General features: G+C 43.8%; 1 protein-coding gene across 1 annotated transcript; it reads right to left on the bottom strand.

Annotated features, from left to right (window-relative positions):
- Nucleotides 1–90,374: 90,374 nt before the first annotated feature.
- RCHY1 (ring finger and CHY zinc finger domain containing 1) lies at nucleotides 90,375–141,774 on the bottom strand. Its single transcript, XM_040327714.1, has 9 exons — nucleotides 141,584–141,774; nucleotides 136,911–137,030; nucleotides 120,810–120,925; nucleotides 117,577–117,655; nucleotides 110,892–110,936; nucleotides 105,726–105,784; nucleotides 100,996–101,022; nucleotides 96,726–96,846; nucleotides 90,375–90,849 (listed from the first exon to the last, which is right to left on the bottom strand). The coding sequence occupies exons 1-9, from the start codon at nucleotides 141,656–141,658 to the stop codon at nucleotides 90,721–90,723; spliced, it is 771 nt and encodes a 256-aa protein (XP_040183648.1). The 5' UTR covers nucleotides 141,659–141,774; the 3' UTR covers nucleotides 90,375–90,720.
- Nucleotides 141,775–144,179: the final 2,405 nt, after the last annotated feature.

The following is a 144,179-nucleotide window of genomic DNA, read 5'->3' as shown; positions in this document are numbered from 1 at the left end:
TTGTCTGTGATCCTCCTGCTGCCACTCTGCTGTATTAAAGAGAAACAGCCACCTGAAGAAATGTCAGAACCCAACACTTTTAGGATTGGCATATTCCTTGTCCTCCACTGTGGCCTGTGGTTCTCCCTGCTGCCTCACTGCTATATTGAAGGGAATAATTTACCTGAAGAACTTCAGAACCCAACACTTTTAGGATTTACATATTCTTGGTCCTTCCTCTGTTGTCTGTGATCCTCCTGCTGCCACTCTGCTGTATTAAAGAGAAACAGCCACCTGAAGAAATGTCAGAACCCAACACTTTTAGGATTGGCATATTCCTTGTCCTCCATTGTGGCCTGTGGTTCTCCCTGCTGCCTCACTGCTATATTGAAGGGAAACAGTTACCTGAAGAAACTTCAGAACCCAACACTTTTAGGATTGACATATTCCTGGTCCTCCACTGTTATCCGTAGTTCCTCCTACTGCCTTACTGCTATATTGAAGAGAAAGAGTAACCTGAAGAATCTTCAGAACCCAACACTTTTAGGATTTACATATTCTTGGTCTTCCTCTGTTGTCTGTGATCCTCCTGCTGCCACTCTGCTGTATTTAAGAGAAACAGCCACCTGAAGAAATGTCAGAACCCAACACTTTTAGGATTGGCATATTCCTTGTCCTCAATTGTGGCCTGTGGTTCTCCCTGCTGCCTCACTGCTATATTGAAGGGAAACAGTTACCTGAAGAAACTTCAGAACCCAACACTTTTAGGATTGACATATTCCTGGTCCTCCACTGTTATCCGTGGTTCCTCCTACTGCCTTACTGCTATATTGAAGAGAAAGAGTAACCTGAAGAAACTTCAGAACCCAACACTTTTAGGATTTACATATTCTTGGTCTTCCTCTGTTGTCTGTGATCCTCCTGCTGCCACTCTGCTGTATTCAAGAGAAACAGCCACCTGAAGAAATGTCATAACCCAACACTTTTAGGATTGTCATATTCCTTGTCCTCCATTGTGGCCTGTGGTTCTCCCTGCTGCCTCACTGCTCTATTGAAGGGAAACAGTTACCTGAAGAAACTTCAGAACCCAATACTTTTAGGATTGACATATTCCTGGTCCTCCACTGTTATCCGTGGTCCCTCCTACTGCCTTACTGCTATATTGAAGAGAAAGAGTAACCTGAAGAAACTTCAGAACCCAACACTTTTAGGATTGACATATTCCTGGCTTTCCACTGTTCTCTGTGGTTCCTTCTGCTGGCCCCTATTTTACAAAAGGATGCACTAGTAACGTAGGGGGCCTCCAAATTGAACCACTGAGCACTGAAGTGGACCAGAAAACCTTGTTCGTCTGTGGTGGTGGATGATCCTTAAGCCTGCTCAGAACAGTGCTCATGTAATGATGTGGGGCATTTATACTCTTCTGTGCCCTGGTAGTGGAAGCTAAAGTCTGCATGATAATGCATCCCCAGGGGGTGCGTTAATGACAACCTGGGGACACAGGAAGTGGATTAAATGTCTGATACTGGCCATCATTCAACCCTGATTATGAGTGGCATTTAGTGGACAAGCTGACTTTCTACAATGGAATAGCTCCAGGGAGGAAGTGAGTATTGCAGTAATTTTGTTTTTACCCCTTTAAAAAAAGGGAAGTTGTTCTTGCATGTCAGTCAGGTTCTCTTTAGCAACCTGGTTTGAAATAAACAGCTAAAATAAAAGCTACCAGGTTTGAAATGAAATTCTAGCCGTTCTACTTTTCTTTTGTTTCAAAATGCTTGTTACATACCGAATACATCTGCTGTTTTCTTGGGAGCAATACAATGCAATAATACACTGAGATGCGTTTATTAAAGGTGTATGACGTATATGATGGCTGCACTGTCTCTTTGTCCTTGCACTTGAGATAAATCTATATAGATATGTCACTTCTTAGTGCTTATATTACAAACAGCTACACTGTTACAAAAGGAAGTTAAGACTGTTAATTCCATGGGTATTAGTCTGTGGTATGACCCATAATAAAGGCAGAATGTGACCTATAACTGAAATACCTACTCAGAATGTGGTTAGTCACGGGGAATTTTTGCATACCAGCTAAACAAGAAACACGTCAACAAAATGTGTTTAGACATTGTTCTTTTTTATAAGTCTCCATGCTGCAAATTGAATACAATAATGTCTAAATCTGGTATTATTTTTTAAGCTACTCGCTCTTGATGTACTTTGTTCAGACCACCTTCTACTAAAGCAGGGGTGGGCAATTATTTTTTCGATGGGGCCACATGAGAAACTAAAAATATTTTGGAGGGCCGGGCCAAAAGGCTAAACTCAATACTGCATAAAATCAATTGTATTTCTTTATAAAAAGCAGTAAATATCATTGTTGGACAACTGGTACGAGTACTTGTTATAGACATGGCACAGGAGGGGGACAGAGGCTGGGGACATGGCACAGGAGGGGGACAGAGGCTGGGGACATGGCACAGGAGGGGGACAGAGGCTGGGGACATGACACAGGAGGGGGACAGAGGCTGGGGACATGACACAGGAGGGGGACAGAGGCTGGGGACATGACACAGGAGGGGGACAGAGGCTGGGGACATGACACAGGAGGGGGACAGAGGCTGGGGACATGGCACAGGAGGGGGACAGAGGCTGGGGACATGACACAGGAGGGGGACAGAGGCTGGGGACATGACACAGGAGGGGGACAGAGGCTGGGGACATGGCACAGGATGGGGACAGAGGCTGGGGACATGGCACAGGAGGGGGGACAGAGGCTGGGGACATGGCACAGGAGGGGGACAGAGGCTGGGGACATGACACAGGAGGGGGACAGACGCTGGGGACATGACACAGGAGGGGGACAGAGGCTGGGGACATGACACAGGAGGGGGACAGAGGCTGGGGACATGACACAGGAGGGGGACAGACGCTGGGGACATGACACAGGAGGGGGACAGACGCTGGGGACATGACACAGGAGGGGGACAGAGGCTGGGGACAGGCAGCCACTGTTTAATCAATAACAATTGATTAAACAGTGGCTGCATGTGATGGCACAGTGGCTGCGTGTGATGGCACAGTGGTTGCGTTTGATGGGCACAGTGGCGACAATTGATGGCACAGTGGCTGCGTGTGATGGGCACAGTGGCAACAATTGATGGCACAGTGACTGCGTGTGTTGGCACAGTGGCTGCATGTGATGGCACAGTAGCTGCGTTTGATGGGTACAGTGGCTGCGTGTGATTGGCACAGTGGCTGCGTTTGATGGGCAGAGTGGCTGCGTGTTATTGGCACAGTGGCTGCGTGTGATTGGCACAGTGGCTGCGTTTGATGGGCACAGTGGCTGCATTTGATGGGCACAGTGGCTGCATTTGATGGGCACAGTGGCTGCGTGTGATTGGCACAGTGGCTGCGTGTGATTGGCACAGTGGCTGCGTTTGGGAACAGTGGCGACAATTGATTGCACAGTGGCTGCGTGTGATTGGCACAGTGGCTGCATGTGATTGGCACAGTGGCTGCGTGTGATTGGCACAGTGGCTGCATGTGATTGGCACAGTGGCTGCATTTGGGAACAGTGGCAACAATTGATTGCACAGTGGCTGCGTGTGATTGGCACAGTGGCTGCGTTTGATGGGCAGAGTGGCTGCGTGTTATTGGCACAGTGGCTGCGTGTGATTGGCACAGTGGCTGCGTTTGATGGGCACAGTGGCTGCATTTGATGGGCACAGTGGCTGCGTGTGATTGGCACAGTGGCTGCGTGTGATTGGCACAGTGGCTGCGTTTGATGGGCACAGTGGCTGCATTTGATGGGCACAGTGGCTGCGTGTGATTGGCACAGTGGCTGCGTGTGATTGGCACAGTGGCTCCGTGTGATTGGCACAGTGGCTGCGTTTGGGAACAGTGGCAACAATTGATTGCACAGTGGCTGCGTGTGATTGGCACAGTGGCTGCGTTTGATGGGCACAGTGGCTGCATTTGATGGGCACAGTGGCTGCGTGTGATTGGCACAGTGGCTGGGTTTGGGAACAGTGGCAACAATTGATTGCACAGTGGCTGCGTGTGATTGGCACAGTGGCTGCGTTTGATGGGAACAGTGGTTGCGTGTGATTGGCACAGTGGCTGCGTGTGATGGCACAGTGGCTGCGTGTGATTGGCACAGTGGCGACAATTTATGGTGGCACAGTGGCTGCGTGTGTTGGCACAAGTGGCTGCATGTGTTAGCACAGTGGCTGCGTGTGATGGGCACAGTGACCCCTCCCGCCCCTGCCTACTGTTATCACCGCAGCGGGTAACATTACAGACAGCGTTCGTTTGAACAGCTGTTTTCCCCGCTGCGCATAGACACTCCCCCTTGGACGGATCTGTCCAATCGCGAGCAAGGGGGAGTGTCTATGTGACTCCCCCTTGCTCGCGATTGGACAGATCCGTCCAATCGCGAGCAAGGGGGAGTCACATAGACACTCCCCCTTGCTCGCGATTGGACAGATCCGTCCAAGGGGGAGTGTCTATGCGCGGCGGGGAAAACAGCTGTTCAAACGAACGCTGTCTGTAATGTTCCCCGCCGCGGTGATTAACGTGGCAGTGGCGGCGGCGGGGGGGGCCGGATTAAAAGGTCCGCCGGGCCGTATACGGCCCGCGGGCCGTAGTTTGCCCAGGTCTGTACTAAAGGGATGATTAACTGAACAGGATAGTTAATGTAATCAGAGAGATCCTGTACATTGTGTATTAACTCTGTCTCACTAGGCTTCCCTTTAACTGGGTTTTTACAGTGGGGGCTAAGAAGGTCTGCCCAATCATGTGACCACTTTGATTGGCTGTCTCAGTGACCACATGATCGGTAGCCAGTACTGGCTGCTCCCAATCATTACTCCTGGTTATTGTGCTGGAAGCACACAGACACGTAGATCAGGTAGATCAGCGGATCTTTAGATCCGCTCGATCTACCTGATTTAAGATCCGCTCCCGCAAGTTTGCAAGGCAAGTGGGTAATTCACAAACCACTTACCTCCAAACTTGCGGCGGCGGATCGTAAATTCCGCGGCTAGGGGGAGTGTACTATTTAAATCAGGCACGTTCCCGCGCCGATTTAAATGAGCATGCGCCATCCGTGGAATTTCCCGGCGTGCATTGCTCCCACTGACGTCACTAGGACGTCAGTGGTTTCGACGTGAGCGTAACTTGCGACGCGCGTGTTTCTGAATCGGCGTACGCAAATGACGTAAAAAAAATTAAAAGCGACGCGGGAACGACGGCTATACTTAACATTGGCTGCGCCTCATAGAAGCAGGGGTAAGTATACGCCGGGAAAGCCGCTACGGAAACGTCGTAACAACACTGCGTCGGGTCCGCGTACGTTCGTGAATTCGCGTATGTCGCTGATTTACATATTATTCAACGTAAATCAACGGCGCCATTTTCAAATTGAAAATAAGATCCGACGGTGTAACACAGTTACACCTGTCGGATCTTAGCCATATCTATGCGTAACTGATTCAATGAATCAGGCGCATAGATAGGACCAGTGTAAGCCAGTGTAAGTCAGAGATACGACGGTGTATCAGGAGATACACCGTCGTATCTCTTTGTGAATCTGGCCCAGAGAATGCACTTGCAATACCCCCTCCTTTTTTGGGGAATACTTGCATCCCATTGCTTTGGGATGTGAGACACCCCTCCTGTGAGTAACATGTCTCTTGTCTCTCCTCTAATGCTTAATCTCTCTGATCTATGCTGGACTGTTTTTGTAATTTAAGCTCAATGCTTCCACCTTCAAGGGATGGCTGAAGTAAATAAATACCTTTGCTTCTATTTTTAGCACCCTCTAGTGTGCTACTAGTGTTAGTGTAGGTAAATATATTTGTGTATGACGCATAGTAGCTGTGTCTGTAATTAGGTTGAATTACTGCAGGAGGCTGGATGGCTCTACAGTGCAAGTCTCTGATACCTCCCCCGGGATCAAGAAGTTTGGAGAAGCTTATGGAAGTTAGTGGGCAAAGGCCAGGAGGTCTGCATAATTGAGGGAGTCTGACCAATCCCTAGTCAAAAGGCCTGGCAGGGTGGCTGGGGCAGACCTTAAATATGATGAAGTCTGGCCTTTAGGGGAGTCGGGTGGAATATGGAGTGCTGAAGAGGCTGTCTAGGAGAGGTCCCTTGAGTCTAAGGGGGGCTTTGCCCCCAGGCTGGGCTCGGGCTGGCTGAGAAGAATCCTTTCAGCATCTGGTTTAACCACTTCCATACCAGGCACTTACGCACCTTCCCGCCCAAGCCAATTTTTAGCTTTCAGCACTGTCGCACTTTGAATGGCAATTACGCGGTCATGCTACACTGTACCCCAACAAAATTGGCGTCCTTTTTTCCCCACAAATAGAGCTTTCTTTTGGTGGTATTTGATCACCTCTACGATTTTTTTTTGCGCAACAACTAAAAAAAAGACTGAAAATTTTGGAAAAATTGAATTTTTATTTTTTTATGTTATTTTTTTTGTAAATAAGTACCGTATTTATCGGCGTATACCGCGCACTATTTTGCCCTGAAAATCAGGGCAAAATCGTGGGTGCGCGGTATACGCCGATACCCGCTTTCCCGCGCTGAATTTGAATACTGCGCCGGCATATACCGAGCTCAGTACACTCGTGTATCTTCGGGCAGTTTCGGCGCCTCTCGCGTTGACGTCCTGGACGTACAGGACGTCACCACGAGAGTAGCCGAGCCTGCCCCGACGATACACGAGTGTACTGCGCTCGGTATATGTCGGCGCAGTATTCAAACTCGGCGCGGGAAACGAGCGGGGAGGACGCGAGGACGCCGCAGAAGGATGCCGCAGAAGGATGCCGGACCCGACGATAGAGGATAAACAATCAGCGTGAACCCCCCCCTGTCAGGAGAGCCGCCGATCGGCTCTCCTCTACTCGCGTCTGTCAGACGCGAGTGAGGAAGAGCCATCAACGGCTCTTCCTGTTTACATCGTGATCAGCTGTGATTGGACACGGCTGATCACGTGGTAAAAAACCTCCGCCGGAGGCTCTTTACCGAGATCGGAGATGCAGGGTGTCAGACTGACACCCCGCATCACCGATCGCCGCGCTGCGCGCCCCCACGAGCGCGCGCGGCATGAAATCCTGCAGGACGCCCATAGACGTCCAGTCAGGATTTCAGAACCACTTCCCGGACGTAAATCCCCTATTGACCAGGCGGGAAGTGGTTAAGAAGGAATCTTGCCTAAGAGCAGAAAGGAGCAATGAGGACAGAGTGAGTACATCAGCTCACCCAGGGATTCACAAGGGGAAGGGCAAGCTTTCAAAGGACAGCGCTGTGCTTAACCCCTTTATCCCTTGTCCTGGCAGATCTTTGGAGTAGCCAGGTGGGCTGGTAGACAAGCAGCCAGTAGGGCTGGTAGTACCTGCAGGCAGTGGAGCTGGGAGCAGTTCTACAAAGTCAAGTAGTGCCCATGTATGTTGTTAAAGGTGAATTACAGGTATGTTATATTTTTACATCCAGCTTGGATCAGTGTAACTATGTATATACCATACATGGAATGCAAAGAATTCTCTAAATGGCACCCATACTGAAGGTGTGACCTCCAGTGTTTAGAATGTATCAAGTGGGCTGCTCACAGGACCAGGAGATCACTGGAGTAAGGGAGTCCACTCGAGTGTATCCAGGGGCATTGGTCAGGTATGGTATATATACATATATAGTTACATTGGTACAAGATTTAACAATGTACCTAGTGTTATACCTGAAGGGTTTCACATGTACTGGCACTTTAAGGCTGGCTCCACCCAGCAGTGATGACAAGGGTCAAGGGGTATAGTAGCCATCTTAGAGAGACCACATGTAGAAAGCAGAGATATGTAATGTCCTGAGATGCATGTTGCAGTGTACAGGTTGTACTGAATAAACATCCATTGTTCCAGCCCAGAGTCTTGTGTCCCTCTCAACACAGAGGATATAACAGTGGCGACGAGGATGGGATTTACAAAGTGTCTATCAGTCTGAGAGAGAGACAAAGACATTGTGGATTGTCACCTGGATAAAAGCAATCACAGATCCCAGCAGGAAAATGTCATTAATCGGGACATTAAGTGAGTTTGGAGAACAGACATCCTGGAGTTCCTGGGTTGAGAGGCTGGAACAGTATTTCAGTGCAAATGACATCCCAGACAACAGGCAAGTAGCAGTATTTCTGACAGTGGTTGGGGCCAAGACATATGACACTCTTAGAGATCTGCTTTCCCCTGTAAAACCAGCAGCTAAGACATTGGCAGAGCTGCTGACACTGCTAGAGAATCACTTCCAGCCTAAACCATTAGAGATTGCAGAAAGATTTCGCTTCTATCAGAGGCAGCAACAGACAGGTGAAGAGATTAAAGTTTATGTGCTCGCCCTTCGCAGACTAGCCTCGACCTGTTCTTTTGGGGACTACCTACCTACTGCACTGAGAGATAAGTTTGTCATGGGACTGAATTGTGAGTCAACACAAAAGAGACTGTTAACAGAGAAAGACCTTACCCTTACAAAGGCAATTGAGATAGCTTCAGTGATGGAAATGGCTGTGAAAGATACAGAGGAATTGAACCCCCAGAGCAGAAGGGAAGAGGTGAAGCAGGAAGTTTTCAGAACAGCAGTCAAGCCAACTGCTGCAAACTGGAAATACAGACCCCCACCAAGCCGGGAGTCAGCTTGCTACCATTGTGGGAATACAGACCATGACCACAAAGTCTGCCGGTTTAAGGATCAGACCTGTCATAATTGCGGTAGGACCGGCCATCTGAAACGAGTTTGCCGTAGCAAGAAGGTGCGAGATAAACAACCTCTGAACCCCAAGACTAAGACATATATGGTGGGAAGATATACATCATCATCTGAGTCCGAGGATGAGGCTGTGCTCCACAGGTTAGACATACATCATATGCATTCAGCACCCTCTGCAATGACTGTAGATGTAACCGTTGAGGGAAAGAGACTCAAGATGGATGTAGATACAGGAGCAGCAGTTTCAGTTATCACCCAGAAACAATGGAGACAACTTCAGACCCGAAAAACTGTCCGCCCAACACCAATCAAACTGCAGACATACTCAAAGCAGATACTCCACCCACTGGGTTACGCAAAAGTAAAAGTATTGTACAAGGGTCAGGCAAAGAGACTGCCATTATATATCCTAGAAAATGGGGGACCCCCTCTCTTCGGGAGAGACTGGATTGCTCACTTTGGTATGCCAGACATCGCCATAAGTCCCTGTAACACTGTTACCATTCCATTAGGAGATAATGAGGGATGGGTGGTGTCCCTGAAGCAGCGGTTCCCAAAGATTTTTGATGACCAGTTGGGAAAAATAAAGCATGACTGTGTGAGACTCAAGCTGAAACCCAACGCTCAGCCTAAGTTCTTCAAAGCTCGGACAGTACCTTTCGCACTCCGAGCAGGTGTGGAAGCAGAACTAAGTCGGCTGGAGGAACAAGGTGTCATCTCAAAGGTAGAGCACAGCGAGTGGGCATCACCAGTTGTACCGGTAAAGAAATCGAATGGGGACTTGCGCATTTGTGGCGATTTCCGCATGGCACTGAACTCTCAACTGGAAATAGACCAGTATCCCCTACCCAGAGTAGATGACATTTTTGCCTCTCTTGCAGGAGGTCAAAAGTTCACCAAGCTTGATCTCAAACAAGCATATTTACAGTTTGAGGTCCATCCTTCTTCCCGCAAGTTTCTGACCATCAACACCCACAAGGGACTGTATCAATATAATCGGATGGTGTTTGGGGTAGCCTCTGCCCCAGCCATTTGGCAACGAAAAATGGACGAGATTTTGGCGGACATTCCTTTCACTCAGTGCCTGCTAGATGATATGCTCATTACAGGACGGACCGACCAGGAACACAAGCAGAATGTGGAGCTTGTGTTGGCGAGACTCCAAGAACAGGGTCTGAAAGTGAACTTAGCAAAATGCCAATTCATGGTGCCTAAATTGGAGTTTTGTGGCCACCTTGTGGATGCAGAAGGTATACACACCATGGAAGCCAAGGTTGATGCTTTAGTCAAAGCTCCAGCCCCAACCAACGTCCAGCAGCTGCGATCATACCTTGGCTTGCTGAACTATTACCACAAATTCCTGCCAGATCTGGCACACACCTTGTTTCCGTTGAACAAGCTTTTGGAGAAACACTCCAGATGGGACTGGTCGGCTGCATGCCAACGTGCTTTTGAAGTTTCTAAGCGGAAGCTGTTGGCGTCACGCATGCTCGTGCACTATGACCTCCAGAAGCCTCTCACCTTGGCTTGTGATGCCTCACCCTATGGTCTGGGGGCGGTACTATCTCACATCTTACCAGATGGGTCAGAAAAACCAGTGGCATTTGCCTCCAGGTCTTTGACAAAAGCAGAAAGCAATTACTCACACATTGACAAAGAGGCTCTTGCGCTGATATGGGCAATTAAGAAGTTTCATCTTTACCTGTATGGTAGGGAATTCACCATACTGACGGACCATAAACCACTCCTTCAGATCTTTAGCCCTGACAAAGGCATCTCCCAGACTACTGCGGCCCGCCTCCAACGCTATGCCCTATTCTTGGGGGCATACAGCTACAAAATTCAGTATCGTGGTCATGATGCCAATGCTAATGCGGACGCTATGTCCCGACTGACAGGGAGGTCCATGGACTCTTCTCCACCGGTCAAGAGTTGTCGTTACACCAGCCTGTCCTTCTTGTCTTCTGGGGAGATAGCAGCCCATACAAACAAGGATACCTTTCTGAAAACCATACTCTCCTGGGTACGTTCCGGTTGGCCTGCAACTGTCACACAGGAGTATGAACCTTATTTCCGTAGGCGTATGGAATTAACTGTGGCTGGCAACTGTGTTTTATGGGGAGACCGAGTGATCATTCCACAGACCCTCCGGAGACACATTCTGGACTTGCTACATACTGGTCATCCCGGGAGCACACGTATGAAACAAAAGGCCAGAGGCTATGTGTGGTGGCCAAACCTAGACTCAGATATCACAACATATGTGAATGCTTGTGCTGGATGTGCACAAACGGCAAGAGACCCTCCTCGAGGGTGCGTCCAGCCCTGGACTTGGCCCACGGTTCCTTGGTTTCGCCTACACTTGGACTTTGCAGGCCCGATCAGAGGACACACCTTCTTGATCATAGTGGACGCCCATTTAAAGTGGCCTGAGGTCATTCCTGTTACTCAGCCAACGACTAAGGCAACGGTTTCCATACTGTTACATCTCGCTGCTACGTTTGGATACCCCAGAGAAATCGTCACAGACAACGGTGCACAATTCACCAGTCAGGAGTTTCAGCGCTTCCTGACTGCCCACAACATCAAGCACAAGTTGACCGCACCTTACCACCCGGCTACGAATGGTCAAGCAGAGCGGTTTGTGCAGACTTTCAAACGCTATTTCAAAGCTACAGTGGCTGCAAGTAAACAACAGTCCCTGTCACCCCAGCAGCTGGACTCCTTCCTTTCTGCTTACAGAAACACACCACATGCAACCACTGGGAAAACTCCAGCAGAACTCCTTCTGGGGCGCCAGCCATGGACTGTTTTGGATATGCTCCGCCCTCAAACAGTCCAGGAACATGTACTACAGTCCCAAGACAAGATGGTCAAACACAACGAGCTCCCCCGATTCACAACCCAACAAAAGGTATGGGCCCGATCTTATGGGGCTTCCAACACCCGTTGGCTTCCTGCTGTCATTGCAGAGACTTTGGGACCCAAGATGTACAAGGTCCGCCTGGAAGATGGTTCCATTTGCAGACGTCATGCGGACCAACTGCGTCCTCGTTCTCAACTGCCCGAATCCCTGATGCCGGCTGAACCACCAGTGTCTCAAGGATCTGCTCCCAGCGAATCAGGATGCACAGAGACTGATGATTGTGGGGACTCTGAACTTTTGAACTCGTCTCCAACAGAGCCCTTCAGCTCTGGTCCGGAGGTCTGTTTACCCTCTGAGCTGGGGGATCCTTTCTTGGCCCCGCCGGTACCCATTCCGGCCAGCCCTGTTTCCTCCGGTCCCGAATCGCTGGATGCCCGGCCTCAACGACACTGTCGCCCTCCTGACCGGTTTCAGTTGCAAGAGCGGTTACGAGACTTTCGTCGGGGCCGACGGAAGTGATCCGATGACATATTAACCCCGCAAGCTTGAAGTCCCGTAATTTTCCTGTGTTTGGAGGACTGTTATTGGACAGCTATCAGTTAATGTTTTGTGCCTGTTAGGCCTTGTACTCACGACCGGATCTGTGCGCTGGAAACTGTCTGCCCGACAGTTTCCGGCGTACAAGGCTGATTTGTGTTTTGTTCCGCTGGCGTGTACACACCAGCGGACCAAATTCCCGTCGTACCGGAACGCGTGCACGTAAACTACGTACGACGTCACTATAAAGGGGAAGACCAAAGTTAATGGCGCCGCCCTCTGTTCCTCTTTTGCTAGTTACGTGTTTGCTCGTGTTAGTGAAGGTTTGGTTAGAGCTGATTCGCGCTTCTCGGTCTCCAGGCTTTGACAGCGTGTATTCACGGGTTCAGTGCGTGTGCTTGCGGTAACGTAGTTGTCATTCGGCTATAGGCAAGCAGGTTGTTTCTGCTTTAGCAGTTGCATCCTGTGCGCTCGTATCTGTTTGTCACGCGTTTGTCGCAGGTAGTGCTGGATTTGCGAGTGCTTTCTGTTTCAGTGTGTTCTTGACTGACCAGCCGGCCGGTTTGAAGCCATGATGGAGCAGCAGCGTCAATTTTCGCGAGTTGGTGCTGTTTATGGGATGGCTGCTGGATATGTTCATTTGTCCAGTACTTTGGCCAGAAACAGGGGGCGGAGGCGTTTCTGGACCAAGAATTGGTTGCGCCAGCGTGACCAGTTCTCACATATGCCTCTGCTTAGGGAACTCCAGGAGAATAATCCTAATGACTTTAGGAATTTTCTCCGCATGACGGACCCCGTATTCAACCGTCTGCTGGATCTTCTGTCCCCCTATATCACGAGGCAGGACACTGTGATGCGCCAAGCCATCACGGCCGAGCAGAGGCTTATTGCCACGTTGCGGTACCTGGCGACTGGGAGGAGCCTGCAGGACCTCAAGTTCTCGACAGGCATCTCTCCGCAGGCGCTTGGGGTCATCATACCGGACACGTGTGCTGCCATCATCAAAGTTATGCATGAGGAGTATATTAAGGTAAGTTTCCTGGCTCTAATAATGTGGCCAACTAACTTTCTTTTTATTTTCCCAGATATGCTGTGTGTTTAACTAACGTTACCTTTTCTCCCTATGCATGTTGATATCAGCTTTACATGTTTTATTCTTGGCCTACCTGCATATTTGTCCCTTACCCAATATTAACCTGTCCAGCATGCTATCCTAGGGACAAACCCACCTTGCCATTTTTTCTAACAGGACTTTTGGTTTTTGTGCCCCCCCCCCCCCCTTCAAACTTTTATTGTCCCCATCAGAGGGCTGTGGAGTCTCTTAATGAAGTGGCCCTATATATTTCATTTCCCAAATTCTCCATGCACATTTTTCTAATGCAATTTTAATACTGTGAACTGTCACAAGGATGCTTGTAGGATGTATTTGTTACAAAGTACTAAATCTCTAATTTTGTTTGTCCCCACAGCTACCCTCCACACCACAGGAATGGCAGTCTGTGGCTTCCCAATTTGCCCAGCGGTGTGATTTTCCAAACTGCGGTGGAGCAATAGATGGGAAACACGTCCGCATTGTGCCCCCACCCCGCTCGGGGTCGTACTATTATAATTACAAGGGTTATCATAGTATTGTGTTGATGGCGGTGGTGTCGGCACAGTATGAGTTTCTATATGTGGACGTGGGGAAGAACGGCCGGATGTCTGATGGGGGAGTGTTCGCACGGACTGATTTCTATGATCGTCTCCAAGCTGGTGGTCTGGCATTGCCACCAGATGAAGATAATGTGGAAGGACTTCCGTTTGTGTTCCTAGCGGACGAGGCTTTTGGGCTTGGTCCTCACCTCATGCGGCCTTTTCCCCAGAGGACCCTCACCTCAGAGAGGAGTGTGTTTAATTTTCGGTTGGCCAGGGCTCGGAGGGTAGTCGAGAATGCCTTTGGGATACTCACCAACCGGTTCCGCCTGTTCAGGACATCGATACATCTGGCGGAATATAAATTGGACACCGTTGTATTTGCCTGCTGCATTTTGCACAACTTTTTACGCAGGCACTCCCAGACGTACCTACCCGACATCGGTTCTGAGGCAAGACTACCCTCAGATCCCCTTCCCGGGCTGGACACTGGTCGCGCTGGCTTGGCCCCCCAATCAGCTCGTGAGGTACGCGACAAATATGTTGAGTACTTCATGGGTCGGGGGGCCATTGCTATGCCAGATCATATTTCTTTCTAATTCGGCCCCCAAAGAAAGGAATATTCTAAAAAATAATAAATAATTAGACCATTGGACTTTATACAGTTGTTTGTCATTAATGCTTTTTCTCTTTTTCTGTCTTCCTGGTTCTCTAACTAACTTCTTCAATTGTAATGCATAATTGATTTCTCCACTTTTAGTAACTAACCACATTTTGCACATTATTCACTCATCTACAAACAGGGTATTGAGTCTAGAAATAAGAAGCAACTCCATTTGTAAATGTTGAGGTCAATTTTTTTTAATTTTTGCTTGTTCATGACCCCAAAAATAATTTTATATTTTTTTCATTACTCCCTGCTTTTGTACTTAGGAGTCTTCAAAATTTTTTTAAAATTTTCTTTTTTTTTTCAGGTAATTCAACCAAAAATATTATGCAGATTATACATTTATTAACAAGTTCACTTTTTTTTTCATCAAATATAGTTAGATTTATTGTTTACATATATATATATATATAGATTATATTTGGTGGGGTGTTTACCGCCTTAATTTTTTTTTTGGCCATATTTTTTAGGCACAAAAAACAATAATTTTTTAACCATTTTTTTTTTTTTTGGTGTGTTTTTCTAAAAGAAAATTTTTAGGTGAGAATTTGAAGTCAAATCTCTACTTCACTAAATTCAGTGATTAGAGAGATTTATAATTCTATATATATATTTAAAAAATTTTTTGGCGTTGTTTATTCTTTATGGTCTAAACTTTATAGTATCCCAAAATGTTCAACATGGTCAAAAAGTAACAAAATCCAATTCAAAAAATATAACAACTCACAACAGCAGTCAGTCATGGTGTGCTTTCACACTGGAACACGCCAAAATTGGAAGATACACACATTCAGTGCAAACTCGCCAAATGTCATTGGTTCAACAGACAAATGGCCACATGTGCTATCTGACATCATGGGTGATCAATGTCTGTGTTTTGTGGGAGCAAACCCTTCCTCTCAACTACTTGAGGATGGAGGAGGGGGTTGGACCCACAAAGCACAGACATTAGATATTCTGTGATGGCAGATAGCACATGTTGGCACACTGTGTGTGTATATTCAAATTTTGGCGTATTCATTATTCAAACTGTAAAAATGTTTGTGGGGGCGGGGGATGGGCGGGGGGTGTTTCAGTCTTTGACACGGCCCATCATGTCAATAATGTTCTTAAAATTAGATTCGATCACCATCATTCTTTGCCGCATATTGTCCATTTCCGTGCTGCATTCCAAAAGGACATTTGTTACATTCTGTTCCATGAGAAACATCCTTTCACGCATATTGTGCATTTCAGTGCTGCACTCCATTACCTGCTGAATAATTATAGCAGCACTTGCACGTGAAAATATTGGCACACCATCCTCCTCCCCTAAAACAACAAAAAAAAATGGCATTTACAATATTATTTTTCAATGAGGCCTATCTACATATGTTTTTTGGAATCAAGCTAGGGTGACACTGACCTGATGGGCTTCTCCTTTCCACCTCTTCGACATCTTCTATCACTCCTCCTTCTTCCACCACCTCCCCATCATCTTCTATCACTCCTCCTTCTTCCACCACTTCCCCATCATCTTGGACTCCTCCTTCATCCATCAATCCACCTTCTTTCAATTCGCCAAATTGTTCTTCCGCCACTTGCCCTTCATCTGCTATGACTTCTAAGTCCAAAATTACTTCTTCCTCCTCTCTTCCTTCCTCCTCTCCTTCCACATCCTCCTCTCCTTCCACATCCTCCTCTCCTTCCACATCCTCTTCTCCTTCCACATTCTCCTCTCCTTCCACATCCTCTTCTCCTTCCACATCCTCCTCCTCCTCCACATGTTGAGATGGCAGATTTTGGCCTTGTCTGGCCCTCTCTGCCTCCTCCAAATGCTGGCGACTTCTTTCCCCTGAAATAAACCAAAAAAAAATGTAGACTCATCAGCACACAGATATTGGAGAGCATAAATCGCACACATTGCTTAGAAGATGCTTTCATTTAGTTACTTTTATCTTTCACCAAACCTACATTTTGCAATTACTTCTATATGGCAAGCTCTGATCCTGCCCCTTTTTAGCAAAGTGACACACATGGATGTCCCCCCTAAACTGTATTTCTGGGAGACCCTACCAAAACCCATTTTTGATTTGGGGAGACACAGGTGCTCTGCATTGCAGATGTGAAAACATCTGCTTTATTACCACTGTTTTTAGAATGAATCCTGTTTGCCTTTCCCATTCTCATACTTTTTTTTTCTAGAACTAGCTTTTACACAATGTTTACAAACAAAGTTTTTGGCCAGTGAGCCATGTCCAGGTGTGTTGTTCCTGTAATAACCGAGCCTTTCTGATAAACTATGTGATGTTACGTTGTTTACTAAGAACACTGTTTGTAAATATGTAGTTATTTATGTTCTAAAAAATAAATAACAACATGTCTTTAAAATTACAAGCTGGCCAAGGAGGCAGATGGTGAAATATACATGGCAACACATTATTGCAGACAATCACCACCCCCCCCCCCCCCAACCCCAATATATATTTACTTACTTTTACGCAGAATTTTAAGTATTTTCTTCATCTGATGTGGCTCCCTCAATTTTAAGTCTGACCATCGTTTCCTCAGCTGTTCCTTGGACCTGGTGATCCCAAACATCCTCTGCATTCTCCTCGCCACCTTGTCCATAATATGTGCCTTTCGGCGGTTAGGGGTCTTGTATGGCCCTAATTCCCCATCATAGTCCTTCTTTCGCATGATGTAAACTAACTCCACCATTTCCTGGAACCGCATATTAGTGGCTTTATATCTTCTTTTCCTTGATCGGGACGTCCCTGCCTCTGTCCCTTCACTTGTGGCATGAGAGCATCGTGCCCGCTCGTGTGACATCGCCATCTTTCCTTTCCCACAGAGATTATGGGCGTGGAAAAGATGAATTCTTACGCCATGGGCGGAGAAGAGGGCGGCGTTTAATACATACGCGGAGTGTAGAGAATGCAAACAACGTGTTTACGTCCGTTACGCGGAGAATCTTCGAGCGCATCCAGAACATACACAGTTAACGCCATATTTCCTAAACTCATTGATTAGGGGCCTCGCAAAGGTGACGAGGGCGGGGTTTCATAAATACGCGGAGTGTTTAAAAGGTTTACGCCGTGATTACGCATCTTACGCGGTAATTAGGCGAGCGTGAGAAACGAGGAGCGAGAGACAGGAAGGTAAGGAAATTAAAAATGTGATCAGCAGAGGCCTTGAAAATGTAGACACATGGGATGGGGGTTTGGGCTGTTGGTTGCACCCTTTTTAAGCTATTCTGTCTATGGGGTACCACAATGTTATTTTGGTATCCAAATGCTTTTGGACACCTCACAAAATAGAGATGTGAACAATGCTGTACCTCATTGACAAGTTTTTGAATGGTGTATTCAGATCAGGCAAAGTATTGTTCAAGTGTTGGTTGTACAGAGGTCATTAGGAAGTGTCTTTTATGTCATCCATTGTCAGGGGCATGAGATTTACACAGGAAAGAGTGCCTAGATGAATACTGTCATTTGTAAGCATTGTTTATTTTTCAATATTAAAAATATTTACTGCAATGTTAACAATGGCTCTGCATCTAGCAAATCAATGTTTGGTACAACCAATGCGGCCGAGCTGACAATCATTGTTTAAACAAGAGAGACTGTGTTTGTAATTAGATATAGGTAATAAATTTAAAGACACATATTATATCAAGGTCAACGCTGATCCTTTTGAATATTTATTTTTCTTTGGTTTATGTTTTTTGAATCTAGACTCAAAAAAAAATATCATATTTCAAAAAGTAAAATGGACCAACTACAAACCAAGGAAGCTATAGAGGCCTTACTACAAAAATATCAGGACACGCCCATCCTGTGGAATTCAAAACACGCATTATATTGTAATAAAGATGTACGAGCGGCAGCACTAGAAGAGCTAGCAAACTATATGCAAACATGGGTGCCAGGATGCACTGCCAACATGGTGAAGGATAAACTTGCCAACCTCAGAAGCACATACAGGAGAGCATACAAAGCTAATAAAATCAAAAAATCGGGAGCAGCAGCAAGACAAGCAAAGGAACCCAAACTGTGGTATTATAAACAGATGGCTTTTTTGCGGGACGAAATGGAAGGCAGGAAAACGATGTCCAGTCTTTCTTCCAACCTTTCCTCCATGCTACCTTCCAGCGGACCTTCCCCAGATGACCACAGCCCTGCAGAGTCGGAGGAAGAGGGCCTGGCTGACAGAGATGCAGATCTGCCACCCTTCGATGAGGAGGTATAGTAGTTTCCTCTATATTTATGGCGTAAATAATTCTTGGTGGATTAATGATTAGATATTGTAAAAATAAAACCAAGCTGGAAAAAAGCAAAAAAAAAGGTGTACAGACAAATAGGTGTCAGGGATGACAACTGCAGGGGTCAGAAGTAGAGTGTATTCAAGTAATAATGAACAGAAAATACTGAACGAAAAACATGAAAATGAGTGTGGTTTTATTTAGCGAAATTGTAAAAAAATTCTTTTTTTTTCCACACAGGAAGAAGAGATCAGCCAGGAGGTGGCAGATCCTCAGGTGTCTGTCAGCCAGGAGGAGGCCGGGGTCAGTGGCAGCCAGGAGGAGGCCGGGGTCAGTGGCAGCCAGGAGGAGGCCGGGGTCAGTGGCAGCCAGGAGGAGGCCGGGGTCAGTGGCAGCCAGGAGGAGGCTGGGCCCAGTGGCCTGCAGCAGGTCCACCCGGCCAGGAGAACCACCACCAGCCAGTCTTCTCCCCCCCAGGTGAGGCCATCAGGCCGAAGGAGGCAGTTGAGGCCTGTGGAGGAGGCAAGCCTCCGCATGATCCAGGAGGCAAGCGCCATCATGAGGGCCCCCCTCAACCCCACAGAGGCCTTCAGTGCCTCATTGGCCCATGATTTAAATGAAGGGGAGGAGGACCAGAGAAGACTGGCAAAGGCCCTGATGAACCAGGTCCTTTGGTGGATGCAGAGGGGCCTGCTGACCCCAGACACTGGGCTATGTGACCCGGCCCGGCTTGCGGAACACCATCCTCCTGCTGCCACATCAACCCCACCTGCAAGACCCCGTGTTCGATCCGCTGGAAGGCTGCCTGGAGGGAAGGCTGGAAAGAGGAGGAAACGTTGATTTTCTGCCTTCCATTTCCTTCCACATAAAGGACATCGTGTTTGTACTACCACAGTTTGGGTTCCTTTGTTTGTGTGCTGCTGCTTCATATTTTTGTGTTTGGCTACTGAGGCTTGGAAGTTTATCCTTCACCATGTTGGAAATGCAAGTTTGCATATAGTTTGCTATCTATTCTAGTGCTGCCGTTCTTTTTATTTTTTTGTGATGACATTTGCCTGAATAAAAGGCCTTTTGCTTTCATTTGAAAACATGTCTATTGTTTGATATACTGTGGGGATTATTAGGCAGCAAACCTTTAATAAATATACAATGGGTAATTTACAAAGGACACACTCCTTGGGGGGGGGGGGGACATTTGGTGTGCCAACATGGTTTAATATTCTCTAATGAAACACCAAAAAAAAAAAAAATTTTTCAAAAAACATGTAAAAAAAAAATAGTTTAAATGGTGACATAACTAGAAACAAAAAAAAAAATTAAAACAAAATGAACATTCCTTTACAAAAATGACTACTCTAAATTATGGAGGACCACCAACCAAAACACACGTCTGGCATAGAAAACATTATTAAAGGATTACATCACAAGCAAGAAATGTGACATTTCAGTATGGGACAACTCTATTGAAATTGCATCAGCAAGAGAACGGGGTTATTCTAGCAAGAGAAGAATTAATAAAACGAGGCTTTAAAATGTGGTTTAGTGCGCCTTTTTAAGACATTGTTCTCTTGCTAGAATAAAAGGTTTCTAATGACGAATGTGCCATATCCCAAAGAAACGCGAGTTTTACCTGAACGAGCGCTCCCGTCTCCTCATTTGGACTGAGCATGCGCGGGGTTTTTGTACGCTGCTTTTGTGTACAGACGACCGAACATGTCTGACGGACACGATTCCAGCAGACTGTTTTAAAGCAAGACCAGGAAACAGTTGTTCGTTGGAAAACGGTCTGGCCGACGATTGTTTGCTGGAATTCTGTACGTTACTGCCTACACACGAACGAACATGTCCGCTGAAACTGGTCCGCGGACCAGTTTCAGCAGACATGTTTGGTCGTGAGTACGAGGCCTTATTGTTTTGTTGTGTTTTTTTTGTTTTTTGTTTTTTTTTAGGGATGGATGGAAGGTGTTATACCTGAAGGGTTTCACATGTACTGGCACTTTAAGGCTGGCTCCACCCAGCAGTGATGACAAGGGTCAAGGGGTATAGTAGCCATCTTAGAGAGACCACATGTAGAAAGCAGAGATATGTAATGTCCTGAGATGCATGTTGCAGTGTACAGGCTGTACTGAATAAACATCCATTGTTCCAGCCCAGAGTCTTGTACAGAGGATATAACACCTAGGTAAAAATTTACCATTCCTGGAATTCCTTTTAAAAACAAGTCACTACCCCTGGGTCAGAGCAGGAATGGGCTAAAAAGCAGATGCACTCACCCATTACACGACATATCTAATAACTAATCTATGTACCACCATGTTCTCAAAAAGGGAATCATTAATTTTCTTTTCCTGTGCTTCACTATGCAAGCAATAAAAATCAGGCCGTGGTGTGCAGATTAATTATAAAAAGCCATGTATCTGAGCGCCACATTAATTGGGTGTGTAAAGTCTGACAAATTAGGCCCCTTGTTCTGTAGGTGTGTTATAGACATAATGAGGACATGGCACATGAGTGGTCAATTACTGTATATTGAATACCTGCCAAAAAAAAAGGTAAATTGTATATCACATACTTACTGCAATTTTCCTTTCCTGACAAGCTCCATGCCAGCCACCTGAACGGCGTTATGTAACTAGAACTTTGTCCATAGGGAGTCTGCGCTGACATGGAGCTTGACAGGAAAGGAAAATTGCTGTAAGTATTTGATATACAATTTTCCTTTAATAACTAGATACAAGGGTGGGATGCTGCTAAATTAGTTTCATTATGGCCCCCGTCCACAGAAATAATAGTTTGCCAAGTTTGGCTGTGAATAACATTGCCGGGCCAATGTGGTAGTGATAGAAAAAAATGTGTGCATGGACGACCAGGTTGCTGCCTTGCATATGACTTCTGAAGATATACCACATGTGGCTGCCCATGATGCTGAAATGCTCCTCATGAAGTGAGCCATTTTTCTCTCTGGAGGTGCCAACCCCAGGCCTTAAATCCCTTGCGTATTCCATTGGAAATTACGAACAGGAAGTTTGAGATTCTGACACTAGAGGTGGCTTCAAGGTACACTTTCAACGTTCTGCCCACATCCACTGGGCTGATTTCTCGTCCATCCTCCCGGAAACAGGTGAGTAGCATGATTGCTGACTTAGGTGAAACTTAGTGGCTACCTTAGAAATGAAGTCTGGCATTGGCCTTAAAATTACCCTACCTGCCCCGAAGGACATGTGAGGCCCCCAGAGCTGCTATTTCCGAGACCCTCCTGGCCGAGGTTATTGCGACCAGGAAGGATGCTTTCATTGTCAAGTCCCACAGCGACACTCCTTGGCCGAACCTGGGTGAGGCCAGGAAAATCAGAACTAGTGGCAGGTCCCACTTGAAAGTGCAGGTGCTCTGGGAGGCTTTGGTTTCACTAAAGCCTTAAAGAACTGGATGATTAGTTCATTAGAGGCCCACTGAAATCATATAACTGCGGAAAATGCTTACACTTTGCCTTTGACTGTACTTGCACTTAGTCCCATTTCTAGGCCCGCTGATGCTGCATACTCTTGGAACTTTTGCCAGCTTCTATTGTAGACACTATGGGCTAGATTCATAAAGGAGTTACGTCGGCGTATCTCCAGATACGCCGTCGAAACTCCGAATGCGGGCCGTCACATCTCGGCGCCTGATTCATAGAATCAGATACGCCTCAATGTTGCCTAGATACGAGCGGCGTAAGTCTCCTACGCCATCGTATCTTAAGGGTGCATATTTACGCTGACCGCTAGGTGGCGCTTCCATTGATTTCCGCGTAGAATTTGCAAATGAGCTAGATACGCCGATTCAGAAATGTACGTGCGCCCGGCGCATTGTTTTACATCGTTTACGTAAGGCTTTTTCCGTCGTAAAGTTACCCCTGCTATATGAGGCGTAGCCAATGTTAAGTATGGATGTCGGGACAGTGTCGAATTTTGCGTTGTTTGCGTAAGTCGTACGCGAATAGGGCTGTGCGTAAGTTACGTTCGCGTCGAAAGCATTGACTAATTGCGGCGTGATTGCGAGCATGCGCACTGGGATACTTTCACGGACGGCGCATGCGCCGTTCGTTAAAAGCGTCAATTACGTGGGGTCACGATTAATTAGCATACAACACGCCCCCTACCAGCCTATTTTGAATTAGGCGGGCTTACGCCGGCCCATATACGCTACGCCGCCGTAACTTCGGGCGCAAATTCTTTCAGAATACGGGACTCGCCTCTCAAAGTTACGGCGTAGCGTATATGAGATACGCTACGCCCGCCTAAAGATAGGCGATTCTTACTGAATCTAGCCCTATTTGTGCTATTTTTGCGGGCCTTCACAAGGGTTTGTGCCACTTCCGCAGAGCACCCTAGGTTTATGAACCTCCGCCTTTCAATAATAATCTTGGATTTTTCTTTGGATTACAAAATGGACTGCAAATATTCTGAACACATATGAATTTTTGATGCATGAACTTTACTAATGAATAATATGTTCTTGCACTAAGCACTTTGTTCACTGTGTCAGCACACCATTTTTTCTTTTGCACTTTTTTAAACAGCATTTGCACTTTAATTGTTTGTTTCATAAAAACAGATCATTTTTGTATGATAGATAAATTATTTTATGCAATGACTCAGGGGTTATCATTTATACATGATTACTGGATTAAATGCATTTCACATGTGTACAGTAAGGGATTAGGTTAATAGCAGTGGGTTCACTATCATCAGATTGTGGCATTATAGATTTGCATTTCTTGCTTCTTTTTTCTTGTCAAAAATGGAGACTTGCATAACTCTGGCTATAGACTTGCAGGGCTCTTGCTGGAGATTTGCAGAGCTCTTGCTGTAGATTTACCACTGCAACTTTGCTCTTGCTAGAGACTTGCAATGCAAATTTGCTACAAATTGAAAAAAGTGTCAACTAGAACTTGTGCTTCAAGTGCTCTGCAAGTATACAACTTGTCAGGGAAGATGTGCAGCAAGTTCACAAGACATACAATTCAATACTGCCACAAATGTGTGACAAGTTATCCTTGCTATCTGGGGTCAAGGCTGACTCACTGAAATCAGCCTCCCTTACTCTTACCTAGATGTCAGCATAATTGCTCTACACAGGGCCGGCCCTACCATAGGTCCATGGGATACAGAGACAATTTGAGCAGGGGCGGCCACCTCGCCACCTCTATATGTCCCGACACGCTCACACAGTACCGCCTCTGCCTCCAGTCTCCTGTCTTCAGACCGAGATAAACATACAGGGGCTGATTTATCAAGCCTTTGCTCCATGAATCATGGCGCACTGGTGGGCGCAACGGCCGTTATTGAATTTACTAAAGGAATGCGCTGCCAAAGCAGCACAATTCCTTATTTACTATAGTGCACCCCTAAGGACCTGGCGCACGGCATCTAGAAATGTAAATAAAATGTGTTTGGGAGTGAGTTTATTAGGGGGGGATGTGGGGAAGTGTAGTGACATGTGTTTGTTTAACATTTACGGGCCAAATTGAAAGTGAAAGTGACTTTTGTAAAAACAAGCCGCTGCGCCTTCTAGTACATTTAAACCTGCAGGAGGTTTATTTGTGTACTGAGCATGTGTGAGCGACAATTTCGGACAATCACGCACGTCGGTTCACTACGCCAGCAAAATATTGGTAAATATAAAGCGGCGTAGCTGCCTTTAAAAAAAAAAAAACAGCGTACCAGGCCCTTAGGTTTGGTATGGATTGTAAAGGGGAACACCTATGCCCAAAAAACGGTGTGGGGGTCCCCCCAAGGTCCATACCAAACCCTTATCCGAGCACGCCGCCTGGCCGGACAGGAATGGGGGTGGGGACGAGCGAGCCATACCAGACCGCATGCCCTCAACATTGGGGGGTGAGTGCTTTGGGGCAGGGGGGGCACTGCGCTCCCCACCCCAAAGCACTCTTGTCCCCATGTCGATGGGAACAAGGGCCTCTTCCTGAAAACCCTGGATGTTGGTTGTCGGGGTCTGCGGGCGGGGGCTTATCGGATGCCAGCCCCCCACCCTATGTGAATGAGTATGGGGTACATCGTACCCCTACCCATTCACCTGGGGGAAAATTGTTAAGTTAAAAAACCACACTACACAGATTTTTGAAGTAATTTATTAGTCAGCTGGGGGGGGGGTCTTCTGCCGGCCCCCCCTTTCTACTTTAAGCTCTTTTACAAGGGGGGTCGGCCCGGACTTCCCTGCCGTGTTCCCTCTTCTCCCGGGCTCCACCGTGGGGGCCCGGACTTCTCCTCCACTGTCTTCTCTGTTCTCTCTTCTGCCGGGCTCCACCGCGGGGGCCCGGTCTTCTCCTCCGCTTTCTTATCTGTTCCCTCTTCTGCCGGGCTCCACCGCGGGGGCCTGGTCTTTTCCTCCGCTGTCTTCTCTGTTCCCTCTTCTGCCGGGCTCCACCGCGGGGGCCCGGTTTTCTCCTCCGCTGTCTTCTCTGTTCCCTCTTCTGCCGCGCTCCACCGCGGGGGCCCGGTCTTCTCTGCTGTCTTGTTCCGTCTTCTCTTCTAGCGAAGAGAAGGGTGGGTGGGGTCGCCGGGTGGCGTCACCCGGTGACCACGCCCCATGCCTATATAAGTCGTTGCGCACCGCTCACACGGCATTACAGCAGGAGAGCTTGTCGTGTCAACATCGCTAGAAGAGAAGACGGAACAAGACAGCGGAGAAGACTGGGCCCCTGCGGTGGAGCCCGGCAGAAGAGGGAACAGAGAAGACAGCGGAGGAGAAGACCGGGCCCCCGCGGTGGAGCCCAGCAGAAAAGAGAACAGAGAAGATGCCCCCCCCCCCGCCCCGCAGAAGACAGCAGATAAGACCGGGCGCACACACCCCCCTTTGTAAAAGAGCTTAAAGAAGAAAGGGGGAGGGGGCCCCGGCAGAAGACAGCGCGAAGTCCGGTTCCCCCCCGGCAGAAGACAGCGGAGAAGACCGGGCGCACCCCCCATTTAAAAGAGCTTAAAGGGGGAGGGGGCCCGGCAGAAGACCCCCCAGCTGACTAATAACTTCAAAAATCTGTGAAGTGTGTTTTTTTAACTTAACATTTTCCCCCCAGGTGAATGGGTAGGGGTACGATGTACCCCATACTCATTCACATAGGGTGGGGGGCCGGTATCTGGGGGCCACCTTATTAAAGGGGCTCCTAGATTCTGATAAGCCCCCCGCAGACCCCGACAACCAACGACCAGAGTTGTCGGGAAGAGGCCCTTGTTCCCATCAACCTGGGGACAAGAGTGCTTTGGGGTGTTGAGGGCATGCGGTCTGGTACGGCTCAGGAGGGGGGGGCGCTTGTTCGTCCCCACCCCCATTCCTGTTCGGCCAGGCAGCGTGCTCGGATAAGGGTTTAGTATGGATCTTGGAGGAACCCCCACACCGTTTTTCCGGCGTAGGTGTTCCCCCTTACAATTCATACCAAACCTGTATTTATATTATAATATATAATATATATAAATATATATAAATACAGATTTAACACTTAATGGGAATAAAAAAGGGGGTTTGGAGGGGGTAAAACATTTTTTTTTTTTTCTCCCCCCCCCCCCCCCTTTTTTTTTTTTTTTTTTTTATTATACATCACAGAGATTTAATAAGGAATTAAATAAGGATTTGACACTTAACAGGATAAGGGAAGTGGGTTTGGCGGGGTTTTTTTTTTTTTTTTTTTTTCGGAGGGAGATGGAGGGAAAGCATAAGAGAAGGGGGAGGATAAAGGAGAAGGAGAAAGATAAAAAGGTGCAGGATAGACCCATATCGAGAACGTTGTCATGAGTGTTGTTATGTATATGTAAGTAATGTTGAGTGTATTTAAAGGTGAATTTTTTGTACACGTTTAACACAAATGTAATATAATGTGAATTGTGTATATGTTTTAAAAATTTTTTTGAAATAAAAACAAATAGAAACAATTCATAACAAACCTAAGGGCCATTTTTTTTTTTGGTGCGGAGTTCCCCTTCATGATCAGCGCAACAAAAACCCATGCCGGTGTTTTATTTAACCACTTCCATACCACGCCTATTCTGGAACCTCTCTCCATGTAAAAATCATCATATATTTTTACTAGAAAATTACTCAGAACCCCAAACATTATATATATTTTTTTTAGAAGACACCCTAGGGAATAAAGTGGCGGTCATTGCAACGTTTTATCTCCAATGGTATTTGCGCAATAATTCTTAAAACACCATTTTTTTTGCCAAAAAAAAAAACGGTTTCATGAATTAAAAAATAACAAAACAGTAAAGTTAGCCCAATTTTTTGGGATAATGTGAAAGATGATGTTACACCGAGTAGATAGATACCTAACTTGTCATGCTTTAATATTGCACACACTCAAGGAATGACGCCAAACTTCGGGACTTAAAAATCTCCATAGACGACGCTTGAATTTTTTTTTACAGGTTACTAGTTTAGAGTTACAGAGGAGGTCTAGTGCGAGAATTATTGCTCTCGCTCTAATGTACGCGTCAATACCTCACATGTGTGGTTTGAATGGCGTTTACATATGTGGGCGGGATTTACATGCGCGTTCGCTTCTGAGTGCGAGCTACTAGGGACAGGGGCGTTTTAATATTTTTTTTTCTTTTTTTCTTATGTATTTTTTTTTCTTTTTGCACTTTTTTTTCTTTTCTTTTTTTTATCACTTTTATTCCTATTACAATGAACCTAAACATCCCTTGTAATAGGAATACTGGCCCATATTCTCTCTAAAAATCCGCGGGCTGCGCTTAAGGCACTTACACTCCGCTGTCCCAACTTACAGGAGCAAGTGTTGTATTCCCCAAACACTTGCTCCATAAGTTGGGACGGCGGAGTGTAAATGCCCCGGCGTAGCCTGGCGGATCTCCAAGGGGGCGGCTTGTATTCAAATTAAGCACGCCCCCGATTCTAATGAACTGCGCATGCGCCGGGCTTCAAAAAGCCCCAGTGCGCATGCTCCAGTTCTCGGCGGAAAACGTCAATGACGCCGACGTGTGCGTCATTGACGTAAAGTCGTATTCAAGAACGACTTACGGAAACGACGTACCCGACGAAAAAACACGACGCGGACCCGACGCCATCCGTAACATGGCCTACGTGGGACTTGCGGAAATTTACTCCTCATAATAGCAGGACTAAATTTCCGCTTACGCAAACGACGTTAGCGACGGTTACGCGACGCGAACTCGTTCGGGAATCGGCGTAGAAGGATCATTTGCATACGCAAATGAGTCCTTCACGTAAATGCCATCTAGCGGCGGCTGGCGTCATTACATGACTTACAGATGGCGGATCTTAAGTGTATCTATGCGAAAATTATTCTAAGAATCAGTCGCATAGATACACGGGCCAAAAAAGGGAGATACGATGGAGTATCCTGAGATACTCCATCGTAACTTCTATGAGAATATGGCCCAGTGTGTGACAGGTACTCTTTATGTCCTCCAGGCTGGAAAGCATGAGATCGGGAAAAAAAACACTGATCTCATGCTTTCAGCCGCGATTGCAGCTTTGTTTATGTTTTTAAATCTCTATGCTCCTCATTCGGCGGCGGACGATTCGTTCTCCGCGCCTCCGATGGCACGGGAGAGGCCGGAGAAGCACCAGATAGCGGTTGGAGGGGAGATGTCCCCTCCCGCCCCACTGAAGTCCAGGACGTCATATGACATCCTACGGTACGGAAGTGGTTAAAACTTGCCTTGGATTCAGGGCCGGTGCTACCACTAGGCAGCCGCCTAGGGCGCACTGGAGAGAGGCGGTGGCACTACCACCCAGGGCGCTCAGCCATCGGTGATCCTACTCCCTCTCAGCAACTAATTAAACAGGCAGCCACTCCACTCTAGAGTCCCTCCATACAGTGTTAGAGGCGCTGGCATAGCAGCGGTGGAGGAACGGAGGATGGAAATAAAACATCCCCTGCGTGCCCCTGATCATCACAGTGCCACTGGCAGTGAGTGTGACCTGTCTGTGTACCTGCGGTCACATCGTTACCTTCCACCACCAGTCTGCCTCTGATGTACGGCTCCGCCTCCGCTACAGCCAGCCAGCTCTGCCTCTGAGCCTCTGCCTTTCTGCCCAGTGCTGCCTGTGCCCATACGTCGCATGCCCCCCCCACTCCATCATGGAGGCCGCTCTCTCTCTCTCCTGTGTTTTTCCTATTGCGGCAGCCAGCGCAAGATCTACAGTATCCTGTCGCCGAGAACCAGAGCGATGAGATCACGCTGAAAGTACAATAACGGCGGCAGGTACTGTATGTCCCTTAGGTTGGGACCTGGGCCCCCATACCCATTTTAAGGCCAATTAATAGAAGATAAGCCAGCCAAGTGGGGTCTAGCAAAATGAACAAGTCACTTCCCATAGACTGCAATGGTATTTAGGGTATAACTTTTGCCCATGTTAGGCTCTTTGTTTGCCCACCCGGACCAAGGGGTGTTTGTCCCATCTCAAATTTTGTAGCATGCTGGATTATGTGATTCATTTTGGACAGGGCTTTGCCTTATTTTCTGCTAGCTGCATTTCTGGTGATCTGAGCATGCCCAGGGACTTAGATTTTTTGATGTTGCTTTTTGTGTGTGAACAGCACTTGGATGTTTCTGGGCATGCTCAATGCGTGTTTTTTGGGTTAGTAATTTAAGGACATCCTTAACAGGTGTACCCACTTTAAAGTTCAGTCTCTACATTGGGTGAACTTGTGTTTTGTGTGTTTCATGGGATGTGCATGTGTTTTCAATTGCCTCATTAGCACACAAGCCTATGTTATATAAAGCTTGCATAGAGTGTGTGTGTGTGTGTTTATATTTGTGTGTCCTTATCGAATGCCTATTTCATTTATGTCTTTGCAAAACTGGTTTATTTATTTATTTTGGGTGGGGGCTATCTTCGCCCGAAATATTTGTGAGGCTGTCAATGTATATTGTTTTTAGGGTGTTTACTTTGATGTAATTGTCTGTGCTGCATTATTTTGCTAAATCTTTCTCAAGATGTTGTGACTAATTAATGTTTCAATCCTTAATAGATGTATGTGGGCCTTTTTAAACTTCTGTTAATTTCCCTTGTATAAACCATGTCCTGTTTAGTGTCTCAAATGAACCTATGTTTATTTTTATTTTTTATATTATTTATTTATTTTTGTTTGATTTTTGTTTGTTTTTGCTTTCTTTGCTCTTTTTTCAAAGTCCTGTTTTGTTGACCAATTAAATTACTTTCAAATTTTTAAGTTTGTTTTTTGTTACTTTTTCATGCTACAGATTTTGACAGCTGCAGCTGAAATAGGCTGATTGGCCTAACAAAGCAAAACAGGTGTGATTTTGTCTCGAAGCTCCTTTCCTGGTGCCTTCATAATAGCATATGCATGGATTTTGTGCTGCCATGTATAGTCACCAGGAAAGGAAAAATACAGAGCGGTAAGTATTTCATGTTTTCCTTTTTACTGCAGTGGTTCTCAGCCTCAGTCCTTAAGTAACCCCGACAGGACATGTGTTGTGGATTTATCTCCACTTTATATGTAGTATGCCTGTGAAGTAGTGCATGTTTCCCATGCTTAGAACTGTCCCTGTACAAGATGTCATTTCTGAAGGGAAAAAAAAAGTAGTTTAAAAGTACTCATGGCTATAAAGAATACAGAGAACAGCCATTGCTAAAAAAAAAAGCATGGGGGTCCCCCCAAATTCAATTACCAGGCCCTTCAGGTCTGGTGTGGATATTAAGGGGAACCCCGCCATCAAATTAAAAAAAAAATGACGTGGGGTTCCCCCCAAATATCCATACCAGGCCCTTTAGGTCTGGTATGGATTTAAAGGGGAACTCCACCCCAAATAAAATAAAAAATGGCGTGGATATTCCCCAAAAATCCACTCCAAACCCCTTATCCGAGCACGCAACCTGGCCGGCCGCAGGAAAAAGTGTGGGGGACGAGAGAGCGCCCCCCCCTCCTGAACCGTTCCAGGCCACATGCCCTCAACATGGGGAGGATGCTTTGGGGTCCCCCACAAAGCACCTTGTCCCCATGTTTATGGGGACAAGGGCCTCATCCCCACAATCCTGGCCGGTGGTTGTGGGGGTCTGTGGGCGGGGGGCTTATCGGAATTAGGAAGACCCCTTTAACAAGACCCCTTGTAAAAAAATACAATAGCCGGTTTTTGACAATTCTTTATTAATGTCTTCTTTCCGCGCTTCTTCTTCTCCCATCTTCTTCTTTTCTGCATTCATTCGGGTTTCTTCCTCCATCTTCTTCTTCCTCTGCTTCTTTCTTGGGTCTTCTCGTCCGCATCTTGCACCGGCTTCTTCCTCCATCTTCTTCTTCCTCTGCTCCTTCCTTCGGTCTTCTCGTCCGCATCTTGCAACCGCTTCTTCTTCCCCGGATGACCCGCTTGCAATTGAAGTTCCCGCTGTGTGACGCTCCCGTTCTTCTGACAGTACTTTTATCACTGAGGAGGCGGCGTCATCCGGTGACCCCACCCCCCTCTGACGTACATGTACTACAGGGGGACTTCCCTATGGCTTTCCCCGTGGCGTCAGAGGAGGGCGGGGTCACCGGATGACGCCGCGTCCTCAGTGTTAAAGGTACTGTCAGAAGAACGGGAGCGTCACACGGCTGGAACTTCAATTGCAAGCGGGGAAGAAGAAGCCGGTGCAAGATGCAGACGAGAAGACCGAAGGAAGGAGCAGAGGAAGAAGAAGATGGAGGAAGAAGCCGGTGCAAGATGCGGACGAGAAGACCCAAGAAAGAAGCAGAGAAAGAAGAAGATGGAGGAAGAAGTGGGTGCAAAATGCGGACGAGAAGACCCAAGAAAGAAGCAGAGGAAGAAGAAGAAGATGAAGGAAGAAACCCGAATGAATGCAGAAAAGAAGAAGATGGAAGAAGAAGTGCGGAAAGAAGACATTATATTAATAAAGGAATTGTCAAAAACCGGCAATTGCCTTTTTTTAAATTTTTGACACTTTTTTTGGTGAAATGGTAGAGGTACAATGTACCCCATTACCATTTCACACAGGGGGGGGGGTCTTTGGGTCCCCTTTGTTAAAGGGGTCTTCCAGATTCCGATAAGCCCTATTCCGATTAGACTTCTAAAGGGAGTTTGGCGGCTTTACATATTAATTTCATTGCGCCCTCTGCTGCGCTGGTTCATGCGCTCAATTAAGGATTTATCCGGCGTGCCAATTAAGCCATGAACCGGCGCAGTGCATTGTTTTTAGTAAATCAGCCCCACAGTGTGTCCGTGTCAGGTCACCTCCTCTCCTCCTGCTCCTGTGTACATTGCTGGGGAGCGGGACAAGCAGCATTGGTTTGGAGCGGGTGGGCATGGCTTGTGGGGCGGAGCCAGCTAAGAGAGGCAAATGGGTTAGGGAGTTGTGCGATCCAAGCAGAGCAGGTTTCCTGTCTGGATGGCCCGGAGTAGAGCACATCACATGAAAGCATAGCACACAGGCAGCGAGTGAGTGAGTGAGTGAGTGAGTAACTTGTATAGCGCAGCAAATGCGAACTTAATCGCCTCAAGGCAGCACAAGTACTTTCTCATCATTGACACCAGTGCTGCAAAACGGAATAAGAAGAGGCTCAAGTACCACTTTGCCAGCTGGTGAGTTCTACTTTCAAAGTAAATCTAGGTAATGTGAGTGGCAGGTTGGCTTATTTGCGTGTATGTTTACTCAGTTCAGGGCAAGTCCCTCCCGCTTGCCGAATGCTGCTGCGCAGTAGCCGATTGACGGCTACAGCGTGGCTGCCTAGCTCTGGGAGGCCATCATATGACGGCCTTCCAGTCTCGCACTTCTCGGGGTAAAGGGCCAATGACTTGATCACTCTGTCAGAGCGATCACTTGTCATCAAACCAACGTCATTGCCGGTTCAACTCACGCTCCAGCTGTGTGAGGAGAGGAGAGAGAAACACTGCAGCAGAGCAAGCTGGCACGATCCAGTGCCCCATCAGTGCAATCACAGTACCATCAGTGCAACTACAGTACCCCATCAGTGCAATCAAATTTAATTTTAGTTTTAATTATCATGATATAAAATAATGGATGTGGGGTCCTTTTGATTGACAATTTGTTTCTTTTGGGGGGGGGGGGGGGGGGGGGCAGCATTTCATTCTTGGACCCAGGCAGCACAATGTCCTGGGCCAGCCCTGGCTGTAAATGCACCTTACATCACAGGGTGTAGTGGGTAACACATTCACATTCTGCAGGCTTAGGCAGTGTACTACACCCATCACTGCTGTGTAATATTCATTACTGTTGGAATACAATGTTTATTTGTATTTTATGCAACAACTACATCAATATCAGTATTCAGTAGAGATATATTCTTCAACCAGTAGATCGCAGTCTTTTCATGTTTGTAGCTGCATCCTTTTCTGTCTTTTCTGTGTATAATAAAGTTTGCTGTTTCCGGTCTGCAGTTAAGCAGAAAATCCCATGTGGACTGGGCACTGTCTGTTCTGTAGGGCTATAAACAGAATTTCTAAGAAATACAAACATGAATTAACCACGTGCCGACCAGCCGTCGTCATTATATTGCGGCAGGTCGGCTCGTTCCCGCAAATCTCTGTAGGTGTACATCGGCTCTTTTAAGAGCTATAGCAGGCACGCGCACCAGCAGCGCGGCGGGGGGGGGTGCGCTTGGCTGCCGGCCGCAATGTTTGACGGCCACCTGCGATCGCTTAACAGAGAGCTAGAACGATGATCTGTCAATGTAAACAAACAGATCCCCGTTCTGACAGGGGAGTAGAGAGTAATCGTCTGTTCCTAGTAATCATGAACAGCGATCTCTCATCCTCCAGTCAGTACACTCCCCCTAACAGTTAGAAACACTTCCCAGGGAACACATTTAACCCTTTGATCACCACCAGTGTTAACCCCTTCCCTGCCAGTATCATTTATACAGTAATCAGTGCATTTTTATAAATGTCAGTGGTCCCAAAAAAAGTGTCTGATCAGTCCACCGCAATGTCACAGTCCTGTTAAAAATCGCTGATCACCACCATTACTACGTAGTAAAAAAATATATATAAAAATGCCATAAATCTCTCCTCTATTTTGTAGACGCTATAACTTTTGCACAAACCAATCAATATATGCTTATTGCGTTTTTTTTTAACCAAAAATATGTAGAAGAATACATATTGGCCTAAACTGATGAAGAACTTTGTTTTTTTTTGTTTTTTTGGGTGGAAATATTTATTACAGCAAAAACTAAAAGATTCTGGGGTAGATTCAGATAGAATGGTCTATCTGTCCACCCGGCGTAACGCATCTCCGATACGTTATGCCGCCGTAATTTAGGGCGCAAGTTCTGTATACAGAAACAACTTGCGCCATTAGTTATGGCGGCGTAACGTATCTGTGTCGGCATAAGCCCGCCAAATTCAAATGTGGATGATGTGGGCATGTTTATGTATATTAACTGTGACCCCGCGCATGCGCCATTCGTGAAAAAATCCCAGTGAGCATGCTCGAAATTCCGCCGCAAATCGTCATTGCTTTCGACGTGAACGTAAATTACATCCAGCCCTATTCGAGAACGACTTACGCAAACGACAAAAAATTTCAAAACTCGACGTGGGAACGACGGCCATACTTAACATAGGATACGCCTCATATAGCAGGGGTAAATATACGCCGAAAAAAGCCTAACGTAAACGACGTAAAAAAATGCGCCGGCCGGACATACGTTTCTGAATCGGCGTATCTAGCTCATTTGCATATTCCTCGCGTAAATCTATGGAAGCGCCACCTAGCGGCCAGTGTAAATATGCAGCCTAAGATACGACGGTGTAAAACACTTACGCCGGTCGGATCTTAGGGAAATCTATGCGTAACTGATTCTATGAATCAGGCGCATAGATACGACCGGCCGGACTCAGAGATACGACGGCGTATCTGGAGATACGCCGTCGTATCTTCTCTCTGAATCTACCCCATTGTTTATTGTTTTTTGTTCCTAAAGTCATCACGCCCATAGACCGGCTCTAGATGCAAGGACAGCAGGAACAGTCCGCCCCTGGATGAGGGGAGCGCTGTCTTCCGAAAGACTGAGTGAGTATAGCCTTTCGGCGCGCCCCTAGACAAAACAAGCAATTAACCCATTTAGTACGGGCACAGCATAGGGGGAAAAAAAATTCACACAGTTCTGCTTTAACTGAAAAATCTGAAGTCAGATGCTGATTAATTGCCATGCAGAGCTGCTACAGGTTTGATAAATCCCCCCCAATTATTGTCCCAATCGCTAATTCAACTAGTATGTGGCAGTGATATATTGTCTATTCTGCAAGGAAGGCTACTGTAAATCAGGATTACATCATCTGTGCACTGAAAATTGCCAGCCTGATCTGGCTTGGGGCTTCAGTGTTTTCAGTGTAAACAAGGTAACAACCTTCATAACAAGATCAATGATATTACAACACATTTTTACAACATCAGTGTGAAATACTAAGGTGTGAAGCCTGTAATAAATAGTGTAGCTTTCTTTTTTTGTTTACCAAAGTTTATTTTAAATATAGATGTGGATAAGCAAACGTACATTGAAAAATATATGGACAATACATTGTTCAGCATAGTTTCTATGGATGACAAAACATTTATAATTGTGGAAATATCCATAGGTATCTATGTAATACAGATAACAGCTATTACATTCTCTGATGACTCGACATACCCTATCTATAAGTTATCCACAGTGTATGAAGTGAGAGGGTTGTGTATAGGGTAGTGTAACCTAAGGTGAACCTATTGAACTAGGGACCAATTGGACCATTTATCGTTATATGTTTGCATGGAATCGTTGAGGGTATGAAAAACTCTCTCCGTAAGCTTAAGGGTATCCATCCGATCCAACACCTGTTGCCACGAGATGTTGTTGGATCTCCAGTTCAATGCAACCATCCACTGAACCGAACTACAGAGGGAATGAAGCAGTCTAATATATGGGATGGGGATGTCTGGGATCCCAGCATAAAGGATGCAGATTTGAGGGGTGAAGGAGATTTTAAGGCCAGAAGTCTCCTCAAACTGAGTTGCTGCGGTTTTCCACACTTGTTCTAGGTATGGGCAGCTCCAGAATGTGTGTAGTAAAGTCCCCTGTTCAGAGCACCCTCTGAAGCAGTATGGGGAGGCTGATGTATAAAAGGAGTGTAGTTTATAGGGTGTGAGGTACCACCTGGAGAAAATCTTAATTGGCGTTTCTCTAAAGGGGATAGCCTTATTGCTTTTCCGTAGGTTTTCTGCCATGGAATACCAAGTTTCAGGAGGAAGTGTGATTCCTAGGTCTGCCTCCCAATGAAGCATTTGTGTGGATTTCTCTTCTGCTTTAAAATTGTTAATGTAGTTATACAACAGAGAGATCATCCCTTTATCCCGTGAGAAAGAGAGGCATATTTTTTCAAACAATGTTTTGGTAGGGAGAGTGGATAATGAGAAGTGATCTGCGTAGAAGGATTTTATGAGTCTGTAATTTCCTATCTCCGAATGAGGGAGGCCATGGTCTTTTTGGATCATTTCAAAAGTCTTAAATTCCCATTTGGATTGTAGTGCTGATAAGGTGCTTAAGTTACTATCTAACCATAATGAAAAGTGACTTTTGTTGGTAAAAGCCAGGTTGAATCTAATGTCGCCTAAGTATGAGGTAAGTGGGGAAATGGGGGAGGAGAGAGAGTGAATATTGTTGATCTTCATCCACAGTTGGAAAAGATGTGCTACTACTAGGTTAAATTTGGAGAGTTTTCTATATAGAATGTTTCGAGACCATAGTATACCTTGGAGATGATATGGCAGGATTGAGGAAGATTCAAACCTCTTCCAGGGTATGTTTTGTAGCGGGGAGAACCATTGTGATATCTGGGAGAGCTTCGTGGCCAGGTAATAGTGCCATAGGTTGGGTAGGCCCAGGCCTCCTTTTGATTGGGGTCTGTGTAGAAGTGCATAACTATATCTGGGTTTCCTACCCTCCCAAATAAATTTGTTGATTGATTTCTGAATACCCTCAATCTTGGATCTAGGGACTAAAATGGGGAGGGAGAGGAAGTAGTATAATAGTTTTGGAATTATACTCATTTTAATAGCGCAGACTCTGCCTAGAAAGGAAATGTGATGAGAGGACCAAGAGTTCAAGAGGTGTTCAACACGAGCGATGATAGAGGGGTAGTTTGCCTTGTATAGTTGTGGGTATGAGGAGGCAATATTGACTCCTAGGTATTTTAGGGAGTCCTGACACCAATTGAACTGGAAGTTGCTGCTCAATCTGGTTAATAGATCAGGGGGTAAGTTTAGTGAAAGAGCTGAACATTTGGTGGGGTTAACTTTGAGACCTGAGACAGTGTGAAAGGTATTTAAGGTATCCAACAACACCGGAATAGATAGGAGGGGTTCTGTGAGGAATACCAGTGCATCGTCTGCGTATAAACTGATCTTGAACTCTGAGTCTTTGCCAGGGTACCCCCGTATGTCAGTGTTGTGCCTGATGGCCTGTGCCAGAGGCTCTATGGCCAACGCGAAAAGGAGTGGGGATAAGGGGCAGCCTTGCCTGGTTCCTCTACCCAGTGAGAAGAATTCTGAGTTATGTCCCGGGATTTTGATACGGGTTTTTGGGGCGTGGTAAAGGGCATTAAATCCCTGTAGGAAGTTACCTGTGATGCCGAATTTAGGGAGAAGTTTATTCAAATAGGACCAGCTAACGCTATCAAAGGCTTTGTGTATGTCCAAACTCAGGAGGCAGGCCTGTTTGGATTTCAAATTAGCGTCTTGTACAATATTAGTAACTAATCTTATGTTGTCTACTATCTGTCTACCTGGGATAAAGCCTGATTGGTCATGATGGATTAATGGGGAGATAACAGAGGCCAGTCTGTCTGCAAGGATTCTACCAAATATCTTAAGATCATTATTTAAAACTGAAATGGGGCGAAAATTTTGAGGGAGGGTGTGGTCTTTGTCAGGTTTAGGGATCAGGGAGAGGTTTGCCAGCAACATCTCATCTGGGAATTGATTACCGTCTAGGACATAATTAAATAATTTCATAAGACTGGGGGTTAATCGGGAGGAGAATTTTTTATAATACGTGGTTGTGAAACCATCAGGGCCCGGGGCCGTTGAAACCTTTAGAGATTTAATTACTTGGGCTATCTCCTCAGCTGTACAGGGTTTGTTCAGGGATTCAGATTGGTTGAGGTCAAGCGAGGGAAGTCTAAGGTTGTTTAGCCACGTGTTCGCAAGGGCATTAGGGTTTGTACCTGGGTCAGATAATAGTTTTTGGTAGAATTTGGTGAAGATGTCAAGTACACTTTTGGGATGTGTCACCAAATTGCCCTGAGAGTCTCGTAATTTATAAGTATGGGAGGGGTTGATGTCTTGATTCAATTTTCTGGCGAACATTGCCGAGGGAGAGTTACTGTATAGTAAAAATTTGGCTTTCGAGAACCTCAAAGATCTCTCAGTATTAGCTGATAAAATTAGATCAAGGGCTTTACGTTTTGTTTGGATCTGTTGTGTCGTTTCTGGTGAGGCTGAGTGTTGTAATTTGTGATACAGTTGGTTCAGGTCATTGGTCAGGCTTCTGATTTGTGCCAGTCTTTCTCTATTTTTTGCTGCAGCCATTTTAATGATGTGGCCCCTAAGAACTGCCTTATGGGCCACCCAGATAGTGGTTGGGGGGGTGACATCATTTATGTTATCCTCAAAGTAGTTGTCTATATGGGAAGCAATCGAATCTCTATTTATTGGGTCAGTCAGTAGGGCATCATTAAGTCTCCAGTTGTATACTGAAGGGGCAAGGCCAATGTGAGATGTGTCGAAGGATATGATATTATGATCAGACCACGGGCAAGGGTGTATACAAGCATGTGATGAGTTAGCCAACAAGACAGGGGTACAAAAGATGTAGTCCAATCTGGCATAGCAGTCGTGTGGGTGGGAATAGTGTGAAAAGGCCTTGATCCCTACATTATGGGCCCTCCAGGTGTCAATTAATTGATTTCTATTAATTAGCCTATTAATAGTTTTAGAGAAGGATTTCGAGGAGGGTGAGATTTTACTTCTGTCCAGAGCGGGATGCGCTGTCAGGTTAAAATCTCCACCCAGGATTGTATGTGGGGAGTGGAATCTATCAAGTACATTGAAGAAATTTGAGAAAAACGTTGTTTGGGATTCATTTGGAGCATATATAGATGCTATTGTGATCTCTTTGTTATTGATAGTACCCTTGAGAATTATAAATCGGCTGTCCGGGTCTTTATACATTTGTTGTATATCAAAAATAATTGAATTACGAATAAAGATTGCAACTCCCCTCGTTTTGTTAGTGTAAGTGGTGTAGTAGTGTTGGCTATATGTCCTGTTAAAGAATGTCGGGTGGTTTGCCGTGGCAAAATGTGTCTCTTGTAGCATGACAATGTCTGCACCAAGTCTTTTATAATGTTGAAATGCTTTTTTTCGTTTGTGCGGTGAGTTAAATCCCTGTGTGTTGTGGGAAACTATTTTAAGGTTCATTGGTAAGAAATAATAGTTTTATCCTCTGAGTATTATCTATTGGGGTATCAAACCACAAAGTTGCATTTTGGGGCAGATTTATCATACATAGGGTTATCATACACATATGGTAACTATCTCTGAGGTGCTGAACGTAGCCATAGGGGGTGTGTGAGTCATGTATTCTCAATCTGCATGAGGCAGTGATAATTTTGAGAGTAAAATGCATCAGAAAGAAACTAGCATATATAAAACCGTAAAATGATTGTCTCTGAGTGAGCTTATCCAAAATGAAAAGGGCCCTAGTGGCCAACAACATATACCACTGAATCATCAACATAGTAGGATATAACTTGGGGACAGGAGAAATCCTGTCAAACATTACACAACACTGGGTTGCAGAAGGTGGGACCAAAATGTCCCTGGACCACAAACTGCTCGGGTGATGTCCCATCCGAGGATGGAGCAGCAATCGAGAACAGCTGTGGAAGTGGGGTCAATCTAGCGACGACGGATGTTCTAGGCATCTTGTATTATATATATTAAAGCAGTAATGCATTGCAAAGGTATTTGGTTATCAATGAGCTGGAAGAAGCAGAAGGAGATAATAAAACAAAGAAAAAAAAATAAAAAGAAAAAAAAACTGAAATAGAATCATGGGCATAATCAAAATTTGAGAAGAGCTATTTAGGGTGGGAGCCCCCACCTTAGGGTGGGAGCCCCCACCCCAAATTCGATGCTGTAGTGAAGATGAGTCAGCCAAGTCTGTTAAAGCTGGATCAAATCGGGCAAAGAGTTGTAAGTGCCCCAGATGACGTCAACTTTTGACGAAACGTGCGTCGGGAAGGTAGCGTGCTGACGCAAGACGTTCTTCGTTCCGTGTGGACGGGCGTTTGTTAGAGCCGGCCGGCTTTTATCCATTTCTGCTTTTACCTTGTAAGTGTTTAACTTTTTTTTTTATTAAAACCATTGAGTCAACATACTTCACCATGTGGGCATTATCATTTTTTCTATGCATCCACTGACCACAATACACCGGAGGACCCTTAAGATATATCACCATCGCTTGGGATTCTAAAGGCCCTGGCTAGGGGTTTAGCCACATGCTCATACTGCTTTATGTTCTGGTAAGCCTCCCATTCATAGGGTGTTTTGGTGGTGGTGGTCCCTTGAGTCACGAATATCTTATATGCGCTGGTCCTGCTGTACTTCACCATTAAGTTTTTTTTGTGTGTGACACGCTGCAATCCTGTGGTTCTGTGTTCGGGAAGCCTCAACATCCATCCCCTGTCATCCCCCTGCGAGGATCATCAAAAGGCCCTGGCTGGGGTTTGCAGCCGCAAGCTTTTCATTGCTTGCCATCCGGTAAGCCTCCATCCTTTTATTTAGTGGTGTTGGTCACCACATATGATTTCAACATATAAATTTATATTCAACATTGAAGAACTTGCTTGCAATTATTTTTGATTGACACAAAGACTTTATTTCCAATTATGTGTTTTATTCCCCTTTAAACTTGGGGTCTTTGCAATCTCATATAATTTTCATTAATTTTCTTCTCTGTTATCAACTGTTTGTTTAGTTTAATCTACATTAATAGCGCAACATTTCTTTTTTCTTTACTTGTTTTTGTGTTTGTATGACACTGTCGTGTTGCAGCTAAGCTAGTTATTTTTAGGGTTTAAGCGCGGTATTTTTTCTTTTTGTCATAAAGAGTTGTATGCATTTTTGTATGGCAACATGGAGTTTGAAGGTTCACAAAGTTTGTGATGTGAGCAATACATTTGTCCGCTTGTCCAAGGAGTAGGAATAAACCTTCTAAGGTGAGTATTCAGCTATCAATGCATCCGCAGCAACTGTCTACCAAAGTGCAAACAGGGTGAGAGTCTGGAGGATAGATTGGTGACCAGATCTGGCTCGCAGTCCTGCTCCGAAGAGGGGGGACTGAGTGATAAAGGGTCAATAGACCAACAGTGGGAGAGGTAACAGAGAGAACCAAGGAACAGAACGGATTCACAAATTAATGTGAGATGGACCATACGTGGTCAATGAGGATTATGATTGGAAGGACTGGATCAGTCTCCTCTGTTCCCTCTGATTGCGTCTGGTGGGAGGTGTCGACCAGATGGGGGAAGGCCTGGGTGTAGCCGGGGGACGAGTAGGGGGATCTTGAGTAATCAGGCTCAATTTTACCAAGAGTTCCTTCCCTTCTATGACGTTGTAGACCGTATATGTAGATCCATTGTGTGGGACCGTAAGCTTAAAGGGGAACCCCCAACGGTACCTAATTCTAGCAGCTTGTAACACAGTAGTGACTTCTTTCATCCTGCGTCTCCTGTCCAGAGTCGCAGGTGATATATCTGGGTATATTTGGATTCTTTTGCCCTCCATATTCAGATTATGTGAATTCCTGGCAGCGCGCATTATGTCTTCCTTGATTAAAAAGTCCCTCATGCACATCACTATGTCCCTGGGGGGGACCTTCAGGAGGAGGTTTAGGCCGCAATGCTCTGTGTATTCTGTCACAAATGAAGGCAGATGGGGGCTTTTCTGGTAAAAGGTTTTGAAAGAATTTTGAAACTGCAGGCATCAGGTCTGTGACTGTCTCAGGGACTCCACGCAGCCTAATATTATGGCGGCGATTTCTGTTATCAAGGTCCTCGACCTGAGCCTGCATGAAGGCAAAGTTGTCTGCTAGGTTTTCAAAATCCCTCCTGAGATCATTGTGAGCTAGGGAGAGCTCATCGTGTTTTGTTTCTAGAAGGTCTGTGCGACTGCCTATATTGGCAATTTCCTGGGAGAGAGCCGCTGTGGATTTATGAACTTCATGTTCAATTTTATCCACAAGTTTATTGAATATGGCGGTCAGACTGTCATCTAGGTCCGCTTTAGATAGCGGTGAGTTGTACTCACTGTTGTGGGGTTGTACAGCCGCGATCTCCGTCGGATGTTTGTCCGTGCAGGGCTGTGTCCACATGTGCTGGTCGGCGCCATCTTGGGACACCTTCTTGTGTCTTTGCTCCATGTTAAGGAGAAAGTTCGTCAGGGTGTGCTCGGGTCTCCGATTCCGCTTCTTCCTAGCGGATGGCATACACTGGGTGTTCCTGCAGGGGTGCTTAGTGAAATCGCCGCTGAGAGTGCTGAATTGCCCTGGGAAATCTGCCTAGAAGGCCCGGGTCTCGTGGAGCGCGGCTCAGGCCAGTCCGTTCAGCATCGCGCCGCGCATGCGCCCCCAATAGTGTAGCTTTCATGTACAGTAACAATAAGATCTATATCACTACATATTTGTTATTAAACTTGATTGGCTCATGGATAATCTCACCCCCCCCCCCCCGGTGTTAAGTGCATTTCTATTTTATTTACTAAATAATCTATAATTACTACAAGTTTTGTTACGAGAGGAACAGGTATAGCAAGTTCCTGAATTATAATACCAACGTTTTTGTATAGAGAACAAAAGCTGAAATAATGTATTCACAACTTCATATACCGTGTTTCCCCAAAAATAAGCACGGGTCTTATATTAATTTTTTCAGGGTAGGTCTTCTCCCCCCGCTTGTCAGGTATCCCTAGAGGAATCAAGTAAAAGTGGTTGTAAAATGCTAGAATCCACTCTATTACAGTATTATATCATATAAACTATGTATGTTTCTGGAATATAATTGTGTTAAGTACCTTCTGATAGTGGCACTCATCGCTTCCGTTACCCGCCGGACCTAGGGTGACCACATTTCAAAACTGCCATTCAGGGACACCCCCCCTCTCACCTTCCCCCAAAAAAGATGTGGGGTGGGGAGAAATGTAGTCTCGGGGTTGATGGGGAACTTGGCAGCAGGTTATTTGTCAGGTGAATGTGCCACTTGTCACCAGATTCAGTGCCGCTTGCCACCCACAGCCTGCCACCAGATGCAGTGCTGCTGTCACTCCCTCTGCATGAGCCACGTGTGTAGAAGGAAAAGAGTGGGCATTACTACTTGAAGAGTGAAGATCACACCAGTCCCTGCTGCTTCCCGCTGGGTGCCGAAGAAGGAGGAGGTGCCGAGGTGGGTGGGGACAGCAGGCCTCGCTCCCAGTCTCACTGTCTGAGAGTAAATTGTCACTGGTTGCAAGATGCCAGGCAGCGCTGGCCCTAGCAACCCGTTCCAGAAATGTAGTTATTAGTTAGTAGGGGGATGGCTGTGTCCTCTATTTCTTTCCGAGACATTGTAGTGTCCCGGAATAAAAGTGCCCGGGACCCAGGACAGACACGTCAATTGCGGGACAGTCCAGGGCAATCCAGGACACATGGGCACCCTAGCCGGACCTCTCTTCCCTGCTCTGAGCACTGCAGAGGGGGTGCCCCGAGATCCCACGCTGACAGCAGGGAGAAAAGGAGGAGAGCAGCGGGAGATCAGCTGAGCACCGAGCTGTGATATAGGAAGGTATTTAAAACGATTATATTACAGAAACATACACAGTTTACATGATATACCGTATTTATCGGCGTATACCGCACACTTTTTTCCCCTTAAAATAAGGGGAAAATAGTGGGTGCGCGATATACGCCGATCCCCGATCTGTACTTCTCAAAAATGATAAGCATCCAGATTGACATGCTGTGATTATCTCTTTCTCTCCCTTATTTTAAATGTCAGGTTGAAGAATTATTGGCTATCTGGTACAAAAAGATTTGAATTCAGCTGTGTGTAAGCATCAAAGATACTGTAGCTTTTTAAATCAAAAGTATGAAACAAGCAAATGGTTTGTGGACCAAGTGAAAGAACAATTAGGCCCATTTCACACCTAATTTCATAGCTTGAAGCTTCAAAACACTCAACATCCAAAATCCAATGCTTTTCATTTTTTTCTGTTCACACCAGCACATAGTGTAATATGACACTTGAAAAAGTGCAAGTTTCTTTTGAGCTACAAGCTTTAAGTTTTAGACTTTCATGAGAGTACCTGAAAATTGCACAGTCACACACAAAAACACTTATATGAAGCATTTTTTTCTCCTAGTAAGTAGCTTTTTTTGACAAAAAAATTGAAAATTGATTAAGTACTTACCATAATTTTCCTTTCCTGACTCCACATGGCAGCATACAGTTGACATAGCTCCACCCCTATATCCACCCACAGGACCTGATTAGCTCTCTAAAAGTCTGACTGAGAGCTACCTCCCCCGTTCTCTGTACAAAGCAGAAAGAACAGAGGGAGGGTGCATATGCTGCCATGTATTGGTGTCAGGAAAGGAAAATTAGGGTAAGTATTTGATACAATTTTCCATTTTCCTGACGCCAACATGACAGCATACATATGATAAATAATGAGCATTTGAGAGGGAGGGTTTAATGTTGCAAACTTAGTCTGTACTTAGTCTTTATTTGACAACAGACATAGTATCTGTAGTAAGAGCTCCACCCTGTAGTGTTTTAAGAACGTATGATGGGATGACCAGCTAGTCGCCTTGCAGACTGTCTCCAGAGACACTGCTGCCCATGTCACCCAAGAAGAAGACATCGCCCTGGTTGAGTGAGCTTTAAACACCTCCGGAGGGTCCTTCCTGGCCGCTATATCCGGCCAGGGAATAGTTTTTACTATCCAGGCCGAGATGTTCTGGCCAAGGCCTCTTCCCCTTAAAATTTTCCGGTAAGTATTATGAAAAGTCTTTTAGAATGTCTGACTGCATAAGTATCCTGGAGGACTTTGGGAATGTCCAAGTCATGCCGATCAGCATCTAATTCTACTGGGAAGGGTGGAAGCACCCATCCACTGGAGAGATGAAATATTAATGCCACTTTTGGGACAAAGTGATCCAATGGTCTCAGCATAACCATGTCTGGGAAGAACATGGTATAAGGTTCGGGCTACCCCCAATGCATGGATTTCAGACACCCTTCCCACTGAAGTTATGGCTATTAGGAATGGTTTGCTAGAAAATTGAGGACTACTGCCAGGTCCCATTGAGGCAACCTATTTCTCTTGTGAGGGTGTAGTCAAAGTACGGCTCCCATGAAGCGCTCCACCAGCAGGTTTGCTGCCCATTTCTGAAATTTGCACCTTAAGCGAACATAGGCTGAGCCCCAAATCTAATCTGAATTGCAGGAAAGACAGGATTTTAGACACATTTCGGTCACTAGGGTCGAACTGACGTCCGGCTGCAAAGCTCGCAAAATCTATCCCATATTGTGGAGTAAATGGCATTGGTTGACCCTTTTCTGAAAGTCATAATAGCCTCTGGAGAGCATCCTAACTCTTGTAACTCTTGCCTTTCAATCTCTAGGCCGCTAAAGACAGTCGTGATGGTTGCGGATATAGGATATCTCCTTGCCACAGGAGATGAGTAGTCACGGCAGAGTGATCGGTGGGCATCCATTGCCAGAGAGCACCATGGTCTGCGAGGCCGGTAAGGTAATACTGTGGTGACTGTCAAATTCCCTGTCAATCTCCTCAGAAATTTTGGGGTTAAAGAAAATGGAGGGAAACCATAGGCAACCCAAGATTAGTTCAAGGCATCCATCAACTCAGCTTCCATCAGCTAATGGATAAGGGTAGCGTGAGAGGAACCAGCTCACCTTGCACTTAGTTGATGAGGCAAAAGGATCCAGTTGCGGTCACCCCAACCTGTGGATGATCTGTTTGAACACTTCGGGGTGAAGGGGCCAGTCGTTGGGTTCTTTGAATTGTCTGGATAGGCGATCTGCTTCCAAGTTCTGACCTGGATGATATATGGTCCTCAAATCTGGGAGATATTGTTATGTCTATGTCATGATTGGTTCCATCTCTTTCAAGAGGTATTGGCTGTGCGTCACGCCTTGTTGCTGTATGTAGGACACTGCTGCTGTGTTGTGCAGACGGAGCAGGACTGGGTGACCCTGTGTGTGAGGCAGCAAGGTGGCTAATGCCATTGAATGCTGCTTGAAGTTCCAGAATATTGGAAACTAGGCACTGAGTGGGAGATTTCCCTCTGCCCTGGATCTTCAGTTGTTCACAGGTGGCACCCCACCCTGCTGCGCTAGAATCTGTGGTAACAATGATCTATGGCTGCGACCCTAATGGACGATGTTGTTTAGCGTTTCTTGTCTCGTCCACCATCAGAGACTCTGGCGCTTTCGGCTTGTGATCCTTATTGGCTGGGCTATACAAACTCTCTTTCACTGCATCAGGAAGCCTTGTTGGAAAACTCCTGAGTTTCCAGTGATCCCAGGGGATCATTGGGATACATGAAGCTATCGTCCCGAGAACACATATACACTGGGATGCTGACATCACTGGTGCAGCCAATGTCTGTTGGAACTTCTCCCTGATTTTGGGGAGCTTCTGAAGTGGCAAAGAAACTGTGGCAAAGAATTGTGCCCATATTCTGTGTAGGCTCCATGGAATGATGTCTATAGCTGCCTCACCTACAGAGTCCGCCGAGAGTTTTACCTCATCAATAGTGTTGAGCAGAATATGCCATATTCAATTTCGCGATATATCTCGAATATATATTCGAATATTCGAGATATATTCGCTAAATTCGAATATTCGTGATATTTTATCGAAATTAAATGATTGCGATTTTTCGCTATTGCGAATGCGAAAATAATTGCGATTTTTTGATAACTGCGGTAGGAGCACTCTGATTGGCTCAGAATATTCGTGATATTTTATCGAAATATCGCAACATGCGAATGCGATATTTATTGCGCAATTTCGAGATATGCTGGAGGAGCGCTCTGATTGGCTCAGAATATTCGTGATATTTTATCGAAATATCGCAACATGCGAATGCGATATTTATTGCGCAATTTCGAGAAATGCTGAAGGAGCACTCCGATTGGCTCAGAATATTCGTTATATTTTATCGAAATATCGCAACATGCGAATGCGATATTTATTGCGCAATTTCGAGAAATGCTGTAGGAGCGCTCTGATTGGCTCACTCTGAAATCGAATATTCGAGATATTTTAACGCAATTTCACAAAATGCGAATGCGAAATTGATTGCAGATATTTCGAAAACTGCTGTAGCAGCACTCTGAAATCGAATATTTATGATATTTTAGCCAAAAAACATATTGCGATTGCGATTTTTCGATCGCGCATGCGCAATCGCGCGAACAACACGCGACCATTTCCTGGAGCCTTGCCAGTTTCCAACTTATGATCGCAACGCAATCGCAGAGCAAGATGGTTGGAAGCAATTTCACTGCATCTGAGGAAAAGATGCTGATTTGTGTAAGTATTTTGACCACTGTTATTTCATTATCTTCAACTGCATTTTAGTCTAGTTTAAAAGTTAGTATATATGATCAGATATTAGTATTTCACAAAAAATGTGTCTCCTGCTTTTACAAAACTACAAGTCCCAGCATGCCTGGACAGCTGCAGACACCCTGGTTGGCAAATGTGTATTTAGGCACTTTTCCTTGTTATTTAGCATAATGAATTTAACATTTTTTTGGACATAGGACGTATGCGAACGTCCTGACTTCAGTGTCCTCAAGGCCCAAGGACGTTCGAATACATATTGCCCTTTAGATGTTGCAGAACTACAACTTCCAGCATGCCTGGGAATGCTGGCACTTCTAGTATTGTAAGTTCTGCAGGCCCACATTTTTCAGGCCTTTATGCACGGGTCTCTAAACTGTGGCACCCTAGATGCAGCAAAAGTAAAATTCTTAGCATGCACTGACAGACCGTGGCTGATGGGAGTAGTAGTTTTGCAACAGCTGGAGGTGGACTGGTCTTGAAACCCAGAGTTAGGTAACAAACCCGTAGTGTTTTGCAACCATTCTGCCTCCAGCTGTTTTTTTTCTGTTGAAAAGCCTGTGGCGTGCAAAACACAACCCAAAAACTCCCCCCGGTGCAAGGAAAAATTTGCACACACCTAAAGAGTGACATCACAAAAAACTGCGATGGTTGCATACGTCAGTGGTCCTCCGAAAAGGTCCCGTCTCTGACCCCCCGGGGCGTTAGGCTCCTGACAGGGAAAAGAGTTACTGTGGTCCATACAGCCGAAGCCATATGGACCCATCTCGGTCCAAGCAGCGCAATCGCGCGAACAACACGCGACCATTTCCTGGACCCTTGCCAGTTTCCAACTTTATGATCGCAACGCAATCGCAGAGCAAGATGGTTGGAAGTAATTTCACTGTATCTGAGGAAAAGATGCTGATTTGTGTAAGTATTTTGACCACTGTTATTTCATTATCTTCAACTGCATTTTAGTCTAGTTTAAAAGTTAGTATATATGATCAGATATTAGTATTTCACAAAAAATGTGTCTCCTGCTTTTACAAAACTACAAGTCCCAGCATGCCTGGACAGCTGCAGACACCCTGGTTGGCAAATGTGTATTTAGGCACTTTTCCTTGTTATTTAGCATAATGAATTTAACATTTTTTTGGACATAGGACGTATGCGAACGTCCTGACTTCAGTGTCCTCAGGGCCCAAGGACGTTCGAATACATATTTCCCTTTAGATGTTGCAGAACTACAACTTCCAGCATGCCTGGGAATGCTGGCACTTCTAGTATTGTAAGTTCTGCAGGCCCACATTTTTCAGGCCTTTATGCACGGGTCTCTAAACTGTGGCACCCTAGATGCAGCAAAAGTAAAATTCTTAGCATGCACTGACAGACCGTGGCTGATGGGAGTAGTAGTTTTGCAACAGCTGGAGGTGGACTGGTCTTGAAACCCTGAGTTAGGTAACAAACCCGTAGTGTTTTGCAACCATTCTGCCTCCAGCTGTTTTTTTTCTGTTGAAAAGCCTGTGGCGTGCAAAACACAACCCAAAAACTCCACCCGGTGCAAGGAAAAATTTGCACACACCTAAAGAGTGACATCACAAAAAACTGCGACGGTTGCATACGTCAGTGGTCCTCCGAAAAGGTCCCGTCTCTGACCCCCCGGGGCGTTAGGCTCCTGACAGGGAAAAGAGTTACTGTGGTCCATACAGCCGAAGCCATATGGACCCATCTCGATCCAAGCAGCGCAGTCGCGCGAACAACACGCGAACAACACGCGACCATTTCCTGGACCCTTGCCAGTTTCCAACTTTATAATCGCAACGCAATCGCAGAGCAAGATGGTTGGAAGTAATTTCACTGTATCTGAGGAAAAGATGCTGATTTGTGTAACTATTTTGACCACTGTTATTTCATTATCTTCAACTGCATTTTAGTCTAGTTTAAAAGTTAGTATATATGATCAGATATTAGTATTTCACAAAAAATGTGTCTCCTGCTTTTACAAAACTACAAGTCCCAGCATGCCTGGACAGCTGCAGACACCCTGGTTGGCAAATGTGTATTTAGGCACTTTTCCTTGTTATTTAGCATAATGAATTTAACATTTTTTTGGACATAGGACGTATGCGAACGTCCTGACTTCAGTGTCCTCAAGGCCCAAGGACGTTCGAATACATATTGCCCTTTAGATGTTGCAGAACTACAACTTCCAGCATGCCTGGGAATGCTGGCACTTCTAGTATTGTAAGTTCTGCAGGCCCACATTTTTCAGGCCTTTATGCACGGGTCTCTAAACTGTGGCACCCTAGATGCAGCAAAAGTAAAATTCTTAGCATGCACTGACAGACCGTGGCTGATGGGAGTAGTAGTTTTGCAACAGCTGGAGGTGGACTGGTCTTGAAACCCTGAGTTAGGTAACAAACCCGTAGTGTTTTGCAACCATTCTGCCTCCAGCTGTTTTTTTTCTTTTGAAAAGCCTGTGGCGTGCAAAACACAACCCAAAAACTCCACCCGGTGCAGTGAAAAATGTGCACACACCTAAAGAGTGACATCACAAAAAACTGCGACGGGTACATACGTCAGTGGTCCTCCGAAAAGGTCCCGTCTCTGACCCCCCGGGGCGTTAGGCTCCTGACAGGGAAAAGAGTTAGCAACGCATATCTCCCCTATACGTGTATCCTGTGTTGTTAATAATATATTCATAATTATGCAAATGATAATGGCTGCTATATTTATGCAAAAAAGGTGGCGACCGAAATGGCAGGATATAAAATCTGTCATGTTACCCCTGTCATTGATTAATAAGGCGAGAATGCTTCCAATTGTTGAATAGCATACATTTACGTCATATATCCATAAGGCTGTCAACAGAAGTATTACAATATACTTTGTTCTTCATCTTGCAGAAGTTCCTGGAAACAGGGTACGACCAGCTCCGCAGGCAGCCAGACAAAAAGGCTGTGGTCAGCGCCCTAATCACTGACTTCGGCGGCCAACACGATCACAAGGCAATAGTCAAGAAGTGGTCTGACCTGAAGAGGCGCCACATGGATCAGGTCAGACGTCTTCGGGATAGATATCATCCTGGTAAGTTATTGTTGACAGTTATGTTTTTTTTTTCAAAAGTGTATTTTGTGCGTGAACTCGAAAGAGAGAGGAGCCGGCCTGCAGGAGTTGGGAGGCCTCCCCCAGAGGCAATCTGCCACCTTTCTCCATGCCCCGGGTGGCAATGGCGGGTGTGAGGGGGTCCTCCCAACCCAACCTCGCATAGCACACCCACCGGGGGCGGGGCTGAGACCACCAAACTCAATTCACATGTAGCCGAGAGCGGGATCCGAACCCCTAGCTGCAGAGGTGAATCGCTTGTCAGCGCAGTGGCAATCGCGTGGAGCCACCGCAGCTCCTTTGGTGACAGTTATGTAAGGTCATATGTAATTCATGTAAGGTCAGATGTTGTTAACCAAGATGCCATGTTGTGCTAACATATATCACCACCAGCCAAGGTATTCATAGTACTGTTGAAAAAAGACATGGGACAGCAGACAGGAACACAGAAGTTATGTGGGAACATACTTTTCCCATTGCTTTGCATGGGACTTTAAAGAAAAACCCCGACCATGGCAAATGGGGGTGGGTAAGGGTTAAACCACCTATCCTATGTTTGTGGCTGACATATAAGTAACCTGTGTGCCAAGTTTCTTTCTTTAGCCGTTTGTACGTGATGCTGGAACATACATACATACATACATGCACACACACGTTGAGTTTTATATATATAGATTCCCACTAAATTCCTGTGTTAGGCGTGGGGTTGTTATAGTAATCCCGTGTGCTCCATCAGGCCCTTTTTTTAACATGAGATCGTCTGAACAAAACAAAGGAGACAAAAACAGCTCATTTTAACATGGTGGCATCCCAGCTCACGCTCAGTCCCCTGTAGTGCCCACAAGACCCTTTAATATAACATTGTCCCATTGGTTAACTGTCTATATAAATCAATTTGTATTCATATACAATACAGCAGAGTACACAGAATTTGCATACGTCATTAGAAAACATTTTTATAATATATGAACATTGTGTTATTATAGGAGCTCCAATACCAGTTGTGCGCGCCAAGCGCAGAAGGCGCCAGGCCGATGAGGAGGAGGAGGAGGATGCGGCAGAGGAGGATGCGGCAGAGGAGGAGATGGATGAGGAGGAGCAGCCAGGGCCCTCCCACTCCCCAACCCCAGCTCCTGTTGAGGAGCAAGCTGAGGAGCTTCCCCAACTTCTCAAGCAGACGAGCAGGAGGAAGACAGCGGTCCTGTGAGCCTCGCTCAGGAAGGTAAATATGTGCACAATGATTAATAACATTTCAACAATAAAATGTAGATATAAAAATGGACAACATATAAAGCGCACCTGCCAGATTGTAGAACCATAATATGGTATTTATGCTAGAAGTATACAGGTAGTGCATAATTATTAGGCAAGTTGTATTTTTGAGGATTCATTTTATTATTGAACAACAACCATGTTCTCAATGAACCCCAAAAACTCATTAATATCAAAGCTGAATATTTTTGGAAGTAGTTTTTAGTTTGTTTTTAATGTTAGCTATTTTCGGGGGATATCTGTGTGTGCAGGTGACTACTATTACTGTGCAGAATTATTAGGCAACTTAACAAAAAAATAAATAGATACCCATTTCAATGATTTATTTTTAACAGTGAAACCAATATAACATCTCAACATTCACAAATACACATTTCTGACATTTAAAAACAAAACAAAAACAAATCAGTGACCAATATAGCCACCTTTCTTTGCAAGGACACTCAAAAGCCTGACATCCATGGATTCTGTCAGTGTTTTGATCTGTTCACCATCAACATTGCGTGCAGCAGCAACCACAGCCTCCCAGACACTGTTCAGAGAGGTGTACTGTTTTCCCTCCTTGTAAATCCCACATTTGATGATGGACCACAGGTTCTCAATGGGGTTCAGATCAGGTGAACAAGGAGGCCATGTCATTACTTTTTTTTATTTAATACCCTTTCTTGCCAGCCACGCTGTGGAGTACTTTGACACGTGTGATGGAGCATTGTCCTGCATGAAAATCATGTTTTTCTTGAAGGATGGTGACTTCTTCCTGTACCACTGCTTGAAGAAGGTCTCTTCCATAATCTGGCAGTAGGACTGGGAGTTGAGCTTGACTCCATCCTCAATCCGAAAAGGCCCCACAAGCTCATCTTTGATGATACCAGCCCAAACCAGTACTCCACCACCACCTTGCTGGCGTCTGAGTCGGACTGGAGCTCCCTGCCCTTTACCAATCCAGCCACGGGCTCTTCCATCTGGCCCATCAAGACTCACTCTCATTTCAGCAGTCCATAAAACCTTAGAAAAATCTTTCTTGAGATATTTATTGGCACAGTCTTGACGTTGCAGCTTGTGTGTCTTGTTCAGTGGTCGTCGTCTTTCAGCCTTTCTTACCTTGGCCATGTCTCTGGGTATTGCACACCTTGTGCTTTTGGGCACCCCAGTGATGTTGTAGCTCTGAAATATGGCCAATCTGGTGGCAAGTGGCATCTTGGCAGCTGCACGCTTAACTTTTCTCATTTCTCATATGTTCATGGGCAGTTATTTTGCACCTTTGTTTTTCCACACGCTTCTATTGTTTGATGATCACGCTTCAGAAGCTTTGCAATTTTAAGAGTGCTGCATCCCTCTGCTAGATATCTCTCTATTTTGGACTTTTCAGAGTCTGTCAAGTCCTTCTTTTGGCCCATTTTGCCAAAGAAAAGGAAATTGACTAATAATTATGCACACCTGATATAGAGTGTTGATGTCATTAGACCACACACCTTCTCATTACAGAGATGTACATTACCTAATATGCCTAATCGGTAGTAGGCTTTCGAGCCTATACAGCTTGGAGTAAGACAACATGCATAAAGAGGATGATGTGGTCCAAATACTCATTTGCCTAATAATTCTGCACTCCCGGGATGTGTTAGACACATAACAAGTGTATACACATGATAATGATTGATTAATAAGCAAAAAAAATATTTTATTTATTTGGTAACGTTCTTTGAAATCCCAATGTTTTTTTATTATATCCTAACAGCATCAATAGAGATGATAAGGCAGAACACACTCATCAAAAAAACCCACCAGAGGATCCTGCGAAACCAACGCAAGATCCGCTACCTGACGCAACAAAATGCGCTGCTAGAGCAGCAGCAATCCGAAAATATTGCGGAAATGGAACGGATTCATAAACGCAATCAGAGTTATATCTGAATTTATTTTTTTATTAAAAAATCTTATTTTTTGGAAATGTTTCATTTCTTTTTGAGATAGATTTGTAGGTTTTTCAACACATCTAACTTCACATCAAACAAATCAACATCAACACATTTAACTTCATAATAAGCAAAAACATTTTATACTATTATTTTATTTAACAGTAACCTAGGACAAACTAAAGCACACGACACAGACACGACGAACACAAAATAAACTGTTGAAAAATGAACATAACAAAAGCAACAATATATATATATATACAAAGAGAGAGAGAGGGAGAGCAAGAAAGAGAGAGAGAATGCAGATGAGCTCTTGCAGACAGCCCAATGGTTGCAGTATAAATGCCGCAAAACAGGGTTTAACATAAGGGTCATTGTTATAGTTACACTTGCTGTTTAGATCCGGTCTGGTAGCTTGTAGCGGAGGCTGTTGGTGGATCCGCTGTGCCAGAGAGGTCATGAAGCTTTACTCAGCATGGAGGCAGCAGCAGTAGTATTAAAATATAATATAACTAGACAATGCATTTCCTGAGGAAAATGCGAGTGGGAATGCTGAATAGCTTAATTGCTGAGCCCCTTGCCAAAGACATTCACCATAACCACTACACTATCTTTAGGACACACAGCTTCTTTCTCTATCTGCAAAGTATAGAGTATGCTGACTTCCTGGTCGCCCCTCCCCCCTCAATAGGTTTCCCCTCCCCCCCAGGTCAGTGAGGAGGAATATTGCACTGAGGTCAGGAAAGTTATTTATGGAAAGAAATAACATTACAAACGCTTTTAATTCACAGATCTAATACATGATTTAAGCCTCCAAACAAAGCTTAATAAATCCTCAACCGTACATGCGATCGATACAACGACTACACCGTTTGAAATACACGGCCCTTGTAAATGCATCGATATGAAATTTATGTTGATAAACTTAAAAATGTGGCCATGTCTGCGATTTAGAAAAGAGCGTCTTTGTGAGTTCTGCAGCAACATTTTTTAGATAATTTAACATGAGAGTCTATGAGACATAATTTCTGGCTGTTGCTCCAATAACTAAAACTAAAATACGTATCGCAGAATTGATCACATTGCCAGAAACCAGATAAGCATAGCTACGTTTTGATATAAAAATTGTGTATGAAAAGTAGATCTTGTGGGCGTGAGAGCAATTTGTTTCCCCTTTTTCTAAAGATATTTTTAATTACAAAGATCTCCAATGTTAAGGTCACATGACAGACTCTAAATCCCCTCCATAGGATTACATTATAACCGATTGCATTTTTGTAAAAAATTCGCCAAACGTAAATTGCGTTTTCACCAAAAAATTGTAAACGATAACGATCTGAAAAGTCATAGCCGGATAGCTAAATATTTTGTGACCGCTTTAAAGTTTGTTTAGTGTCTGTAAGTGAAAGTATGAAGTAGCTGAAACTTTTGGCAGGGCATGTGAATTCAAAGGGGAAAAGGATGTTCTCATTGACTTCAATGTTAAAAAAAGGGTCTAAAAGCTTAAAATTTATAAAAGTGTAAATAGTCGAAAAAAACTTGAAGAAGTCCCATCATTAGCTGAACGAGACGAACATTTTTACAGTTGAATGGTCTCAATAGCTGAAAGTATGCCGAAGTTACGCAGAACCAAAAAACGTAAGGAATAATAAGATTACTAAATTTACGGATATCAATACTGGAAATGTTTATTAAAGCATTCACACTAATTAAGATTAATACATTTACGGGTATCCATACTGGGAATGCTTATTAAAGCATTCCCACTAAGTATCACACAGGCAGGATTTACAAGCAGTAGTGGTAATAGTACTAGATAGCATAAAAACACTTGGGGAATACTTTACAGCATCAGTAGTGGTCATAGTAGTCAATAGTTTACCAAAAAATTGGGACACAGGTGTCTTGACAGAGCTGTAATAGTAGTAGTAGACATTGACAATACAGTGTCAAATCACTCGGGCAAGAGGTGCCATGATGAACAGCAGCAGCAGCATCATTAGTGGTAATAGTAGTATAGAGTGGCAAATAACTAGTGACATAGGTGTCTTGATTGAGTAGTAGTAGTAGACATTGACAATACAGAGTCATATCACTTGGGCAGGAGGTGCCATGATGAACAGCAGTGTTAATAAGAGTATATAGAGTGTGAAATAACTGCTGACATAGGTGTCTTGACTGGGCAGCAGAAGCAGCAGTAGTAGTATTAGCAGTAGTAGTTGATACAGAGTCATATCACTTGGGCAGGAGGTGCCATGATGAACAGCAGTGGTAATAGGAGTATATAGAGTGTGAAATAACTGCTGACATAGGTGTCTTGACTGAGCAGCAGCAGTAGTAGTATTAGCAGTAGTAGTTGATACAGAGTCATATCACTTGGGCAGGAGGTGCCATGATGAACAGCAGTGGTAATAGGAGTATATAGAGTGTGAAATAACTGCTGACATAGGTGTCTTGACTGGGCAGCAGCAGCAGTAGTATTAACAGTAGTAGTTGATACAGAGTCATATCACTTGGGCAGGAGGTGCCATGATGAACAGCAGTGTTAATAAGAGTATATAGGGTGTGAAATAACTGCTGACATAGGTGTCTTGACTGGGCAGCAGCAGCAGCAGCAGAAGCAGCAGTAGTAGTATTAACAGTAGTAGTTGATACAGAGTCATATCACTTGGGCAGGAGGTGCCATGATGAACAGCAGTGTTAATAAGAGTATATAGGGTGTGAAATAACTGCTGACATAGGTGTCTTGACTGGGCAGCAGCAGCAGCAGAAGCAGCAGTAGTAGTATTAGCAGTAGTAGTTGATACAGAGTCATATCACTTGGGCAGGAGGTGCCATGATGAACAGCAGTGGTAATAGGAGTATATAGAGTGTGAAATAACTGCTGACATAGGTGTCTTGACTGGGCAGCAGCAGCAGAAGCAGCAGTAGTAGTATTAGCAGTAGTAGTTGATACAGAGTCATATCACTTGGGCAGGAGGTGCCATGATGAACAGCAGTGGTAATAAGAGTATATAGAGTGTGAAATAACTGCTGACATAGGTGTCTTGACTGAGCAGCAGCAGTAGTAGTATTAACAGTAGTAGTTGATACAGAGTCATATCACTTGGGCAGGAGGTGCCATGATGAACAGCAGTGTTAATAAGAGTATATAGAGTGTGAAATAACTGCTGACATAGGTGTCTTGACTGGGCAGCAGAAGCAGCAGTAGTAGTATTAGCAGTAGTAGTTGATACAGAGTCATATCACTTGGGCAGGAGGTGCCATGATGAACAGCAGTGGTAATAAGAGTATACAGAGTGTGAAATAACTGCTGACATAGGTGTCTTGACTGAGCAGCAGCAGTAGTAGTATTAACAGTAGTAGTTGATACAGAGTCCTATCACTTGGGCAGGAGGTGCCATGATGAACAGCAGTGTTAATAAGAGTATATAGAGTGTGAAATAACTGCTGACATAGGTGTCTTGACTGGGCAGCAGAAGCAGCAGTAGTAGTATTAGCAGTAGTAGTTGATACAGAGTCATATCACTTGAGCAGGAGGTGCCATGATGAACAGCAGTGTTAATAAGAGTATATAGGGTGTGAAATAACTGCTGACATAGGTGTCTTGACTGATCCAGAGGAGTCATGGGAGAAAATCATGTGGTCAGATGAGACCATAATATAACGTTTTGATCATAATTTCACTAACCGTGTTCGGAGGAAGAATAATGATGAGTACCATGCCAAGAACGCCATCCCTAATGTGAAGCATGGGGGTGGTAGCATCATGCTTTGGTGGTGTTTTTCTGCACATGGGACAGGGTGACTGCACTGTATTAAGGAGAGGATGACCGTGGCCATGTATTGCGAGATTTTGGGCAACAACCTCCTTCCCTGAGTTAGAGCTTTGAAGATGGGTCGAGGCTGGGTCTTCCAACATGACAATGACCCAAAGCACACAGCCAGGATAACCAAGGATTGGCTCTGTAAGGAGCATATCAAGGTTCTGGCGTGGCCTAGCCAGTCTCCAGACCTAAACCCAATAGAGAATCTTTGGAGGGAGCTCAAACTCCGTGTTTCTCAGCGAGAGCCCAGAAACCTGACTGATGTAGAGAAGATCTGTGTGGAGGAGTGGGCCAAAATCCCTCCTCCAGTGTGTGCAAAGCTGGTGTAAAACTACAAGAAAGGTTTGACCGCTGTAATTGCAAAGAAAGCCTACTGTACCAAATATTAACATTGATTTTCTCAGATGTTAAAATAGTTATATTCAGCACTGTAAATACATCAGGTCCGGGGCTCCATCAGGGAATGCATGACAAGGGACCCTTCAGCGCCCTGAACCGACGACGGGTGCCAGAAAGTCACCGCCGATCCAGGACTCATTCATCTTTATGAATGTGAGTCTGTCCACGGAGTCTGTGGACAGACGGGTCCTCTTGTCCGTGACCACCCCACCTGCCGCGCTGAATGTCCGCTCAGATAGTACGCTGGAGGGGGGGCAAGACAATAACTCCAGCGCATACTGAGCGAGCTCGCGGCAGGTGTCCAATCTGGCAACCCAGTACTCCATGGGGTCGTCGGTGCTCATACTGTCAGAAGCACCGACGGACGCCATGTAGTCTGCCACCATGTGGGCCAGCCGCTGGTGGTGACTGCTGCTGCTGCTGGTGCTGGTACTGGGTCGCTCGGTTTGGAAGAACATCCTCATCTCATCCATTAGGTCCCCTGCTCAGCTGCTGCTGGGTGCAGCCACCTGCTGGGTGAGATGAGGGGGGACAACTGGAGGCCGGGGAGTTGCCTGCTCCAACCGGCTGACAATGCCTGCCTGCAGTTCCTCCATCCGGTGCTGCCTCCGGCTGGCTGGGATGAACTGCTCCAGTTTCCCCTTGCACCTGGGATCCAAAAGGGTGGCCATCCAGAAATCATCCCTCGCCTTGATGGTCTTAACCCGGGGGTCCCTCCTGAGGCATCTCAGCATGTGGGCAGCCATGGGGAAGAGCACAGCCCGCTGTGACTCCTCACTGCTGGCCAGGTGAATGAGGTCCGACTCTTCATCCCTGAGGCGCTGCTGGTCACGCTCAGAGATGCCCAACCCCCGGACTATCGGTGCCCCCAACACCGGCTCTCCCTCCTGACCAGGCCCTGACTCCGGGACGACACCAGCAACCACCTCCTCATCATCATCATCATCCTCCTCCTCCTCCTCGTCCTGGCCCTGGTCTCGGTGGAGCATTGCTGACTCCTCCTGCTCCACCAAGGCACTCTCCCCAGCTTCGAGCAGGCGATCTAGTGTCCTCTCCAGCATGAACACTATTGGCAGCACGCTATTGAGGCCGACGTGCTCACTGCTGACCATCTTGGTCGCCTGCTCGAAGGAGGACAACACTTGGCAGACTTGTTTTATCTGCCCCCACTCCGCACAGGCGATGAAAGGGAGTTGTGGTGAAGCCCTCTCAGTGCGTAGTTCCATCAGGTACTCCCTCACCGCCCTTTGCTGCTCCCACAACCTCTTCAGCATGTGGAGGGTGGAGTTCCACCGCGTCACACTGTCCACAATCAGCCTGTGAAGGGGCAGACTGTACTTCCGCTGCAACTCGGACAGGGACGCGGTAGCGGTTGGGGAGCGCCTGAAGTGGCTGGCAATCCTACGCGCCTTTGCCACAATGTCACTCAACCCGGGATAAGTGCGCAGGAACTTCTGCACCACCAGGTTGAGGACATGTGCCAGACAGGGCACGTGGGTCAGACTGCCAGCACTGAGGGCGGCGAGTAGGTTGCTGCCGTTATCGCAGACAACCATACCTGCCTGGAGCCTTCGGGGTGTCAGCCACTTCTGGACCTGAGCCTGAAGTGCTTTCAGCACTTCTTCTCCAGTGTGTCTCCGGTCCCCTAAACTAACAAGCTGGAGCACGGCCTGACAGCGCACGTGCCCCACACTTGAGTAGCTACGGGGGCGCTTGCTGGGAGGCTCAGCAGCTGCGGAGACAGTGGCTTGAGGGAGACCAGCAGTTCTCCCCTGGACACCCCGGGGCGGCACCACAAGATCGGTTGCCGCCGATCCCTCACCGACGCCTCGGAGGTAAACCCAATGGGCCGTGAAGCTGATGTAGCGCCCCTGCCCATGCCTGCTGGTCCAGCCATCCATTGTCAGATGAACCCTGTCGCTGACAGCGTGATCCAGCGACAGGGTTACATTCTGCACAATGTGCTGGTGTAGGGCAGGGACACCAGTCCTGGCAAAGAAATGGCGGCTGGGGACACGCCATTGGGGTTGGGCCTGCTCCAACATCTGCCTGAAGGGGTTGCTGTCAACTATGTTGAAGGGCAGCAGATGTTGGGCAATAACCCTTGCCAGGAGCCCATTGAGGGAACGCACATGTCGGTCTCCAGGGGGGAAGGGAGTGGTGCGGTCAAAGGCGTCTGAAATTGACGCCTGGCGCCGGACGGCAGTGCGGGACACAGACGCGGAGGGTGCTGTGGAAGTAGAGGTCTGGCTGCCGGTACCAGTACCTCTACTAGAGGGAGCGGGGGGGCATGACCTGCTGGAAAGAGATGAAGATGTGGCAGGGGCTGCTGTACCCTGCTCACTTGTGGTGGTGGCGCTGCTACCACCACCACGCTTCATCTCGTCAAACACCGCCCAGTGGTTTATCCTCAGGTGCTGGTTCAGGGCTGTGGTACCCACCCGAGCCAAACACTTCCCTCTCTTCACCCTCACTTTACAAATCCGGCAGATGGCCACGGTAGGGTTGTCTGCCACCAGGGTAAAGTAGTTCCAGACAGGTGACTTCAGCACCGCCCTCCTGTCAGATGGGGTGACGCTTACTTGCACCTGCTGGGACTCGGTGCGCACAGGTGGAGCTGCCTGCTGCTGCTGCTGCTCCTCCTGCCACCTCCTGCTGCCATCACCAGTGGAGACCCTGACGATGGTCTCCCTGGTGGTGACCTGGCGCACCGTTTCACCAGGGTGCCTACCTTCCCCGTCGTCACTGACGTAGTGAGCCGACGCGTCAGATGGCAACCATGATGGGTCACCCTCTTCGCCCCCAGAGATGTCAGACCAAGTGCTGAGATGTGTTGGTCTGAGGGAACCAACTGACATGGAGCCTCTAGCCTGGCTCCGCTGTCCCCTCACCCACGCCTGGGTCTGACTAGGTGCTGCTGTTTCCTGCACCAAAACAGCAGCACCAGTTTGAAGGGATGTCTCTGGGATACTGCCAGCAGGTATCCCATCCTCCTCATCCATCCCTTCAAAAAGGTCCTGACCATCAGGACAGAGCTGAAGGTCTGCCTGATGCATGGCCTCCCCCAAGATATCCCTCTCATTGTCGCTGTCGAACAGTAAGATGCTGGACTCTTGGGGGCTGGGGGGGGGGGGTACTACAGGCACCGGTGTAATGGTGGTACTACTGTGAGTCGGGACCGACGACTCAGTGCCACTGCTGTGCCCCATGTAGTCCACCACTACTTCAGCCTGAGATGGCAATATCGGGCGGCTGCCCGATGGGAAGAACTCCCGGATCAGGCGGACTCCCCTTGCACCCAATCCTCTACCACTAGTAGGGGCACGAGAGGTACCCCGTGCTGGCAGCGACCCAGCACTGGGAGTAACTCCCCTACCCCTGCTGCCACGGATGCCGCTCATAATTGCTGATGTGTGTGGGGGGGGTAAACTTTATTGGGGGGGGGAAATGTGAGGAAAATGTGTTTTTGTGTTTTTTTTACAAGACAGGCACGCAGACAAAGACGTACACAGACAGCTACTAAACTATAAGAAAAGTAGTACACCAAAGACAAGGACTACAAAATTAAAGAAAAAAAAAAAAGCACTAAACAAACACTAACTTTTATTTTTATTTTTTTTTTTAAACACAAAACACAGACACTAAACACACACTAAGCTAAGCTAGATGAAATAAATGTACACTAACAGTGTGTACACTTACTACACAAAATTTAACTAAACTGAACACAAAACTTAGCTTTTAGAAAAGCTCTTTAGGAAAAACTAAGCAAAATGTGCACTGAAATGACTAGCAAATATCACTGAACAGCAAAGCTGCAAGATCAAACAGTAACACAAGATGAACAAAACTTAGCTTTGAAAAAAGCTCTTTTAGAAAGCTCAGCAAAATGTGCACTGAAATCACTAGCAAATATCACTGAACAGCGAAGATGCAAGATCAAACAGTAACACAAGATGAACAAAACAGCACAAAACAGCACAAAACGTAGCTTTGAAAAAAGCTCTTGGGTCTATTGCTTTGAAAAAAGCAGTTGATATACTGGAAAAGATGCACTGGAATCACTAAATAGCAATGCAGCACTATGCTGGTGATGATATAAATCAATCAGGAACAGACACAGGAACACAGAAACAGCCTCCACACTCTCTAGCCAGCTTCTGAATCTGCAATGAAATGGTGCTGGGAGTGAGCTTATATAATGTCCGTGCAGGCAGGTTCCTATTGGTTGCTAACCTCTGACGAGTGTGGAAGGAGAACTCTGATTGGCTCTAATGCAAAAGGGCGGAGAAAATAATCGCGCAATATTCCTATTGCCGAATATTCGCATTGCGAATATTCGGCAATATAAAATGATCGCTTCAGCTACTCGGCCCAAGGTCTCTAATCATACCAGCAATGCTTTTAGACGTCTATGGAGATCACTAGGATGTGATCTGTTTTAAAAATGAAACTGTAAAAATCGCTCTGATGCGGAAGATAGGGGGCGAAGAAAATAATCGCGCGATATTGCGTTTGCCGAATAATCGCATTGCGATTTTTCGGGAAAATTCAATGAACGCTTCAGCTACTCGGCCCAGGGTCTCTAATCATACCAGCAATTCTTTTAGACGTCGATGGAGATATCTAGGATGTGATCTGTTTTAAAAAAAAAATTGTAAAAAATCGAATATTCGGAATTGCGAATATTCACCGCGAAATTCGAAATATAGCGCGATTTCTCGAATATGCTATATTCGAGTCGAATATTCGCAATGCGAATATTCGTGAGCAACACTACTCATCAAGAGCCTTGATGATTTTTTTCTTTTGCCAGCTGGTGTTCTGCGCCTACACTCGCATAGCGCTTGCTACAGATGTTAAAGCAACGGCGGGCTTACTGGCACCACCTGCCGCAAGGTAAAACTTTCTTAAGTCCATGTCAATGCGTCTATCAAGGATATCGTGAAAGGAGAAAGAGTCTTCCATCGGAAGTGTCACATTGCTGGCCAGTCTGCTGACTGTCGCATCCACCATTGGTGGGTTAGATAAAGGAGCTGCATCCTCCTCCGTGAGTGGATACAACTTCTGCAACCTATTGGTTGAGGAGGATTTTCTCTCTATCTTTCTCCCATTCCTCTTGAAATGGGCCTCTTATTTCTGTCATAAGAGGAAAGGTCCTGTTTCTTTAGGTGGAGATAATACATTTTCTCCTTTTTTGGAGGAGGTCCTTGGTCTTCCCATTCCAGTGCAGCTTTTTCTGCCTTGATGAATAGTGGTACCATTGCAAAGTCTAAACCTTCAGGGTCCTCTGCTGAGGAGGAGGCGGTATCTTCTCCCTCTGCCTGGAAGGTTGACTGTAATACTGGGTCTGGTGAATCAGCCCGCTGAATCTGCTGGGCTGGAGTCACCCCTAAAGTGCCTGATACCTCTCTAGTCAGAGAGGGCTAAATGGCTTGGTTTAGACCTAGTGCAGGGCCCACACTCTGTTCGTCCGCTTCTGTCCCTGGTTGTCGGAGATGACCGGAAACTCTGCTAGGGAGTCGCAGACTATTTTCTAGAGCAAGGCTGACACCTGCTGACTCTCATACTCCTGGTCTCTGGAAAGCTGCCTGAAGCAAATTAGCTTTGCTGGCATGGGGTCATCTCCACATGACCAACATTTGCCTTTCGGGAGCTGATCCCTTGGAGGAGAAGCTGTGTGCTTTCTCTTAGGCTTACATTTGCGCCCTTTGTACTGGGGTCTGCCAGCACTGGAGGAGTCACTCTCTGCCCTGGAAAATTCCTGATGATCCAGAGGGTCTCTGGACCCCCTAGAGCGGGAGTGTGAGCAGCCAGGGCTAAAATAGACAAGAAGGCAGGCTCGTCAGGTCATAACACACTCTTTTCACCCGCATGCATCTTCTTACTTACCCAAAGGTGGCCCTAACATTTTGTTGCTTTGCAGCCTGAAATAAAGACAGACACAGTTTTTCTTTATCCAGCTGTATTTACGCAGTACAACTTATAATATCCGAGTGAAAGATATTGGAAAGCATTCTGCTTTGGCTTCAATGTTATCCAAATCGGCAGATGACGGCTCTGCTAATTGAAGGGTTTTCAAAGGGTTTTCTTCTTCCTTTTAAAGACTTTGGTTTTGCTATGGTAAAGAACCTTACATCAGTTTCTGTTTTCACGGGTAGTTGCAGACAAGTTGGAAAAATAAATCCTGGAAGTCAGAATTTCATGTCCTTTTGATTCCCCACCATTTCCAAATTTTCGTTTATCTCCTTTGGGTCTAGTGCCTAAAAAAGAACCCCATTCATATTGCCTAATTTATCTTTCCCCCGAGGTTCTTCTTTAAATGATCAAATAGATGATAATCTAGAATCTTAAAGTGCAATTAAAAAAATGTGATTATTAGGTGACAATACTTTACTTGCAAAGGCTGACATTAAGTCGGCTTTTAGATTGCTGCCTATACACCCCAGCTGTTTCAATTTGTTGGGTTTTCATTTTAATGGTAAGTTTTATTTTGACAGATGTCTTCCAATGGGTAGCTTGCGTTCTTGTTTTTATTTTGAATAATTTTCCACTTTTTTAGAATGGGTTGGTTCAGTTAGGTCGGGTTCCCCCTTTTTAATCCACTATCTTGATGATTTTTATTTTATGGGGGCTACAAATTCCTCTTTTGGAAATTTTCTGTGATACTTGGACAGACTTTGGAGTCCATTTGGCGGGGGGAAACAACAGTATGGCCCACAACGTGTCTTGAATTTTTACAATAGACATGGTTGAAACAGAGTTTAGACATCCTTTTGAAAAAGTTGACAGAATTACCCAGCTGCTGGTATTGTTAATAAGAAAAAAATATATCTTATTAAAGGAAATGCTGTTGTTACTGGGCCCTTTAGCTTTTGCTACCCGAGTATTGGCAATAGGTTTATTCTGTTGTGCTGGGGTGTTCTTCCCACCCCTGTGCAGTAGGTGGCAGCAGTGGTTCAACAGGAACTGGCTGATCTTTGAACCATTAATGGGCGGACTGAATGTACCTAGTTGATAGATCAACTTGGGCACAACCAGCCTGCCGGATTCTCTTATGATTATTGCTAGCGGTTGCTATATCTGCTAGTGATAATCACTGTTTGTTGGGAGTATACAATTGCTCAGCACAAGGGATTCCCCTGTCAGCACTGATTGTATTGATGGGGAAATCATGCATATTTCTTTCCTGCAATCTGTGGTTGCAGGAAAGAAATTTGTACCATCTATTGCCAGCCTAACTGGAAGTGAAAGTTTGTGAAGGTCTTGGAAGAACAGGAGGGGGGAGACAGATGGGGGAGAGAAGGGAGAAGGATGGAGATAGAGACAGTTCAGTGATCACCTGTGTCAACTCAGTGCTGGCTCCAGCAAGATGGAGGGAGGGCACAGTATACAACACAACTGGCTTTGGCTACATTTTTTGGTTCATTTTAAAGGAAAAGCAATCTGGCAAGAAGAATTTATATTAGATAGTTTGTTCACAGATTCTGCTGGATCAGTTGGGTTTGGAGTTATTTGGGGCACGCATTGGTGTTCTGCTACATGGCCAGCTGATTGGATAGGCAGGGGTCTTTGTTAGCACTGATAACAAGGGTATCATGTTTGCTGTTAACTGCCTCTCCTCAAAGTCACAACCTGTTATTTCCCTTCTGCGCTACCTGGTGTATAAGTGTCTTTGTTTAAATATCTGGGTCAAGGCACAGTATATTCCAGGTAAGGTGAATACAGTGGCAGATGCACTTTCATGTTCACAGATGGAACAGTTCTTTTTCATGTTGCCCACGGCAGATTGCCAAGGATCCCCCTGCCCCCAGCATCTATGGGAAATCATTTAATTTCTGACTGCATAAAAAAGATTGCTAGCTTCTTCATCATGGGTTGGTTACAAATCTTCTTGGATGTTATGGTTACAGTTCTTCAATACTAATAACATGGACATTTTTTCTTGTTCTGAGCATATAGTATTGCTATTGCTATTACTGATGAGTAAGAAATATTCCTGAGTGAGTGAGTGAAAAAATTGTAAAGCGCAGCACATGCGAACTGAATCGCCTCTGGGCGCTATTTCCATTCCTCAGAAGAGATGGGTTTTAATCTTTCTCCTGAAGGCCAAGTGGTCCGACTCCAGTCGGATGGTAGTTGGTAGCGCATTCCACAGCCGAGGTCCTTGGACTGCAAATCTTCGATCTCTTTTGGACTTGTATCTGGCTTTGGGTATTCGGAGTAGGTTTTGATTTGTGGATCGCAGAATGCGATTGGGGTTATGGGCCTTTATTTTTTCGCATAGATATTGGGGGGCGTTACCGTGAATACACTTATGCGTTAGGCAGAGAGCCTTGAAAGTGATTCTGTCTTTTACTGGCAACCAATGAAGGGATCTCAGTGAAGGTGAGATTGATTCCCATGTTTTTTTGCCAGTCACTAATCGAGCGGCCGTTTTTTGAACGACTTGCAGACGAGTGATTTGGTATTTGGGGAGTCCTAGATAGAGGGCATTTGCGTAGTCTAGTCTGGAATTGATGATTGTTCCCAATGTTCCAATGTCCTCTTTCGGGATAAAAGGGGTGAGTCAGCATAGTAGGCGCAGCAGATGATGGGATCCGCTGACTACAGACCCTATTTGTGCATCCATTGTCATGTAGGAGTCGAAAATGACTCCGAGACTTTTGACTTTGGTGCTAGGGGTGATAGTTTTACCCAGAATGGGCGGGGGAGTCCAAGTTGACGCGGGGTGACTTTTTCAGTTTGGGTGAAACAGAAGAAGAAGTTCTGTTTTTGAACCATTGAGTTTAAGACAACTGGATGTCATCCAGCTATCTATTAGAGAGAGGGATTTCTCTAGTCCAAGAGAATGATCTTTTTCGTTGCAGATGCGGAAATACAGTTGAGTGTCGTCTGCATAGGAGTGGTAAAGTAGCTTCTGGTTCCTGATGATTTCAAAGAGAGGGCGGAGATAGATATTGAACAATACGGGTGACAAGGGAGACCCCTGAGGGACTCTGCATGATACCGTACATTTTTCAGAGCTGAAAGATCCCAGTTTCACTGTTTGTGATCGGTTTTCCAAGAAGGAGGAGAACCAAGGTAAATCCCCTTCTGCGACTTTGGCCACTTCAGCTAGCCTAGCTAGCAGTAGTCCATGGTCTATAGTGTCGAAAGCCGCGCTTAGGTCCAGCAGGATCAGGAGACATGATTCTCCTTCATCTGCGGTCTAATATTTACAAAACATTGTCTGGAATCTCCTTTTTTCAAAAAATTATTAATTTAACATCTTGCTTGAGTTTCTTTACAGTTTGTCAAGCGTTGAAAGGATACAAGAAGTACCAATTTTTCCCAGATGACAGAAGTCCTATCACCCCTGATACATTTACTTCTCTATGCATGATGACTAGCTCAATTTGTTTTTCTTTTTATGAGGCTATACTGTTTAGCGCTGTTTTTACTCTAGTTTTTTTTTCCGTAGCCTTGCGCATTTCTGAAATGAATTCCATTAGTAAGCAGAACCCTTCTGGGTTGCAAAAACGGCATGTGACTTTTGAAGACGGACAGTTAAAGCTTTTTATTCACTCCAGTAAAACGGATCAGTTGGGCAAAGGTATTTGGTTACAATTATCTAATGTGGAGAATGTGTAGTCATAGCCTGAACAAGGAGCATGCTCCGAACGCGTGCCTGACAGCCCTGTGTCTCACATCCAGTGACGTCACAGCCGACAGGGGGAGACGAATGCCAGCTTGACTCGGAGCCTTGGAAACCCCTGAAGCTAGCGAGACAGCAGCAGCACCCCACACTGCTGGCTATCTGGATCAGGACTACACAGCGAGCCCCCCTTGTGACTAGCCTTTTTAACTCTTACCCTGTGAGTTAATTCTTATTTTAATTTTTTATCTTAATAAATTCATCATTAATCGTTTAATATACTGCACTCAGATGAGCGCCACTGTAGTCCACATTATTTATCTACAAGCTGCTTTCTCTTCCACAGCTGGCTGCACCTCTAGAGTGGTATATACATCCTTAACCCATCAAACTTGTTCTTAACTTATTTAAGCCCGAACTGAGTTTTATTCTCATAACCACTCTTAGCCAACGTTTTGTTTCCACCCATCTGTCTCTCTCCAAGTGCCACTATATCCCCCCCCCCCCCCTGGTTACAACTGTCTTCCTGCCCTGGCTTGCTAATATGCCCAGTTATGCATATGTATACGTACCTAGTTAGTCGCCATGATATTGGGAATCTTTTATTCATCCATGCGGATGGGTCATCCCTAACAAAATTCCAATTTAATAGTGTTTTAGCCAAATGTTGCAAGTCTTTACGGTTAGGTAATATTTGGATTTCATTGCATTCTTTCAGAATTGGCGCTGCCACGCAATCTGCTAGACTTGGTTTTGATTCTAGGGGCATAAAAAAAATTGGGCAGATGGAAATTAGATACCTAGAAGTTATATGTTCATCCCAACTCTTTTATTTAATTGTTATAGGTCGCCCGAGAGTGGTCTGGCTGATTGGGCACTCGTTAGTTTACTGGGCGCACAAGAGAGCTTCTTCTCGTTCATACACCACCAATTTAGGATGGATTGTTTGTTTCGAGTTTATTGGTTCCCAAACCAATGAGCTCGAAACAAACAAACCATCCTAAATTGGTGGTGTATGAACGAGAAGAAGCTCTCTTGTGCGCCCAGTAAACTAACGAGTGCCCAATCAGCCAGACCACTCTCGGGCGACCTATAACAATTAAATAAAAGAGTTAGGATGAACATATAACTTCTAGGTATCTAATTTCCATCTGCCCAATTTTTTTTATGCCCCTAGAATCAAAACCAAGTCTAGCAGATTCCGTGGCAGCGCCAATTCTGAAAGAATGCAATGAAATCCAGGGTATGTTGTGGGAAGAATTGCGGTTTAAATTTGGTAGACTTCTGTTAGTTTGGCCAGCCCCTGATATCCTACTAGTGCATTTGGGTGGAAATTATTTGGGTCAACAATAAAACTTTAGAGTTAATTTTAAACATTAAGCAACCTATTCATCATATTAAAATTTCTTACCCAAATATAGTGATAATATTTTCAGAGATTATACCTCGTTTAGGTGGATTGAGTTTTTGATTCTCAAACCATTGGAAAAAGTACGTAAGAGGGTCAATAAAGCCATTGAAAAATGTATTTACCCTGTCTATGGTTTATCGTTGTCGACATATAAATTTGGAGGGTGGTCTTCCAGGTTTGCACCGGGAAGATGGGATGCATTTGTCGGAAATTTGCCTGGACATACTACATTTTGAATTTCAAACTTGTAGTAGACACCCTACCTGTAGACAACCCACCTGTCGGTTGGCGACAGTTGTTTAAAAATAAAATATACATTTGAAGTTTTAAGTTTATTTCAGCTTGAGTCTGGGTGGCTGAACTGAGTTTTAAAAAATTGTGTTATACGAATTTTAATGCTGGTAAAAAAATGACTTAAAGTTATATTGTCTTTTGAAATAATAAAAAACAATGATAAAAGCTACAGCCTAAATATTAATCCAAAAGAAAAAAAAAAAAAAAAATATATTATATAAAATGAATATATATGGACAACGTAATCTCTGACGAAACACATAGGGCAGAGCGACACACTGACATCACCTTGTGTTTTCATTCATGTCCCGGAAAAACGGGTTTGTTTGGATGTGCGCCGGCAGGCACACCAGACTTAAGGCTTTCTACTAATGCTGATGCTGTAAGTGCAACGTTTTATGTTATTAATAAACAGGTTAATGGTTTTACACTATATGGAGCTCTTTTATAAATCAATCCATCCATCCACATGAGCGAGAAGTACCCTGGAGATAGATGTACGCACATACTTGGAGAAAGACCAAGGCTGTGTTTTAACTATAGGCACCTTTTGATTCTCTGTAACAGGGGATCATGTGGATCTGGTAAGGATAAAATCATATCATCTGGTGGTGGAGTTTGCACATTGCAGATGGTGGATGTACTTTGTTATCGTATATTTGGGAACAAGCCCGTAGCTTCAAGCACTGGTGGACTTTCTATATATGAACGCTAGATTTAGCGCAATGCTATTTTTCTTTTAACATATGCTATACTGCTCTATATTATACAGGAGAATCGCTGCTTATATTCATTATTTTTGTTTTGAATTTGCATTTTAGCGCAGTTTTTTCTACACCATTTTTATATATAATAATAAAATTGTTGATTTAAGAAAAGATTATTTTGGTGCTGTGCTTATTTATTTATGTTTAGACCATACTGTCTACGATCCCATAGATCTGTTTATAAAAATGTGCCAAAGTTGTAGCATTTATAATCTTTACTGCAAAATTTAATTATGAAATACTCATTTAATGTCAAACTCATAAACTGATCCAGTGATATGTTGGATAGCAATATTATCTTACAGAGCATGTTTGAAATGTCAATGTGCACCCCCGCTGTTTACTAAGAGTGGAAACTGAGGCAAAAGAAAGAATTATTTGTCCCCTTCTGAAATTCCAGTTGGTTAACAGACTAAATCAAATGCCAGAAGACATGCTTAAAGGAACACTGCTCCCAAAATAGAACTGGATCATATGAGGACAAGGTGGAAACAAACAAGCTAATACTCTTCAGTTATGTAAAAATTTGAACCCAAAAGGAAGACGAGTTGCACACTCCACCAGTGTTAAGAAAACCTGCTGCATAAACGGAGGATAGGGAATGTAGAAACTCATTACTTGCTAGAAATGTGGTGTTATACCCCAATTATAAGGACATGTCATTGTTTTAAAAAGCTCCACCCATTTTGCATGTTGCCTGTGAAATGGTTAGTTTGTGGAGTAGGTGGTGGCACAAACATTTTGAGATGCTAAAAGAAAAACAGAGCCAGTCACACCTTTCTATAGGTATTCATGATGTACTGTAATGGTAACAAACAGTATGGCACCACACAGGAGTGTAATAGACTTTTTTTTTTTCAACATTAACTAAAAATCTTCATTAGGTAAGGAACCATGTATGGTGCGTCAGCTCCTCTTATTTACTTAAAGGGTCACTAAAGGATTTTTTTTTTTTAGCTAAATAGCTTCCTTTACCTTACTGCAGTCCTGGTTTCATGTCTTCATTGTTCGTTTTTGCTTTGATGTTGCTGTAATTCCTCTCTGTTCTGGACACTTCCTGGTTGTCTGTTTCCTGATCACCACAGTACTGGGAGATTTCTCACTGTGGTGACTAATCAAGGTGGTGTGATTACTGTGTGTCAGCACCAATCCAGTTTCGTTTTACAAAGCATCACTGCCCTCTATTGGCTCTTTGTCTCTGTACATCAGAGAACCAGGAAACAACAGCAAAAACGGAACTAAACTGTAGGTACATTATATGATTGTTTTTTTATCTATTTTTTAATCAATTTTAAAGGGAATCAGTTAACTATTATGTCTCTATACCCTGTAAACAGTCATTTCAGCTAAAACATTTTTTTTCCTTTAGTGACCCTTTAAAGAAGAGCTCCAGGCTCCTTCAGAAAAAAAATAAGTCAGCAGTGAAATTTATATAATTTTTTTCACACAAAAAAAATATTTTTTGGTGGTATTTGACCACCACTAGTTTATTTTTTTATTATATAAAGACGATTTTTTTTTATTTTATGTTATAATATATATCAGATAATAGAAATAAAAAAAATTAAATTTCTTTATAAATGTAGGCTAAAATGGATTTTGCTAAAAAAAATAAAAAATTCCAGTAAGTGTATATTAATTGGTTTGTGCAAAAGTTATAGCGTCTACAAACGATGGTAAAGTACTGGATTTTTTTTTCCTTTTTGTTTTAGACTAGTAATGCCAATGATCAGCGACTTATAGTGGGACTGTGATAGTTGTGGGAACTAACTGCCACCGACATCTCCAGTGACACCTATACAGTGATCAGTGCCAATAAAATACACTGTCACTGTACTAATGACACTGGCTGGGAAGGGGTTAACATCTCAGGTGATCAAGGGATTAAATGTGTGCTGCTTTTTACTAAATATCTCTCTCTTCTTATCCCTTGCAGAGAGATCAGTCCCTCTGTACTGAGCCCTGTGTTGATTGTCAACACAGGACTATGGGCTGTAATTGGACACAGCCGATCAGCCGGTCCCAGCCATGACTCATATGCTGTGACGTGTTGACTAAGTTCCGATGTGTTCCATCACAGCAAAGATGGCGGGGGCTAAGGGGCACTCCCAGAACCCAAAAGAAAGCCCCAACGGACAGGTATGTTACAGTACTGCTCCGGGTTGGCAAGTACCGCATTTATCGGAGTATAGCACACACTTTTTTCCCCTTGAAATCAAGGGAAAATCGTGGGTGTGTGTTATACGCCGAACTGCTGTTTCGGAGGGGAAGAAGGGAACGAGCTCTGCCGAAATAGACAGAGCTGAGTGTACTGTGTACTCGGCTCCGCTGGCAGCCATGCCCAGTCCCGCCTCCTAGCATTTACATCCCGCCATTGGACCGGTGTTGTGTCAATCATAGGAGCCGGGCCAAGGGGGCTGGACTGCGAGACGAGCCGAGAGGAGCCGAGTAAACAGGACATCCGGCTCTGTCTATCTTGGCGGTACTCGTTCCCTCCTCGGCAGGCAAAAGGAAGGTTGTGGACTACAAATCCCAGCAAACGTCCGATCACCCTTGATGGTACCAGTAATTATAATATAGATTCTGGTGGACTACAAATCCCAGCACAGTTTACTGAATCCTGTGATTGTGCTAATAATTTTGTAGATCACGGTGGATTACAAATCCCAGCAAACATATGATCCCCATGACAACATAGATCATAGTGGACTACAAATCCCAGCAGACTCATAATTAGACATGGTTTGCATTAGTTGTGGGGCCAAATTGCACTGTTAAAGGCACCAAACAAGTACAGGAACCTTTTTCAAAATCAAATCTTCCCTCCTAAAAGTTTTTTTTCCTTAAACTCCCCTCCTAAAATTGGGATGCGTGTTATACGCCGATAAATACGGTAGTTAAAGACAACTGTAAGGCAGCAGGTAATTTTATTTTACATCCCCAATGCCATAAACATTGGGCACTGTGTAAAATCTACATAAAAACAGAATGCAATAAATTTTCAAATCTCATAAAGCCATATTTTATTCACAATAGAAAACATTTTAAAATGTTTCAACTGAGAAAATGTACAAATTTTAGGAAAAAATAAGGCAATTTTGAAACCAATAACTGCAACATAGTGATCTAAACAAAACTTGCAGTGGTGCTCTAAGCTGAGACAGATCTCCCCACAGGTTGCAGTGAAAGGAGATGGTGTCAGTACACCATCACAGATCCCAAAAGACAATGGGACCATTCACAAGATGCAGCGTGACTTGCGCATGCGCAGTAGACTAGCCTTCTCTTCCTGTTTCCATTACTACAGATACCGCCACCTGCACCCAAAGCTGACTGAAGTATCGGCTTGGGTGAGGAAATCATGGAGTCCCTTATATTAACCACTAGAGTACCGGGCCATCGTCAAATGACGGCTCCACGGTTACTCTGAAAATTCAACAGGACGTCATTTGGCGTCCTGTATTCTTGCGGCCACTGGGGGGCGCGCGAGCGCGCCGGCGGCCGCGCGCGCGCGCCCGGCGCGTCCCCGAGATGCCGATGCGCGTGCCTGGCGGTCGCGATGTCCGCCAGGCACTCGGAATCGGCGGCTACAGGGACAAGACGTGGAGCTCTGTGTGTAAACACAGAGCTCCACGTCCTGTCAGGGGAGAGAGGAGACCGATCTGTGTCCCTTGTACATAGGGACATAGATCGGTCACCTCCCCCAGTCACCCCCCTTTCCCCACAGTTAGAACACAATTTAGGGATACATATTAACCCCTCCCTCACCCCCTAGTGTTAACCCCTTGAATGCCAGTCACATTTATACAGTAATTAGTGCATATTTATCGCATTAATCGCTGTATAAATGTGAATGGCGCCAAAAACGTGTCAAAAGTGTCCGATGTGTTCGCCGCAATGTCACGGTGACAGTAAAAAAATCGCAAATCGCCGCCAATACTAGTAAAAAAATTAATAAAATAAAAATGCCATAAATCTATCAGCTATTTTGTAAACGCTATAACTTTTGCGCAAACCAATCAATATATGATCATTGCGATTTTTTTTTACCAAAAATATGTAGAAGAATACATATCGGCCTAAACTGAGGAAAAAAAACGTTTTTTTTTTTTTTAAATTGTGATATTTATTAAATAAAAAAGTAAAAAATAGTGTTTTTTTTTTAAATTGTCACTCTTCTTTTGTTTATAGCGCAAAAAATAAAAACCGCAGAGGTGATCAAATAAGACCAAAAGAAAGCTCTATTTGTGGGAACAAAATGATAAAAAAATTGTTTGGGTACAGTGTAGCATGACCGCGCAATTGTCATTCAAAGTGCGACAGTGCTGAAAGCTGAAAATTGGCTTGGGCAGGAAGGGGCGTAAGTGCCCAGTATGGAAGTGGTTAAAAGTCAGCAGCTACAGTATTTGTATAGCTGCTCAATAAAAGAATATTAAGCGCAAGAACACACCATAGACACATTAACACCATTAAGCCAATTTATCACTCCCTTGTCTCTCGCTTTGACGATTGTAACTTCCTCCTCATTGGCCTACTTCTCCACAAGTTATCCCCTCTTCAGTCTATCATGAATGCTGCTGCCAGACAAATCCACCTTACCAACTGTTCAGTGTCCGCCACTCCTCTCTACTAATCCCTCCACTGGCTTCCCATTGCCCAACGAATAAAATTCAAAACAATAACATACAAAGCCATTCACAATACTGCCCCGAGCTACCTCAACAATCTTATCTCCAAATATCACCCAAACTGTCCTCTCTGCTCCTCCCAAGACCTTCTACTGCCTAGCTTCCTTGTCTCCTCTTCCCATGCTTGTCTCTAGGACTTCTCCAGAGCCTCTCCCATCCTTTGGAACTCACTACCACAATCTGTTTGTTATCTCCTACTCTGTCCACTTTTAGGCGATCCCTGAAAACTCATCTCTACAGGGAGACCTATCCTGCCCCCAGCTAACAACCAAATCTTCCACTTTCCTCATCAGTTCATCCCTCACAGTCCCTACCTTTTGTTTCAACAGGCCCCTCCCTGTAAGATTGTAAGCTTGCAGAAGCAGGGCTCCTCTAACCCTCTTGTTTTGAATTGTACCGTTGGTGTATTGTCTCCTTTTATACTGTAAAGCAGTGTGCAAACTGTTGGTGCTATATAAATCCTGTATAATAATAATCATAATCTTTGACCCACAGGTCTAAATAGTAATCCATAGGTCAATCAGTGACACCGGAGATCATCACTTTACAGTCGATGCAAAAACATATCTCCCCACGATATGCAATTGAAATAAAAAGAAAAAAAAAAAAGTCTTGTGCTCTCTGTAGTCGTCAATTTAATTAATAAAACAACATAAAACACTTACAAGCAAAGCACTTAAAGGAGTTCTCTGACCTAAAACTTTTAACCCCCGCTGTGCCCGGGCTGTAAAAAAATAGAAAATAAACTTTCACTTACCTGCCTACGATCCCCCGTTGTTCCGATATCGCCGTCCCGTTCTCCGGTCCCGGGCCCCTTCCGCTTCCTGTGTGTCGGTGACTCATAGTGCGCTCAGCCTATCAGCGGCCGCAGCAATGTCCCGTCGCGGCCACTGATAGGCTGAGCGCACTATGAGTCACCGACACACAGGAAGCGGAAGAGACCGGGACCGGAGAACGGGACGGCGATATCGGAACAACGGGGGATCGTAGGCAGGTAGTGAAAGTTTATTTTCTATTTTTTTACAGCCCGGGCACAGCGGGGGTTAAAAGTTTTAGGTCAGAGAACTCCTTTAAGCAAAGTTCATGCATCAAGCACTCTGGTTACAAATAAAACCAATAAGATGGCCACAGGTGACGTCAGTACTTAGCTCCTCCCCGTACATGTTACCTCCATAGGTGGGACTTTGTGAGCAGGAACGGAGCTACAAGGTCAACCCACACTTAAATACACACCCTCCAGGCTGTTATGGAAACATGACATTCCACACTGGATTGCCAATACAGGTGGTGCAGCTGCAACCAATACATCAAAAGGATAAAAAAAGAAAAAGCATAACAGAACGTCTTCCAAAGTATACACATCTAATTATTGCTAATAACATTGTGGGGGTTATTTCCGAAAGCAAATCCACTTTGCACTACAAGTGCAAACTACAAGTGCAGTCACTGTAGATCCGAGGGGGACATGCAAGGAAATAAAAAAAAACAGTATTTTAGCTTGCACATGATTGGATGATAAAATCAGCAGAGCTTCCCCTCATTTCAGATCTACTCCTCAAATTGACAGCGACTGCACTTCCAAGTGCACTTTCAGTTGCAATTTCAAACGTTCTTTGCACTTGTAGTGCAAAGTGGATTTGCCTTTCGTAAATAACTCCATGTCTCCTTGTGTAGTACAACAGCTTGAATGAAAGGCAAAATATTACTGATAAACGTTAAAAAAAAAAAAAAAAAAATTAACCAATCCGGACTATCGTGTTAAAGGGGTACTCCGGACTATCGTGTTAAAGGGGTACTCTGACCCCCAAAATGACAAAAAAACAATTGTTTGAAAACTCTTTTTAACCAATTTGTCATCCCACGGCCATCTTTATGAAAGCCAATAAAGATCAAAATAAAACTATAATCCAAATTCATTAAACCCCCCAAAAAAATGACCTACTGAATATAAAACAATTCAGGTCAAATTTGGCATTTAAGCCAGCAGGGGGTCATAACCTTAGTTTCATATTTCCAAAAAGACTCTCTGCGGCTTAACTGTCTATATTATCCCGGAGGGAGGGTACCTTTCTATAAACTGTGGATGTGTAGAGAGCAATGGGCCAAGGACCCGATAAATTTAAGTATTCCACAGTGTTTGATCACAACCCTTTCAAACTTTTTATGCTGGATACTATAATCCAAAATCATATGGTATTATCCATTATTGACAGTCCTTCGGTCCTGTGTATCAGCTATAATGGAATTCCTGTCCATGGCCCTTACCCTTTCAGGCCAGATTCACACAAGTGCGTTGCGTTTTGGAGCTCCGTTGTCTTTGCAAATTTCTCTATCAGGTGTTCAGCAGATCCACTGCTTTTTATCTGTGGATCAGCTGCGAATTTGAAGAAATTATCTTCAGAGCTGTGTTTTTGGTGAAGGCCAATCATTGTTAGCTGTGTGATGATGTAGCTAATAAAAGGGAGTGATCTTTCTTGGACTCTTCCTGGTTGTCCAGCAGTCAGTTTTGTGTGGAATTGGATTTGGATTTCAGAAGAAATGTGTGCTGCCCTGCCCATGATCATGTCTACAGTTGTTGCTGCAACAGCAGCAACCTTGCTGGAAGTTGAGAGGAGGAGAAGGAGGAGGAGAAGATACTGGGTTCATCCCATCATTGCAAATAGTGATGAAAGAGGGCAGTTCATGATATTGTATGAAGATCTCCGTGGGCACAAAGACAAGTTTTTTGATTATATGCGCATGTCAATAAATAGGTAATATTATTTTTGCCTTGCTTTACATTTTGTTCCATAGTATATGTTTTGATTTTCTTTTTTTTTAAGTTTTGATGAATTGTTAGGAATAATGTACCCTAGGTTGGAGCGACAGAACACATGCTACAGAGCAAGCATCCAGCCTGCAGAAAGATTACTCATCACATTAACTACTTAACCCCCGGACCATATTGCTGCCCAAAGACCAGAGGACTTTTTGCGATTCGGGACTGCGCCGCTTTAACTGACAATTGCGCGGTCGTGCGACGTGGCTCCCAAACAAAATTGGCGTCCTTTTTTTCCCACAAATAGAGCTTTCTTTTGGTGGTATTTGATCACCTCTGCGGTTTTTATTTTTTGCGCTATAAACAAAAATAGAGCGACAATTTAAAAAAAAAATTATATTTTTTACTTTTTGCTGTAATAAATATCCCCCAAAAATATATAAAAAAACATTTTTTTTCCTCAGTTTAGGCCGATACGTATTCGTCTACATATTTTTCGTAAAAAAAATCGCAATAAGCGTTTATTGATTGGTTTGCGCAAAAGTTATAGCGTTTACAAAATAGGGGGTATTTTTATGATATTTTAATTAATATATTTTTTTTACTAGTAATGGCGGCGATCAGCGATTTTTTTTCGGTACTGTGCCGTTATGGCGGACACTTCGGACACTTTTGACACATTTTTGGGACCATTGGCATTTTTATAGCGATCCGTGCTATAAAAATGCATTGGATTACTATAAAAATGCCACTGGCAGTGAAGGGGTTAACACTAGGGGGCGGGGAAGGGGTTAAGTATGCCTGGGTGTGTTCTTACTGTGGGGGGGGGGGGGTGGCCTCACTAGGGGAAACACTGATTTTCTGTTCATACATTGTATGAACAGAAAATCAGCATTTCCCCTGCTGACAGGAACGAGAGCTGTGTGTTTACACACACAGCTCCCGTTCCCCGCTCTGTAACGAGCGATCGCGTGTGCCCGGCGGCGATCGCGCCCGCCGGGCACACGCACGGGAGTCGGGGGCGAGCGGGGGGCGCGCGCGCGCGCCTCCGGCGGCGCGCACGCGCCCCCTAGTGGCGGCTCAAAGAGCCGCCGTATAGCTACGGGCTCTCGCCCAGGAGAGCCGACCTGCCGCCGTATAATGACGGTGCGCGGTCGGCTAGTGGTTAAGGTAATTTTCACCACCTATGTCCATTGTCATATTTATTTGTGAGCATGGAATATTAAGTGTGTAGAACTATGCAACATGTGTAATTATAAATGAATAACCAGACAGAAGATAACCACTAAAATCTTTATTTTTTTTGTATAAAAAATAATAGCTCAAATAACATAAAAATATGTTTTTTTACAATATACAAAAAATAAACTTTGCTTTCAAGTATACCTCAGGCCAAAAATTTAAACCAAAAATGCACACATGCTCGTTAACTGTGGGCAGAACTTAAACTTTATAGATTATGATATGTTTTTTTGAATAATGCAGCCTCAGTGGAGTATCGACTTGCAGAAGGATTTTCAGCAATGGCAGTGCTGGAAGCATGGCTAGACTCGCCATGTTGCTGTGGCACATACATCCCCTGAATTTGAGTGGGTGGCCTAATTGAAGGGATTGGGGATGGGATAGGGAAATCGCCTGTGTTGTGCATCATACAGTGCCTTGCGAAAGTATTCGGCCCCCTTGAACTTTGCGACCCTTTGCCACATTTCAGGCTTCAAACATAAAGATATAAAACTGTAATTTTTTTTGAAGAATCAACAACAAGAGGGAGACAGTCATGAAGAGGAACAAATATTTTTTGGATATTTCAAACTTTTTTTAACAAATTTAAAAATGAAAAATTGGGCGTGCAAATTTATTCAGCCCCTTTACTTTCAGTGCAGCAAACTCTCTCCAGAAGTTCAGTGAGGAGCTCTGAATGATCTAATGTTGACCTAAATGACTAATGATGATAAATAGAATCCACCTGTGTGTAATCAAGTCTCCGTATAAATGCACCTGCACTGTGATAGTCTCAGAGGTCCGTTTAAAGCGCAGAGAGCATCATGAAGAACAAGGAACACACCAGGCAGGTCCGAGATACTGTTGTGGAGAAGTTTAAAGCCGGATTTGGATACACAAAGATTTCCCAAGCTTTAAACATCCCAAGGAGCACTGTGCAAGCGATAATATTGAAATGGAAGGAGTATCAGACCACTGCAAACTGAAGACCAGCCCGTCCCTCTAAACCAGTGTTTCTCAACTCCAGTCCTCGGGGCGCACCAACAGGTCATGTTTTCAGGATTTCCCTCAGATCAAACTGCTGTGGTAATTACTAAGGCAGTGAAACTGATCAAATCACCTGTGCACAATAATGGAAAGCCTGAAAACAAGACCTGTTGGTGCGCCCCGAGGACTGGAGTTGAGAAACACTGCTCTAAACCAAGGGTCTCAAACTGGTGGCCCTCCAGCTGTTGCGGAACTACAAGTCACATCATGCCTCTACTTGAGGGAGTCATGCTTGTAACGGTCAGCCTTGCAATGCCTCATGGGACTTGTAGTTTTGCAACAGCTGGAGGGCCGCCAGTTTGAGACCCCTGCTCTAAACTTTCAGCTCATACAAGGAGAAGACTGATCAGAGATGCAACCAAGAGGCCCATGATCACTCTGGATGAACTGCAGAGATCTACAGCTGAGGTGGGAGACTCTGTCCATAGGACAACAATCGGTCGTATACTGCACAAATCTGGCCTTTATGGAAGAGTGGCAAGAAGAAAGCCATTTCTTAAAATATATCCATAAAAAGTGTTGTTTAAAGTTTGCCACAAGCCACCTGGGAGACACACCAAACATGTGGAAGAAGGTGCTCTGGTCAGATGAAACCAAAAATCAAACTTTTTGGCAACAATGCAAAACGTTATGTTTGGCGTAAAAGCAACACGGCTCATCACCCTGAACACACCACCCCCACTGTCAAACATGGTGGTGGCAGCATCATGGTTTGGGCCTGCTTTTCTTCAGCAGGGACAGGGAAGATGGTTAAAATTGATGGGAAGATGGATGGAGCCAAATACAGGACCATTCTGGAAGAAAACCTGGAGTCTGCAAAAGACCTGAGACTGGGACGGAGATTTGTCTTCCAACAAGACAATGATCCAAAACATAAAGCAAAATCTACAATGGAATGGTTCACAAATAAACATATCCAGGTGTTAAAATGGCCAAGTCAAAGTCCAGACCTGAATCCAATCGAGAATCTGTGGAAAGAACTGAAAACTGCTGTTCACAAACGCTCTCCATCCAACCTCACTGAGCTTGAGCCGTTTTGCAAAGAGGAATGGGCAAAAGTTTCAGTCTCTCGATGTGCAAAACTGATAGAGACATACCCCAAGCGACTTACAGCTGAAATCGCAGCAAAAGGTGGCGCTACAAAGTATTAACTTAAGGGGGCTGAATAATTTTGCACACCCAATTTTTCAGTTTTTTTATTTGTTAAAAAAGTTTGAAATATCCAATAATTTTCATTCTACTTCATGACTGTGTCCCACTTGATGTTGATTCTTCCAAAAAAATTAGTTTTATATCTTTATGTTTGAAGCCTGAAATGTGGCAAAAAGTCACAAAGTTCAAGGGGGCCAAATACTTTTGCAAGGCACTGTATATAGAAGTAGCCTCTTAAAAAATGGAAGGATAGGATGGAGGAACATAGGGGTAAGGTTTGTGTCCCTGTTCCGGGTACTGGCCTGACATTGGGAAGTGAATGTGAGATTTAGCTTGTGGCACATATGGCCTTTCAGATGTTGGTTCCTCACTTGGCAGCGTAAAGGACTTCAGAACTTGTTCTATAGTGGTTCTCCCAAATATCGCTCAGGTAGTACTTTTTTTATTAAAGGGACAAAATTGAGCGCCAGTATCGTAGCCAGACATAAGAAAGCATCCACCTTTTCAGACATTTTTGTAACATATCTAGTAGACGCTCACTTATGTCCGTCTGCGATATTGGCGCTTGCTTACGCGTCACTTTGGCAGGTTTAGCAATGCTTGCATGAGCAGAGGAGGATTTTAAGTTAATAATGCAAAATAATAAATATGTAGGCCCGATACATTGATGATGTAGATGATAACTTAATCTCTCATCTCTAGGAGTGGTTTTAGAAAATCTAGGTCATCAGCATACATATAGGGTACTCTAGCTGTTGCCCCTGAGCCACTCTTCAGGTGTTGATTATATTTTTTGAAGGCATCCCGCATACTTCGTCACCTTCTCTTTATGTATTGCACTGAAAAACAGAGAAAAGAATACTAATGCAGCCCTCAAAATTTCCACTCGCCTACTAGCATTTGGCGAGTGGATTTAAGCTGGGGGCGAGTGATGACAGGGCTGCATGACCAATCTCCCTCCAATCTGTGCCTACACTTAGAGTCCTGATGAGATTGGCGGCCGAAGAGGAAAGGTGCATGCTCGGGAAAAGTAGTCTGTTGAGCCGTGCACAGGCAGAGCAGTACACAGGTGCTCTCCTTACAATTCTCATTAAGCCATGGGACCTAACAGTATGACCTCTCTGAGCCTGCCCCCCTCCCCCGTGCCCCGACCAATGTAGCTGGAGAGCAGAAAGTAATGAGTGAGGTGGAGGATTGCAAAAATTACCACTCCGGTGCAGCGCTCACTGAAAGTTGCCCTGACATGAGAGCGGCAGCCTTCTAGTTTGTGCAGTTTTCTTCTCCTTGTGCTCTATGTAAGTTTAGCCTGAGCACTGTGTATGAATTAGGTGGGGCAACTAGTGGCGAGTAACTCTTGAGGCCTGGCTAGTGGCTCAGGACTTGAAATTTTGAGCCCTGTACTAATGTATTATATAAATGTTGTTTAAGGTACCTAGCTACAGGCAATTCTTTCGGAAGTCTCCACTATTAATTTAAGGTATGCAAATCAACAATATGTGGCATTGTTCATGAGACATGCATTGTTTTAATGGGAAGAACTTAAGCCTTTGGTGTTCAAAAAGCCTACAAAACAAGAATGGTTGAAGGTATCCGAGGAATTCTGGGACCAATGCAATTTTCCAAACTGTCTGGGAGCCATCGATGGGAAGCATATTCGCATCCTGAAGCCATTTGATAGTTGGAGTCAGTTTTTTAATTATAAAAAAAAAAAATCTTTTGTATTAATGGCAGTGGCAGATGCAAATGATAAATTCCTTTATATGGATGTCGGTGCTTGTGGCAGCAGCTCTGATTCAGGTGTATTTGCCCATTCCTCATTTGGGAGAATGCTGAGGGAGAATAGATTTAATTGATTTACTAAACGATTCGTCCTTGCCCGAAACAAATGAGCCTGCCCTCCCATATGTTTTTGTAGGGGATGAAGCGTTTGCCCTTGGGAAAAATATGCTGAGACCTTTTTCTAGTAGAGCGCTGACCAATGAAAAAATAATCTTTAATTAATCGGCTCACTAGGGCACGCCGAGTAGTGGAGTGTGCATTTGGGATACTTTGCAATAAATGGAGATTCTTGCACACTGCCATCAACCTCAGTCTGGAGCATGCGGTCTCTGCTGTAAAAACTGCCTGTGCACTACACAACTATGTGCGAGAACGTGATGGTTATGTTTTTGAAGATTCCCTGATGCATAACATGGAGGCGGCACAGTGGAATGCGACTAGGGGCACTACCAGTGGGGAAGTGATTAGAGATCTATTCCAAAATTACTTTATGTCGCCAGCTGGTAAGTTACCTTGGCAGATGCAGTCAATTTAATTAAAAAATTACCTTTTTTGTGTTTCCCTAAAATTCGCTGGCCCTTTAAAAATGACATACTGATAAAAAATGTCACTATGTGTAAGTTAAATGCTGAAGAAAATAAAAATAAATGATCACATTTGTGTCTTGAAATATTTGCAACTCCTAAGCTAATTTCAACCTGAAAATACAGCAAAATTGATGACCTCATGCGTCGCTGTCTGACACTGTTATGTGTGCTCTGCTGGGGATCATTGTAAACAAGAGCAAGAGGTCAGGCCAAGTTAAAATTGTCACTTGTCATTATGATGTCTTTGTACGACCAGCATGGGCCATAACGTAAAAAGGGGCTGACAAATACAGATAGCCACTCCCCCAAGGATCAGTAAACAAACTTGTTAAAGTGAATTTGCATATTTCTTCAAATAGACACACACGCAGACTCCTACAAACAATGTCCAAGGATGTGGGAATGAGTCCCTTGTCGCCATCAACATGGGGACAGGGTGCATTGGTAGGGAGCCAAAAACACCCTGTCCATATTGAAAGCATGTGGGAGGGCTCCCTAGCACACTTAACATGTCCTGACAGACTGCATGCTTGGATAATGGCCTGGTCTGGATTCTTGGGGGACCGCACTCTGGTTATTGGGGTTTTATTTTAAATATAACTTGAGAACATAACTAAATAATAGGCGAACATCTACAGGTAGAGAATAAGAAAAATAAACTTACCTTTGTCAGCCTGAACTTGGGATGAGCACATGCTTCACTCTGGCAATAGGTTTCTGGCAATTTCAACCCATATTTGTTTTTTAAGAACGTTGTCCTTATATTTAGGATGCCGGGTGTCATAGAGCATTGGGTTCTCCCTGACAAGGCGGATAAGCTCCTCGCAATCCACACACTCCTTCACCTTTTCTGTCACTTTTTTGATCCGTCTTTTCGACATGGCTACTCACCTCTGGGGAATGAAACAGACAGGGGGGGAACTTGGAGAAGGGGGAGGTGGAGGAGAGAAAACTTCCGTTCAAACTGCAACACATGTGCGAATTAGATGCGTTTCCATAGAAGATAATGGGCCTGAATTCGCACCGCAAGGCCTAAAAAACGCACACGTTTTTTCTGCAATGCACAGTGCGAATGCATTGCACATATGTGAACCAGCCTCATAGAAAACAATGTATTTAGAATTGTTCTGCGAATTGGATGCGGTTTAAGCTGCACTCAATTCGCATAGGTGTTAACCCGGCCTCAATTTCCTTATCTATGGAATTTTTTTACATATCCTTTTTGTTGAAATCTTGATGCCAACACCTGTAACTGGGACAAAAAGTCTTCTTCAGAAGAACAGTTTCATCTTAACCTTATGTATTTTCCCCTCGAAATATTACACAGCCATATATGGTGGTGCCAACTTTTTTAATGGTATGTAAGCATTTTGGTCCATTGGTTTGAAATGGTTACGGGTCTTAAAAATTTCTAAGTCCAGAAAGGTCATCTGATGTGCATGATTATTCCAAGTAAGATTGGGATTTTTACCATTACCATTTAATTCATGGGTAAAAACCTGTCTCGATCACCTTCCCAAATCATGATTAAGTCGTCAATGTACCTTTAATAGCACACCAGTTGCCGGGAACAGTGCTTTAAAAAAGAAAAAAAAAACACGCACACACCCCTTCCTCCCAGTGAGCCATAATTAAATTGGCCACACTGGGAGTGAAGCGGGTGTCCATCGCAACATCTCTGGTCTACAAAAAGAACCGACGATCAAACCAAAAATAGTTTAGTAAACAAAAATGAAGACTATTTAAGAGGATCCTTCTGTGTTTCTTTGTTAAATCGGAATCAGCCAGGGCCCATTTAACTGATGCCAAGGCATCTTCATGACCAATAATGGTATATAGTAAGCCCACATTAGCAGTCCCTAGTATACTTGAAGGGGTACTAGTTAATGTTTCTAGAATCTGATGTTTTCCGTCTTTAAAATAGGCTTCTATTTTGGTTACCAGAGGTTAAAGAAAGAATTCTTGTTTGTAAGCGCTTTATCATTGTTTAATTAAATTGAGGATTACAGAAAGCACTAGATGTCTGTGATGGATGCATGCTTAAAGTGTGGATGCACTTCAACACTGTGGTAAATCTTATGTTCATTATATATTTATTTATGGATTTTTAAAAGGACATTTAATATTGATTGGTTATTTTGCTTGAGCCATTTATATAGCTAATAAATTAGCCTGGAGCTCTTTTTTAGGCAACAACCATGCTTTAATGCTGTGAACCCGATTTACTTATGTACTAATGTGAATTAACCTGAAGAGCTAATCATATGCAGGGGCTAGCCAATGTTTGAAGTGAATATAGGTATATTTCCCTATACTTCACAGATTACATGCTGTGCATTTAATCCACTAGGCTTGGTTAGGCATGTTAACATGCAGAGCAGGGTTACAGTGTATGGGGGAGGGGGGTTGTAAAGTAGACGATACAATAGTGCTATAGAGTGGAAATACAGTACATTAATATAGCAGAAGGAGGCGTAGTAAGGCAGGCTTTTCAGGTAGAAATATCCTAGAAACACAGGATTCTAAAAGCTAGCCAGACACCAGAGGGCTATCATGCCGCGTACACACGATTGGTCAAACCGATGAAACTGACTGATGGTCCGCGTCAAACCGATGAGAGCGGTCTGATGGACTGTTTTCATCTGTTAACCGATGAAAATGACTGATGGTCCGTCGCGCCTATACACCATCTGTTAAAAAAACGATCGTGTCAGAACGCGGTGACGTAAAAACACAACGACGTGCTGAAAGAAAATGAAGTTCAATGCTTCCAAGCATGCGTCGACTTGATTCTGAGCATGCCTGGATTTCTAACCTATGGACGTGCCTACAAACGATCGTTTTTTTTCTATCGGTTAGGTATCCATCGGTTAATTTTAAAAAAGATTGCTTTTTTTAACCTATGGCTAAATAACCGATGGGGCCCACACACGATCGGTTTGGTCCGATGAAAATGGTCCATCAGACCGTTCCCATCGGTTTGACCGATCGTGTGTACACGGCATTAGACGTGCAATCATCATCTGACTACCCATAGGGATCTGTGCGACTCAGCACATCCTGGATCCTCGGGCAACCATTTGTGTTTTGGTATAAAGAGCAGGTGGGCATGCTGCAGACACCTATGCCACCAGCTTATCAGTAAGACAAATATTTCCAACTCTCTTTGCCTTGGGTAACACAATTGTGCATTTTTGCCCACACTGCTCTGCAGGTTGCATTAGTTCCCCAGTCTTACAGAAATGACCTGGTGAATACAATTACTGAATGCCGATGGCCCAGTCTTAAAGCCACAAAATGTTTTACCTGATGTTGTGTACTTCCAATGCTATCAAGAGAGAATGGTTTATCTGTAGCTCATCCACTTTCTGCCATCTAGAATTTTGTCTAGGCATAACTTCACACTGATATTACAACTGGATATAACCACCATATAGAATCACAACCTTAAAAAAATACAGGCCCCCGTAACAATTTTTTTGCCGAATAAATATTTATTATAAAGGAATTTTCAACAAAATAAAGTTATTAACTATTGCTAAATTCCTCGCTTGCAATGAAAAACTATTTCAAAAGGAACAAAGAAAAAATCCAAAAACAGTTTTTATCCAGTTTAATGGAAATATATCATCTGATGGAGTTTGTTTGTACTTCGTTTTTTTTTATTAAAAAGGAACCCGTGAGGAATGATATATGAAAGCTGCCATGAACTGACTTTAAATTGCCTGTTCTAGAGCAGTCAGCAGTACAGTTTTCACTACTTGGTTGGCCACTGCCCCTGAAACAATATATCAGTACATCATACCATGCTCTTCACAGGTTTGGGATTAAAGACACATTACTTTGTCCATTCAGGGAAAAGGGACAGTGTCTGGCGATAGCCAACCTACCCCCCAAGAGGTTATACTAACCAATCTATTCTAGACCCTGCTCTGTTGTTGGAGTTATTCTTGGTGGATGGAGATATGGTCCCTCCGCAAGCAATAGTGGGGAAGAGGACCCTAAAGCATGCACCTTTAAAAACAAAGCTGTAATGGCATTATCAATTCCTTCCAGGCAGGTCCCCTTAAAAGAGACCCTGTCATCATCTCATGCCAATTAAGATTAGCATCTCAAGTTAAAGTACTCACTTAAATACTAGGCAGTACTTGGTTGAAAATTATTTGCCCCTGCTGTGCTGAAAATAGCACACCCCTGACAACATCATCGTGTGACAAAACACGTAGGTTGGAGCTTTGGACGTATAACGTCATCACACTGTGAACCGTGGCCATCTTGTTGGTGAGGTTTGGAAATACTGTGATATGCCCATTTTATCTTGTTCTATGCATGTATATACCGTTTTAAATAAATTCAAGTTTCTTCCTTTTATACTACACCATGAGGTGGTTCTTTGCCCTTCTATGATTTAGGTCTATGAGAAACGATCAACTATTACTGGTGGAGTGGAGCATTTTTGTGGCTTGTAGGGGTGCTCAGAGTGTCCAGTTTATAGCAGACTAAGGTGGATGGATGCTGTGATTTACAACATAAGTGTTATTTGACTGCTCAGGGGATCAACACCATGCTGGTCCATGTTCTTGCTGATGGTGGAAGGAGCAGTTAATTTTTTTTATTGGAAACGCTACACTTTTCAGTTATATGCATTTATGATTTGATGCCCACAAATGGTGTTGTGAATTTTTATACCTCAATAATTTATTAAATATTTTGTGCTAAAAACTGATCTCTTCTTTTTAAAACACCTCTGACACTCTGTATTCCAGATGCATGCAGCTGCTCCACGCCAAAGCCCTGAGGCTTGCAAAAGGTCCTGATGGGCTGGAGAAGCCGCAAACAATCTGAAAACAGTTAATGCAGAACTTGCCTGTCAGGACCTCTGCCGACAGCAGGGCAGGGAGCAGCTGCATGCCTCTGGAAATTGTAGGAAGCGAGTATAACAAATTTTCAGAACAGCGGGGCAAAGCATTATCTATACAATACAACCGAGCATATGCGAGTACTCCAACTAGAAATGTTTACCTAAATAGGCATGGGTTTGTGTCAGGGTCTCCAATCCGTTCTTGTGTGTTAGCCACATATCAATGGCTGCAGAAAGGCTCAACTGCTAATTTCAAATGCATTTTAGGGCAGGTACAAATTATTATTTGAACAAAATACACCAAAACAGGCGTCCTGCAGTAGTCTAGTTCAAAGACAGGGAACCTGCAAGGCGACCAATCGTTTAAAGAGAAACGCCACCTTTGCCTCTATTCTCTGCATAGAATTAGTTTCCACCAACTCTCCCAGAATGCCAATGGTCTGCCTGCTATAATCTGTCCCGCATTTTTATAAAAAGAGAAAACTAGCATACCAGTGTCCCTTCATACATGCAGTACTCTTGGCATTATCTCACCAAAAACAAAAGCCTTACTGCAGCAAACATTCGCACAGAATTGTCAAAGCTTCAGAGTTCACTTCAAACTTTGTGAAAATATTGGGGAAAGCAGTGAACCAGTTACGCATGTGGGCAATGATATTTCAGAACTGTTTTTACACAAACAGCATGCTAAATTTCCCAATGGTTGCCAAAGAGGTACTGTAAATTTGAATTGCTTAGCAGATCATAGCTGAGTGCAGATTGAAACAGAAGGGTAATTTTGAATATTGTTAAGTAACAAGATTGCATGTGTAGCAATATAATGCAAAATAATGTAAAAAACAAAAAAATAGTTTTCCTTTAATTGGAACTTACAGGAACACAATACCCATGCCCATATTAGTGCAGCATTAAACATCTCTGAAAGTCAATTTAGCAGGGTCTGGTTTCAGATTTAGTTAAAAGAGAAGGTATTTACATTTTTTTTAAGCTAATCATACTTACCTCAGTGAATGCAGCGTCAGACCGATGCTGCATCTGTCTCCCGGCATCTCTGCCCTGAGAGCAGAGCCACCGAACATTGCCGATGGCTCGGTTTTCACTCCTCCTCCGACTCTCAGTCAGCATCGCTTCTGCTCTACTTCTCCGCGTTTATTGAAGCGCTGAGCAGTGAGGGGGCGGGGAGTGGCCGTCTCAGCGGCTTGCGGAGACGCTAAGACTACCATCAATCAGGGCAGCTGGCGGATTCAGACTTGGAAGTCGCGATGATGCGCTGCCCTGCTGATGGCATTGAGATCAGCAAAGAGTGGACTTCAGAACGCTCTCTGCTGAAAACAGGTCACAAGAGTGCAAAACAAATTGCACTCCTGTGACCCATAGGAGAAGTCCAGCCTAAAAAGCTCAGGCTGGACTTCTCCTTTAAGTGTATACAGTTCCTTAACCACTTAAGACCCGGACCAAAATGCAGCTAAAGGACCTTGCCCCTTTTTGCGCTATAAACAAAAATAGAGCGACAATTTTGAAAAAAGATTCAATATTTTTTACTCAGTTTAGGCCGATACATATTCTACCTATTTTTGGTAAAAAAAAAAAAAAACGCAATAAGCGTTTATCGGTTGGTTTGCGCAAAATTTATAGCGTTTACAAAATAGGGGATAGTTTTATTGCATTTTTATTATTTTTTTTTTAATGGCGGCAATCAGCGTTATTTTTTTCGTGACTGTGACATTACATACATACATACAATTTTGACACATTTTTGGGACCATTGTCATTTTCACAGCAAAAAATGCATTTAAAATGCATTGTTTATTGTGAAAATGACAGTTGCAGTTTGGGAGTTAACCACAAGGGTTGAAGTGTGTTTACAACTGTAGGGGGGTGTGGCTATAGGTGTGACATCATCGATTGTGTCCCCCTATAAAAAGGGATGACACGATCGATGCAGCCGCCACAGTGAAGAACGGGGAAGCCGTGTTTACACACGGCTCTCCCCGTTCTTCAGCTCCAGGGACCGATCGCGGGACTCCAGCGACAATCGGGTCGGCAGGTCCCGGTCACGGAGCTTCGGACCAGGTCGCGGGAGCGCGCCCACGACCCACGGCTGAGTACTAGTACAGGACGTACCTGTACGTACATGTGCACAGCCGTGCCATTCTGCCGACGTATAGGAGGCGGTCCTTAAGTGGTTAAGATCCTATTCAAAATTGAAACACTGCATTACACGTCTGATGTTAAAAGCAAACCATAGGCCCGTGTGCACTAGCCCTTACTTTGGACTCTACATCTACTAGTATTCTTTACTAATAATTTGCAACAATCAGTTTTTATTTGTTCTAACAATATTGCCAAGCTCTGTTCTTATACATCTCCTTCCTCTTGTCATTTATCCTATTTTTTTTTTTTTGTTCTGATGATAAAAAGTCAGATGCTCTTCTTTTGCCTCTTGAAAACATGGGTGGTTACAGTCCTCAGGGATTAAACATAGCAGAACTTTGCAACTGGCAACAATTAAACTTTCAATCTTCTTTCAGCTACATGTTCAACTGAGAGATATATATAACCAATATTTTCCTTATTGTTTTCAGTGTTCTCGGAGGACTAAAGTTTAGATGCCATAGCAATCTGTCCTTAAACAGCAGAACAAGGTTTGAGGTTATGGAGTTGCGGACTGTGATAGAAGTTTCCCTTCTTGTGTGGTATTGTATGACTTGCAGCTCTCGCATTTCATCCCCAGAACGTGGAAGGGCGCCGTAGATCTTTTACTGCAGTCATTGCAAAGAATCTGTGTGGGGGGGAAAATTGTATATTAGTGAAAATAGATCTGCCAGATGAAAGTACACTGAATGTTTAATGTGGAGAATCAAATGAAGAATAAACTGTCCTTTGTAACCTAAGCTTATTTACATTAATATTTTATGTAGAAACTGCAATAAGCAAACATTTAGACCCCTATAACACTGGAACGGATTGCAGGTGCGATAGCGTTAAAAATAACTTCTTAAACAGCTGTCAAATTCATTCCAGTGTGACAGCCCCGAGGGCTGTCACACTGGAGCGTTGCGCTAACAGGACGGTAAAGAAAGTCCTGCTAGCCGCATCTTTGGAGCGGAGAAGGAGCGATGTGTTTACCGCTGCTGCCCATTGAAATCAATGGTATTTAAAATGTTCTGATGTCACAAGATATTTGTGCTACTTTTCCATTATACTTTCAGTAAAAAAAAAAAAATACAGAAACACAATGCAAGATCCAATTTTTGATTAACCACTTCTGCCCCTGACCATTTAGCTGCCAAATGACTGGGCCACTTTTTGCAATTCAGCACTGCGTCGCTTTAACTGACAATTGCGCAGTTGTGGCTCCCAAACAAAATTGTTGTCCTTTTTTCCCCCCACAAATAGAGCTTTCTTTTTGTGGTATTTGATCACCTGTGCGGTTTTTATTTTTTGCACTATAAACATGGTACTCAAAAGCGTCTATAGGAAATGCTTAAAAACATTTACAGGTCATCAGCTTAGAGATAACAATGATGGTCCTGGAATTATTTGTCTTGCTCCACAATGTGGTACAATTGTAGTTTTCGTATGCTCAGCACCTAATGCATGTGTATGTGGGGGTGTAGGGCTGCTACATTTTTTTGGAGGAGTTTATTTTATTAAACTTTTAAACTTATAATGTACGGGGTTAAAGTGGTTGTAAACCTCAGACATGAAATATGAACAAAGCATATCCCTCTACAGTGTGTACTTGTCTCAGTTCAGAGCACTAAGTGTCATTTATGTGTGCTGCCTTGTTCCTCTGCTATCAGCACAAATTTCTGACAAGTTTTCCTGACACCAAGAGAAAAATGGTGACAGAGGAGGGCTGTCCAGCTGATTGACAGCCTCCTGTGAGCTGTGTGGAGAGGGTTGTTTCCCTTCCCTTCCCTCCAATCAGCTCCCAGAACTCTCCTTACTGAGCTATTAAGTAATTTCAGCTATCCGCCCACTTTTTTCTGAACGCTCAAGCAAGATGGATGTAGAGAAGTGAAGACAGCCGATAAACAGGTACAACCTATCTAGGAGGATTTGTTTAATCTCTGTGCATCATCTGAGGCCAGGCACTTTACTGAATATATGTAAGGTATATTTGTTCCAGTAGCATGAAAAATACCTGTTGATCTTGCAACAAATCTTGTCAACCGATAACATTCTGTGCTCTCTGCCTGCGCTGCACTCTTATCAGTTATATTGTTCAAGGGACTGTAAGATCCGGTCTTGTCTAGGGTATATACACAAGAGGATGGGGGGGGGGGGGGGTTGTTCCCAGTAGTCCTGTCCTGTTTGTTGTCATTCTAGGATTGGATGGCAGAATCGTTGAAAAACATACATTGGTGTATAAGAAGTTAAAGGAGTTCTCTGACCTAAAACTTTTAACCCCCGCTGTGCCCGGGCTGTAAAAAAATAGAAAATAAACTGTCACTTACCTGCCTACGATCCCCCGTTGTTCCGATATCGCCGTCCCGTTCTCCGGTCCCGGGCCCCTTCCGCTTCCTGTGTGTCGGTGACTCATAGTGCGCTCAGCCTATCAGCGGCCGCAGCAATGTCCCGTCGCGGCCACTGATAGGCTGAGCGCACTATGAGTCACCGACACACAGGAAGCGGAAGAGACCGGGACCGGAGAACGGGACGGCGATATCGGAACAACGGGGGATCGTAGGCAGGTAAGTGAAAGTTTATTTTCTATTATTTTACAGCCCGGGCACAGCGGGGGTTAAAAGTTTTAGGTCAGAGAACTCCTTTAAGAGGAATGGAGTCAAATTACTCCACTAAAATATTATTATTCTTAAACTTGTAGTGCTGCATCTTCTTTTACAGGAGATAAACCTAATAATATGTTCTCCCACTGCCACAGTAGAGCAGACAGGCAATTTTAGGACAAAGCCAAGTCCAATTTTTTTTACAATTTAACGGCAAAAAATCCAGTTACCAAGTGCAGCCCAGAGAAATCTAGTGGGCTGAAAAAATGTTCGGCCAGCTTGCGCAGCCTCCAGCTGACACATTAGAGATAGGTTAGAGTCATGCTGTTTTTTACCACAGCAGGAATTGAGAACTTTTCTAACAGGCAATATAGAGTTGCAGACATACAGTAAATGTGATCTCCACTGCCTTGGGCTAGCGCCCATTTTACAATCAGCAAGGGATCACGCCACAGATCCACTGCCGTTTAGAGCAGAGCAGGTGGATGACACATCTGTGTCCGCTAAGTTTGTCGAGTGGACACGGACACAAGGTACGTTTACCCCCGCCTGTCCACAGAGATGAATGGGCCCTCCGAACAGGTCTGACTGAAAAACCGACAGGCGAAACAGATCAGAACGGCCATGTGAAAAAGAGGCCTCAGATAGTCGAGCCAAATGTGCATTTTTAACATGCACCAATAAAGTGAACAGTAAACCAAGGCCTCCTCAAACCATATATTTTGTGAAAGCAGAAGACCTGTACATGTACAAAATCCTTGTGCTCATACATCCTACCGTACATGTCCAAATGTTAAAAGAAAAAGAAAGAAAAGAAGAGAAAGAAAAAAAACACCCTCCCTGTAAGTACACACATGTACAATACCCATACTACCTACTAAATAAATAATATACAGTGGGGATCGAAAGTTTGTGCACCCCAGGTAAAAATTTGTATTAATGTGCATAACGAAGCCAAGGAAAGATGGAAAAATCTCCAAAGGGCATCAAATTACAGATTAGACATTCTTATAATATGTCAAAAAAGTTAGATTTTATTTCCATCATTTACAATTTCAAAATTACAGAAAACAAAGAAATGGCGTCTGCAAAAGTTTGGGCACCCTGCAGAATTTATAGCATGCACTGCCCCCTTTGCAAAGCTGAGACCTGCCAGTGTCATGGATTGTTCTCAATCATCTTCTGGGAAGACCAGGTGATGTCAATCTCTAAGGTTTTAAATGCCCAGACTCATCTGACCTTGCCCCAACAATCAGCACCATGGGTTCTTCTAAGCAGTTGTCTAGATAACTGAAACTGAAAATAGTTGACGCTCACAAAGCTGGAGAAGACTATAAGAAGATAGAAAAGCGTTTTCAGATGTCAATATCCTCTGTTCGGAATGTAATTAAGAAATGGCAGTCATCAGGAACAGTGGAAGTTAAAGCAAGATCTGGAAGACCAAGAAAATATCAGACAGAACAGCTCGCAGGATTGTGAGAAAAGCAATTCAAAACCAGCAGTTTGACTGCATGATCCCTCCAGAAAGATCTGGCAGACACTGGAGTTGTGGTACACTATTCCACTATAAGGCTGGGTTCACACTACTACACTACTTTCATCCTACTTTGCTCTGCTACATTGGTCCTACATTTATCCTACTTTCATGAACAGGATACTACTTTGGTCCGACTTCAATGATATTCAATGGGCCTGAAGTAGGATCAATGTAGGACCAAAAGTAGTACAGGGAGCATTTTCAAAGTCGGACCGACTTGTGTAGGACGCTACAAGACGCTCTCATAGGGAAACATTGAACACAGAGCAAAGTAGGATGAAAGTAGTGTAGTAGTGTGAACCCAGCCTGAAAGGGATACTTGTACAAATATGGTCTTCATGGAAGAGTCATCAGAAGAAAACCTCTTCTACGTCCTCAACACAAAAATCAGCGTTTGAACTTTGCAAATGAACATATAGACAAGCCTGATGCATTTTGAAAACAGGTTATGTGGACCGATGAGGTTAAAATATAACTTTTTGGCCAGAATGAGCAAAGGTACGTTTGGAGAAGAAAGGGCACATAATTTAATGAAAAGAACCTCTGTCCAACTGTTAAGCATGGGGGTGGATCAATCATGCTTTGGGGTTGTATTGCAGCCAGTGGCACAGGGAACATTTCACAAGTAGAAGGAAAAATGGATTAAATAACATTTCAGCAAATTTTGGATGATAACTTGATGCCATCTGTGAAAAAAGCTGAAGTTAAAGAGAGAATGGCTTCTATAAATGGATAATGATCCTAAACACACCTCAAAATCCATGGAGGATTACATCAAGACGCGTAAACTGAAGGTTTTGCCATGGCCTTTACAATCTCCTGACCTCAACATAATTGAAAATCTATAGATAGACCTTAAAAGAGCAGTGCGTGACAGACAGCCCAGAAATCTCAAAGAACTGGAAGACTCTTGTAAGGAAGAATGGGCAAAGATACCTCAAAGAAGAATTGAAAGACTCTTGGCTGGCTACAAAATGCGTTTACAAGCTGTGATACTTGGCCAAAGGGGGCAGTACAAGATATTAACTCTGCAGGGTGCCCAAACTTTTGCAGACGCCATTTTTTGGTTTTCTGTCATTTTGAAAGTGTAAATGATGGAAATAAAATCTAACTTTTTTTGACATTTTATAAGAATGTCTAATCTGTAATTTGATGCCTTTTGGAGATTTTTCTATCTTTCCTTGGCTTAGTTATGCACATTAATACACATTTTTACCTGGGGTGCCCAAACTTTCGATCCCCACTGTACTGTACATTAGGAATAAAATGTATGCACGCTTTTTAACAACTTGCCGACTGCCACACACACACCTACATATATTTATGTCGGCAGAAGGGCTTGTACAGGCAAATGGGCATAGATGTACGATCCTTTGAATTTGCCACCTTGCGGGCTCACGCGCCCATGACGCAAACTCCATGTTCGCCAGCGGCCCTTGATCGTGAGACGGAGAGGCAGAACGGGGAGATGCCCATGTAAACAAGGCATTTCCCTGTTTAGCCTAGTGACATGACAGGGATCTACTGCTCCCTGTCATCAGGAGCAGTGATCGCCGTCATGTCAGGGGTAGCCCCACCCCCCAGTTAGAATCAATCCCTAGGACACACTTAACCCTTTGATCGCCCCATAGTGTTTAACCTCTTCCCTGCCAGTGTCATTTATACAGTAATCAGTGGCTATTTATAGCACTGATCGCTGTATAAATGACAATGGTCTCAAAATAGTGTTAAAAGTGTCCAAAGTGTCCGCCATAATGTTGCAGTCTGGATAAAAATTGCAGATCGCCGACATTACTATTAAACATAAAATTAAAATTATAATAAAAATGCCATAAATCTATCCCCTATTTTGTAGATGCTATAACTTTTGCGCAAACCAATCATATGCTTATTTTACCAAAAATATGCAGAAGAATACGCATCTGCCTAAAATTAGGAAAAAAATAGAATTTTTGTACTTACCGTAAAATCGTTTTCTCTGAAGTCCATGGACGGACACAGCTTCCTTATACTCTCCTAATAGACGGAACATAACCCTACAGTCAAGAGGATAAGGAAGCTGTGTCTGTCCATGGACATAAGAGAAAATAGGATTTTGGTACTCACCATAAAATCATTTTCCATAAAAATAAAAAAATAAAAATTGGAGATCTACAGCAGTGTTTCTCAACTCCAGTCCTCAAGGCGCCCCAACAGGTCATGTTTTCAGGCTTTCCATTTTTTGCACAGGCGATTTGATCAGTTTCACTGCCTTGGTAATTACCACAGCTATTTCATCTGAGGGAAATCCTGAAAACATGACCTGTTGGGGCGCCTCGAGGACTGGAGTTGAGAAACACTGATCTACAGCATGTACATCAAAATAAAAGTAATCAAATTGCTTACGCTGACAGTCATATTTTGATATTCAGTGGGCATTGGTGTTTGAGCAACTTCTTCATCCAGTCGGCGCCAGTACTGCGTCATGTCCAATACAGAACGCATGCACAGTGGACATCGGTATCCTCTGTAAAGAAATAAAGAACAATGGAAAATGCAAATAAGTATTCCAACTAAAGGTTTCATTAGTAGTGGAAAAAAGAATTACATTAGTGCCAAGGATCTGCATTAGGCTTAAAGAATCAGTCCACTCAAAATAGACATCCGTTTCTGGTACATGCTGGGGAATTAAGATGGCCAAGCACCAGTAGAATTTCGTTGGAAAAGGTTTGTTTTCCGAATATTCAATTTTCTAATCGACAATGGTTTTCGACCATAGTGATGAGAAAAGGAGCAGGTTGTAAAAATTCTCTTCAACAGTCCTTATGAATTTCTCTTTTCCCAATGAGTTTATCATTTTGCACTGCTCCTATTCCTTTACATAAACACAAAGAAATACAGAATGGCTTCCACCGGAAGTAGCCCATCCTGTGGTATCATGTGGATGGCAGCCATGATTGCCCCACGTTTGCGAGATGCTTGGGGTAGCTATTAAAGCGGGAGTTTACCCGAAATTTTTTTTTTTTAACATTAGATTGATGCTCATTTTGTCAAGGGGAATCGGGTGTTTTTTTTGAAAATCTAAGCAGTACTTACCGTTTTAGAGAGCGATCTTCTCCGCCGCTTCCGGGTATGGTCTTCGGGACTGGGCGTTCCTATTTGATTGACAGGCTTCCGACGGTCGCATACAGCGCGTCACGAGTAGCCGAAAGTCGGTGCGGCTCTATACGGCGCCTGCGCACCGACGTTCGGCTACTTTCGAAAAATCGTGACGCGATGTATGCGACCGTCGGAAGCCTGTCAATTAAATAGGAACGCCCAGTCCCGTAGCCCATACCCGGAAGCGGCGGAGAAGATCGCTCTCTAAAACGAGCCTCAATCCGCAGACGGAAGTGAGTTTCTGCACAGCAATTTGTGTAAACTGGCCCTTCCAGATGCCGAGGACGAGCAAACTCCCGAGCACATGTACAGGAGTTACATCATCCATAATGGCAGCAAAAGTGAATATGTAAATAAACAGTGAATAAAGTGACAAGTGCTTTTGCGCTAAAATAGACCCTAAATGAATAAACCCACCAAAAATATATAAAGTGCAGCAAAACCTAGTAATGTTTACATAACATTGAACAAGGATACAAATAAAAAGAAAGATTCTGCGCAAAATATCACGCTAGTGAACTAATGGTATCACATACAAATACAAATTAGTAGCATAAAGTGATGAACTAATTAATGTAGGAGCTGACAGAATTCAGCATAGAATATATCAAAAATAAAATATCAAAAATAGAATGCAGTGTAGCGAGTCCAAAAATATATTACTCAAAAAGTGCAAAAATATGAACAGATGTGTGCAAAAAAATTAAATGAGAAAGTCCAGTCCCAAAAAATATATAAGAGCACAAATCAGCTGTCAGAATGGATGCACTGTATGCACTGGCTGAAGATGAGCACCAGCTCGATGATAAAAACACAGCCGTGTGATAGAAGATAGGCCAGATCCCTAGCTGAGCTCCCGGGACTCTTACCTCTCAGCCCTCCTTAATGGGCAATGATGTACAGGTCACTCGCAGCCTTCTATGGGTGGTCACAAATGCTTCCTCTCTCCGTTTAGTGAATCCTCCCTCTAGTGGGTCAGGTGCTCCTGTACTGTCCGGGAAGATCCCGCGCCGACCAGATGACTCCAAACACTGTCCTGACCGGGGCCGATCAGTGCGCGTGCGCAGGGGGTCACCCCCTGCGCACTGATCGGCCCCGGTCAGGACAGTGTTTGGAGTCATCTGGTTGGCGCGGGATTTTCTCGGACAGTACAGGAGCACCTGACCCACTAGAGCAGGGGTCTCAAACTGGCGGCCCTCCAGATGTTGCAAAACTACAAGTCCCATGAGGCATTGCAAGGCTGACAGTTACAAGCATGACTCCCACAGGCAAAGGCATGATGGGACTTGTAGTTTTGCAACAGCTGGAGGGCCGCCAGTTTGAGACCCCTGCACTAGAGGGAGGATTCACTAAACGGAGAGAGGAAGCATTTGTGACCACCCATAGAAGGCTGCGAGTGACCTGTACATCATTGCCCATTAAGGAGGGCTGAGAGGTAAGAGTCCCGGGAGCTCAGCTAGGGATCTGGCCTATCTTCTATCACACGGCTGTGTTTTTATCATCGAGCTGGTGCTCATCTTCAGCCAGTGCATACAGTGCATCCATTCTGACAGCTGATTTGTGCTCTTATATATTTTTTGGGACTGGACTTTCTCATTTAATTTTTTTGCACACATCTGTTCATATTTTTGCACTTTTTGAGTAATATATTTTTGGACTCACTACACTGCATTCTATTTTTGATATTTTATTTTTGATATATTCTATGCTGAATTCTGTCAGCTACTACATTAATTAGTTCATCACTTTATGCTACTAATTTGTATTTTTATGTGATACCATTAGTTCACTAGCGTGATATTTTGCGCAGAATCTTTTTTATTTACATCATCCATGGCTACCTGATGGAAGACACAAAAGGTGCTGAAACAAAAAGGTGCTGAAACCGGAAGAAGACTGGCAGAAGTTGACAGAGCGACAAAGGCGACTGTGGCCATCACGTCGATAGCACACAGGCACGTATGCTATAAAAGGTAAATGTCTGCTGTGCAAACCTGCACATTGCTGCAATAGCTCACTTACAACATCTAAAGTGAAATAACTATTCTTAAAAACATTTCCTTCCCGCCCCTCCTCCTACCTCTCACTCACATCCTGTATAACAGGGATATTAAATAAAAGTTCATAGAGGTTCAGTCAAGCAGAGGCCTGAATCTCATAATTTATTCTTAATGGCACCTCGGAGGATTGGCAAATTTTGCACACGAAGCGCAATTTAAAAAGAGGGTCAGGGACTTATTTTTCTGCATGCAAGACAGCCTAGTGAAATGAATGGGCTGCCTACACACAGAACACAGGCAGCAATTATGTCAACCCCCCCTTTACTGCATAAAATCCTGAAGTTACAGTAATAATGCAGTATCATCTGATGATCTGTCCTCTGGAAATTATCTGCAGTCCAAGGAAGGAGGTCTTCCCCAAATAAAGTCTGAAGCTGAATGAGAATTTAAAATCAGATTATGAAAAATAATATTTTATTGTTTGGACATATAGGGAAGAGGCAAATTTAAGGGGTTGTAAAGATTAGTTTTTTGTTTTCTAAATAGGTTCCTTTAACCGCTTAAGACCTGGTCCTTTAGGCAGGTAAAGGACCCGGCCAGTTTTTGCGATTCGGCACTGCATCGCTTTAACTGACAATTGCGCGATCATGCGACGTGGCTCCCAAACAAAATTGGCGTCCTTTTTTCCCCACAAATAGAGCTTTCTTTTGGTGGTATTTGATCACCTCTGCGGTTTTCATTTTTTGCGCTATAAACAAAAATATAGCGACAATTTCGAAAACAATGCAATATTTTTTACTATAATAAATATCCCCCAAAAATATATAAACATTTTTTTTTCCCTCAGTTTAGGGCGATATGTATTCTACCTATTTTTGGGGGGAAAAAAATGAAAAAAAAAATCAAAAAAAAAAAAAAAATCGCAATAAGCGTTTATCGATTGGTTTGCGCACAATTTAGAGTGTTTACAAAATAGGGGATAGTTTTATTGCATTTTTATAAAAAAAAAAATGTACTACTAATGGCGGCGATCAGCGTTACTTGTTATGTGCTTGTGCCCAGCCGTGCCATTCTGCCGAAATCTATCTGCAGGAGGCGGTCCTTAAGCTAGTGCATTGTTGGTTCACTTACCTTTTCCTTCAATTTCCCTTCTAAAATGTTTTTTTTATTGGTCTGAATTTCTCACTCCCTGTTTCTACTCAGTAAGCTGTTCTGGCTGACTATCCACCGCTCGGATAATGGTGGAAAGCTTACTGAGGAGAAACATGAAGTGAGAAATTCAGGCAAAAAAAACATTTAGAAGGGAAATCGAAGGAAAAGGTAAGTGAACCAACAATGCACTAGCTTAAAAGGAACTTATTTAGAAAATAAAAAACAAACCTTTACAACCCCTTTAAAATATAGGCATATATAGCAATATGCATTTGCTCATTGTTGGCTTAGTTTTGGATCAACAAAACAATACTACAATTACATTCGGTTAGGATGCACAAATTAGATTAGTGTCATGTACTTACTGTTTTAGCATGTCCTCGTAGCATGGACTGGAGGAAAGCAGAGTACAACACGTTAGAATTTATATAATTAATGTCTATGTAAAAATTTTTATTCTGGTCATATATAAACAGTTTAAAGAAAACACGATTAGTACACCAAGCTGCAGAGATACCCACTGAAGTTGGATGACTGATGTCAAGAAGACACAACAGACTTTAAAGAGCCCCGATCACCAAACCATTTATTTTCACAACATTCTCCCATAAGATTGTATGTAAACTTGCCAATACAAGTCTCCCTTCTTTAGACATCCAAAAGCCAGGAGAATGCTGATGGGCACTTTCTCAGATTTTGAGCAATATTGCAAAAGAATAAAAAAATCCAAAAGGAATGGTAAGCATTCAGATTTTTCTGTGTTTTTTGCTGCAATTCTTTAAGTTCGTTACAGGGTCTCTTTAATCAAAGACTTATGGCTTTTTCACACGGAGCGGATCCGTATTGATCCGCTCCGTTAGCCCGTTTGGCTCAGCGGGGATTCCTCAGTTAATCCCCGCTGAGCTGTCGGCGGACAGGGCGGTCCTCGCACACAGTGCAGAGACCGCCCTGTCTCTCCTCCGCTCTCCCCTATGGGGAATCGGATGAATACGGACCGTCTGTCCGTATTCATCCGATCCGTCAGACGGAAGAAAAATAGGGTTTTTTTCCGTGTGAAAAACCGGATCCTGACGGAGGCGGGTGATTACGGACGTTAGCGAATGCTCCATCCGCTAACGGCCGTGATCCCATAGGGAACCATTGTAAGTCCGTAAACGGACTTATGAAAAGCGGACCGTTCGTCCGCTGGTGTGAAAGGGCCCTTACTGAGGGGCCCGCTTCTTCTCGCTGTATGGGCTGATTAGGGAACATGCACCCCAGCATCCAATTCTCTATGTGTATGACAAACTTGATTGGGCTTCTTGGATCTCCTATTTTGTAAGCCATCTATTTACTCCTATGCAACAGAATGCTGGAAAAATGTATTCTTCTTTCATTGCACCTTGGCAGCACAGAGCAATCATGCTGCAACAGTGAATGTTATCAGGTATGCGAATATAAATGTGTAGATTTCTGCAAAATTTGAAGTTCCCATAGCCAGGATCAGCCAGCAATTTTTTTTTGTCTGTGGGTACCTTTAGGACGTACTTCATTTTTGATACTTAAAGAAAATAAATGGTCTCGCTGCTTCTGTCCCCCTGCAGCTTGCCGAATTTGCCGACTCCTGCCCTCAAGGTATGTGGGGCATAACTTGTTAAGGTATACACTGATGGGCAGAATTTATTAAGGGGCACGCTGATGGGTATATTTTGTCAAGACGCTCACTGATGGGCATGTTTTGTTGAGCACTTTAGAGTGCCCCTTAACATAAAATGCAGGGCTGTGGAGTCGGTAGATAAATGTTCCGACTCCGACTCCTCAGTTTTATGTACTTCCGACTCCGACTCCGACTCCTCTGTATTAATATGCGAATGTATTTTATACATTCCTTGAGGGAAAGAAACGCAACCTACCACAGGACTACTGGCTGGGAAGCCAACAGTCTACTGTATTGCACAGTTTAAGCAAAAGACAAACACAATGAAAACAAAGTTTTATAAAAATACATATATTAATCAATCAAGTGGCTGGATAGTAGCAGCATGCATAAACATCAGGAACAGGATATTTACCAGTTCAAAAATACAAACCACATTATTTGGTTGTTTTAGAACAAAAACAAAGCTTATCAATAATGAACCAAAAACAAAATCTGTAAAACCTAGAAATGGTTTATATTAATCTTGAAATGTAGTTATAGGCTTAGCAAATGCAAATCAATTAAATGTAGAGTTCTAAGGAAGAGAATTGCCTCTGCCAGATCCTCTTTCATAGAGGCTCTTAAAGCGGAGTTCCGGCCACAATTTCACTTTTTAAATATAAATACCCCTGTAATACACAAGCTTAATGTATTCTAGTAAAGTTAGTCTGTAAACTAAGGTCCGTTTTGTTAGGTTGTTACAGCATTTAGACACTTTATAAAATAGAAATTGACTGGGGCCATCTTAAGTGTGGGCATCATGAAGCCAGACTGTATGACTTCCTGGATTTCAGCCTTGCAGATCTAGCACATGCTCAGTGCTGCACAAGCAGTGTCAGATCAGGTTTCAGCACCTGTGCTGTCCAAGTCACATGATTCTTTGAGACTGGGGATTGCACAGACTCCTGGAAAGTTACACCCACTACATTCCCAGGAGTCTGTGCGGTGTAGGTTAGGAAGCATTAAGCACCTAGGTGCAGGAAGTGGGAAGATTAACTATTCTACCTAGCAACAACACTTTGAAGGCATCTAAAAAAAAAAATTTTTTTCGTAAAGGACTAATGACATTTTTTTAAAACTACTGATGTAATGTTATATTTATGGGTGGAACTCCACTTTGAGTCAGGCTCTATTATTTTTAGGGCTGAAAATAATCTTAGAGAGGTAGTTGGGCTGCTGCTTTCTCCTTTGTGTGCTTATCTGCTGCTGAAGATAGGGCAGTGGGAGGATCCAGGAAGGGGCATTTATTCTAAAACATGATTTTCCTAGGAGAATCGCATAGTCATGTTTAAAGTTTAAGCTAACAATCGGAGTTTACAAGTTTTTATAGCCTTAGCTAAATGACAGCAGTTTTTCCAATGGTTTACAGCTTCAGTCTTGAACTATTGGCCCTCCATTCCCTTCACTTATACAAGTGTCTCACTCTCTAGTCCTGCAAAAAACATATTTATTTAATCCCTTATCAGTGAGAGGCTAGGTTACACATGGACGCTGCGTTCCCTGTAAAAGCAGAACACAACACTATGGAAAGTATAAGTATTGCAGCTCCTAATTGTGCGTTGCGTGCCATATAGTGAAGCACATGAAAAGCATGCTTCTTCACGGTCACTTAACGTGTTTGTTTTGCGGTTACGTGAGGCACTGCATGCATTGGTCTTTATTCTTACAGTAGAGAAGTCATTAATTATAACTTTTTGTGAATTGGGACATTTAAACTTGCTTTTTTTTTTTTTTTATTCCAATCTAAATTTAGTAGGAGTCGGAGTCGGTGCATTGTTTGCCGACTCCGACTCCAGGTACCCAAAATTTCCCCCGACTCCGACTCCTCGACTCCGACTCCACAGCCCTGATAAAATGTGCCCATCGGCAAGCCCCTTATTTTATGTTAAAGGTTCACTCTGATGAGGACCACCTGATGCAAGGGGGCACCCAGTGTAATGAATTATGCTGGTAGGGGCGCCTCATGTAAGGGGGAACACTATTGGGCATTTACAGAGTATTACCAGAGTGTGTGGAGGAAACAGTAAGAAAAGCCCCAGAGTGCAGCTTGCGCCAAAAAATTCAAGAAGACAATTTTTCATGGCACAGACTTTTAAAAATCATTTTGTTATCGGACCTCCTTGAATTTGAATTCACTATGCCTGTGATAGAAAATCACAAAGTGGCACATGATTGTGAAGTGGAAGGAAAATGATAAATGGTTTTGATTTTTTTTTTTACAACTAAATATCTGAAAAGTGTGGTGTGCATTTGTATTCAGCCCCCTTTACTCTGATACCCCTAACTAACATCTAATGGAACCAATTGCCTTCAGATGTCACCTAACTAGTAAATAGAGTCCACCGGTGTGTAATTGAATCTCAATATAACTACAGTTGTTCTGTGAAGCCCTCAGAGGCTTGTTAAAGAACCTTAGTGAACAAATAGCATCATGAAGGCCAAGGAACACACCAGACAGGTCAGGGATAACGTTGTGGAGAAGTTTAAAGCAGGGTTAAAGTCCAAGCTTTAAACATCTCGTGGAGCTGAGCTAATCAGAGAAGCAGCCAAGAGGTCCATGGTAACTCAGGTGGGAGAATCTGTCCACAGGACAACCATTAGTCTTGCACTCCACAAATCTGGCCTTTTTGGAAGAGTGGCAAGAAGAAAGCCATTGTTGAAAGAAATCCATAAGAAATGTTGTTTACAGTTTCTAAGAAGTCATGTGGGGCTTCATCCCCACCATGAAACATGGTGGTGGCAGCATGTTGTTGGGATGCTTTCCTTCAGCAGGGACCGGGAAGCTGGTCAGAGTTGATGGGAAAATGGATGGAGCCAAATACAGGGCAATCTTAGAAGAAAACCTGTTAGGGTCTGCAAAAGACTTGAGACTGGGGCAGAGGTCCCCCTTCCAGCAGGACAATGACCATAAACATACAGCCAGAGCTACAATGGAATGTTTTAGATCAAAGCATATTCATGTATTAGAATGGCCCAGTCAAAATTCAGACCTAAATCCAAATGAGAATCTGTGGCAAGACTTGAAAATTGCTGTTCACAGACGCTCTCCATCCAATCTGACGGAGCTTGAGCCATTTTGCAAAGAATAAAGGGCAAAAATGTCACTCTAAAAATGTACAAAGCTGGCAGAGACATCCCCAAAAAGACTTGCAGCTGTACAAAAGTATTGACTCAAATGCACGCCACACTTTTCAGATATAGATTTGGAAAAAATTTGGAAAACCATGTATCATTTTCCTTCTACAATTATGTGCCACTTTGTATTGGTCTATCACAAAAAAAAAACAATATAGGTTTATGCTTTTGGTTGCAACATTACATCATTTCAAGGGGTATAAATACTTTATCAAGGCATTGTCGATATGCTTTATGAGAAAGTCACCATAAGAATGTGACTATACCCAAGTGGTTTCTCACCTGTGTAGGAGATGCCCACAAGGAAGCACACGTGCTCCCACTCTGGAGGTATGGATATCCTGTAAGAGAAATGCTGAATTAAAAGTGGATTTCTTATATAAAATGTATCAGGTCTAGTTTATCCAAAAAAAAATGCAACTGATTAAGAGTACAATAATAACAAATATTTCCACTTTCACCTCATCTTAACCCCTTTAATATATTAAGGTTTCAATTTATATTGTGCAAATATAATCTTCCATTTTTCTTTCTGGTTCCTTCTGCTCTTTCTTGGTCTAATAATGCCAATTTGATACATATGGAAGTAATTAACAGACATTTCCTTTTCCTAACACAAAAAAGCATCAACAAAAAAGTGGTCACGGCTTCTTCGAGATTTGCATTTCCATTGTCCAGAGGCGTCCCTAGGGGGGGGGGCAGAGGGGGCCCTGACCCCCCCAACATCATGCTGTGCCCCACCAAAAATATATATATATATATATATATTTTTTTGCAAATTTTTGTATTTTGCTCCCCGAGAGGGAGAGCTTCCCCAGTCAGCTCTGCGGGGGATTCCTCCCCCTCCCTGTGCTCGCCGACACTGCATAATGCGAGCGCTCACACAACCAGATATTCTAGCCTGGGCCGTGTTTAAGTGTGTGCACTGCAGACTGCAGTACACTGTAATCACTGAACTACATTATCTCCATCCCTTCTGTCCCCACCGATCTGTCTCCCTCCCCCTCTCCTGTTCTTTCAAAACATTCACAATTTACTTTCACTTTCAGTTAGGCAGATAAGATACGGTGCAAATTTCCTTCCTGCATCCACAGATTGCAGGAAATAAACTTGCATGATTCCCCCATCAACAGACAGTGGTGACAGGGGAATATCCCTCCTGCCCAGCAATTATATTCTCCCGACAAACAGTGATTATCACTAGTGACTATACAGCAACCACTAGTGATAATTATAAGAGAATCTGCTCATTAATGGTTCAAATCTCAGCCAGTTTCTGCTGAACCAACTGAGATTTAAACTGTCTATGGCTGGTCTTAGCTCTTAGGCAGCCCATACATTGATTAGCACTGTGGAGTGTCGGCTTCCTGGCGTGATCGGGCATGTGGGATTTCAAACACACCCGAGCCCATCTCTATTGTTGTAGACAGTTGAGCTCCCTGCAGGTTGCTTAGCAGCAGTGGACCCTTCTCTGACATGCTGATCGGGATGCAATCCAGGTGATGCTCTTAGTCAAATCCTAGTCATAAATATCAGTGATTTTATTGATCAAAGCCCACACTTTACAGGCATAGAGCCCACATGGCTGCTGATCATACGGTTGATTATATTTATGTGGTTGTACTCTTGATGCTAATAAATACTGTGTTTATTAGATCTGACTGGGAGCATCACATGCCGATCAGCATGTCAACAGAGAAGGTTATACAGCATTACTGCTGCTAAGTGACCAGCTGGGGGCTCGGCTCTCTCTAACCAATAGTGCCAGCCTTCCCCTGCATGCATCCATAATGTCACTAGCACTAGGTCCTAATAGACTGCTGCCGCTGTCAAGGAGACAGACGCCAGACCAGCTCTATAAATAGCAGGGACAGGACAGCTGGGGATCCCCACTGTGGCAGAACACCAGGGCCCGGTGGCAAGACAACCTTTGCAACCCTGATAGTGCTCCCACTGCTTTTGACCCTTATATTTTCTTGGTGTGCTGGTGACCTATATCTCTTGTTTTCTGCCACCCTGGGGGGCCCCAGTATAGTAGGAAGGGAGCTCACTGCAGAACATGTGAAAGGGCCCATAGTGGGATCGTAGTAAAGGGCCCCAGGAGATTATATAATTGCATTTTATAGTTGGGCCCCCCTACTTTTGTCCCTGTCCCGCCATGTGCCCCCCCTAAATATGAAAGCTGGAGACGCCACTGCCATTGCCACAAACCTTTAAGAGCCAGTACACACTTCTTGAATTCTCCAGCAAAGAAAACAAAATGCTACTTTTATAAGCCTTGTCATACAGTCATGTCTGCTAAAGCCTAATGCCACGTACACACGACCGTTATTCATGTCATGGAAAAAAAACTACGCGATTCCTCTCAAGCCTGCCTTGCATACACACGATCATGAAAAAAATGCTCAAGCAAAGCGCGGTGACTTACAACACGTACGACGGCACTATAAAGCGGAAGTTCCATTCGAATGGCGCCACCCTTTGGGCTGCTTATGCTAATTTCCCTGTCTCATAACTTGCTTCTGAGCATGAGCGTTTTTTCCCCCCTCGTTAAAGCGTACACACGACTGGTTTTCACGACGTGAAAAAACAAGAAAAAAAAATAGAGCAGGTTCTAAATTTAACACCCATTTTTCTCGTCGAGAAAAATGCTCTGGAGCTTACACACGACCGTTTTTCACGGCCAATTAAAAAAATGGCATTTTTCTCATCATGAAAAATGGTCGTGTGTACAAGGCATGACAGACGTGGTATCTTAATCTGTAAATATATACCAACAGGATGATGCTGTAAGCAAATGCTAGCATAAATGCCTATTGATGATAATGTAACCAGTTACTAACCACTAAGAGTTCACAGGATTACAGCAAATAAGGGAATTTGTGTACTAAAATCCATTCTTGCCGCCCATTAAAAGACACACAGGAAACTTTTACCATTGGGTTATACCTTCACCTGCAGGACGATCAAACATTGGCAAACAAAAAAAAAATTGTAGGCCAGCCCAGGATAATCCCTCATACAACCAACGTGTACTAAAAGCATGGTTATAATACACAGGGGTAAGACTTCAAAATACTATTTTTTTTTTCTCATCCATTGTGGAACACAGCAAGTCCTCACCATCAAGACATCAAAAAAGAAGCCCAACTGCGAGGTGGGCAACAGCAAACAACCGCTACCAGGCCCAATGTGAACTAGGGACACTTTGCAGCTCAAGGGCCGCCTGTACAACAAATGCCTGCAACTGGCAATGGGTAAGGCTGAACCAGCCACCTGGTAAAGGAGAACATAACTAATGGGGAAGTACACATGATGCCCAAAGACTAAAAGAACAGGATATAAAAAGTAAGAAAAAATTTTGGGAGAGAAAACAATAAACCATAGACAATACACAGGAAAAGCTAGTCAAAAACAATTTCCCTTCAGGCAAAAGACACAACCTAAACTGTGGTCAACAAAGAGAAAGAGCTCCCCTGGAAGAACTAGACACACTATTAGATTTTTTTTTTTCAGATTTACCAAAACCATATAATACTAGGTCAAGCCTTAAGGTTTTCAATTTGTATGCTATCAAGCAGGACCTTGCACTACATGGTTTTGATAAATCTGAAGACAAAAATCTGCAGAAAATCTAATAGTGTGTATGGGGCCCTTAGAATTAAGTCCTGGTAGTAGAAAGAATAAAGATCAGAGATGCTCTAAGCAGGGGGGGGGGGGGCTGGTTATTTTATTTTTCTTCTGAATACCACATTTTAGGATTGTAACAAAAAACTTACAATACAATGCAGTAGCACTGCAGTATTGACCAAAGGACACAAGATGGCACTGTGGAGCCTCCCTACCCTCACTCTCAGAGTGAAAAGAAAAAAATAAATGAGCAAGGGATAAAGATAAAAAAGAAAAAAAAAAAAGTCAGACGATAAGTGGAAATGTAGGCACAGAGTGTGAGCTCAGGCTAAGGACATATTGCCTGGTAGTATTGCACTCTCCTCCTGTCCTGTGCCAAGGATCTGGGCTTCCAGCCCGGCAGACAAAACAAGAACAGGGAAGCGCTGAGCTGGGTGAGTGCCATGGATGGGCACAGCACTAGCAGTACAGGGTGGGAAGAGGTCTGCCAGGTGTGGGGCTCCCCAAATCTCTGCTCTTCTTCCTTTTGGCAAGATAGTGTTTAGGAGTGGCTGAGAATAAATCTACCCGGACCATATCAGAGGCTGCCTGCCAACAAGCTACCAAAAGGATATGTTCACACTAGCCCATGCTCTGAAAAGTTCTAAACAATAGATCCTTTTTCAGCGTGCAGCCGCTGTCAAGTGTTCACCTACTGAATGCCTGTTTTTCTTACAATGAGATAATTTATCTTTTGGTTACGCTTTACCCCATTGACTGAAATGGCAGTTTGACAGGCCACAGAATATGAACATCCATCCCCCTCTGGCTGTATTTCAAAGTCAAGGTGGACGACTGGAAGACGGTAAAACCATGACCGTGAACCACTGAGCACCTTATGTTTCACCTTCCCCCTATCCACTCGTGTGAAAGAGCCCAATATGAACTGTGGCCAGATTGGGAGTGGATTCCCATGTCCGTGGGTTCCAGAGGTAGGCATACGACACGCCCGGCTGAATGATCTTAGGGGGAAAAAAAAACAGAATAATATGTTGTAGACTTAAGGGTGACCACTATTGATTCTTTCTCTGGATGATCTGGACCTGCCCGACGGTTCATCATCCACATGCTTTGTGGGCATAAACATGTATGTTTGAGTGAATCACATGCTTATCTTTATATGCTAGAGAGAACTATTCTCAAGCCTCGTACACACGACCGGTTTTCCCAGCAGGAAAACTGCCAGGAGAGCATTTGGCCAGGAATCCCGGCCATCTGTATGCTCCCTAGCAGTTTTCCTGTCAGGAAAACAGCCGAGAATCCAGATGGGAAAATAGAGAACACTGCTCTCTATTTTCTCATCTGTTTTTTCCAGCAGAGTGTTTTCTGCCAAGAAAACCGGTCGTCTGTATGCTTACCTGTCCCAGCTAAACCCGTGCATGCTCGATAAGAGTTCGACGCATGCGCGGTAGCATACAAGTTTAGTGTGGGGTGTAGCAAGATAGCGACGACGGCATCGAATGTGACGAGCCCCGGCTCATCATAGTCGATGACGTCACCGCGTTCTTGCCATTCAAAAGAATGGCGGTTCTTTTGGATGGCCATCTGTAAGCATGGCTTGGCAAGACAAGCTTGCCAGGAATCCCTTCAGGAAAACCGACGGTTTGTTCTTGACGGGATTCCCGAGTGTGTACAGGGCCTGAGGTTCAGATCATGCCTGCATGCCAGACCATCCTCTGCTGGTACATTGTGTTCAGGACCAGGTACTAACAGCTCAGTGCATCCACACAAAAAACACTGACCATAAAAACAATGCAATCATTTCATGACATTACTTACCTCTAAACATATAGGACAGTCTTGTCTTGAGACATTTTCTATGCACTAGAAAATAAATAAATAAAATGCATGAACACTCCAAGTATCAGATTTTTTTTATTTTTTTGCTTTCCCTTCCTTAGAGCTCTTATATCGGGGCAAACAATGGCAGAAGTTTTGTAAATACGAGATACTATCAGGTATTTCCTTTGGACAAGCGTCCTGAAGCAGTTTACCTCAGCTATAATGCTGGCATTAAAGAGGGTGCTGCACCTGCCTGTATTCCACTTATCCCCTTCATAACCAGGCTGTTTTTTACTATTCAGCATTGTGCTACTTTGCTTGGTCATGCAACACTGTTAACCAAATGAAATTTATATAAATTATTTTCACACAAATAGAGCTTTCTTTTGGCGGTATTATATAAACAAAAAGACCGAGATTTTATTTTTTTTGCTTTAAATAATAGAAAAAAAAAAAAAAAAAAAAAAGTTTTGACTTTGTGCTATATAAGCCAAAATATGTCGCTAGTTTAAAAATGTATTTAGAAAACATAACATCAGGGCACTCGCATATTTTAGGTGCTTCCAGCACACCAAAATATAAAAAGCATTAAGCATCGGATTCCTCTCCAAACTTGTATGTGTCAGCAGCTTGTACAAACAAGCATGTATCTAACCTCCTCCACCGTCCAGAAGGAGCTTGGATACAAGCTTTTTATAGTCTGGTGCGCTGAAGCACCTAAAATATGTGAGCACCCTGATGTTGTTTTCTAAATACATTTTTAAACTAGCGATAATGCACTACCCAGCCTCTGTGCTTTAAAATTGAGGATAAACTTCTCTGGATTTTCCTGTGGGATCCTGCTGAGCCAGTTTCACTTAGGCCCCTTTCAGACTGGGGCGGGAGCTGCGGTGGCGGTATAACGCCGCTAAAAATAGCGGTGCTATACCGCCGGAATTGCCGCGGGTATCAGCCGCTAGCGGTGCGGTATTAACCCCCGCTAGCGGCCGATAAAGAGTTAATACCGCCCGCAATGCGCCTCTATAGAGGCGCATTGCGGGCGGTATTGCCGCGGTTTCCCATTGTTTTCAATTGGAAGGAGCGGTGAAGGAGCGGTATACATGCCGCTCCTCTCACCGCTCCAAAGAAGCTGCTGACAGGAGATTTTTTTGTCTCCCGCCAGCGCATCGCCTCAGTGTGAAAGCCCTCGGGCTTTCACATTGAGTCTGCAGTGAAGGAGTTTTTCAGGCGCGATAGCAGCGCTATTTTTAGCGCTGTACCGCCTGAAAAACTCCTCAATGTGAAAGGGGCCTTAGAGCCCAGGAATGGTTCAACTGCTTATGTGGCCCAAACTTAAGTGTGCGGTCACACTATTGGAGGTGAGCGCATTCACACGGAAGGGACCACGTGTGTGAAGTCACCCTTTTCTGATCAGGATTATCACTAGAGTTTTCCTTCCACAGAAATACGTATAATACCTCAATTTGCACTTTTGTCTCTGTGGATTAATGAAAACTGGGAAAAAAAAATATATATATATTTTTTTTTTGTTGTTCATAGTTACGTTTTTTTTAGCAATATTTATTTTCATTGCGTTATCCATGCATTTGTAGGGTTCGGCATCACCCAGAGCTGCATTTTTTTTATATACCGTATTTATCTTGCTATAAACGCGCCCCGGCGTATAGCACGCACCCCCGAACTTGAAGGAAAATTCCTGGAAAAAAATACTTAGTTTGGATGCCCCTCGTCGGTGTCTTGCCCGTCGTCCATCGCGTCCATGTCTGGTGTCCATCGTGGTGTCCTCCCCGCTCGATCCCCGCGCTGTGTTGGAACCACTGCGCCGACATATACCGAGTGCAGTACACTCGGGTATAGTCAGGCAGGCTCGGCTCCTCTCGCGTAAAGGACGTACGGGACGTGACCGCGAGAGGAGCCGTGCCTGACCGACTATACCCGAGTGTACTGCGCTCGGTATATGTCGGCGCAGTGGTTCCAACACAGCGTGGGAAGCGGGTATCGGCGTATATCGTGCACCCACGATTTTGCCCTGATTTTCAGGGCAAAAAAGTGCGCGGTATACGCCAATAAATACGGTATGTTTTCACAGATTATGGGATTGTGATCAATGCTTAGCAGCTGTGAATTTGCACTTTTGTTTTACAGGAAATGTTATACCACACCTGACACTAGGATGTAACCTCAGGTTACTTTATACCCGACGCTAATTGCAGTCTCAGGTTGCTCTAGAGTAGCTTGCAAGGTTTATATACATTTATAAAATGTAAAATTGCAAAGTACACAGGCAGGAAAAGTATCCCAAACACATTTCGCAAGACCATGCCTGCTTCATCATGGGTAGATGGGTGTATAGTACATCAAAGGCTGGATCAGACTGCCAAATACTGAATACCCAGAGACAGCAGTAATGAGCATCCGACTTAGGAGCTGAGGAGGCAGACTAAAAACCAACCCAACAGAGCACAAACGGGGAGCAGACATGGCTGAGGATGGATGTGTGTGAAAGATCTCCCAGTATTCATTAAATAATGTAAACTTGAATGAAGTGAAACAGGACGTGTCACCTCTGTTGTCTCTGGGTATTTAGCACTTGGTAGTCTGATACAGCCTTTAATGTGCTACACACGCATCTACCCCTGATGAAGAAAGCGTGGTCTTGCGAAACGCGTTTTTTTTTTTAAATAAAACGTTTGTGCTGTTCCATAACATTAGACAAGTTAGATTGCTTAAATACATGAAAAAATAAATAAAAAGGACGACAGATTTTCAATCCACATAGATGCATATTTAGGAAGTAGTCAGGGCCAGGTTTCTTTCTAATGCAGCTCTTATAGCAGCAGAGGGAATGATTTATTAATCAAGCTGCAACATGCTTTGCTGCGTGAAAGAATATATAAATGGCCCTTAGTTTGCTGGCAGGCTCATGGGAGTCAAGGCAGCTGTATTTTATTGCTAGGCAAGAAAATAATGAATGCGTGTGGGATGGGACAATAAAGTTGTGGGGGATAGGTAGCATTATGTTGCCCAAAAGGCAAGGGATGGGGTTTTGGTGCAGCAATCATCCCAAACAGGAAGTTAGGAGTACACTGGATTTCTTGCAAATCAACAGGTGTTATTTTAGAAGTGCAGAATAAAACACTGACAAGTGTGCATGTATTGGAGTTGTACAGTATATTTTTTTTATTTTAATTTGCCCCGACATATACTTTATGATGGTCATCGATATTCAGTAGCTATCACTAGACTAGCTGGGATTATGGCAGGCAAGTCCAAAATCGGCCCAATCGCGGCCCGCATTCCGGTTTTGAACGGCCCGCCTGGTTATTTGGACGTATATATATCTTTTGTGGCCCCAACGATCTCCCGGCGCCTACAAAAGATATATACTGTAATGAGTGCTGCCTTGGAGGTGACAGGGACAGGATGAGTGACATGCAATGCATACAGGAGTATTTCCTGTTTACGGGCGGGCTCTGTAACAGGAAGTCCTGGCTCCTGCGCTGCCATTGGACGGCTGTTCTGTCCATCAGAGGAGGCGGGACTTTTAATTAAAGAGACCGCCATGTAAACAGGAGTTTCTCCTGTATGTAATCTTTTGGCATTCGTCCCGACCCTCCCTGTCCCCTCCAGGGCTGCAGATGGATGGGCATTAATCAGGCTGCACTGATGTCAATGGTGAGTTTGTATTCCTGGCTATGGTGGGTGCTGCGTTCCTGGCTATGGTGGGTGCTGCGTTCCTGGCTATGGTGGGTGCTGCGTTCCTGGCTATGGTGGGTGCGGCGTTCCTGGCTATGGTGGGTGCGGCGTTCCTGGCTATGGTGGGTGCGGCGTTCCTGGCTATGGTGGGTGCGGCGTTCCTGGCTATGTTCCTAGCAATGGTGGTTGCTGCGTTCCTGGCAGTATTCCTGGCAATTTAGGGTGCTATGTTCCTGGCCGTGTTAGGTGCTGCATTCCTGGCTGTGTTCCTGGCAATGGTGGGTGCTGCGTTTCTGGCAATGGTGGGTGCTGTGTTCCTGGCAATGGTGGGTGCTGCGTTCCTGGCTGTGTCCCTGGCAATTGTGGGTGCTGTGTTCCTGGCAGTGGTGGGTGCTGCAGATGGGCACTTGTGAGGCTGCAGATGGGCACTGACCCTTATTTTGCTTTACAGTTCTTTATTTAAAATGTATTTATTTTTCTGAAACTTCCCTCTTAAAGTGAAGGTGCATCTTATACACCGATAAATACGATATAGCCAAATAACACGCCTGAGCTCATCTCTTCACCACACACAGCCACAAAGGCAAGAGAATTCTTGTTGGGCAGTGTATTAGTGCTCTGACGAACACACTTAGACCGAATTTTAATGGTTTAAAGAATGTCAGGCAAAATGGTCAGCCCTGGAGCATGTTCACTTCATCAAATCTGGCCCTCTTTGAAAAAAGTTTGGACACCCCTGCATTATGGTCAGCTGACTTTAAGGGGTTTATTTACTAAAGCTGGAGAGTGTAAAATCAGGCTCAGTTCTACAAAGAAATCAGTTTCAAGGTAGTATTGCCAAAGATTAACCACTTAAGACCCGGACCATTATGCAGGAAAAAGGACCTGGCCAGTTTTTCCAATTCGGCACTGCGTCACTTTAACTGACAATTGCGCAGTCGTGCGACGTGGCTCCCAAACAAAATTGGCGTCCTTTTTTTCCCATAAATAGAGCTTTCTTTTGGTGGTATTTAATCACCTCGGTTTTTATTTTTTGCGCTATAAACAAAAATAGAGCGACAATTTCGAAAAACATTCAATATTTTTTACTATAATAAAATAACCCCCAAAAAATATATATATAAACATTTTTTTTCCTCAGTTTAAGCCGATACGTATTCTTCTACATATTTTTGGTAAAAAATAAAAATAAAAAAATAATAATAATAATAATAATAATAATAATAATAAGCGTTTGATTGGTTTGTGCAAAAGTTATAGCGTTTACAAAAATAGGGGATAGTTTTTGGCATTTTTATGATTTTTTTATTTTTTTTTTATTAGTAATGGCGACAATCAGCGATTTTTTCCGTGACTGCGACATAATGGCAGACACATCGGACACTTTTGGGACCATTGTCATTTTCACAGTGAAAAGTGCTATAAAAATGCACTGATTACTGTGAAAATGACAGTGAATGGGTTAACAACTAGGGGGCGCTAAGTGGTTAAGTGTGCCCTAAGGGAGTGATTCTTACTGTAGGGGGCGTGGCTGTAGGTGTGACATCACTGATCGTCGTTCCCTATATCAGGGAATAGACGATCAGTGACACTGCCACACAAAAGAACAGGGAAAGTGTGTTTACAAACACACACCTCTCCCCGTTCAGCTCCTGTGACTGATCGCAGGACACCGGCGGCGATCGGGTTCACGAGCGCTGTCACGGAGCTTTGGACAGGGTCGCGGGCGGTGCATGCGACCCACGGCTGGGCTCTTAAAGGCGACGTACCTGTGCTCTGCCGACGTATATCGGCGTTTGGCGGTCCTTAAGTGGTTAATTGAACAAGCTGAGGTTAGAAGCCGATTGGTTTCTATGCAGAAGTGAGCCTAATTTTGCACTCTCCAGCTTTAGTAAAATAAAATAAGTGTATTTCCATTTTGCAGTCAAAATTAAGAAAACACTAATAGCAAAAAGTAAAAAATATTGCTTTTTTTTAGGGCTGTGGAAATTAACTTAATTCCTCGATTAATCTTTAATTTTTTTGATCGATCAAAATTCTTTTGATTGGCACTCGCCTCTCCGTCGGCTTCCGGGCCTTTAGGGAGTTCCGTCGGAGATCGGGTGACGTCACAGACACCAGCGGGGCTTGCCGTGTCCATCTGAAGGGCTCCTTTGCTGTGCCTTCATATCTGCATGCCGGCGGGACCTTAACATCTGCCACACACATGGGCTGTTATACTTCCCTCTATCACCCTGGGATTCTACAGCCATCCACTGGGAGTTGTGATAGTTCCCTTCACGGGACATCTACATGCCGACGGACTGATGTTAACCCCTCCTCATCTGCATTCAGCAGTGGTATTGTTCTACACCAGGGATATGCAATTGGCGGACCTCCAGCTGTTTCAAAACTACAAGTCCCATCATGCCTCTGCCTCTGGGTGTCATGCTTGTGGCTGTTAGTCTTGCTATGCTTCATGGGAATCGTAGTTCTGCAACAGCTGGAGGTCCGCTTATTGCATATCCCCGTTCTACACATTTTCATACCAGTATCATACTTAGCTACATGTTTTTATGACTGCTTTTGCTACCGTTTGGTATTACTAGCACCATTTTTACAATTTATGTAGCTACATCGATTTTATCTCCAGTGCAATATTTATTTTGTTACCTACTTGAAGACTATAAAAGTTTTAATGCTATTCTCATCGAGCGCTGCCTTTGTGCGTTTTTTGTACCCCTCTATCCATTTTTTCAGTGGTTGGTAGCTGCACTGGGAATCAGCCTGCAAGAAGATCAGCTAAAAGTAGTTAGATCTGTATGGGCGTTATAATTAATCGAAATTAGTCAATCGATTAATCGAACACGGAAATTTGAAACAGTAACAGCCCTAAATTTTTTCAAAATGGTCAGTCTTTTTTTGTTTACAGCGCAAAAAATAAGAACCGCAGAGGTGATCAAATACCACCAAAAGAAAGCTCTATTGGTAGATTTTGCTTTCTTACCTTGTGGTTTCCTCTGAAGCTCAATGGCAGACATAAGTTACATTTTTCACAATGCTCAAACTGTTCTTTTGGGCCAATCCTAATGGATAAACAAAGAGAGTTAATCTGTTTGAGAATAAAAAAAAAAGTCACAGCGAGAGTGAGTGCAGTGCATGTCAAAGTGGCAGGTGAGACCTCTAGTATTTTATTGCTGTATTAAGCAGTATGCACTTCTGATCTGACAGCCAACAATCAAAATATATGGTTCTTTAACCCTTTCCACCCCACTATCTGTATATAAACGTTGTCCTGTGCTGGAGATGGATTTAATAACAACATTTTCTGCTTTTAGTGCTACCAAACACTTACCAGCAACTGATGGCTCTCAATCCCAGCGATCCCTGACAGCTCAGATCCCCAATTAGCATGGTCCCTGAACATGCGATCGCTAGGTCAGCTAGGGAATAGTGATCACATGTAGGCTGGAGGTTCTACTGAAAGCTTTTAACCTGCAGATGAACATTGTTGCCTTCAGGGTACAGTGTTCACCTGCAGTGCCATATGTTTAAAGCAGAACTAAAGTCTTTATAAGAAACACTGCTGGCAGGTAGGCTTTTATAGTGTTACAAAATAGACTGTCTCTTTTGAAACAAAGGCTTCCTCTTCTGTCCGTCAGTAATGTTTCTTCTGCACACTTGCCGCACATGTGCAGATCAGTATACATTTTCAGCATACCTTGGTGCCAGGATAAATCAACTCCAGCATCTATCCTGGCCTGGCCAAACAAGAAGGTCATAGAAGCCAAACTTGGAAGCAGGCCATGGAAAAAATAGTCAGCTATGTTGACGCTCAAGAGATTCCTTAGGCAATAAATATGATAATTTACATATATATATATATATATATATATATATATATAATTTTTGTCATGTTAAGTAATGAACGTTGGCGCCAATTTGACTTGAGCGTTTAAAAATCAATGACCCCTGGGCACTGAGGGGTTAAGTACTGCATGTAGGAGGTCTAAGTACAGGGAGTGCAGAATTATTAGGCAAGTTGTATTTTTGAGGATTAATTTTATTATTGAACAACAACCATGTTCTCAATGAACCCAAAAAACTCATTAATATCAAATCTGAAAAATTTTTGGAAGTAGTTTTTAGTTTGTTTTTAGTTTTAGCTATTTTAGGGGGATATCTGTGTGTGCAGGTGACTATTACTGTGCATAATTATTAGGCAACTTAACAAAAAAAATATATATACCCATTTCAATTATTTATTTTTACCAGTGAAACCAATATAACATCTCAACATTCACCACTATACATTTCTGACATTCAAAAACAAAACAAAAACAAATCAGTGACCAATATAGCCACCTTTCTTTGCAAGGACACTCAAAAGCCTGCCATCCATGGATTCTGTCAGTGTTTTGATCTGTTCACCATCAACATTTCGTGCAGCAGCAACCGCAGCCTCCCAGACACTGTTCAGAGAGGTGTACTGTTTTCCCTCCTTGTAAATCTCACATTTGATGATGGACCACAGGTTCTCAATGGGGTTCAGATCAGGTGAACAAGGAGGCCATGTCATTCGTTTTTCTTCTTTTATACCCTTTCTTGCCAGCCACGCTGTGGAGTACTTGGACGCGTGTGATGGAGCATTGTCCTGCATGAAAATCATGTTTTTCTTGAAGGATGCAGACTTCTTCCTGTACCACTGCTTGAAGAAGGTGTCTTCCAGAAACTGGCAGTAGGACTGGGAGTTGAGCTTGACTCCATCCTCAACCCGAAAAGGCCCCACAAGCTCATCTTTGATGATACCAGCCCAAACCAGTACTCCGCCACCACCTTGCTGGCGTCTGAGTCGGACTGGAGCTCTCTGCCCTTTACCAATCCAGCCACGGGCCCATCCATCTGGCCCATCAAGACTCACTCTCATTTCATCAGTCCATAAAACCTTAGAAAAATCAGTCGAGATATTTCTTGGCCCAGTCTTGACGTTTCAGCTTGTGTGTCTTGTTCAGTGGTGGTCGTCTTTCAGCCTTTCTTACCTTGGCCATGTCTCTGAGTATTGCACACCTTGTGCTTTTGGGCACTCCAGTGATGTTGCAGCTCTGAAATATGGCCAAACTGGTGGCAAGTGGCATCTTGGCAGCTGCACGCTTGACTTTTCTCAGTTCATGGGCAGTTATTTTGCGCCTTGGTTTTTCCACACGCTTCTTGCGACCCTGTTGACTATTTTGAATGAAACTCTTGATTGTTCGATGATCACGCTTCAGAAGCTTTACTTTTTTTAGAGTGCTGCATCCCTCTGCAAGATATCTCACTATTTTTGACTTTTCTGAGCCTGTCAAGTCCTTCTTTTGACCCATTTTGCCAAAGGAAAGGAAGTTGCCTAATAATTATGCACACCTGATATAGGGTGTTGATGTCATTAGACCACACACCTTCTCATTACAGATATGTACATCACCTAATATGCTTAATTGGTAGTAGGCTTTCGAGCCTATACAGCTTGGAGTAAGACAACATGCATAAAGAGGATGATGTGGTCAAAATACTCATTTGCCTAATAATTCTGCACTCCCTGTAGTAATAATCTGGATCAACCCTTCGGTCAGTCAGCCTTAGTAGCCTAAAGCCGAGTGCATCATAGCAACAATGTTAGTGGCCATAGTGCTCCTCCTTGGCTGTTTTCGTGGTGAACAGTTCTCCATCAGGTCCACTCTGATGACTGGTGGGAGGAGCCATTTCTTCCCATTTATAATTTAATTATAAACATACAGAATTGGCTACTTCTGCCAGCCATCAGAGAGGACTTGACGGGGAATGGCAAAATCCAACCATGCTGGCTCTGCCCCCATGCCCCTCAGCTTCTCCTCCTCCCAGACCACCAGCAGTCAGAGTAGCTCTGATTGGGAATTGCAACACTCAACCATGCTGGCTCTCCCCCATAGCCCCATGTCCAATTAAATTGCACAAGGGCAGAAATGCCTCTTCTGACAAGTCAAATGCCACAAAACAGGAACATTGGGGACAAGACTGCACAAATCCCTTCCATGCTGTACAGAAACCTTGGGCACAATCCAATAAAAGGTAAGCTAGCTCTCTTTACAACAGTGCCTCCCACAGGCTGTCAGTGAAATATTATTCTGAAAAGGAAAATGTTGATACTTTGTGTTTTTACTATTACTTTACATTCACATTATAGTTTACGATTGCAATTTTAAAAACAAAAAACGGCAGACATACCTGCAAATACCACATCCATCACAGTGATACTGCTTCTTGTCTTTGTCAAAAAGATGACATATATCGCAGTAATAGTCTCCAAAAACATGGTTACAATGCTCACAACTTTTTTGAGCCTGAAGAGAAAACAAATATGAAAACAAATCAATGCCTGTCATATTGTGCAGGATACAGGAACAGGAAAAAGACTGACAGCCTGGGACCATCTAAATTCATTACTTTAGGGTGCTACCTCTAAAACACATATGCCATACTTTCTATACCATGGAGCTTGTTTACTAGGAGCGTGGCACACACTGTTAGCAGGAGGAACACTTGGGAGTCCATGCCTGTGTATTATTTATACTATTATTAAAGACAATTCTGACATGAAAGAAAATACAAAACTGCTGCAGGAATAGAGTGCCTATACCTACCTACAGCAAACCTTAAACCTTAAAAGGTTATATGCTAGGATGTTAGGCAAATCTATGGAATATCCTGGTGATGCTAAAACTTAACCTCCCCCTTCCTCCTTGCAACCAGTCCACCTTAGGTCTGACATCACATCCTGTCTTGTGTTCCACAGTGGCTCTCCTCACTTCCTGTAATATTGAACTTGGTTTTGTCACCGACAACGCGCTGTTTGCTGTCACAAGTGGCTCTTCTGGTGAATGGCTTCTATCCAATGTGGTATGGCTGCAAATAAGCTCTTTGAATTTATATTTCTGTGAGTTTTCAATTGGCTTTTAAATCATAATAAACCTATTGATGCTGCACTTAGCTGGTGCCCCCTTATGTTAGTTTTTGTAATTCCAGGCATCCATACCCATCTCAGATGGAGCTGCCTACTGAAGTACAACACTCTTCTTATTGGATTTGTATGAACATTTTATGAACTACTTATGCTTTACAAGTGTATCTTCGCATTTATCTAGAGGCCAACCTATTTGGATGGTGCATTAGCATTTGTTAAAATAAATTATAATACAGTAGGGCAGAAAGTACAATTCAACACATGAGGAATCAGAGGGCCCTGCTCCTTAGAGCTTTCAATATAGGAGGGAGGGTCAAGTCATATTGTGCAGGATACAGGAACGGTCACAGAAAAAGACTGATAGCTTGGGTAATGACTATGGGGGATGAGCTGATGAAGAAAATAAAAGAACAGTTGTTAGGTGGAGGCAGGGTAGGCTTCTCAGAAGAGAAACGTTTTCAGGAATCGCCTAAAAGTAGATAGATTTGGAGATAGTCTGACAGATTGGGGTAGGGGTATTCCAGAGGATGGGAGAGGCTCGGGAGAAGTCCTGGAGGCAAATATTGTAGGAGGTGATGAGGGAGCTAGAGAGCAGGAGGTCTTGGGAAGAACGAAGAGGACGATTAGGTTGGTATTTTATCATCATCATCTCCATGCTGGATTTTTCATATACTTCTATGAACCCAAAAGGGATAGACTGACAACAGACTGTCATAAAGCCAAAACCTGAATCTTATGGCCTGTGGGGAATAGGGGCAAGCCTGCTTCTTTGGGAAGAAGAATTCCCCTTAAAGTGGTTGTAAAGTCAGAAGGTTTTATCTTAATGCATTCTATTCATTAAGTTAAAAATGCAGCAGTTCCCCCTCAGCTCTCCCAAAACTTACCTGAGGTCCCCCTCTGTCCACGAGGGCGTCAGCCTTCCTAATTCTCCTTCTTGATGGGCTAAGACATAGCAGCAGTGCCACTGGCTCCCACTGCTGTCAAAGTCAGCTAGCCAATCAGGGAAAAAAGGGGGTGGGGCTCTGTGTCCGAATAAACACAGTGAGCTGAGAGACTCAGTTTGGGTGCCCCCATAGAAAGCTGCTTACTGTGATGACACTGAATGGGAGGGAGAGGCCAGGATCACAGAAGAGGGACCCAAGAAGAGGAGGGTCTGGGCTGCTCTGTGCAAAACCAACAGCATTAATCAGGCAAGTATAACATGTGTGTTACAATGACTTTAAAGGGTCTACGAGGACTAAAGGTGAAAGACAGAAACTGAGTCGATCAGTGTCCAATGATAGCAGTGCTATTTGCCAATTTAGTCTTGCTATGTACTGATAAAATAACACTACCAAACTGATAATTTACTAGTCATTTTCTTTTCAGTATTGCATGAAATCAGAGGCAAAATCTCTGCTGTCCCGTTTCATAGGATCAGTCCTCTTTAGCCCCACCATCTCCTTCATTCCCAGATTGTTGTATCTATTTAAGGCTAAGGCCCCGTACACACGACCGAGTTTCTCGGCAGAATTCAGCCAGAAACTCGATCGGAGCTGGATTCTACCGAGAAACTCGGTCGTGTGTACACTTTTCAGCGAGGAAGCCGACGAGGAACTCGTCGGGCCAAATAGAGAACATGTTCTCTATTTCCTCGTTGTTCAATGAGGAAAGTCAGCCCGCCAAGATCCTCGGCGGCTTCAACACTGAACTCGACGAGGAACTCGATGTGTTTGGCACGTCGAGTTCCTCGGACGTGTGTACGGGGCCTGACTGTTCACAGCCGTCACCCACTTCTATTTTTGGAAAGAAAGGAAAATCAGGGGAGGACTTGCATAGGAAAGAAACAGTCTCTATAAAATAACAAAACATCTTTCCATACAACAGCAGGGTCCACCAAGCATTATTTCTAGCAGCTGTGGGACCAGAAGCTGTAAGGCCTGTTTCACACGGACTTCAGCTTGTATAAGAAGTGTGAATAGCAAGTTTTTACAAAGCATTTGCAGAGCTTTCAACAAGCTCTGTTGAAACTTTTAAAGTGCCATTCAGCTCCAGTTTGTAAATGCTGAACACAGATCCTAATGAGAGTGTTGATTGTCACTTTAAGCAAGCTGCTAGCAGGCTTTCAACAAGCTTCAAACAAGAAGTGCTTAAAATGGCAATCAGCACTCCAATCAGGATCTGTGTTCAACATTTACAAACTGGGAGCTGAATGGTACTTTTAAAGGTGGAAGTCCATGCAAAAAACTAAAATCCCTGCATCTATAGCCATCAACATTGTAACACTAACCTATCTAGCCCTGTAAAAATAAAATTGGTATACATACCTTTTCTGCAAGCGATCAGACCCGATCTCCAGCGGCGGAAGCTCTGCAGAGGACACGACCGACAATGGCTGTAAAATGAATGGGAAGTGACGTCACCCATATAGTTACTATGGGGCTTCCGTTGACGGACATCTGCACCCGCCCACACAGCGAAGCCGCGGCGGACAGCTCAGCGTGGAATCAGAGCTTCCATCACTGGAGATCAGGTCGGATCGCCTGTAGAAAATGTACACCGATTTTTTTTCTTTTCAGGACTACATAGGTGTTAGAATGTTGGTGGCTATAGACGCGGGGATTCTAGTTTTTGCATGGACTTCCACTCTAACAATGCCTGCTGAAAGCTCTGCAAATGCTTTGTGGAAGCTTGCTGTTCACACTGCTCTTATACAAGATAAAGTCTGTGTCTAAGTCTAAGGCACCATGCACACGAGACGCTGGTAAACGCGTGTTCAGAGGCAGTTGGACAGCTTTTTCAACTGCCCCTGAACACATTCAATGTTATCCTATGTGTCCATGCACACAGTCCCGTTTATTGCGGTTTTTAGGCAGTTGAGTTTAACCCCGTTTTTCCAGAAGCAAAAAAATGGGTTCAGACGCAAAACACGGTTCCAGCGTTTTGCCGCGATTTTGTTTATAGACGTTTTTAAAGGTGACCAATTTTTTTACATTAGAAATCTCAAAAATTATAGCAAATGATGAAAAAAACATTAAAAAAATAAACTGTAATTGCTTGCATTGCATTGTGGACAATCCACAACTTGTGGCAGGTGACGTGGCAAGTGGACAATCCACAACTTGTGGCAGGTGACCTGGCCAGGTGACGTGGCAGGTGACATTGCCTGGTGACGTGGCAAGTGGACAATCCATAACTTGTGGCAAGTGATGTGCCAGGTGATGTGGCAAGTGAACAATCCACAACTTGTGGCAGGTGATGTGGCAAGTTGACAATCCGCAGCTTGTGGCAGGTGATGTGGCAAGTGACACGCTAAATACAAGTACACTGCTGCTCTCTCAGCTGCTACTCACTCTGGTCTCACAAAATGGCTGAAATAGTTAAATAATACTGTTTTTTGAGCTTAGGGAGGGTCTTATGATGTTTCTTAACTAAACGCTTATAAACGCAAACACAGTAAAATGGGCATTTTTAAAACGCCGGTTTTAGCCTTTAAAAACGTGTGTTTAGCAGAGTTTACACCGGCGTCCCGTGTGCATGGGGACTAAGGCTCATATCACATTGGCAAATCTGCCACAAGGAACACTATCAGCAGCAGAATTATTTCCCTGTGGCTGTTACTTTACCCAATGGCAGTCACTCCCTTGCTGGCTCTCCAATGGGACACAAATGGAAAATTAAAGCCCAAGAGGGGATTTCATCATTCCTTACTCGAGACCTTTGGCTTTCATTACACTTACCGAGACACTAGCCCTGGTGATTGATTTGTTCTATTCAGGCGTTTTATTACTCTGGGTGAGGTCACACACACTTTTACCACGGTATATAATGAAGTCATACTCTGCTATTGGGGTGAAGCATGTTTACATGAACATAGTTGTCACACATGGTTGGAGAGCTCCATTAGGGCCGATTATCGTCACAATTTCTGCACTCAGGATGCATTTCTACATGCGTGTTTACACACACACACATTTGATGACTTCTGGTTTGTTTTTGATGCATTTTTCCCCCCCATCTCAATTGAGGATATGTAAAAAATGGGGTTACTAATGCGCAAACCACACAGGGGTGTAATGATAAGCTCACAGAAGCAGCAGCCACCACTAGGGGGTGTTCACACACTAAAAGTAATTTATAGAGAAGGGTGAGGTGGCGCTTGCTAAAATTAATCTGATCATAAACAAAAAAAATGTTCCTGTGCAAATAATTTATTTGCACAGGAACATTTTTTGTTAGTTTATCATCAGATTAATTTTAGCAAGCGCCACCTCACACCCTCTTTTTAAATTCAGGATATGTGCCTTGTACTATCACAAAAAGCATTTGATGGGAGTATAGAGATTATGACTCGGGTTTGTTTATCATGTCCAATAAAGTTCATCAGCAAGAAATTAGGGGAAGAAATAAAGTAGGAAAATAGAAGGCTGTTAAAGAATTCCATGAAAGCACCCATTCTGCAATTGTAAAAGGGGAAATCCAGGCAAACGCCTAAATGCACAGTTTAAATATATTAACCATGGGGGTTATTAACAAAGGCAGATCCACTTTGCACTACAAGTGCAAAACTACAAGTGCAAAGTGCACTTGAAATTGCACTTGGAAGTGCAGTCGCTGTAAATCTGAAATGAGGGGAAGCTCTGCTGATTATCATCCAATCATGTGCACGCTAAAATGCTGTTTATTTTCCTTGCATGTCCCCCTTGGATCTACAGCGACTGCACTTCCAAGTGCACTTTGCACTTGTAGTGCAAAGTGGATTTGCCTTTTGTAAATGACCCCCCCATGTGTCTAGTGTTGGCATGCCAAAAGATTTGTTTTTGTTAACCACTTAACGACCCGCCCATAGACAAAATACGTCTACAGGGCGGTTCGTTAACTCTGGGAGGACGTCCTCCCAGAATCGTGCTCCCGCGCGCCCCCTGGGGCGTGCACACGGGAGTGTTCGTGACCGTCAGGTCCAGAGGACTCGGCGCATCATGCTAAATCGCCGCTGATAGCGACCGTTTACCACGTGATTGCTCCGTCCAATGACGGAGCGATCACATGTAAACAAACCGGCGTCATTTGATGACGCCGGTTCCTCGCTCCTCTCTCTGTACCGATTGGTACAGTGTGAGAGGAGAGAGCGGGTGTCAGCAGCGCTGTGGGCTGGATCTGTGACTATTGCAGTCACAAATCCAGCCATCCCCGCGCAATACTCTGCAAAAAAAAAAAAAAACACTTAACCACTTCCCGCCGGCCGTCATATGACGTCCTTGACTTTGTGCAGGGATATCTGAATGATGCGTGCAGCTACAGGCATCATTCATATATTATCTTTTTCAGCCGGCAATTCTCTACACCATAAGAGCGATCATGGCGGCTGTTCCACCTCTTGATCGTTCTTACGGGAGGCGAAAGGGGACATTCCCCCTCCCTTCGCCCTCCGGTGCTTCTTCCGACTCACCGCTACGATCAAAGCCAGGATCGTTTTTATTTTATTTCAGGCTTCCCAGCCTAGAGGTGAGATGTGGGGTCTTATTGACCCCATATCTCACTGTAAAGAGGACCTGTCATGCTATATTCCTATTACAAGGGATGTTTACATTCCTTGTAATAGGAATAAAAGTGATCAAAACATTTTTAAAGCGCCCCTGTTCCCGTGTGCTCGTATACAGAAACGAACGCACACGCAAGTCCCGCCCACATATGAAAATGGTGTTCAAACCACACATGTGAGGTATCGCTGCGATTGTTAGAGCGAGAGCAATAATTTTGGCCCTAGATCTCTTCTCCAACTAAAGATGATGTAACCAGTAAAAATATTTAAAGCGTCACCTATGGGGGTTTTTAAAGTAGCGAAGTTTGGCGACATTCCACAAGCGTGTGCAATTTTGAAGGGTGACATGTTGGGTATCTATTTACTCGGCGTAACCTCATCTTTCATATTATGCAAAAACATTTGGCTAAATTTAATGTTTTTTGTTTTGTTTTGTTTTTTTTAAAAAGCACAAAACCGTTTTATTTTGCAAAAAAAGAAAAATTGCTGTGCAAATACCCTGCTTGATAAAAAGTTGCAACAACCCCCACTGTATTCTCTAGGGTCTTTGCTAAAAAAGCATATATAATGTTTTGGGGTTCTATGTAATTTTCTAGCAAATAAATTATGATTTTTACATGTAGGAGAGAAATGTCAGAATTGGCCTGGGTGCTCCAGAACGCCTGAAGGTGCTCCCTGCATGTTGGGCCTTTGTATGTGGCCACGCTGTGTAAAAGTCTCACACATGTGGTATCGCCATACTCGGGAGGAATAGCAGAATGTGTTTTGGGGTGTATTTTGTGTTATGCATATGCTGTGTGTGAGAAATAACCTGCTAATATAACATTTTTGTGGGGAAAAAAAATGACAACTTCAAAAAACTCACCATGCCTCTTTCTAAATACCTTGGAATGTCTGCTTTCCAAAAAAGGGTCATTTGGGGGGTATTTATACTTTTCTGGCATGTTAGGGTCAGTACTTCAGGTGTGATCAATTTTCAGATATTGGCACCATAGCTTGTGGACGCTATAACTTTCACAAAGACCAAATAATATCCACCAATTTGTACTTATTTTTTACCAAATATATGTAGCAGTATAAATTTTGGCCAAAATTTATGAAGAAAAATTACAAAATTTGCTAAATTTTATAACAGAAACAAAGAAAAATATTTTTTTTTACAGAATTTTCAGTATTTTTTCTTTTATAGCGCAAAAAATAAAAAACCCAACGGTGATTAAATACCACCAAAAGAAAGCTCCATTTGTGGAAAAAAAAAAAAAAGGGACAAAAATGTCATTTGGGTACAGTGTTGTATGACTGGGTAATTGTCATTCAAAATGTGAGAGCACCGAAAGCTGAAAATTGGCCTGGTTATTAAGGTGGTTTAAGTGCCCAGTGGTCAAGTGGTTAAACTACCTTTGCAACTCACCTCTAGTAGTCAGGAACATAACGATTACCTGATTTACAGGAAATAATCATGTCATCAGCCTGGCTGTGTAGTGCGAAAGATGTGTGTGGATCACAAGTTTGGCCCAACAGAATTAAAATCCTTTGGCAGGTAAAGCAGTACATATGTGTTGCTTAATGAGAGTATGAATTTAAAGTTATTCTAAATGATTTTTTTTTTTTTTTTTTTATTGCAAATGTCAGATATTCTGGTACTTTGCTGAAAAAAAAAAAAAACTAAACTACATTGTTCGTAAAGCTGTATTGATTGAGAACAGACAGAGCACAAGATGATCAGCCACATGACTAGAAGTCAAGTGATTCTCCAAATAACATGTAATGACTAGGCTGAAACTTGCTGGATCATGTATTGTTTACACAAGTTTATATCACTATGTCACTAGCGTATTACCCAAATAGTCTGACAGAAAAAAATGGAAGCACTCCATTTTATTTTTGTTTACACAGCATGAGAAATGTAATTATATGATTACTTCTATGCAATCTGAAACAAAAGAAGTTCATACCCAAAGATATCTGTAGGCATTTCACTGTGCCCAGCTTAAAATTTAGTGCTCCTCCCCCTTTCGGAGAGTTATGCTGGGTACAGTGTGCTGTACAATTAAATGTGTGTACGTGGCCGTACTCTTGTAAATGACAATGCTTCATACGCATTTGGAAAATACTTGGCACGTGTATGCGAGGGTAGATGGCGATGCAAAGATGAATATTATAGATGTTAATGGTTGGGTTGTCACAGACAAAACATGGCTCTGTCTCGGTTGGATTGCATGTTGACAGCCCTTCCGGGTTTAGAATCGAAGGCAAAATTATTAAAAAGCCATGTTTGCAGAGCAGATATAAACCGTTGGATACAGAAAATAAGTGGTATGTCCGCATATACAGTTAGATCCATAAAGATTTGGACACTGACAAAGTATTGTTGTTTTAGCTTTTTATAAAAAAAACAAATATTGGAGTTGAAGGATGATTTTTTTTTGGGGGGGGGGGGGGGGATATAAAATTGCTTTAATTCCTAAAAACTCAAAATATTTATTGTTAAACCCCTGAAATTAAAGTCTGTACTTCATTCAAATTAAAACTTGACTGCTTGATTTCAAATCCATTGTGGCGCAACACAGGATCAAATTATATGATGTAGATAGAGTGATCGATCGACACATACCAGCGTATATTTTTAGCTCTCCTCCCCCTTTCGGAGAGTTACACATACACACAATATATACATACAAATATGTACATGCATATTAAAATTTACTTTTTCAAGCCTATTCTTACATATTTGTTAAAAGTTGTTGTATTTGGATAGGGGTCCCTGATTTTATTAGTATTGTAATCTCTATACATGTAACTACTGAGGATATTTGTTTTAAGAACGTGGCTATGTTTGCTTTTATAGGTTAGGGTCGTGTTGTACCATTTTTCTTGTTTACCGGTTAATACTATATTGAAGTCATGTAGTGAGCATGCAGTTGGGGTGCAGCACTATTGTTGGCAGGTATAGGTAAATATAAGCAAGCAGGATTTATGCTGATCACTAAAATAAATCCTTGAAAAGGGATGTAAATATTTAAGCCACTAGATGGCAACAGTAGACCTAAAAAGATTAGAGAAAAAAAAAAACAACACACCAAAAAATATATATAATTTTTATACATACATACAAATACAAAAACAAATCTCCTGCGCTCCGGTATTCTTTGGAAAGATGTTTGAAGAAAAAGGTGATACTCAATAGCAACTCAATTAAAAGGTATCTTCCAAAGTCTTGCAGCCCTCCTCTGAATCGTTGGAATTCATAAAACTAAAGGAAACAAAAGAGGAAAAACGGAGGGCGCACCGACCTAGTGTGATACTGTTTGGTGGATTTTATTAAATCAATAAAAACAAATCATAATACTCACAAAAGGAGTGTTAAAAACAGGCCTTGAATCACAATGCAGCAAAGAACCAACACCATCGGCATAGCACGATATTGTTTCGATCCGTGACCGTGGCTAGGGCTGACGCGTTTCAGGGGAGAACCCCTTTCCTCAGAGCTAAAAGGTCTGCAGTGCTTCCTCACCAAGGGACTTGTCTCAATAAATACTAGCTTTCAGTAAGTGGTAAAGACGCCCCTCCCATAAAGTAGGAGGTGCATGGCCGGACACCCACCCACATGTCTGTCACCTTTTCCTTATTCCTCTCTCCATATCTATATCAAGCCATTCTTAGTATGAATGCACAGTCCAAAATTGCACTATACCCAGCAATAAAAATGTACATACAAAATGACTACCACAATAAGGCATCAATATGTATACACATGCATACACACACCACAATATGGAAAGCCTTTTCAGTCAAAGCACTCAGCAGATTGCTACCTCCAAGTGTATAGTTATAGCAAATCAAATCAATAAAGTGCCAGAGTGTAATAAGGCCTCTCCTAATCACACTTCCAATAAGGGGCTGTGTAGTTACTCATATGTGCCACACAAGCCCCACTTGCAGTGCTGTGCCTACCTTCCTTGGACGAGGAGGCTGCTGGAACGCACGCCCAACGTGGAGGAAGTTGTTTGCGCTCCAGCCGAGTCTACGTTCCACTGCGCATGCGCGTGACGTCATTGACGCCGCGCGCGGCGCATATACAATGACAATGCGCTCAAGCTTGTAGAACCAGCAGGCTGGAGCGTCTCCTTCCCTACTAGGTGGCACGTTCCCAAAGGGGAGAGTTACACCGTTGCCATCTAGTGGTGAAAGATGAATATTGCCTCTCAGTGTCACCTCTATATAGCAGGACAGCATCACTGAATGACAAAACACCAAAGGGAAGGAAAAATGGAGGGGAGAGGAGGAAATTTTTAGGGGGAAGTAAATTACATGGAGCGAGCCATCAACCTTGTGCAGGTGAAAGATTATTACTAATAATATTACACACCCTTTACATAAAAGACATATATTATATAATAAAATAAATGTTTAAAAATCTAACTTTCACAAATGGACACATAATGCATTTAAAAGGAGTATTAAAGGAGTTGATAATTAATTAATATTAATAGATTCCAGATAAAAGTGTCCCACCATTTAATCCAATTAAAAACCACATAATTTCAAATGGTAGTAAAAATGAAATAATAATAACAATAATAATAATAATAATGTTGTCTATGGTCATATGCCCAGCTTTTATGGATGCACACTCACAGAGGTCCCAGGTGATAGTATCTAGAAGGACTGCAGACCCTCCAGATATCTACATAACTAACCGTGCGATCATACTGTTACAACCTCCCACAGTGCCCTTAGGGGCACTTACAAAAAGGTGCCCCCAGTGGTATTACCTATGATTTTATGAATCGACTAGACTAAGTATTAAAAAACGAAAAAACAAAGAAAAATAAAAAGTGATGATAAAAAGTCAGTTAATTACATAAATCCAGTCCACAATGGACAGGTGGCATGGACGTCTCTTTGGGCCATTTAAATTGCTATCTATTTTGCATTACTAGATGATTAGTGCATGGATAACTATTGTACTGACTATATTACTCATCTATTTGTATTGGGAAGAGCAAGGAAGGGGAGGGGGGGGGGGGTTTTGTGGGGGGGGGTGGGGGCTTTGCCTTGGAATTTGATAGATGACTAGTTTTAGATGATTTTGAGGGAGAAAGGGATAAAAGAGGGGATGCGGGCATGAAGCAGAGGGGGGGACATACTGGAACAGGACAAGAACATTATTATTTCTCTTTCTGCTCATGTTATAGTGTGCAGTTCTATTTCTTCGTTCAGTCCATTCGGCACCATTGTACCCAAAGTAAAAATCCAATATGCTTCTCTTTTACAGAGAATTTGATGTTTCTTCCCCCTGTCAAGGTCATTTTGAATGGCCTCTATGCCAAAGACTTTGAGGCCCTCTACTTCACCATCATGAACTTCTCTAAAATGTTTGGGTATGGAGCCTTTATCTTTTTTTGTAGAGATGCTGCTCCTATGTTCGTTCATTCTGGTTCTTAGTTGTCGTGAAGTGCGCCCTACATAAAGCAGGCCACATGGGCACATAATGCCATAGATCACAAACTCAATTCCACAATTAATAAATTGTTTGATCTTATGGCGTCTTCCATCCACCCCAAAAACTTCTTTTTTCCTATGATGCATGTGCATACAATTACCACATGTATTCACCCCACATTTATAGCTTCCTTTCTGGTCGAAGATCGTGGACCAGGGGCTTTCAAGTCCTTTATTTCTGCTGTTTTTCTTGACTCTGCTAGGAGCTACAATACTTCTCAGATCCTTCGGTCTTCTAAAGACCAGATTGGGATGCGATGGAATGCAAGTCTTGAGGAAAGGGTCAGCTGTCAGAATCTTCCAATTTCTTTTAAAGATTTTTTGTATAGTGGAAGCTTTACTATTGAATCTAGTACAAAAACGTGTTGTCGATATTGCACCCTCTTTAGGTTTCACGATTTTTTCGCTTGCTGACCCATCGTTCTCATAGAGTTGGAGATATTTCTGAAAGGCTTCCTCTATGTGTGCTTCTCCATATCCCTTTTCTCTGAATTTTTCTCTCAGAATCAGACTCTGTGTTTCATAGTCGTTCTTCTGGGTACAGGTTCGTTTTAGGCGACAAAACTGGCCAAAGGGGATATTTCTTATCCACCTTGGGTGGTGTTGGCTTGAGGCATGTAAATAAGAGTTTCCTGCACTTAGTTTAAAGTGTGTCTTTGAAAGTATCTTACCGCTCTCATCTGCTCTTAGCTCAAGATCTAAGATCATGAGCAGAAAGAGAAATAATAATGTTCTTGTCCTGTTCCAGTATGTCCCCCCCTCTGCTTCATGCCCGCATCCCCTCTTTTATCCCTTTCTCCCTCAAAATCATCTAAAACTAGTCATCTATCAAATTCCAAGGCAAAAACCCCCCCCCCCACAAAACCCCCCCCCCCCCTCCCCTTCCTTTCTCTTCCCAATACAAATAGATGAGTAATATAGTCAGTACAATAGTTATCCATGCACTAATCATCTAGTAATGCAAAATAGATAGCAATTTAAATGGCCCAAAGAGACGTCCATGCCACCTGTCCATTGTGGACTGGATTTATGTAATTAACTGACTTTTTATCATCACTTTTTATTTTTCTTTGTTTTTTCGTTTTTTAATACTTAGTCTAGTCGATTCATAAAATCATAGGTAATACCACTGGGGGCACCTTTTTGTAAGTGCCCCTAAGGGCACTGTGGGAGGTTGTAACAGTATGATCGCACGGTTAGTTATGTAGATATCTGGAGGGTCTGCAGTCCTTCTAGATACTATCACCTGGGACCTCTGTGAGTGTGCATCCATAAAAGCTGGGCATATGACCATAGACAACATTATTATTATTATTATTGTTATTATTATTTCATTTTTACTACCATTTGAAATTATGTGGTTTTTAATTGGATTAAATGGTGGGACACTTTTATCTGGAATCTATTAATATTAATTAATTATCAACTCCTTTAATACTCCTTTTAAATGCATTATGTGTCCATTTGTGAAAGTTAGATTTTTAAACATTTATTTTATTATATAATATATGTCTTTTATGTAAAGGGTGTGTAATATTATTAGTAATAATCTTTCACCTGCACAAGGTTGATGGCTCGCTCCATGTAATTTACTTCCCCCTAAAAATTTCCTCCTCTCCCCTCCATTTTTCCTTCCCTTTGGTGTTTTGTCATTCAGTGATGCTGTCCTGCTATATAGAGGCGACACTGAGAGGCAATATTCATCTTTCACCACTAGATGGCAACGGTGTAACTCTCCCCTTTGGGAACGTGCCACCTAGTAGGGAAGGAGACGCTCCAGCCTGCTGGTTCTACAAGCTTGAGCGCATTGTCATTGTATATGCGCCGCGCGCGGCGTCAATGACGTCACGCGCATGCGCAGTGGAACGTAGACTCGGCTGGAGCGCAAACAACTTCCTCCACGTTGGGCGTGCGTTCCAGCAGCCTCCTCGTCCAAGGAAGGTAGGCACAGCACTGCAAGTGGGGCTTGTGTGGCACATATGAGTAACTACACAGCCCCTTATTGGAAGTGTGATTAGGAGAGGCCTTATTACACTCTGGCACTTTATTGATTTGATTTGCTATAACTATACACTTGGAGGTAGCAATCTGCTGAGTGCTTTGACTGAAAAGGCTTTCCATATTGTGGTGTGTGTATGCATGTGTATACATATTGATGCCTTATTGTGGTAGTCATTTTGTATGTACATTTTTATTGCTGGGTATAGTGCAATTTTGGACTGTGCATTCATACTAAGAATGGCTTGATATAGATATGGAGAGAGGAATAAGGAAAAGGTGACAGACATGTGGGTGGGTGTCCGGCCATGCACCTCCTACTTTATGGGAGGGGCGTCTTTACCACTTACTGAAAGCTAGTATTTATTGAGACAAGTCCCTTGGTGAGGAAGCACTGCAGACCTTTTAGCTCTGAGGAAAGGGGTTCTCCCCTGAAACGCGTCAGCCCTAGCCACGGTCACGGATCGAAACAATATCGTGCTATGCCGATGGTGTTGGTTCTTTGCTGCATTGTGATTCAAGGCCTGTTTTTAACACTCCTTTTGTGAGTATTATGATTTGTTTTTATTGATTTAATAAAATCCACCAAACAGTATCACACTAGGTCGGTGCGCCCTCCGTTTTTCCTCTTTTGTTTCTTTTATACATACATACATACATACATACAATCTCATACATACATAGTATCTCACAAAAGTGAGTACACCACTCACATTTTTGTAAAAAATGTATTATATCTTTTCATTTGACAACACTGAAGAAATGACACTTTGTTATACAAGCTGTACACTCACTACTTTACATTGTAGCAAAGTGTCATTTCTTCAGTGTTGTCACATGAAAAGATAATAAAATGTTTAAAAAAATGTGAGGGTGTACTCACTTTTGTTGCCAGTGATTTAGACATCAACAGCTATGAGTTATTTTGAGGGAACAGCAAATTTACATTGTAATACAAGCTGTATACTCACTACTTTACATTGTAGCAAAGTATAAATTTGCTGTCCACTCAAAATAACACACAGACATTAATGTCTAAACCACTAGCAACAAAAGTGAGTACATCCCTAAGTGAAAATGTCCAGATTGGGCCCAAAGTGTCAATATTTTGTGTGGCCACCATTATATTCCAGCACTGCCTTAACCCTCTTGGGCATGGAGTTCACCAGAGCTTCACAGGTTGCCACTGGAGTCCTCTTCCACTGTGGGATGTTTCACAGATGCTCAATAAGGTTTAGGTCTGGAGTAGGGCTGCAACTAACGATTATTTTTCGTAAGCAATTAGCTGGCCGATTATTGTTTCGATTAATCGGATAATAGCCTTAAAAAAAAAAAAAAAAAATTGCATTTTTAAAAAATTTTGGGCCAATTTGTTGTTGGGCAAATTACAAAACACAAATTGCCACAAAAACACATTACATGATTTTCTGCAGCTTCTCCATTGAAGTATATTGAACCAGAAAAAACTAAATAGCACCGGTTTGCGTTAAAAAGTCCTTGCCCTTTCCAAATACGCAGCAGCTGAAAAAAAAAATATGGATGTGAACGTGTCCCCTAGGAAACCATGTAAATGAACTGTAGTGTGTTTCTGCAAAAAGCACCAAAAAACAGAGGTGTGACCCAGGCCTGAGATGTTTGGTAACATAATAGACCCTCCCTTCTAGATTGTAAGCTCTAACGAGCAGGGCCCTCTGATCCCTCCTGTATTGAATTGTATTGTGACTGTACTGTCTTCCCTGATGTAAAGTGCTGCGCAAACTGTTGGCGCTATATAAATCCTGTATAATAATAATAATAATAATAATAATAATAATAATAGATATTACCAATGGCATTCCATAGAATTACCATCTAGTGGCTATCTGTGTGTGCCATTAAAAACCTTCCTAAAATGAAAAATACAAAGAGCGGCTCTCCAACAGGGCACTCAAGAAGAAGAGCAGCCAGGAGCCCCATTGAGGGACCCGAGAAGAGGAGGATCAGGGCCACTGTTTTTTTTTTTTTAAACAAAACACCCTTTAAAGCTCCTTTCACATTAGCGCAGCTTCAAAGTCGCATGATTTCCAGTGGGACTTTGGAGCATGACTTTTAGTGTGATTTTGAGTCGACTGTACATTCTATGGATCAAAGCTGCACGAAAGTAGCGCAGGCCCCTTTTCTAGAGTCGCTGCAACTGTCGCCGTGATTTGAATGGATGCCATTGAAAAGAATGGTGTGCGATTTGTCGTGTGACTTTGGTGTCCAAAGTTACATGACAAATCGCACAAGTGTGAATGGAACCCAAGAACCATTTCAGAAACGTTCCTTTCAAATTTTACTCATACATAAAAAATAAACATACCTTCTGAATGCACTTGCACTTCAGACACTGGACTTCCACAACCTTGAAACGGTCCATCTTATGCGTTTCTTTGTTATCATGGCACAATCGACAAGTGTAAAATTTACCACAGCATGGAGCCTAAAAAAAAAAAAAAAACACAAGGCGTGAGATCAAGACTAGGATGAAAGGCCAGGAGCCTGCATCTTTAAATCAAGTCAGCCACTAGAAACCCTCACATTTCTGTCTTCATGGGTTCACTTAATAAAGGAACTGTATGTGCCATCTGTGCCTCTGGGCACCAAAGTACACCCATTTTAGCCTATCTTTCTACTTTAACTCTTGCCGCCACTGCCTCAAACCACCCCTTAGGGCTCCTTTCACACGGAGGGCCTCAGTGTAGCAGGTTTTGCTTTCTCAGCGGGGGATCTTTGCACTGAGCAGGCGGATAACATGTCCGTGTCCGCTCCGCTGTGCAGAGTGGACATGGACACAGTCCCACTCTCCTCCATGGGGAAATCGGATGGAAACGGACCATCTGATCCAATCTGATCCAATCAGATCCACCAGACAGATGAAAACTAGAACCACCATCAGTCTGTTTTTTTTTTTTTTGCGGGCAGGATCGGATTAGATGGGGGCGGGTGTCAGCAGACACATCCGCTGCTCCATAGGGGGAGGTACAATTAGGTCCACCTGAAAAAACTGGTAAACAGCAGGACTTCCTAATTAGAGATGGGCTTGGGCGTGTTCGGGATCCCAGTCCCAACCCACATGCCTGAACACGCCAGGAAGCCGACACCGCACACTGCTAATAACAGGCAGTGAGACATTTCCTGATCCACAGACCAGGATATGTCTCACTGCCTTTGATTAGCGGTGTGCAGTGTCAGACTCCTGGTGGGATGGGACAGGTGGGTTGGGACTGGGATCCCGAACACGCCTCCGCGCATTCCTATTCCTGATAATGCAGTTACTGTAATTGGCTGTCACAGTGGATACATGATTAGAAGCTCATCCTAGCAACTCCCAATCTGAAACAGAAAACTATTGGTGACAGCTCGGTCACTGTGAGCCACAGCGAATACCTTAACCCTCCAGAGGAGAACATTCACAGTAAAACTGAACTCGGGCATGTTTAGATCCTAGTCTTAACCCACCAAGAAGCTGTCACTGGGGACCACCAAACATAAGTGGCTGAGGCATTCCCTACCTTGCATATACATATTTATAAGCTCCATTTAAACTTGTGCGACTTGTCATGTGACTTTGGACACACCCCATGTTTTTCAATGACATCCATTCAAATATGTGCGACTTAAAGTTGCAGCGACTTTACAAAAGGTTATTGCACTTATTTATTCCAACTTTCATGCGACTTGAGTGCCAAAGACTGCAATGTAAACCCTCAAAAGGTTGCACAAAAGTCGCACCTGAATGTTAAACATACAACTGTCCATTATCATTGGTCAAAGACAAAATTGCTCTCCAAAGTTAAGCGACTTTGGAGTCGTACAAGTGTGAATGGAGCCCTAAGAGCTTGTATACATGCAGCTGGGGGGAATGCCTTGGTTGCCTTTTTTTGGCAGTCCACAGTGACAGTTTCCTGGTGGCTCACCCCTGGTCCCCAACCAAGGAGTAAACAAAGTGTATGTGCGGTAGGCATGATGACACCATCTGGCCATTCTGTGCAAAGTTTGTGCAGTGCCAGACATGGCTGCATGGTGAAGATTTCTGGAGAAAGGCTAAAGTTACAGCTTAGGGCGAATTCATACTATGGGATTGATTTACTAAAACTGGAGAGTGCAAAATCTGGTGTAGCTGTGCACATTAGCCAATCAGCTTCTAACTACAGCTTGTACATATACGCTTTGACAAACAACTCTGGAAGCTGAATGGTTTCTATGCAGAACTGCAGCACATTTTGCACTCTCCAGTTTTGATAAATCAACCCCTATATGCGGCGACAGACATGAATTGGCTCTTACACTGAGAGCTGAACGCAGTAATGCATGCTGATGCGATGCTATGCCTTGCCAACGGACACGCATTGCAGTGCACTACCATGTGTTCTAGTGGGCGTGGGAAAAAAATAATACCTGTGCTAACGCAGCACAATGGTGTGAACAGGGGGGCAACTTCACTAAAACTGAAATGAACTTATGAACGTTTTTAACCACCTTAGGACGTACCCGTATGCCCTTGGTTTGAAGTGGTTATACTGGGATGATGGCTGCAGCCAACATCCTGGTATCAAATTTGTGGCCAGTGATGGGCTTTTCTGTAGAAGCGATCTGAGCAGCTCTACAGCCAACCGATCACTTCTACAGTAAGCAGGTGGGGCAGCTAGAACAGGGAAAAGGTAAGTACATACATACTCACCCCTTCTCTATGAAGTTGCAAAGTAAAAGACGTCTGAGATCTAATAGACCCCCCCCCCCCCCAGATCTCTCAGTAAACAGTACCTGTTATTGTCCATGATATCACAAGGGATGTTGTACATCCCTTGTGATAGCAATACAAAAAAAAAAAAAATACATAAAAAGAACAGTGTAAAAGATCTTTTTAACCACTTGCCTGTTAAACTTTGGCAAGGTGGCTCGGCTGTGTGAACTGCCGTACCAGTATGGCGATGCTTGCACTAGCTTCTGTTGGCGTGTGTGCCGCTGGAGGTGCTTCTGTTAGCACTCGCGTGCACCAACTGGCCGACCGCCCATGATCGTTAGCGACAGAACGGGGATCTGCCGAAGTAAACAAGGAAGATCTCCGTTCTGACAGAGATCACACAGAGATCTTGTCTTTCTGCTATGCAGGAAGACGGATCTCTGTGTTCCAGGCAGTCCATCTCCCATACAGTTAGTAAACACGCTGATGGAACAAAGTTAAAGTGATAGTAAAGCTTCAGTTTGTTTAAAAAAAAACATATCATACTTAACTCCACTGTGCAGTTCATTTTGCACAGAGTGGCCCCCGATCCTCCTCTGCTGGGGTCCCCCTGCGGCTCCTCCCCACAAGAGCTAACCCCCTCTGGGAACCAGTGTCCCGAGGGGGTAACCTTGTGGGCGCACTACCGTGTGATACAATCGGCGGCCATAGCCACCAAGTGTATGACTCCCCAGCACGCCGCGTCATTGGATATGATTGACAGCAGCGGGAGCCAATGGCTGCACTGCTATCAATCTATCCAATGAAGAGCCGACGAGACCAGGGGGAAAGCAAGGCGGGATCGCGCCCACGGTGATTCAGGTTAGACGGGGGCTTGAGGGGTGGGGTGGAGGCGGTGACTGCAAGGTGTTTTTTCACCTTAATGCATAGGATGGAGCACAGGAGCGGTGCGCTGACAGGGCGTCAGAAAAAGTCCTGCCAGCAGCTTCTTTGGAGCGGTGAACCCATGCGCTCCTGCCTATTGAAATCAATGGGCAGCGTCGCCGTACTGCCGACAATACGTCTTACAACCACTTTAACGCTTTGATCGCCCCTGATGTTAACCTCTTCCCTGCCAGTGTCATTAGTACAATGACAGTGCATATTTTTAGCACTGATCACTGTAATAATGTCACTGGTTCCCAAAAAAAAGTGTCAAGAATGTCAGTTTAGTGTCTGATCTGTCCACCGCAATCCTGCAAAAAAAATCAATAAAGTAAATTAAATAATGCCATAAATATATCCCATATTTTGTAGACGCTATAACTTTTTTTTTTAATTGATGAAGAAATTCGATTTTTTTTACATTTTATTTATTGAGAATGTTTTATTGCAGTAAATTTTAAAAAAAAGTTTGTTTTTCAAAATTGATGTTTTGTTTTTTTATCGCGCAAAAAAATAAAAACTGCAGGAGGTGATCAAATGCCACCAAAAGAAAGCTCTATTTGGGGGGGGGGGGGGGGGGGGGACATAAAATGTGTTTGGGTACAACATTGCACGACCGTGCAATTGTCAGCGAACGTATCGCAAAAAATGGCCTGGTCAGGAAGTGGGTAAATCCTTCTGAGGTTAAATAATAAAATAAAAATAAAAAAAATTAAGCAATCTATCCCCCTGTGCTCATGCGCAAACATAAACAGTGATTTTTACCCCACATGCGAGGTATCATCGCGAACGTCAAAGCGACAGCAAAAATTCTAATGTAGGCCTCCTCTGTAACCCTAAACTGATAAACTGTAAAAGCTTTTAAAGCGTCTCCTATGGAGATTTTTAAGCAACGTATTACGTTGTCATTCTACGGGCATACGCCATTTTAAAGCGAGACACGTTAGGTGTCTATATACTCGGCATACCATCATTTATATTCTACCAAAAATGTCAGATATTAGATCGTGTTTGCATGTACTAAAGTTTTAAAAACGACTGCGCAAATATCGTATGATGTAAAAAAAAAAAAAAAAAAAATCTGCAACATCCAGCCTTTCTTTCTCCAGTGCTTGTGACTAAAAATAATAACTTTGGTGGGATTAAAGTAATTTTCCAGAAAAAAAAAGCGAAAATGCCGATTTTTTCCATGTAGGAGAGAAATGTCAGACTTGGTTATGAAGAGGTTAAATGACTTGAGGTTGCAGAAAGCTTCCTATGGTGTGTGGGAGGTATTATTATGTGCTCCCCTGTAGTACAGCCAGTTGTGTGTATACATCGTATATAGCAAGGACAATGTCCGCACCCCACAGTCACATGACCTCCCATCCCCGGACTTTCCTCACCCTCAGCTCACAGCCCCGGGAATAGTGCTCGCAGCCCGCCGTCTCCATGTCCTCGGAGTCCGAGCTGGCAGCCATGTGTGACCCGAGGAAGCGGAAGCCCGGTTCAGCCTATTACAGAGTGAGGACAGGCGGAGGGTTGTGCTTCTAGAGTCTGCCTTCCCTCTGTACGGCGCTCACCTCAGCCTGAGGGAATAGGCTTGCCTCACATTTCTTATACAGCACCATGGCGTTCCTTCCTACCTGCATACTTCTGCCCAGGGACTTCCTATTAAACTACATGGAACTGAGGGACATCATGTTACATGTACAACCGCCATGTGCTTTTATTTATTTATTTTGCTACTTTTTTGTTGCATTTCAATGCTGCTTATTTCCTTCAACCACTTCCTGTCTATGCACTTGCTCCAGCTTTACCTGGGCATTGTTGCTGAGGATTGGCTTTCTGTGCTTCACGTTAATCACTTCAGCATCGGTGTCCTGTCAGAATACCGCCAACCATCAGAAAATATAATGGAAGTGACTTTCTAAACAAAAAAATGCCTACTGCGCATGCACCAATGCGTTCCAAAATTGGATGCTGTGTGTTCCAATAGGTTTCCTAATGTGACAGAACACGAAGCCAGCAGGGGACATCTTCTTACAGGCAGAAGGTGGTGGCGGCCATCTTGGTACACCCCGCACTGTTCAGCGGCAAACTGATTATATACTGAAATAGACTTGGTCGTGGTGAAATAGTCTATTTCAGTATATAGGTGGTCATCTTCTTACACCCAGGTAGTAGGTGGTGGCGGCCATCTTGGTACACCCCGCACTGCTCAGCGGCAAACTGATTGTATACTGAAATAGACTCGGTCGCGGTGAAATAGTCTATTTCAGTATATAGGTGTCCGTTTATGAAACTGTGAACACCGGTGATCCCAAGGAGAGGAGGGAAGCCAGAAGGGCTGTAGGGAGGAGCTAGGGCTAGGGAATTTGTGCTGCACAGGGTGATTAGGGTGTGCTTGGGCACACCTGGCATACCCTGTGCGCACGCCTATGTATATATATAAAACGTGTGTGTGTGTATATATATATATATATATACAGTATCTCACAAAAGTGAGTAGACCCCCCTCACATTTTTGTAAATATTTTCTTATATCTTTTCATGTGACAACACTGAAGAAATGACACTTTGCTACAATGTAAAGTAGTGAGTGTATAGCTTGTGTAACAGTGTAAATTGGCTGTCCGCTCAAAATAACTCAACACACAGCCATTAATGTCTAAACCGCTGGCAACAAAAGTGAGTACACCCCTAAGTGAAAATGTCCAAATTGGGCCCAATTAGCCATTTTCCTTCCCCGGTGTCATGTGACTCATTAGTGTTACAAGCTCTTAGGTGTGAATGGGGATCAGGTGTGTTAAATTTGGTGTTATTGCTCTCACTCTCATACTGGTCACTGGAAGTTCAACATGGCACCTCATGGCAAACAACTCTCTGAGGATCTGAAAAAAGAATTGATGCTCTACATTAGGGGTGTTGAATATAATCGATGCATCGCGATTCGGGGCCCCCCGATTCTGCATCGATACATGTGACCCCAATAATCGATGTCGGGTGACGTCATCCCGACTTGCCACGCCCCTCCCGGGAGATCGCTCCGAGCAGGTCTTTTAAAATGTTTTATTTGTAATAAATGCGGTTTGTAATACATTAAGTGGCTGCCGCTGTGTGTGCTTTTTTTAAATTTATGTAGATTCATACCTCGTAGCTCCGTGTGTAGTAACTGTACATGCGATCATGTGACTCCATGGTCCGGCCCGCCTCTCTCTTCCTCTGTCCTCTCACATCCCTCGTCTCAAAGTCTCTTCTGATGTCAGCCCCGCCCGCCTCTCTTGTGATCTGTTACTTTAGCTATAGACGATGGGCGGGGCTGAGAACGGACATCAGGAGAGATGAGAGGAGAAAGAGGCAGGTCCGAGCATGGAGTCACATGAGGGGAAAGTAATATACACACAGAGACATGAGGTATGATTCTGCATATGTTGTAAAAAGCATATTACAGCCCTGGCTATAACAGCATTTATTATCACAGATATTTTATCAGCAGTCTGACTCTTACACATGCTCTGCCTGTGCTGACATTTCTCTGACTCTCTGCACATTCCACTGTGTTAACTCCTAGTGTGCTGGAATGTGCAAAGAGTCAGAGAAATTTTAGCAGACAGTGCAGTGAAACTCACAGGGCTGTCAATTGTGAAATCTAATCCCTGAGTCCTGCCCCCCCCCCTCCCAGCAGCCATGTGTGTATTCCTGTGCACTTTTTAAAGGGGACTTTCACCCTATTTACACCCTTTAAAAATGCACAGATGACAATGAACCCTCAATAAAAAATATCAGCAAGGACTTGGAAATGTGTCAATTGTAATAGAAAATAAATAACACGGTAGTCCTCGCTGTACTGATATTTTCATTGAGGGTTCATTGTCATCTGTGCATTTTTAAAGGGCGTATTGATGACAATGTCAGCACATAAAAACACACTGAAAATGCACAGGCAAAATCATGTATTTTCCTCATTGTTCCCTCCAATCATCCTCTGTGCGCAGAACA

The sequence above is a fragment of the Rana temporaria genome, chromosome 1, assembly GCF_905171775.1.
Source record: "Rana temporaria chromosome 1, aRanTem1.1, whole genome shotgun sequence".
NCBI lineage: Eukaryota > Metazoa > Chordata > Amphibia > Anura > Ranidae > Rana > Rana temporaria.
The sequence above is the reverse complement of the archived record's forward strand: the minus strand, read 5'-3'. Positions and strand labels throughout refer to the sequence as shown.

Coding starts and splice junctions, on each gene's coding strand:
- RCHY1 (XM_040327714.1), bottom strand. CDS start 141,658: ATGGCTGCCAGCTCGGACTCCGAGGACATGGAGACGGCGGGCTGCGAG. Junction 110,937..117,576: donor GCTTCAGAGGAAACCACAAG/GTAAGAAAGCAA, acceptor TTTATTTTCTAG/TGCATAGAAAATGTCTCAAG. Junction 105,785..110,891: donor ACTGTCCTATATGTTTAGAG/GTAAGTAATGTC, acceptor TTTCTCTTACAG/GATATCCATACCTCCAGAGT.